The sequence below is a fragment of the Colossoma macropomum genome, unplaced genomic scaffold (assembly GCF_904425465.1).
Source record: "Colossoma macropomum unplaced genomic scaffold, Colossoma_macropomum, whole genome shotgun sequence".
Taxonomy (NCBI): domain Eukaryota; kingdom Metazoa; phylum Chordata; class Actinopteri; order Characiformes; family Serrasalmidae; genus Colossoma; species Colossoma macropomum.
The window spans coordinates 2,680,890-2,825,068 of NW_023494808.1; the positions used below are offsets into that span (position 1 = coordinate 2,680,890).

The 144,179-nt window shown below is 38.3% G+C and overlaps 3 protein-coding genes, 2 long non-coding RNA genes and 1 pseudogene across 5 annotated transcripts; 4 read left to right on the forward strand and 2 right to left on the reverse strand.

Annotated features, from left to right (window-relative positions):
• Positions 1-4,461: 4,461 nt before the first annotated feature.
• Positions 4,462-16,679, forward strand: LOC118797707 (B-cell receptor CD22-like). The gene is made up of 10 exons (XM_036556976.1): positions 4,462-4,547; positions 7,039-7,214; positions 9,636-9,890; positions 10,008-10,271; positions 10,723-10,832; positions 13,814-13,894; positions 14,294-14,461; positions 15,678-15,758; positions 16,179-16,339; positions 16,673-16,679. The coding sequence occupies exons 1-10, from the start codon at positions 4,462-4,464 to the stop codon at positions 16,677-16,679; spliced, it is 1,389 nt and encodes a 462-aa protein (XP_036412869.1).
• Positions 16,680-17,590: 911 nt separating this feature from the next.
• On the forward strand, positions 17,591-19,556 carry LOC118797842. Its single transcript, XR_005005965.1, has 3 exons — positions 17,591-17,671; positions 18,090-18,257; positions 19,480-19,556. It is a non-coding gene; the product is annotated as an uncharacterized LOC118797842 (long non-coding RNA).
• A 7,244-nt stretch (positions 19,557-26,800) lies between these two features.
• LOC118797709 (B-cell receptor CD22-like) lies at positions 26,801-47,673 on the forward strand. The gene is made up of 15 exons (XM_036556977.1): positions 26,801-26,940; positions 27,287-27,354; positions 29,368-29,712; positions 29,998-30,249; positions 40,484-40,741; positions 41,615-41,872; positions 41,963-42,220; positions 43,345-43,602; positions 45,634-45,891; positions 45,971-46,231; positions 46,348-46,432; positions 46,596-46,644; positions 46,845-46,925; positions 47,013-47,078; positions 47,563-47,673. Exons 1-15 carry the CDS (start codon positions 26,933-26,935, stop codon positions 47,596-47,598), a joined length of 2,541 nt encoding a protein of 846 aa, XP_036412870.1. The 5' UTR covers positions 26,801-26,932; the 3' UTR covers positions 47,599-47,673.
• A 5,241-nt stretch (positions 47,674-52,914) lies between these two features.
• si:ch211-286b5.6 (B-cell receptor CD22) lies at positions 52,915-62,745 on the forward strand. Its single transcript, XM_036556978.1, has 5 exons — positions 52,915-53,013; positions 53,137-53,200; positions 58,759-59,082; positions 61,063-61,320; positions 62,459-62,745. Exons 1-5 carry the CDS (start codon positions 53,011-53,013, stop codon positions 62,743-62,745), a joined length of 936 nt encoding a protein of 311 aa, XP_036412871.1. The 5' UTR covers positions 52,915-53,010.
• Positions 62,746-68,123: 5,378 nt separating this feature from the next.
• Positions 68,124-110,544, reverse strand: LOC118797711 (annotated as a pseudogene).
• LOC118798115 lies at positions 102,452-103,511 on the reverse strand. Its single transcript, XR_005005978.1, has 4 exons — positions 103,433-103,511; positions 103,215-103,257; positions 102,976-103,044; positions 102,452-102,723 (listed from the first exon to the last, which is right to left on the reverse strand). It is a non-coding gene; the product is annotated as an uncharacterized LOC118798115 (long non-coding RNA).
• Positions 110,545-144,179: the final 33,635 nt, after the last annotated feature.

The window sequence follows — 144,179 nt, forward strand, 5'->3', positions numbered from 1 at the left end:
ACCACATCCTCAGACATCAGTTTAAAATGCTCTTCATTGTCATCTGACAAGTAGAGGAGAGGTAAGAGTTTGAGAAAATATTTCTGATATTTTTTTTTTATTCAGTTGAAGTTGCAGTAAGAATTATCATTCTTTAGAAATATAAGTAAACAAATAGCATTGAATTTGAATATTTTACAAAATAATACCATTTCTATATGTTCATTTAATGTAAATATGTCAGGTTATAACTTTTCTGGTATCGTCAAGAAACATACCTTTCTTTACCTGTTCGGAAATCTAACTGAATTTGTGTAAATGCTTGTCATTTGCTTCAATATTTTACATACAGTCATGTGAAGAAGTAAGTACATGCCATGAAATGTTCAGACTCTTTCCACCATGTTTGGAGATACATAGAATGAACATCTTTTTGGCCTTTATAGAATTGGAATAAATAGTAATACAGTTTTCTTATGTGGAAAAAGTAAGTGTATTCCTATGTTTATCACTACAACAAACGTGTCAAATTGAAATTGGGTCAGCCTGATCAGGTGTTGATGATTAGAATATAAGTTCGTGAAAATCTCGGAACAGCTTGTCTTATTTAAATCTCAAGTATCTGCTCTGTTTGTCATTTGCTATTGGATTGCTTCATCATGCTTAGATCCAAAGAGTTCTCATAGGGATCTCTAAGAATCAAAAAATTTAATCAGAAGATCTGCAGGTAGCTTTTGCCACTGATTATTTACAGTTATATCTTCCATTTGAAAAAGTCTTTACAAACTTGACCTACATTGGAGGTGTGTTAGGAGGAAGCCTTTGGGGTCAAAAAACATCATCAGGGCAAGACTAATATCTAGGCATCTGAAACGAAAAAAGAAAAGAAAATTGAAGCTGAAGAAGTGGACCTTTCAACAGGATAAATATACAAGTAAACCAACAAGGAATGGCTAAAAAGGAAGAAATTGAGTGTGGAAAGGTCTAGTCAAAGCCTAGATGTCAGAAACTGGTAGACAGTTTTAGGAAGTGGCTACATAAAGTTGCCTCTGTCAGTGGGGGCAATACCAGTTACTGAAGCCAGGGTATTGCCAGGGGTGTACTCACATTTTCAACAGACAAAAATGACTTTTTTGTGCTATTACATAACGTCTATATATACTGTTTAACTGACGATCAAATGTCAAAAAAAAATCATGGGGTGTACTTACTTCTTCACAGGACTGTAGTAAATAAGCGTTTGGTTTACATTTTACATATTACTGTGTAAACATCTTAAATTATATATCATATGTCTCGTTCTTACCAGTATATGCATAACTTTACTGACAGCAGCACATTTTATTTCATTTTACCTTGTTTTTTGAACATTTGTATCTGGTTTGACATTACACAGGGTTATAATAATGTCATATCGAGCTTCTGCTGATATACACAACTTCAAAACTATTTATGACTTTCAAAGACTTTTGCACAGCAATATCAGACCAGGGCTCTATGTATGTGTTTCATATTTGCATTAGATGATAAATTATGATTTTGTGATTCAGCTGACAGAACAATCATGATTTTTGTCAATTAAAGTGGCGTCTTTATGAACTGGTGTGATGTCAGTCAGGATGGTGTCCATTCCGTATCACCACCTCCTTTTCCTCATTCTGCTAACACCAGGTTAGTGAATGCTCCTCCAACTCTGTGAACATCTACAAGTTACTTCATATTACAAAATTTCAAATGAACACAGTCCCCCATCTGGAACATTCCAAGTAATACATCTACTAACATAAGTGATGTGAAATATATAAGGTAGTGTTACAGTGCCTTTATGATGGAATTAAAATTGTCGCAGGTGAATAGAAACTACAGTAAAATAACTTTTCCAGATCACTTTTATATTTGTGTATATTTTACACAATTATTATTTTTATTATTATACAGTGTAATCTTTTGCACAATATTATAAGTTGAATATTATTATGACTTGTTTAAGCCTTATCGAGCCAATAACTTTTGTGTCTATAGTCAGAGATGAATAAATGACTGGGTCATTGGAGACAGCGCTCAAAGGGTCTTAGGGATGCCAAATCAAGTCATGAATACCAGTCCAAAGTTCATTGCCTAATAAGATAAACGAAATGAAGAAATGTTACCATTTTTGTCATGTGCTTTTTCCATGTCAGTTATTCTTGGCTTGTGTGATATTTTTATCATCAGGATGCTTGGGCAGATCTAGGGATGGGGCAACAGTGGGCACTGGCCCTAGTAAATAATTGACTGGCCCCATAAGTGTCCCTCTGCTGTCACAACTTAAAGGCATGATATTGATTTATACGCAAACCTGTTTGCCTTTCAGCAAAAGACAAGCAGCAACTATTTCGTTTTTGTCTGTAGAACATCTGAATTTATGTGGGCTGGAGTTAAACAGCCATCTACAAGTTACTTCATGAGAGATAATCTTCGAGGTCCAAGCACCACCTGCCTCATGCAGTCAGTACAGGCCTGTTTGCAGATCAAACAATATAATGCATTTATAATTAAAATGGCCTCTACTGATAATTTTTGAGGAGAAGGCAAAAGCAGCAAAATTTTTGCACACGCAAACCTTTTGACCTTGTAATTGTAGGCATAGGTTTTTAACAAATGACTAAATACTTTGAAGGCAGTACAATTTTTACGTGACTTAAATTGGCATAGTTGTTGAACTCAATGAACTGTTCAAAAGCCAGGTGACAAAGCAAGAGTCAAAACAGGGAAACCACTAAACATTGTCATCATCATCATTAACCACTTAATCTAGGTAGGGTCGCAGTAGCAGTAGGGAGAGCAGAGAATCCCAGACGATCCTGTCCCCCGCAACCTTCTCCAGCTCACTCCCAGGGACCCCAAGCTGCTCCCAGGCCAACTTGGAGATATAATCCCTCCAGCGGGTCCTAGGATGACCTCAGGGTCTTGTCCCGGTAGGCCATGCCTGGTATACCCCCACTGGGAGGGGTCCAGGGGGTATCCGGATCAGATGCCCGAACCACATCTACTGGCTCTGCTCAATGCGGAGGAGTAGCAGCTCTACTCCGAGCTCCTCCTGGATGACCGAGCTCCTCACCCTATCAAATAGAGTGTAGCCCGCCACCCTGCGAAGAAATCTCATTTCTGCATTCGCGATCTCATTCTTTCAGTCCTTACCCACAGCTCATGACCATAGGTGAGGGTTGGGATGTAGACCGACCGGTAAACAGACCTCTTCACCACTACAGTCCGGTACAGTGACAGCATTATTGCTGCCACCTGTCCCAGCCTGCGGCCAATCTCAGGATCCCTCTTCCCATCACTCGTGAACAAGACCCCGAAATACTTAAACTCCTCCACCAGGGGCAAGTCCTTTTCCCTTACCTGGAGAGGGCATGCCATCCTTTTAATGGCTAGGACCATGGATGCATACTTGGAGGTGCTGATCCGCATACCGCTTCACACTCAGCTGCAAACCGCTCCAGTGAGCGCTGGAGGCATCCATGTGATCTAGCCAAAAAACCAACATCATCTGCAAATAGCAGAGACGCCACCCTCCGGCCTCCATACATTGACACCCTGTCCATCAATATCACAAACAGGAGTGGAGACAAGGAACAACCCTGGTGGAGTCCAAGACTAACACTGGAAGAGTCTGACTTAATGCCGAGCATACGAACACAGCTCTCACTCCGAGAGTACAGAGGTTGAATGGCCCAGAGTAGTAACCCTGGCACCCTATACTCCTGGAGGACCTCCCACAAGATATCTCGGGGAACATGGTCGTAAGCCTTCTCCAAGTCCAGAGGATCCGACCCTTTCTCATTCGAGAGGCCACCCAAGTGCTAGTGCAGTCTCTTGTCATCTGAAGGCTTGACTACTGCAACTCGCTCTTGGCTGGTCTTCCAATGTAGACCATCAAGCCTCTGCAACTCATCCAGAATGTAGCAGCGTGGCTCATCTTCAATCTCCCCAAGTTCAGCAACGTCACCCCACTGCTGCGCTCCCTTCACTGGCTTCCTGTAGCTGCACGCATCTTTAAAACCCTTATGCTTAGGGCTCCCGAGTGGCGCAACCGTCTAAGCGTTGGCCCTATCATCAGGAGATCGCGAGTTCGATCCCTGGTGATGCTACAGCCATCCGTAGCCGGGAGTCCGAGAGAGTACAATTGGCCTCGCTCTCTCTGGGTGGGTAGGATGGCCCCCCCTTCTCCCCCCATCACTCAGCGCGATGCTAGTCAGCGCAGGCGTCTGTTAGCTGACGTAACAGATCTGGCGGTTGGCGCTTTCCTCCGAGCGCGTTCGGCTGTCCAGTGACGTTGCATGAGCGGCAGTTCGAAAAGAAGTGGTGGTTGGTTTCACAGGTCTCGGAGGAAGCCTGTGTTAGCCTTCACCCTCCTAGCGTTGATAGCATCGTGTGTTTGGGGGAGTCCTAACTAGCGGGTGGAATTGGAGACCAGCCCCTCCCTACTTGATGGCAATGGTGAAATCGCGAGCTGTTCCACGAGCCCTTCAAGCTTCGAGTACAGCTCGGCTTGACCCGCCATCCTTCAAGGCGCCCGGAAGGTAAGTATTAAGACTGTTTTCTGTGCTGGCACCCAGGTGGAACGAACTCCCACTCGCTGTCCATACAGCAGAGTCTCTCGCTGTCTTCAAACGCAGACTGAAGACACATCTCTTTATACAGCACTTAAATGAGCACTGAATTAAGTATTGATTATGTATTGTACTGCACTTATGTATTGTATTGTATTGCACTGCTCTGTGTTTTTTCTAGGTGTCAATAATGACTTTCTGATTCTAGCAGTATCTGAGCTCAGGACTGGCTTTCTCTCTAACCTACTGGTAACTAGCAAAGATACTTTCTCTGGATAGACAAAGCACTTTTTGTATGTTGCTCTGAATAAGAGCGTCTGCTAAATGCTGTAAATGTAAATGTAAGTCCACAAAACACATGTAGACTGGGTTGGCAAACTCCCCTGCACCCCTTTAACAATCTGTGAGAGGGTGAAAAGCTGATCCATTGTTCCACGTCCGGAAAGGAATCCGCGTTGTTCCTCCTCAATTCAACTATCGGTCAAAGTCTCCTTTCCAGCACCTTGGGATAGACTTTCCCAGGGAGGCTGAGCAATGTGACACCCCGGTAGTTGGCACACACCCTCCGGTCCCCTCTCTTAAAAATAGGGACCACCACCCCAGTCTGCCAGTCCAAGGGTACTGTTCCCAAGGTCCATGCAATATTGCAGAGACATGTTAGCCATGACAGCCCCACAATATCCATAGCCTTAAGCATCTCCAGATGAATCTCATCCACCCCCGTTGGGGAGGCATGTCTCCTGGATTAAGGAGCTCCTCAAAGTGCTTCTTCCACCGACCGACAATATTCTTATTTGAAGTCAGAGTTTCTCCACCCCTGCAGAATACAGCTTGGGCGAAGCCACCCTGACCGCTTCTGAGTCGCTAAACAGTTGTCAGAACCACCTTGAGGCCGACCGAAAGTCTTTTTCCATGGCTTCACCAAACTCCTACCACACCCTGGATTTTGCTTCAGTCACCATTACCGCTTAAAGCTTTTTTGCCTGTCACGAGTCCTTTGGGCCATCCAGTCCCTGAAGGCCTCTTTCTTCAGCCTCTTTCTTCATGGCCTCCCTCATCACCGGTGTCCACCAGGGGGTTCTTGGGTTACCACCCTGACAGGCAACCACATGCTTTTGGCCATAGCTAAGCCTGGCAGCATCCACAATGGAGGTTTTTAACAGGGTCCATTCAGACTCCATGTCTCCTACCTCCTCCGGGATATGAGAAAAGCTCTTCTGTAGGTGGAAGTTAAAATCATTCCGAACAGGGGCCTCCGACAGTCTTTCCCAGCACACCCTCACTATTCGCTTGGGCCTACCGGGTCTGACCATCAGTGTTCCCTGCCAGATGGTGATCAGTTGACAGCTCAGCACCTCTCTTCACCTGAGTGTCCAGAACATATGGTTCCAAGTCAGATGAAACGACAACAAAGTCAATCATTGACCTTTGACCTAAGGAGCTCTGGTACCATGTACACTTATGAACATCCTTGTATTCGAACTTGGTGTTCATTATGGACAATCCATGCCTAGCACAGAAATCCAATAACAATTCACCATTCGGGTTTAGATCAGGCAGGCCTTTCTTCCCAATCACCAAGTCAAACATGGCTTAGCACTGAAATAGACATAACAGAGACTTCGGAAAACCCTAGCCCAAACAAAGGAAGAAATATAAAAGTTAAAGGGTCATTGGATTAGCTACAGGTATGCATGGTTCATTGTGGGTGGAGCTTGAGTTGAAGTGAGCCAAAAGAAAATGGGAGACTCCATGTGCTGACGCTCTGTGGTCAAATTACATGTTCTGTTGATTTTAATGAAAAATAAAATGCGTAATTTTATATGTATTGTTTTATGTTTCTCTTTAAGGTAAATTCAGCAAAAGAACAAAAATTGTCCAGTATGTGTAGAAAATTATTTAAGTGCGTTATCTTCAGAGGTTATTAAGGATTAACTTCTTTTTACTTGGAAAATCATCAAAATATTTAGTTTGACCAAGGGTTCCAAAACATTTTCATACTGCTGCAAATACCATGAATTGCACTAACCAATTCATTTCTTTTACAGTTTTAATTTTTCTGATAAGCACTTTTTTTTTTCAGGAGATTCTGCTCAAAAGAATAATGCCAGTCATGCGCCTCTAAAACAGTGTGCTCTGAATGGGTCATCTGTGGGTATGAAGAAAATTCTGTTTATTTGAAAAAGAGAAAACAGCTTTTTCAGTTTGTATAAATAGATCATTATGGAATTAAATAGATCAAAGTCTTACAAAAACCCACTGAGGCTTGGACTACGTGTTGAGTGGCAGCACCCAATAAAACCCTTAAAATATTGATAGGCAGGTCAGAAATATCATTCTTTGACATAAGCAGAAAACATCAAAAGCATGTCTTTCTACTACTTCCAGAACTCCGTGTGAATATTCCTGGGAGCGTGGTAGAAGGAACAGCAGCGATTCTCATGTGTCAAACCACCTGCAGTCTGACTGACCCAACATTCATCTGGTACAAAAATGGACGTCCTTTAACCACAAAGACCATCAAGAACAACCAGCTCCACCTGCAGACAGTCAGCAGTGAGGATGCAGGCAGTTATAGCTGTGCTGTAAGAGGATATCAACATCTCCACTCTACTGCTCATAACCTCAGAGTCAGATGTGAGTATTTTTATATTTTTTTATCCTTAACAATGAAGACACTTTTATACTTTGTTCATCTAATCATAGACTTTAACCGAACTGATCTTAAGGTGCCAAAGGTCCGTAATGTGCAAACAGTATTGGATAGCTTTTTTTTTACTGAACATTGCTAAATAAAACTGACTTCCGGTTGGATAAAACATGTCAGAGCAGAAGTTGCATGCTGACTTGAGCTGTCATGACAGTTTATGTCAAGTAGTATAACAGTTGGTTTCCTTTTTGAAGTCAATGCAGTTTGTCACATTTTTGTTTTTTTTTGCCAAGGCTGGGCTGATACTACATGATTTTTAAAATCTCAACAGATTTCTTAAAAGGAGGCACAAACTTACAAACTCAAACATCACAAACTTACTGTCAGGTTGTCACAGAATGTTTTTGTGAGTACATTAACACTAGACAACAGAGCAGAGGTTTAGGCTACAAATCAGAACTCAAATTCCAAGATCTCCTCAAATATCACACGACACAAACAGAGCTGAACTTACTGGACTGGACTGGACCGGACCTGTTTGTCCTTTTATGTGTAGCACAAGTGCAAACTGGGGATTAAAATGTGGTTGTGAACTGCTGATTTCACACTGTGAGCTGGATAAATAAATTGAATGAATTTGTCAGTGTAACTCTGTTATCAGATTAACTAGAACACTGTTGTCTCTCTGTGTGTGAAATGTTGTGACTCTGCAATGTGAGATGAAAGGGGAGGGGTGAGAACCCCTGCTGTGAAAAACAATTCACACCTCTTTAAACAGACAGCCGTGCAGAGACAAAACTAACAGCAATAAATTGGGTACAACTGACACACAAAAATAGCATTTAAACACAATAAAACATGCTTATAAATAGTGACTTCCTCGATTATCTACTGAGATGAAAAGTTTTTTGAACTAGAACTAGAACTTTTAGAACCCAACTAGAAGTGGTTAAGAGGTTAACCTATACACATTTCCATTGTAAAATGTGTTATTAATGTTATTGTAGATATTGCATATTCAAACCAAGGAACCGCCAAAACAGGTGGAATTTGCATTCATTTACTGTGAAAAAGCATTCATTTCATGGCTACTTAAAACTTTGCATAAGAAGTCCTGCACATTTAAAAAGGCACTCGTATTAATTCTTATACAAATCATATCCATTTTATCATGTGCACTCAAAGAGTTAAAAAAGGTGTAGAGTTGTAGAGGTTAACACTTGCAAACACTTTATATAGTGAAACTTCATACCCTGAACAGTTTAATGCATGACCAAATGAATTTCTCAAACACTTCCGTGTGCATCTGTTCCTCTGGTGAAATAGTGGAGGGCAGTTTAGCGACTCTGACCTTCCACAGTGATGCAAACCCAACTGTGAAGATCTACACTTGATCCCTCACTTAGCTGTACAGGGAATGTAGTCATGTAACCTTAGTGGTGCTGTGGATCTAGGCAATAATATCATTTGGATACTTTTTCTTTTATTTTATTTATTTTTTCCTCAACTTTCTCTCCAATTCCACCCACTAGTTAGGACTCCCACAGTCACACCATACCACTAGTCTTCCTCTGAGATCTGTGAAGCACCACCACATCTTTTTAAACTGCCACTTTCCCCAGAGCTGAATGCGCTCAGAGGAAGGCGTCAACTGCCATTTCCTTTACATCAGCTAACAGACGCCTACACTGACTGGCATTGCAGTGTGTGATGGGAGGGATGGGGAACCATCCTACCCACCCAGAGAGAGCGAGGCCTATTGTGCTCTCTTGGAGCATTGAACTTGCAATCTCCTGATGAGTTTTCAAAGATGCCGCTTTGACAGGTGCACCACACAGGAGCCCCAAGCTCAAAATAACTCAAATAAAACTCAAATAAATTAATTCTGTTGTACATAAAACTCAGTATATCCCACATTTTGCCCAACAATTTTAGGGTAAAGGAATGTTTTGATGATTTTGTACAGTCAAATGGCATTTTTGAGTTGAGTTAACTTATTGTTATTTAGTCTGTTGCTATGGCAACTTTGAAACCCCACCTTCAAAAAATGATGACATTCCTGTTGGTTTTAATTTTCTAGTTTCTTTCTCATTAAAATTGCTAAACAAATGTGTGAAACCAAGTGAAACTAAGTAAGCTGTAAACCATAGTTACATGTTTGTTTTGTAAACACAATCTTGTTAGATAAAATGGATATTCTTTCCCATTGACTCCTGGCTGGGCATTTGTTTTGGTGAGTGGTCATGTTCAAGGTTAACCCTTCTATGTTTGGAAAGTGGTCAATATTACTTAATTAGAAAAAAAGTTTCCTCATTTTTAAGTAAATTCAACTTATCCAGGCTTACAGTGTAGTTTTAATTGCTAGTATTTTTTGTAAACAAACTTTTTTTCCTCATTTGTGATGGCAGACCATACAAAGAGCGTCTCAGTGTCCATCCATCCTTCTGGTGAAATAGTGCAGGGCAGTTCAGTGACTCTGACCTGCAGTAGTGATGCAAACCCACCTGTGGAATGTCAGTGGTTTAAAGAAACATCATTACTAGTGAAAGAAAAGAACTACACAATTACCAATGCCAGCTCTGTGGACAGTGGAGAATACAAGTGCAAGTGCATTAATGAACATGGAGAGAGATACTCTGAAGCTCTAACTCTGGATGTTTTGTGTAAGTGCATGTTTACTTGTTCCAGTTGTGTAATCTGTATCTTGTAGCAATTCTCCTTTATAAAGGTCTATTGTTAGTGATGATTAGATCACACTGCTGTTATTCTCTGATTTCTAGATCCAACAAAGAGCGTCTCTGTGTCCATCAGCCCCTCTGGTGAAATATTGGAGGGCAGTTCAGTGACACTGACCTGCAGCAGTGATGCAAACCCTCCTGCACAGAACTACACCTGGTTTAAAGAGAGTGGAACCTCACCTGTAGGATCTGGACAGAATTACAGCATCTTCAACATCACTGCTGACCACAAGGGGTGGTATCACTGTGAAGCTTGGAATAAGCTTGGAAGTCCAAAGGCATCTGCAGCTTTATTTTTACATCCAGGTCAATGTTTTAGCCTTTTAAATTATTAGAGAATGAGCCTTTTAATTTAATTAATTTTTTGGTTAATTAATTTTGGGGCAGTCGTGGGCTAGAGGTTAGGGAACCAGCCTTTTGACCAGAAGGTCGCCGGTTCGATCCCCTGAGCCGACAGTACACGACTGTGGTGCCCTTGAGCAAGACACCCTAACCCCCAACTGCTCCCTGGGCACTGCGGGTAGGGCTACCCACCTTTCTGGGCAAGTGTGCTCACTGCTCCCTAGTGTGTGTGCTCACTAGTGAGTATGTGGGTGTTTCACTGCATGGATAGTTAAATGCGGAGGTGAAATTTCCCCATTGTGGGACTAATAAGGGTCACTTAATCTTAATTAATTAGCCTGAATGAATGTGGTGTTTGTAACAGCCGCCTAGCTGCAACATCAAAACTGAGATGGTTTGTGTTTCTGATTTCCAGGTCGCAGTTACACAACAGTGTTTGTGATTGTGGGACTAGCCTGTATTGGAACTGTGATCACTGTGTGCTTTGTCTATCTGATGATCAGATGGGCTAAACGAACAGTTCAGGTAAGCATCTGAAAAAAACTTCTGTACTACATTCGTGGCTCATAATGTACCTCATGGTTGTTACAACCTCGATTTCAGGGGTGGTTTGATTGCCCTTAGTCTAAAGCATGGGTTCTCTATCTTGACCCACCTCCAAGTGTTGCTGTAGAAACAGTAATTCATGGATAGAGCTGTTTAAAACCACTCAAGAAAAGTGGTGGAACTTCAAAAAAATATATAAATCATGTATACAAGGGTTTTTCTTTAACCTTATGCTCCAGAGTATATTTTGGTTTGTCCATCTGAGTTTATATGACCAAATTTTAAGGCAAATTATTCAGTAACTGCATGAAATAAATGTAAAATTTTATTTTAGTAATATATTTATTTTTGGTAAAAGCTCCCCTCAAATTAACAGAACATGTTTTATGATCATACACATATTAATATACATACAATTTACTGCTGAAGGCCAAAAATCTTTGACCCTCTTTGTATTATTTCATAAAAATAATTTTTACAGAGTAGATCACTGAAGAGACGCCATCTATTTATAGTTTATAGCCCAGATTTGTGGAAAAATGGATCGAATTTCAGTAGACAAAAAATTGTGTGTTCAGCTTCTTTTATTGTAAGGGTTTAAAATTACATCATATTTGACTGGAAACAAGACATTTACAGCTCTCATATGACACCCACCTTTTGAATGTAGCTTATGAAATATGAAAGTTAATAAGAATATGACGAAGTGTGTTTTGGAACCAGCTGTGGTTCCAAGGAGCATAAGAGGCTACACTTTAGGGTAGCTTCTTAGCACATCCAGCATCTATTAGCATAGAAACAATTGTTACTCTGTTTCATGTTGTTTTGTTCTTTTTGGGATCCTTTTGGTTTAGACTCTTAAAAAAAAAGTACCACTTCATATTAAGTGTCTCTAATAATTGTGTAGTTACACATGGATAACATATGCAACACTATAACTACTGATGATTTAGTCAGTGTTACAGATGGATTACAGAAGTACAGCCTATGTAAATACACCTGTATCAACTTGTACATGTTTTGCCTCATGTAATTACACAAGTGTATCTTCTACATAGGAACTTTTCTGTAGTGCAGTGTTAAAGTTACACTTTAAAATAAGTGGACAGTTCCTGTGTAGTTGTTTAGTAGGTACAGTGTAATAATGGAGTGGTAATATAGACATTGCCTTGGAGAAATGCAACAAATTTAGTTAAATACATATTATGTATGTTATATTTTAAGATAAGGGGACGTCTGCTGTTCTGTCACATTACAGAATGGATTAAAGCTGAAACTGGTTACAGTGTCACAGCACTAGCAACATAAATACTAGCTAATGTTAGAAAAGCTGGCAGATACAGTGTAAGTCTTGCCTCAGTGTAAATTATTACATACTTCCTTTTACTGCTGGAAAAGAATACTTTTAGATTTCCAGTCTAATATCAAATGTAATTACATTATGTTATTACCCTTGTGTAATTACATGAGAGAGAATAGGCTATTACAACTACTTAGATACACTAGTGTAATTACATAAAGTGTATGTCTGCAATCCATCTGTAACAGTGAATAAATCATTAGTAGTTACATTGTTGTTGCATATGTTGTTCTTATGTAACTACACAGTTATTAGAGACAACATAAAGTGGGACCAAAAAAAAAAAAAGAACTAGAATAGTGCATTTCCTGAAGATAATGCAAAGCAACTGTGCATCTGAAGCTTGCTAGGTGGTAAGAAGTTGCTATGGCATGAGGGCTGTGAACGAAGTAGTTGTCAGGGGGTTGCTAAGTGTTGTTTAAAATGAATGGTATCCTAAGGGAGGAACAACAGATGTAAAAAAAGGACTCACAGAGGAACGCAAAGCTTGGGGACCTACACTGAGTGAGTATATGTAGTTTAGCGGCTGTCGGGAAAAAGAAAAGAAGGAACTTGTGTAGATATGAAAATAAATGGAAGCCTGAGGAAGGAACGAGAGATGATGAAAAAGCTGTGTTCAAGTACATCATTCCCGATCAGACTGAACATTCTGGATTTGGAAAAGTGTTGATATCTTGAAAACTGAGGGACAAATTATCAGAAAATCTGTCAGAAAAGAAATTAGAAAGAAAAGAACAATGTGCAATTGCTAATAACTGAAATTGCTAATATTTTGCTTGAACATTTGCTAAATAACATTGATATAACTACACCCTCAACATGTCACAGCAGATGTCATATGCTGTCATGAATTGTAATAACAGATGAAGTTTAGTAATATTGTCATGTTTCCATTTCTGGGAACTGTTAAGGTGGAAATATCATAATGTTCGATGTCATGATAGTTAACTGGATATCATAGCAATAAATTAGCATGTGACATTAGCAGTCATGACATCAATCATTGTGACAACCTGACAATTACCAATAATGGTAATTTGACATTTGTTATATTACTGAACAAATACATTTGACATCTGCCATGATGTGTTTATGGAATAGTTATATCGGTGTTATGTAGCAGGGCTCATAAGTAAAGTGTTGCCCTTATAGTCATAAGTGTAATGTTACATAGAGTCAGACATATATATATATATCATAAAGAAAAAAAAATAAATAAAAAAAAAGAGTACAACAACAAGGAAAATAATCCCAGCCATGCATAAAGTCTAAACACAGGCATTGGTCAAAAATCATGAAAGGCTCAGAAATCTGGGGGATTTTGATAGCCAATACTTTGAAGCGTCTAGGAAGACTGCTGCTAAATGGCAGGTAATTAGCTAGAATGACCACCAGGGGGAAGACCAGGAGTCACCATAGCAGAACGGGGACCTCTGGTGGCCAGTACAAAGAATTCGAAGAGTGAACATGACTCAGGACTCAGGACTAAAGCCATTATTATATTCCTGTACATGACATGACCAAATGATTTATGTCTAATTTTATTATTACCGAATTAATAAGTGAATCAACAATGATTGCTTTGACTCAATCCCTCTAGAATGTTTCTCCTGCTGTTGATGTTTATACCGCACCTGATTGTGGCTCCATATGCTGTGATGAAGTTCAGACTCCACCCATTGTAGGTGACTCACATTCTTCAAAATGACATTCTTAAGTCTGTGATGACCTATTAGTGGTAATTTCTTAAATAGGCCACTTTTCAAATGAATGTGAAAATTCTTTGGCAGTAAAATTTCAGTAACACTTTAATGACACTTTCATTCATTTAAATTCAATGAAGCATCAATGACGCTTTTACACTTATGTATGAAAAGATTATTGCATTTATGCTGAAGTTATTAAATGTATTTTCTGTTTTGGTAGCAAATAAATTTGGTTCTTTCTCAGTTTTAATGATTCAGTGACTGTGCTGTATCTTTAGCTGTTATAATATTTGGAGACCATCAAAACTACACATCATCTGAAGGTCTGTAAGATGGTGATTATTATGATGGCTTCCTCTCGCTCTTTTACACAGGTAGTGTTGTACAGGCCCCACGATGACAACAACACAGTTCTTAACACATACGCTACCACTGAAGAGGCATACGTAGCCCTTAGTGATGCAGACTCATCCTTTCATGAAGCGTACCAAGCTCTCGATGACACATACCTGGTTCCTGAATATCTTGAGGAATTGTATGCTGTAAGTGACATCTTAAAGGAAAAGAGCATTTCACCAAATCTGCACCAACTTTACAAATCGTTGCTGTCCAATGAAATACATGTATCTCCATTTTTTGTGATTTTTACTTTTCTGCATCATTTGAGCTCAGCAGCTGTTCTTCACACTGTGTGAAAATTTCATGATGATTGGACCAAAAGAAATGCTCCAAAATTGCTTAGAATAAAAAACTTTTTCTATTAACTTACATTGAAAATAAAGAAGGGTTTTGATCTCTCCTGTAAAGTTGCTATTTTGGAGGTACCTGTTTATCATTTGACAGCGATGGAATGTTCTGCATAATTCAGTGGTTGAGATGTAAACAGAGTCATCCAGAGTGGTTTGATGTGAAATTACACAAACTTATAGGAACCAGGGGTCACAATGTCTACAACACTAATATAGCCACTTTAAATATATATAGCCAAATTATGCCTTTGTCTTCTGAGTTTTTATATGTGACGTCAACAATGATTAATTATTGCTTAATTGAAAAAAATACATAAATAAATAAAGCTTAAAATGCTGTAGTGCCTCCCTACTATAGATTTTTTTTTATCAGAATTCCCTTCCTTTAAGCTCCACCTGGAGTTTGTTAATGCCCATTTATTGATGCACAGTTTTTCTTGGCCATCCTCAACTCTTCAACAGTGACTTTCATTCAATATATATCAAAGTTCACTGTTCATTCCATATATTTCAGTCCATATATATATATATATATATATATATATATATATATATATATATATATATATATATATATACTTTGATTCTCTGCTGACAGCAACAATAAATAATAAAAAGTTTAAAAAAGAAAAAAAAAGAGTACAAACAAGGAAAATAATCCCAGCCATGCATAAAGTCTAAACACAGGCATTGGTCAAAAATCCTGAAAGGCTCAGAAATCTGGGGGATTTTGATAGCCAATACTTTGAAGCGTCTAGGAAGACTGCTGCTAAATGGCAGGTAATTAGCTAGAATGACCACCAGGGGGAAGACCAGAAGTCACCATAGCAGAACGGGGACATCTGGTGGCCAGTACAAAGAATTTGAAGCATGAACATGACTCAGGACTCAGGACTAAAGCCATTATTATATTCCTGTACATTACATGAGCAAACGATTTATGTCTAATTTTATTATTACCGAATTAATAAGTGAATCAACAATGATTGCTTTGACTCAATCCCTCTAGAATGTTTCTCCTGCTGTTGATGTTTATACCGCACCTGATTGTGGCTCCATATGCTGTGATGAAGTTCAGACTCCACCCATTGTAGGTGACTCACATTCTTCAAAATGACATTCTTAAGTCTGTGATGACCTATTAGTGGTAATTTCTTAAATAGGCCACTTTTCAAATGATTATGTGAAAATTCTTTGGCAGTAAAATTTCAGTAACACTTTAATGACACTTGCATTCATTTCAATTCAGTAAAGCATCAATGACACTTTTACACTTATGTATGAAGAGCTTATTGCATTTATGCTAAAGTTATTAAATGTATTTTCTGTTTTGGTAGTAAATAAATTTGGTTCTTTCTCAGTTTTAATGATTCAGTGACTGTGCTGTATCTTTAGCTGTTATAATATTTGGAGACAGTTAATTTTTTTATTTTTCATCAAAACTACACATCATCTGAAGGTCTGTAAGATGGTGATTATTATGATGGCTTCCTCTCGCTCTTTTACACAGGTAGTGTTGTACAGGCCCCACGATGACAACAGCACAGTTCTTAACACATACGCTACCACTGAAGAGGCATACGTAGCCCTTAGTGATGCAGACTCATCCTTTCATGAAGCGTACCAAGCTCTCGATGACACATACCTGGTTCCTGAATATCTTGAGGAATTGTATGCTGTAAGTGACATCTTAAAGGAAAAGAGCATTTCACCAAATCTGCACCAACTTTACAAATCGTCGCTGTCCAATGAAATACATGTATCTCCATTTTTTGTGATTTTTACTTTTCTGCATCATTTGAGCTCAGCAGCTGTTCTTCACACTGTGTGAAAATTTCATGATGATTGGACCAAAAGAAATGCTCCAAAATTGCTTAGAATAAAAAACTTTTTCTATTAATTTGCATTGAAAATAAAGAAGGGTTTTGATCTCTCCTGTAAAGTTGCTATTTTGGAGGTACCTGTTTATCATTTGACAGCAATGGAATGTTCTGCATAATTCAGTGGTTGAGATGTAACAGAGTCATCCAGAGTGGTTTGATGTGAAATTACACAAACTTATAGGAACCAGGGGTCACAATGTCTACAACACTAATATAGCCACTTTAAATATATATAGCCAAATTATGCCTTTGTCTTCTGAGTTTTTATATGTGACGTCAACAATGATTAATTATTGCTTAATTGAAAAAAATACATAAATAAATAAATAAAGCTTAAAATGCTGTAGTGCCTCCCTACTATAGATTTTTTTTTTTTTATCAGAATTCCCTTCCTTTAAGCTCGACCTGGAGTTTGTTAATGCCCATTTATTGATGCAGAGTTTTTCTTGGCCATCCTCAACTCTTCAACAGCGACTTTCATTCAATATATATCAAAGTTCACTGTTCATTCCATATATTTCAGTGCATATATATATATATATATATATATATATATATATATATATATATATATATATATACATATAAATATAATTGTATACTTTGATTCTCTGCTGAAAAAAAAACAGCAACAATAAATAATAAAAAGTTTAAAAAAGAAAAAAAAAGAGTACAACAAGGAAAATAATCCCAGCCATGCATAAAGTCTAAACACAGGCATTGGTCAAAAATCCTGAAAGGCTCAGAAATCTGGGGGATTTTGATAGCCAATACTTTGAAGCGTCTAGGAAGACTGCTGCTAAATGGCAGGTAATTAGCTAGAATGACCACCAGGGGGAAGACCAGGAGTCACCATAGCAGAACGGGGACCTCTGGTGGCCAGTACAAAGAATTCGAAGAGTGAACATGACTCAGGACTCAGGACTAAAGCCATTATTATATTCCTGTACATTACATGACCAAACGATTTATGTCTAATTTTATTATTACCGAATTAATAAGTGAATCAACAATGATTGCTTTGACTCAATCCCTCTAGAATGTTTCTCCTGCTGTTGATGTTTATACCGCACCTGATTGTGGCTCCATATGCTGTGATGAAGTTCAGACTCCACCCATTGTAGGTGACTCACATTCTTCAAAATGACATTCTTAAGTCTGTGATGACCTATTAGTGGTAATTTCTTAAATAGGCCACTTTTCAAATGAATGTGAAAATTCTTTGGCAGTAAAATTTCAGTAACACTTTAATGACACTTTCATTCATTTCAATTCAATAAAGCATCAATGACGCTTTTACACTTATGTATGAAAAGATTATTACATTTATGCTGAAGTTATTAAATGTATTTTCTGGTTTGGTAGTAAATAAATTTGGTTCTTTCTCAGTTTTAATGATTCAGTGACTGTGCTGTATCTTTAGCTGTTATAATATTTGGAGACAGTTAATTTTTTGAGTTTTCATCAAAACTACACATCATCTGAAGGTCTGTAAGATGGTGATTATTATGATGGCTTCCTCTCGCTCTTTTACACAGGTAGTGTTGTACAGGCCCCATGATGACAACAACACAGTTCTTAACACATACGCTACCACTGAAGAGGCATACGTAGTCCTTAGTGATGCAGACTCATCCTTTCATGAAGCGTACCAAGCTCTCGATGACACATACCTGGTTCCTGAATATCTTGAGGAATTGTATGCTGTAAGTGACATCTTAAAGGAAAAGAGCATTTCACCAAATCTGCACCAACTTTACAAATCGTCGCTGTCCAATGAAATACATGTATCTCCATTTTTTGTGATTTTTACTTTTCTGCATCATTTGAGCTCAGCAGCTGTTCTTCACACTGTGTGAAAATTTCATGATGATTGGACCAAAAGAAATGCTCCAAAATTGCTTAGAATAAAAAACTTTTTCTATTAACTTGCATTGAAAATAAAGAAGGGTTTTGATCTCTCCCGTAAAGTTGCTATTTTGGAGGTACCTGTTTATCATTTGACAGCGATGGAATGTTCTGCATAATTCAGTGGTTGAGATGTAAACAGAGTCATCCAGAGTGGTTTGATGTGAAATTACACAAACTTATAGGAACCAGGGGTCACAATGTCTACAACACTAATATAGCCACTTTAAATATATATAGCCAAATTATGCCTTTGTCTTCTGAGTTTTTATATGTGACGTCAACAATGATTAATTATTGCTTAATTGAAAAAAAATACATAAATAAATAAAGCTTAAAATGCTGTAGTGCCTCCCTACTATAGATTTTTTTTTTTTATCAGAATTCCCTTCCTTTAAGCTCCACCTGGAGTTTGTTAATGCCCATTTATTGATGCACAGTTTTTCTTGGCCATCCTCAACTCTTCAACAGCGACTTTCATTCAATATATATCAAAGTTCACTGTTCATTCCATATATTTCAGTGCATATATATATATATATATATATATATATATATATATATATACATATAAATATAATTGTATACTTTGATTCTCTGCTGAACAGCAACAATAAATAATAAAAAGTTTAAAAAAGAAAAAAAAAAAGAGTACAACAAGGAAAATAATCCCAGCCATGCATAAAGTCTAAACACAGGCATTGGTCAAAAATCCTGAAAGGCTCAGAAATCTGGGGGATTTTGATAGCCAATACTTTGAAGCGTCTAGGAAGACTGCTGCTAAATGGCAGGTAATTAGCTAGAATGACCACCAGGGGGAAGACCAGGAGTCACCATAGCAGAACGGGGACCTCTGGTGGCCAGTACAAAGAATTCGAAGAGTGAACATGACTCAGGACTCAGGACTAAAGCCATTATTATATTCCTGTACATGACATGACCAAATGATTTATGTCTAATTTTATTATTACCGAATTAATAAGTGAATCAACAATGATTGCTTTGACTCAATCCCTCTAGAATGTTTCTCCTGCTGTTGATGTTTATACCGCACCTGATTGTGGCTCCATATGCTGTGATGAAGTTCAGACTCCACCCATTGTAGGTGACTCACATTCTTCAAAATGACATTCTTAAGTCTGTGATGACCTATTAGTGGTAATTTCTTAAATAGGCCACTTTTCAAACGAATGTGAAAATTCTTTGGCAGTAAAATTTCAGTAACACTTTAATGACACTTGCATTCATTTCAATTCAATAAAGCATCAATGACGCTTTTACACTTATGTATGAAAAGATTATTACATTTATGCTGAAGTTATTAAATGTATTTTCTGTTTTGGTAGTAAATAAATTTGGTTCTTTCTCAGTTTTAATGATTCAGTGACTGTGCTGTATCTTTAGCTGTTATAATATTTGGAGACAGTTAATTTTTTGAGTTTTCATCAAAACTACACATCATCTGAAGGTCTGTAAGATGGTGATTATTATGATGGCTTCCTCTCGCTCTTTTACACAGGTAGTGTTGTACAGGCCCCACGATGACAACAGCACAGTTCTTAACACATACGCTACCACTGAAGAGGCATACGTAGTCCTTAGTGATGCAGACTCATCCTTTCATGAAGCATACCAAGCTCTCGATGACACATACCTGGTTCCTGAATATCTTGAGGAATTGTATGCTGTAAGTGACATCTTAAAGGAAAAGAGCATTTCACCAAATCTGCACCAACTTTACAAATCGTCGCTGTCCAATGAAATACATGTATCTCCATTTTTTGTGATTTTTACTTTTCTGCATCATTTGAGCTCAGCAGCTGTTCTTCACACTGTGTGAAAATTTCATGATGATTGGACCAAAAGAAATGCTCCAAAATTGCTTAGAATAAAAAACTTTTTCTATTAACTTACATTGAAAGTAAAGAAGGTTTTTGATCTCTCCTGTAAAGTGACTATTTTGGAGGTACCTGTTTATCATTGGACAGCGATGGAATGTTCTGCATAATTCAGTGGTTGAGATGTAAACAGAGTCATCCAGAGTGGTTTGATGTGAAATTACATAAACTTATAGGAACCAGGGGTCACAATGTCTACAACACTAATATAGCCACTTTAAATTATATAGCCAAATTATGCCTTTGTCTTCTGAGTTTTTATATGTAACATCAACAATGATTAATTATTGCTTAATTGAAAAAAATACATAAATAAATAAATAAAGCTTAAAATGCTGTAGTACCTCTCTACTATGGATTTTTCTTAATGATCATAACTTCAGTATAATGTCTAAAACTAAAAAATCTCAAAATTATAGTAAAACAATGTGTCAGACATCAGGCGGTGAACTCATAACCAAATTAATGTCCTACCTTTCTGTGAGGGAGCTTTTAGAGGTGGATATCTCTTCGGACACGGTGTCTCTAGAAAGGAGAATTTCACTACTTATTATAGTTTCATTAACTTTAACTGTTGAATTATGCAAACATTTTTAAAACAGTTCCCCTTTAATGTTGGTAATTTCTAGGTTTTATGTTTATACTGAGCTCTGTTTTATTGGTCAGTCATTATGTCTGTGCTTTACTCTCTCTCTCTCTCTCTGACCTCTTCTTACAGAATGTTCCTACTGATTCTGCTGATTACGCCTACATGACTCATGATGAGGACGGATCTTCTGACTATGGAAATGTATGTTTATGTGTGCTATAAAGACTAATAATAAAAAAATAAAAATAATAATCATAATAATAATAATAATAATAATAATTACTGAAAGTCAAGTGAATGTAGCAGAATACTGAACTATGCTAACAAATTAGCTTACACATTAAAACTACAGAATTATGTTACAAAATACATAACATTAACACAGTTGACCCCTATTATGTGTTCAGAAATGTGCAGTTGATGGTTGTTAATGAAGTTGTCTCATCTGGTCATGTCTAGGTCTACTGGAAACAGACAACCAACTTGTATTGAGACTAGAAGAGTACACATTTTTGCTATATTACTCAAGACTGTTTTTCTTCCTCATTTGCAGCATTGCACTCTGTCTAGATGCTAAAATTCTTGTTCATATCTTTATTACATCTCATCTCGACTGCGGTAAAGTTATTTTCACTGGAAAGTCCTCTAAAACCATTACAGAGCATTCAAAATTGTCCAGCTAAAGTTCTCACAGGCAACAAACAAGGTGTCCTTCTATAGCTTCTATAACTGACACTGATTACTAGTTACTGTACATATACAAGTAAACAATACACAATACACACTTCTTTTAACTTTTAAAGCCCATCAAGATATTTCCTGTTAATTTTTGTCTAAGCTATTCCATTAGGGTTGCCACTCGTTCAGGATTTCTCTGGATTATTTAGGTTGGGTGGTTGGGTGTCTAGGAATTTATAGGTTTGCATGGCAGCCTGTAATCCATCCTTACACCCTAAACTCCCAGATCCTTTAGTCAGGGTTTACTTGTGTTTCCAAAGTTTTGTCTCTGTTTCATGGGTGGCAGATCTTTCAGCACTGAGGCGCTTAAACTCTGGAACAAAAACCTCCCACTAAGCATCTATAGTATCTCCTCCATCTGAGCCGTCAAACCCTAGGTATAGGCTCGCCTGTTCTTTCAGTCCTGTCCATCTTGTTTAGCTATTGTCCAGTCAGATCATGTTACATGGCTGTACCATTCCCATGTCCTGTGTTTTCTATCTGTTGATTGCCTGAAGATGTGTTCTACTTTTTTGTTGTTGAATGACAATCCTTTAAGTACTTTATCCTCATACATTGGTTCTTTTTTATTGATTTGTATGCACCATGTTCTTGGGAAGAAATATATAAAAATAAATCTCAGTTACCATTATTGTTCCTATCATCCATTGCATATTTGTGCTTGCTTGGCCTTTCATTTTAACAATCTCTAACATCTGTCCACAAAATGTACTCTGTCTGATAAATTAGTAGTAGTCTGCATGTTAGTTTCCAAACGGAGAAACAATATTCACTTATTTTGTGTGTGACTTCGAACTAAAGATGAAACATGAAATCTTCATCTTTCTCTCATCACATTTTTGACAAACCCTGATCACATCAAAGTACATGCAGATTTTGTATCTAATGCACTCTCAAAACAATTGTACTATCTGGAGCACTATTGGATAACAAGTTTTGTGTACATTATATCATAAGAGAAGGAAATTTTATTAGGTAATATTATAACAACATATGGTAAAGTTAGGCATTGTAACATCCACCCACCACCCAAGTGACTCAGTACCATTAGTCTTTCTATTGACTTGTCTATGAACAGGAGGCTCATCTGGATGGTCTGAAGATAACTGATGCAATTGAATCATCTCATAATGTCTTAGCAGTTAAATATATTTAGGCAAAGAGTTGCGCCACTGTGAATTTCGCAATGGTGTTGCATCACTGACTTCCCTAGGCAGTAAATGTGGTCATGGTGTTCATGGTTCCAGTCTGTTTCAGAAGCCAACAGCACAACAAGACTTCTCAAACTTTACTCGTGGTAAAAGCTAACAATTTGTGCAATAAACACGTTACAAAAGTTTCACTCTATTGGTTCACTGATAAAAGATGGCAGTAGTTCCTGAATCCTTTGTTTGTGTTAATGAAGTAATTATGTATGGGCCCAAAAAACAAATTAAATGTGCAAAAGAAGTGATTGAAAACTTTGTTGCTCTTTCTGAATTGATGCCATAACATTATGAGAGTCATTTTGGTGAGATGAAGACTTTCTTGAAATAATTGAATGTATTGTAAAACATTTGGAGCAGTGGTGCCCAATCCAACCCTACTTCAACCTTACTTTAACACACCTGATCCAGGATACTTTCAAGCTATTTTAAGAAAGTCTTCATCTCACCAAAATGAGTCTTATAACATTATGACATCAAATCAGAAAGAACAAAGAAGTTTTCAATTACTTTTCCTTTTTGAACATTTAATTCCTTTTTTTGGGGCATACAGAATTAACACTTTAACATAACAACAGATCCAGGATCCACTGCCAGATCTTCCATCAGTGCACCAATAGAGTGAAACTTATGTAACATGCTTATTACACAAAATGTTTGCTTTTACAATGAGCAAAGTTTAAGAAGTGGTGTTGTGCTTTAGGCCTCTGAAACAGACAGGAACCATGAAGACCATGACCACATTTACTGCTTAGGGAAGTTAGTGATGCAACACCATAGCAAATTTCACAGGGACACAACTCTTCACCTTACTACATATTTTTTAACTGCTAAGACATTATGAAGGCCTTCAGGGGCTTCTGACTATTAGAGCCAGGTGTGTTGTATCTGAAGGGTGCTAGATCTCCAGGACCAGGACTGACCACATTCAGCTCCATAACTCATCAGCAAACTCTTAAACAAAACTGCTGAAATTTTTTATAGCAATGTCATGAAAATTGTATGGTCATAAATATTTATTATCTGTTAAGGAAGGTGTTTCATAAATCGAATGTTGCCTTACTTTGGCAACAGTAAAGTTATTAAAAAATGTGAACTATATACATCGATGAGGTATAGCATTACCTTGTTTCTATGCTCGTTGTCCATTTTAACAGCTCCACTTACTATACAGGTGCACTTTGTAGTTCTACAGTTACAGACTGTAGTCCATCTGTTTCTCTGCACACTTTGTTAGTCCCCTTTTACCCTGTTCTTCATTGGTCAGGACCCCCATGGACCCTCACAGAGCAGGTACTATTTGGGTGGTGGATCATTCTCAGCACCGCAGTGACACTGACGTGGTGGTGTGTTAGTGTGTGTTGCACTGGTACGAATGGATCAGACACAGGAGTTTTTAAACATTGTGTCCACTCACTGTCCACTCTATTAGACACTCCTACCTTGTCAGTCCACCTTGTAGATGTAAAGTCAGAGACGATAGCTCATCTGCTGCTGCACAGTTTGTGTTGGTCATCCTCTAGTCCTTCATCAGTGGTCACAGGACGCTGCACACAGGACGCTGTTGGCTGGATATTTTTGGTTGGTGGACTATTCTCAGTCCAGCAGTGACACTGAGGTGTTTAAAAACTCCAGCAGCACTGCTGAGTCTGATCCACTCAGACCAGCACAACACACACTAGCACACCACCACCACATCAGAGTTACTGCAGTACTGAGAATGATCCACCACCCAAATAGTACCTGCTCTGTGAGGGTCCATGGGGGTCCTGACCACTGAAGAACAGGGTAAAAGGGGGCTAACAAAGTATGCAGAGAAACAGATGGACTACAGTCTGTAATCGTAGAACTACAAAGTGCACCTATATAGTAAGTGGAGCTGTTCACCAGTGTAGTTCGCCAGTGTCAGGCCCAGATCATTCAGTAGGTTTCATGGGTGCGTGCCCAGGCACAGTAAATAAAATGAACTTTGTCATTGTATCATAGCCAGTTGTGATTGTGATGCTTTCCACTAAAGTCCACTTCACTTCTCCTCTTATTACTGCTTAACAACCATTACTTTAGTTAAACTTTCAGGCTTTTAGCAGTGAGTTAGCATTCCTTTGAATGTACTCTGAATTTGAAGCCCCAGATATTCAAATGATGGACCTGGGGCATGTCTCAAGTGAGACCTGATATCTTGACAGAGCAGAGGATGACCATTTCCAAAAATATATATAAAATGTTGCTTCATCCTTGTTGGTAGTAGTCTGTGAACTGTCATCAGAGGTCAGATATAAATAAAAAATAGGTTTTTCATGCCTGCTGTTGCATTATGCCAGCATTTAGCCAGGATGCTCGATGGTTTGGGATTTTAAGTTTGCTTCATTTTCCATCTTTTCATACAGTTAAACTGTTTCAATTCAAACCATCTTCATTGGGATAAATGTGCTTGTGAAAAGTGGACGTATGCTTTATCAGGGGGTGTTACATTGGTTGGGGAGTTGGTGTTAAAGTGTGTTTGTGTCCAGGAGCTAGTAACTTGATGATCAGGGTCTGGCCAGTGTGAATTTTAAATACTATTGAGCACATTCACACAATTTATGCATTGTTTGAACCATGTATAAACTGATATGCAATGGTATATGGTATATATACACACACATTTTCTGAAACACTTATCCTTCGAGGTCATGAGGGGTGCTGGAGCCTATCCCAGCAGGCATTGGGTAGAAGGCAGGGAACTGGACAGGCCACCAGTCCATCGCAGGGCATTTTTCCATTTACACAACACGGATATGAAGCATCATTTACCTTAAAGGGCAAAGACCCAAACCTTAACTATCCCTCTGCCTTATAAGTTCCATTCCTTGGAAATAATTCTTTATATTATAATCCTTATTATCAGAGTAAATGTCTATCAATTTAATTTAATGGCCCTTATGTCAGCAAACCTTATTCACTTTCGTATTGGTGTAAGCTGTTAATAAATCAGCATTGCTTTATAAATGCATTATTCACTGTTTATGCATGGGTTATGAAGTTCTTTTGTTGGTAGCCTTCAAATGAAAAGCTACCCTCATTCCAAGAACCAGTAGGCTTTGTTCTTAACACTGCACAGTGCTGTTCTGTTGTTGTCATGCCTATTTTGAGAAGATGAGCAAGAAATATATACTAATATTTCAACACATTACTCACCTCAGTCTGTAGGTGGCAACAAAGCTCTTCCAGAAGCCAGAAGGCTGAGTTGTGCAAGAGTGGTTTGAAATGTGGCTGCTGATTTGTATGGTTAAAGGGTTGTTTGCATGGTGTAAGGGTCTTCAAATTCATGGAATGTTTCATAGACAGTTCGGTATAGAATCTTTTTGAAAAGGGCTCTAAATAGTACCAAAAAGGGCTCTATATAGTACTTGGGTTATTTGTTTCATAACAATAGTGGAATTCTTTTTGGTGCTAGAGAGGACCAAGAGAGGAGACTCAAAGTCTTTGAATAAGAGGTTTTCTGCCTTTACATTTCGAAGATGTGCTGATGACACAACATGGAGTGAAATGCTTAAGATCCAGCTTCACTTTTTTAGTAAAGTGAAGCTATTTTGAATGGCTAAAATCTAAAGAGCTAGCTAAAACAAGAATGCTTCTGGGAAGTCTTCTGCCTAAACAGCTTTTGCTCTTACCACAAGTGAGCATTACATTGCGAAAATATTGCTCAATTTGTCTCATGAGAAAAGGGAATGAAATAGAGAAGTGCTCAGCTGATACACTCTGAACCAACATACCTGTTGGTGGTAAAAACATTCAGTTATGGAAATATTCATGCTCAGCTTCATCGCTAATCTGTGTGCTAACATAATAATGTTAACTGAGCAGTTCAGTCCTCTGTGCTGACTTGGCTGCACCTCCGACCAGCAGGCTTATAGTAAAAGGGAAGAACGAAAAAAAAGGAAGAGGAAGAGAAATCTGTTACTGTTGTCATTGGGGTTTTTACCCAGAGAAAGAGTTTTAAAGCAACATCTGCCCTGACTATGTGGTTATTTTTCTTCTGAGGTTAAACGACAGGCTGTCCAATGCCAAGGTAAGCTACTGTAACATGCTTCATCTGTAAAACCCAATCATACTTGTGTTTAGAGCTTTGAAGAGGTACTTTGATAATAGCACTTATCTTATAATAGCACTTTACAACTTAATTTACAATGATGTAAGTTAACAGTTGTAATGATGTAAGTTAACGGTTGGCTCTTCTGTTGAGCAATTGTGACACTAATCAAATATTGCTGATGAAGCAGTTTAAAAGTTTCCGAAGAACTAGGAGTCTCCATGAGCCGTCATGTTTTGGCAGCCTACATAGTCATAGTGACATAGTTAAGCAATTGAGATCTGAGAGAGGCCACTTAGACATATAGTTTTTCATTGATTTGCAGCTCAGTTTTCAAGATGTCTCTCCAAATCAGTCTTCTGCACCTGCTGTTGTATTACCTGATGGTTGTGGGTGAGTCAGTACTGCTTTCCTGCTTTATTTATTTTTATTTATTTATTTTTTAAATTTATGGTCTGCTTGCTCATACAGACTGTTGACAGCTGAAAGAATTGTCAAATTGTGTGGGCCTAAAAAAATTGGACTGTGATGCAGTTAATAATGTAAAGATCCCATTTTCTGCTTGGCCTAGTTTTCATTTCACCGCATGTTCTGGTGTTGAAAAGATGAAGATAAAGATAAAGTGAAAACTTCATTAAATAATCTTTAATAATCCTCCTCTCACTTCATGATGCTGTTTATCCTTTAGCCTGTGAAAATTGTATTCATTCCCATTCAGCCCTGTTCACATACAGTGGGGTCCACTAGTGAAGACACTTCTCTTTTGCGTTCCTTTCTAATTACAAACTACAAAGTTTTTCATGACAAATTAGAGTATAAGCATCACACTGAGTGTTTGTGAGTTTGTTCAAAGGCCTTAACGCGGCCAATGTCACATATTTGCTTAAATTTCCATAATGACCCAAATTCTAAAAATTTCTGTTGTTTATTTTCAAGTTTAATTGAAAAACATCCTAGTTTTTTAAAGTGGTCTCAGACTTTTGGACCCCATTGTACATTTATGTGTTTATATGTTCAATTTTATTAGATATTTCATTGCTACTAGTCATGTGCAAAAGTTTGGGGGCCCCTGGTCAAATTCCATGTGTTGATTTTCTCAGTGAAAATACGTTAATCCCATAAAATCTCAGGGTTATTACATACTAAGGCTTATTATTCAGTAACTACAGGTACTTCAATGCAAACTGACTGAGCTATTCTTTGGTTATAGAAGTGTGTAATAAAACACTTAAGCATATTTGAATGCAAAATTACTGTGTATTTGCTGAATTTAACAAAATTGAATGGAAACTAAAATGTGCCCTGTGCAAATATTATGGAACACAATATGCATTAAAATTTCCAGAAAAAGCCATGTTTGTCCCCTGCATGAAAATGTGTACTTATTTTCACATAAATTTGACTAGAAGTATTCAAACCTTTGTATATGACTGTAGATATTCAGTACTGCAAATGTCAGAGACCATACTTGATTTTATTCCCAGTCAAAACAGTCATTAATTATTCAGAATATGTTCCACTCTTAAAAAAGATTTTAGAAGTTCTTCAAAAGTTTGTTTTGGCAAAGGTTCTATACAGAACCATAAACACCTAAAGAACTATGCTCTTGCTTAAATGTTTCTCTGCATGGTAAAATGGTTCTTCAGATGAACGAGAATGTCTTACGTATAGTTCTGTATAGAACCTTTTTGAAAAGAGTTCTATATACGACCAAAAAGGGTTCTGCTATTGTACAAGCAATGGTAACAATGGAAGAATGCTTTTTGGTGCTATATAGAACCATATACAATATGTTCTCCACCAATCTGAAGAACTATTTAACCAGAAACATTTAAGCAAGTTCTTTGAGTGTTCATGGTTCTATACAGACCCATCATCTTTGCAAAACACCTCTTTTTTAAGAGTGTAGACAATGCAATGCTATATGTCTGCTGAATGGGTGTGTAGCTGTCAAGATGCTCTTTCTGAGAAAAGGAAAACTATATAGGAATATTGAAGAAACAAATGTAAATTACACAAAGAAGCTGCTGGTGTTTTTCCAGAACAATAGGCTGACCGTTCAGACCTTAACAGTGAATGTGTTTAGGATTACTTGGATCATGAGAAGCTGAAAATGCAACCAACTTCTAAGACTGAACTTTGAAAAGTTAATAAATGCTTATACTTAATATGTAATTAATGGTTGTTTTGACTGGAATTTAAATAAATAAAAGGTTATCACTGACTTTTTCATAGCTTTATTATGAATTTATAGGAAGATGCATCTTCTTTTTCTTCTTCTTCTTATTAGTATTATTTATTTGTAAACATCTACTCTATGCTTATTGTCATGCACTTAGGATGGTCTTCATGCTTCTCTAATCAGTTATTATCTATTATATATTAGTTACTTATCATATGTTTCAGGGGCTTTTGGTCAAAACTGGAGTGTGAAATACAGCCGAACTCAAATATGTGCTTTAAAAGGATCCACAGTGTTTATGTACAGTGATTACAAATATCCATCTCATCTTGAAGTGGTAAAGAAGTTTTGGGCAAAAAATCCAGCCAAAAATGTGGAACCAACTGACCTGACTAAAGATCCAAGATATTCAGGCAGGACTGAATACTATGAAGGTGAAAAACAACTTTTCTCTCTCAAACTGATTAACGTGACAGAGAGGGACGAGCACATGTACTGCCTTAGAATCACAACAAAAAGAGAAAAACAAAAATATTTATATTATCCTGGAGTGACCCTCAACGTCACAGGTCAGTTATATCACAACATTGAATTTCTAACAATAATACAAAATAAATAATGTCTGTAAATTTAAATGGTCAATAATGGCTACTCTGATAATTGCCCTGGACAATTCATGATATAGTTTTTTTCCACTGTAGCACATTTTTTGCAAACCATACCAGAAATTACAATTTGTTGACCACAGTCTTTTTGTTTGCTTGTATTTTTTTCTTCTCTTTCTTTCTTGCAGATTGTTATTTTGTTTCACTGACAGTTTCTCTCCTGATGTTCTTTATCCTCCATCCTCTCAGGCCTCAGAGTGGAGAGTCCTGAACATGTTTCAGAGGGAAATACAACACGTCTAACCTGTAAGACCACCTGCACTCTGACAGACAGACCAACATACATCTGGTATAAAAATGGGCACCGTATCGGAACAAATGATGAAGAAAACAACACCCTCTCCCTGCAGCCGACTAGAATAGAGGACACAGGCAGTTACAGCTGTGCTGTGAAAGGATATGAACATCTTCCTTCTCCTGCTGTCCCACTCAGTGTCAGATGTGAGTACATGCTGTCAGCTTACAATACAGGTTTCTTTTTAAAATGTATTAATAATACTAATAATAATTTACCATCACAAAAAGTATGAGCACACTTGATAGAATTTATGTTGTTCCAATAAACATATGTTATGAAAATATTCTATAGTTTTGGCACAAATAACCATAGAAAACCTGGTTTCTACTGTTGACTCACATTATCACACTTGTAGTTTAAGAATAATGATAACCATCATCCATGCACAGATCCTCCAAAGAATGTCTCAGTGTCCATCAGTCCCTCTGGTGAAATAGTGGAGGGCAGTTCAGTGACTCTGACCTGCAGCAGTGATGGATACCCACCTGTGGACGAGTACAGCTGGTTTAAGAAGAAGCAATTTCTTGGAAAGGGCAAAGATTACATCATCTCTAAGATCAGCTCTGAGGATGGTGGAGAGTACAAGTGCAAGTCTAGCAATGCAGAGAGTCACCAGTATTCTGCTGGTATAACTCTGAACGTTGTAGGTAAGGTTAAATACATTTATTAGCATATATATTGTGTGGCTGATATCGGAACAAAACCTCACATCTCCATTTTTGTCATTGTTCAGTTTTTGACCTAGGTTGAAAGTGCAAATTGCCCTTTACATTGTGGGTAAATTTCATGATGAATAGACCAAAAGTAATGACTTGGTCAAAAGTCTGGCTCCATTGACTTACATTAAAAGTAGTATTATGTTATGTTAAGTATGTTACTAAGTATACAAGGTTTTGTTCCAACAGCAGTGATATTTATTTTTAAAAGCCAAATATTTTTCCTCTTAATGATGTAATATGTGACACCCTAAACTTTTGTCATTTTTCCTTTTTTTTCCCCACACAGTTGGGCCAACTAAAGTGCATCATGCAGTTATTGCAATCATCGTCTCCTGTACAATCATATTCTTTGCTGTCGCCATCGTGTTTCTTATGTAAGCCACTGCAGCTCTGTGAAATATGTTTGCTCGCAACCTTTATTACTTTTGTTAGCGCAGAACATAAACCCTTTTTAAAATCCCAGGCTTATTACATACTAAAGCTTATTATTCAGTAACTACAGGGACTTCAATGCAAACTGGTCGAGCTATTCTTAGGTTGTAGAAGTGTGTAATAAAACCTTGGGCCTGCTGGTGGACCCTGGCCATTTCAGGGGTTAATCTACTCCAGGTGTAGTTAGCAGTAGCTATATTCAAAACAATGCACATGTTTATTGGAAGTTACTTACCTTCCTGTCCACTTAGTAACATTCTTATTCCATGCTAACTGTGAAATGTTATAGTTCGTACTTGCTATGCTTTTTGCAAACCTTGAAAGAGCAAAATATCACATTTCAATTCAAAACAGGAGGAAGAAAATGTACTGCTGGTCTGACAATCACACTTCAAAGCAGGCAAGTCAGTCTACACTATAAAGTCTTTTATGTTGTGAAAGGAAATGTGTCCTCATGTGGACGTTTAGTTGGCTAAATTATTCCAACTGGATTATTGTGGTGATTATGTGGCTAACAACAAACACTTGAAAACTGCTACATTACATTGACATAACCATGTCATAACAATGTCACTGAGTTGTTGTGACAGATTATGTCCAGAAATTTAACAGTGTCATGATATCATTACCAGTAATTCAGAGGGATGTAATGATGTTTGATTTGATTTGATTACAGCTAACTACACACTTAAAAATGATGGTTCTTGAAGGGCTCTTGTAAAAAAATAGAACTATATAGAACCATGAACAATCAATGAACCTTTTGCATGATTAAAGGGTTCTTTGCACTGCTAAAGCGTTCTTCAGATTGATGGAGAATGTGCTGTAGATGGTTCTATATAGAATCTTTTTGAAAAGGGTTCTCTATAGCACCAGTTTCTTTTATAGTTACAGGCTTGACATCAACCTGTTTTGGTGCTAAATAGAACCAAAGAGTTCATTGAGTGTTCATGGTTCTATATAGAACCATTTTCTTTACCAAAGAGCCCTTGAAGAACCATCATTTGTAAGAGTGTAGAATACTGGAATTCGATTATTGAATGTCTGTCATGACAATTACCAGTACTGGAAAATATGACACCATTGCAAATTACAAATCTTTTATGACAACTCATGACATCATGGTTTATGACACAATCATGTCAATGTTATAGCTATATGTTAGAGTAAAGTGTTAATGTACTATTATCCATCTGTTGTCATCCACATTAGTGCTATAATAATCCCACTGGAGTCATTTTGCCAACTAAATGTCCACATGAACACATTTAGCCAGGCATTGTAGCCAGGTTTCAAGTGAAGTGTTGCCACAGACACTTTCACAGCTACTTTTTAGCATAACCAGCTTGCCTAATCCTAATTGGAACATGGTTATGTCTCATTTATTAATAGCAGCACTGATATTTTGTGGTCAAACTATTCCCATAGGGCAGGGGTCGGCAACACGCAGCTCCGGAGCCGCATGCAGTTCTTACACTGCCCTGTTTCGGCTCCGCAGCAGAATTAGAAAATAAAAATAAAATAATCCTCCTTTGCAGTAAAAAAAAGCTCTGCTGATCGTTCAACACAGTTTAACAATAAATGGTCTTAAACACTGGAGTTAATGTAGAACTGCTAATTCACGCTTTAACCCTGAAGATCAGTGCAGACTGCTGATCACCATAGCAACGCAGACAACAGTCTCACCGAGCTAGTAGCAAACAAAAAGACAAAGAGATTTAAGATGAACATTGATAATTTGGAGATGAATGGACTTATTTGCATTTATAATCACTCCAGCTGGTTTCCTGATACGTTTAATCTGCAAAGAAAAACTGACAAACACTAAAAAGTCACAAAGCTAAAGTCACTTCTTGTTTGCCAGCATCTTGTTCACATTTTCCCGTTCCAGCATTTACATTCTGGTTGGATCATTTAAGGTGGAATGGGAAAATTCAAACAAGAAGCTGGTGAATGAGAAGCGACTTCAGCCTCATAAAAAGTCAAACCTTGAGAGACATTTTACAGAAACTATTCTACTTTTGCGGAAAAGTTTCCTGCTGGAGATGCGAGAGAAGCAGCTATAGCTTTGTTAAAGCTTAAAACGGAGCAAAGTAAGTCTGCATTTTCATTTTTTTTCTATTTTTTTATCCTACCCTAGTACATTAGTACATACTGAGACATATTTACAGCCAAGAGGGTAAAACATTACTTCAATAAAATGGATACAAAATGTTGTGGCTCCAAAGATGGATTTTTGTTGATAGGACAAAATGGCTCTTCTTAACATTTGGGTTGCCGACCCCTGATCTAGGGCATCGATATGTTTTAAAATGCCATTTGAATTCCACTGTCTCTTTTCTTTAGTTCATATTTAGATGCTTTCTCATTGTTTAGGAGAATATTTATAGCAACATGGCTGTCCAAACCCCAACTAAAGGCACACCACAGTCTAATACTGGTCCAGTCTATCAAGATGAAAATCAGTATGCCAGTATTGCACACCATGACGATGGTTCTGCAGTGAAAGCTTCTGCTTCTGGGGCTGTTGAGGAGGTTCACTATGCCAGTGTCCAGCACCGCCATGATAAAGTGGTAAAGAGAGCTCCAGAGGAGGAAAACGTACAGTATGCTAGTGTCCATTTTAACCGTTCACCCAGGTAGGGTACCATCATGTGGTCACCTCATTCTTTTTTCACATGTAAACCCCTTACAATGACATCTTTCAGAGTTTCAAACTGTTTTCACATTAGCACTACCCTCCACAGGCCTGCTGAGATAGTGGATGATCCTTCAGTGATCTACAGCACTGTCAAATGATCATCGCTAACAAATTCTGCAGATGCAACAATAGCTGGCATCTATTCCTGATTAATATCTTCAACATAGTCCTCTGGAGTAATGGTCACCAACCCAGGTCCTCGGGGTCTTCATTCCAGTGGAATCTTGTTTCAACCACAATCTGACACAGCTGCTTCCTTTTTTAATGTTTCAATAAAATATAGGAAGATTTTTGAAGTATTTAGCAGTCCAGTTTCCATTCTACCTTAACTCCATTGCTTAATATAGGTAAATCTTTCCAGCCAGAAAGCCAAAGCATGCCTTGGTGTGCAGCTAATGTGGTGCAAGACAGTGAAAGTCTAATGCCTGTAGATTGCATATGGGGTAAGATGCAATGCCCGTGGCTTTATGCTGCTCTATTGTGCCATCTAGTGTTGTTATCAAACTGTATGATTTAACCCTCAGAAACCCAAGCACTGATTTTGTTGATGTAGTTTTTTCTTTTGGGAACTGTTTTTTAGGAAGCCACTGACCATTTGTGCTGATGTTTCTTTACAAAAATTAGAAGAGACTTATCCAAACTGTTTTGTGTTTGAGGAGGTTTTGAAAGAAATGTCTGAACACGGCCATAGAAGAACGAGGCCGCAGCACCAAAGAACAGTTAAAAGTCTGGAAGCAAACTTTAAAGAATCCGAAGACACAAACCAAAGAAGTGACTGAGCCCTTTTTATGGCTCAAAAACATTCTGGGTGACGAGCCCAGCTGTCAGTCAGTGAAGCCTCATGATGGCTCCTGTGATGCTGGTGAAGATGAAGCTGAAGCCTCTGGGAGCGGCTGGCGCTCGTTGGCAGTCATGATTCTTTACCTACGGATGAGCCACATGAAGCAATGTGAAGTGTATTGTTCTTTTGCGCATGTGGGTCAGTTTAGGAGCTGATCTGTTCAGATTGATGTTACATACAGATCACATTTAAAAGATAATATGAACAGCCAAACAAAATTTGGTGAGAAAATCTGATTTGGGCCACTTTTACCTGGTTGAAGCCTAATCGAAGTTTTTTAATGAGATAATTTAAAGGGAAAGTCTCAAAATACCAACCAAGCTAAATCCAAATTCAGGAATTTGCATTAAAAAATGTGATATTATGTCAATAAATTTCCCAAAACCTAGTCAAATGAAAAAAATGTTTTCCCTTAAATTTCATAATCAGATCCCATATGCAAATCACTGGCACAAAACCCCAGCTTCACAAGCTCTTAATGAATGTATCTAATAGTGAGCTAAAATAGGTATATTTTTAAATGGTGCACTAATAAAGGTGTGGAAGTGCCAACTATATGACATAAACCAAAATCACTAATGATACTGATTATTATCCAGTAAGCTGGTCACCAAACTGCAGCACTCAGTCTGTAGCCTGTATTCACGTAATATGTAATTACCAGAGTTTGTCTGTAGATGGCAGTGCAGGTTAAGGTGTGTGACTGTAACGTTCTGTCACAGGTAAAACAGCCCTGTCCAAGGTGCTGATTCTGACCTGTACAGTGTGAGCAGCCCTAACACTGAGATTCTGTACTTCCATACTTAAAAGTAGTAAATTTGGTTGACAATGAAGAACCATATTTTCTATTTCAAACTGCACAAATTTCCAGACATCTAGCAACAAGCAGTAATAATAATAATAATAATAATAATAATAAAGCTTGAATGCAAGTGTTGTTGGTAAATGTAAACTCATTAATTATTCATTAGCGTCAGTGGACACCCTTCATTTTTAAAAAGAGCTTTGTAAGCCCCTCCCTCACTGTGGCCCAGAACTCCACACTGTACATCTTACATATAATACTGTACAAATGTCTCTACCGTCCTGTAATATACTGTAATAGTAGTTGACTGTATGTGTCCTCAGACCCTTCAGACATGTATAAATCTTTTTTCGCTCTTTTCACACTGAATCTATTATATCTGCTCTCTTGTAAATTATTCTGTTTATATTCCCATTTTATTTTATTTCTTATTTATTCATTTATTACTCTTTAGTTAACATCTTATTTCTTTGAAAAGGTGAAGACTGTTTGTGCTTATTTGTCTTTTTAGTGATTCTGATTATCAAATAAAGAAAACATATGTTAGTGTAGGGTCTGTTAAAATGTAACAGAACTTACTGTATTTTTGTAGTGTGAGAGTAACTAGTGCTGAGACTATCACTATGACATGAATTAATTTAGCTAATTAACATGAAAAAAGTTGGAATCGATTACAATGTGTGTCTTTAATTTCTAAATATTTCATTATATAAACTGTGTGGTTTTATTGGCAGATCATCTGAAGTGAATTGAGCTCAAAAATTTCCATGTGACTGTAAGATTAGGAAGGTTATCAGGCATTTTCCTTCCTTAGCTCTTCTGCCTTCTTTTTAATCTTTTTGAATTAATTTTTTTGTGATCTCTGTGCAGCATCCAGCAGGGGGCAACCCAACACATAACTTTCCTTTATGCCTCTCAGGTTCATCAGCAAGTTACAGCAACAACCATGACATACGGTGAAAGTTCTGTGCACATCTACAGTCCACTTTGTCAGTAAAAGCAAGTCTTTTTTATATACTGAGGCTCTGTATGGGACTTTTCTCAAAAACAAACAAATCAATAAAAAAAAAGTCATCATGTGTTTTCCCTGTGTTGCGTTTTAGCATTCATTGCAACATTTTTTGATGTACAGCGGACTTCACACTTAATGGTACACAAAAATGAACAAACAAACCAAACAAATTGTCAGAAATAAAAAAGCATGATTAGCAACAGCCTAACAAGCACTGAGGACATACTGTGAGTTTTCACACATCGTGACGCAGCACTGTGGGTTACTGTAATTAAGCAGGGGGAAGTTGACCTTCCAGTAAATCTTACAGCAGCTGCAAGTAAAACGTCTTCAGCTGTCAGACTCTCTTCACTCCAAAGTCAAACTCTCTTCACTGCAAAGTTTTTGTACTTTCCTCTGAAGGCCATATACAGAGATGGTGAGTTAACATTCAATATAATCTCCTGTCTTTAAGACTTGCTGAACTGTCAGTCGTTGCTTGTTTAGAACACGTCAGTAATGTGAACACTTACATTTTAACCCATTCTAACCTTTTTAGATGTGCTCACCAATGCTGCTGTGGGCATCAGTGAAAACAGTTGGGCTGCTTTTTCTTGCCATACCAGGTGAGTATTTTTTATCTGTTTTCTTTACGTTTTCAATACAACAATTGTTGAAATTGAAACAATTTCAATTTCATTTTCACTTGGAATATTTCCTGTGATAGTTCCTTTGTTTTTTCTGACCATGTGCTGGAGTACAGTAGTTTTGTGGGTCACAGACATCCCCAAGAGCAATGTGTTTTATATATTAATTAATTTATTTATTTAAGCATGAACTTTTTAAAATACTGCTATCAGTCAATCCATCTTTACATGTTACACCCTCCTGCCCTTCCTTTATTTAAATTCTGGTGGCCATAGTGTACAAGGTACTCATTTTTCAGCATCAAGAAAGCATAGATTTAAAAGAAAATTACACTGAAGCCTCAACAACTAAATACAATATCAACTTAGTGAGTGTTTCAGTAGTTAAGGTCCACCATATGCTTTTATGAGACCTCACTGTCTGAGGGATGGGCTTTCAGTTTTTTAAAGAAATCTGCAGGGATATTTTACCACTTCTCCAAAGTTTAGTCTTACAAGTGGGTTGAATTTTCTGCTAATCGCAATCCAAGTAATTCCAAACACATTCAGTGATGTTGAGGTCATGTTTTAACTGAGAATAAAACTCATGTAAATCAACCCCTTAAAATCCCAGGCTTATTACACACTAATTATTAACTTATTATTGAGTAACTACACGGACTTCAATGTAAATAAGTGTAATAAAAACTTTGGACCTGCCGGCAGACCCTGGCTATTTAAGGGGTTAAAAAAGTTGATTATTGAGCTGCCCTAAAATTGTCTTAAAGTTACCAAAGTTCAAATAATTAATAATTTTATAAGTTGACAGGGCATAAACGCAGATTCTTGTTCTGTTAACTTAAGTTCAATTAACTCAACATTTTAAGCTGGCAACTTTTTTTCATCTTGTAATGAGAAAATGCTCTTAAAATATAATTATATAAGAAAAAGTAAATCTCTCTGGGTGTTTCAGGGTCTCTGGGTCAGGATCGGAGCGTTACTCACATCCCAAGCAAAATATGTGCACTTCATCACACCTCTGTGGTGTTACCCTGCAAACTCACTTACCCTAGTGGTGAAGTGGTCACCACCTCTGTATGGCACTATAAGAAGCAGAAGAATGTGGAGCCTGTGGTTGTTTCTGTGGTCCAGGCGTTTGGACAACATGTGGAGGACTGCTCTCTCACCCTGAATAATGTGACGCAGGACAATGCTGGCATCTATCAGTTTAGCTTCATGACCAACAGCTCCACACAGAACCTGACCAATGAAGACGGAGTAACGCTGGAGATTACAGGTGAGGAACTTACTCATCAAGCATCAATCTTTATTACCATTTTTACTATTTCACCAGTGACTCATACTCACTTGAGTCTCCAATATGAGGACACACTACAAGCTGTATACATTATTGTGCTGCCATCTAGTGGTATTGGTAGGAAAACAAAGGACTAGTGGGGTTGTTAGATATACAAATGTCAGCATTAAATAAATAAACTCTGTTGTCTTTAAGTCACTCGTGTATGTAAAATGGACAAAAATGAAAGTACATTTCAAAGAGATTTCCATTCCAATGAAACCCAAATGAACTGCACTGAAATGTTTCAATTTGGTTCCAACAATAATTGAACTTTACATTAAGGTAACACAGTCTATGTATACTTCTATTTGATTGAATAAATAAGTTGGCATAATTGACTTATGTTCATACAACAAATTCATTTTTTGAGTGTGCAACAGCGTAATGTGCTACATAATGTGTTTATAAATGATGGCACCCGTCTCAGCCACCTTTTGGGAGAAATAGGTAGTGAACAAAACTGTGGCACGTTGGGTGGCACTGTCACGTCACAGCAAGAAGGGCCTGGGTTCGATTCCCCAGCTGGGTGACCTGGGTCCTCTCGGTGTGGAGTTTGTATGTTCTCCCTGTGCCTGTATGGGTTTCCTCCCACAGTCCAAAGACGTGCAGTCAGGCCCTATGAGTGAATGTATATGTCTGAGTGTCTGGCCTGTGATGGACTGGCAGCCTGTCCAGGGTGTTTTCTGCCTTCTGCCCAATGACTGCTGCGATGGGTGGTAATTTGATGCTTTCAAATGAGATTTATGAGCCAGCGTAGATTTAAATGTGGTACTTCTACAAGGACAATGGGACAAAGTTCCTGTAAAGTTCAGGTGTACCTATTACCTAGCAACACAGGTGTAGACTAATACAACGTTAATATTGAAACACACAACCAATATGAGCCTGTTTATGTACTTCAGTTTGTTATTTTGCATATTATGTGAACACATAGCATATTCTATATGAAACTACTTCCCTTTCAATTATATCCTTATTTTTATACAACTTACCATTTTGGCTGGAGCAACAAGTTAGAAATACTGTACAAAAACAGGGTCATCAGCGGATGAATGGATAACTGTACTTTCTGTTTTTTAGACCCATATGAAAGGCTGAGTTCTCCTTCAATGTCTTGGTTCCTCTTAGTGTTTCTTCCTCATGCTTCTTGGGTGCTTTTTTCCAGTCTGATTGCTGATTAATGGGCTGCATTATTTCCTACACTACAAATAAAACTGAAGTGACCTAAATTTTTGCATTTTATGCCCAAGTGAGAAAATAGTTGGAGTAATAATAGTAGTATGTGAAAATTAGCGGTCAACAATTGATCTTGTGAATTTCAAATCATTCTCATTGTTGCTTTTCATTTGTTACTGGCATGTTTCCATTTTATGATGCAACTGATGCAATCTTTAATGCAGACCTGGAGATGGAGATGTCAGAGTCAGACGTAGTGTTGGAGGGAGAATGGGTGACACTGTTCTGTGGCACCTGCATCCCTTCCCTCACTCTACCGACCTACTTCTGGCATAAAGACGGACGTCCACACAGCCGCACACATGGTGTCAACCAGCTGGAGTTACAGGAGGCCAAACTGGAGGACTCAGGCAGCTACTCATGCTCCATAGGTGGCCATGAAGGCCTGCTCTCCTCACTTGTGAACTTCACGGTTGAATGTAAGTCAAGTTCAACCATGATATAGGACTCAAAGACAGTGTTGATATTGAAAGCTCAAATTATGGTAATAAGCATCTTTATTACACTGTACTATGATTTGTCTCTCACAGTTAATCTTCAAAGCTGTTTAAAAATAATGTTGAAATAATGTATAAATATATATTTTTTAATATTTAAATGATTTATAAACCTAAATATAGTATAAGTATATACTAAGTATACTAAGTATATAATTATCTAAATCAGGGGCTCCAAAGAACATCACAGTGTCCATCAGTCCCTCTGGTAAAATAGTGGAGGGCAGTTCAGTGACTCTGAACTGCAGCAGTGATGCAAACCCACCTGTGAAGATCTACACTTGGTTGAAGGGATCAACATCAGTAGGAGAAGGAAAAACCTACAGCATTCCCAACATCAGATCTGAGGACAGTGGAGAATACACATGCCATTGTCGTAATGATCATGGACAGAGAAGATCTACTGCTGTGCAGATTAATGTTGCATGTGAGTTAATGTTTGATATTAAATTTGTGACAGGTCAGTCTCAGTCTGCCACTGACAGGAGCCCTGTCAGCCATCCTGTAGTCAGACCCAATGCCACCACTAGATGGGAGCAGAGAGCCACCTCTAGGTAATTAGAGACAACTGGTCACACCTGTGTTCAGCTCTACTTAGCCCCACTTTCAGATTAATTTTTGGGTGGTGATGTAGTTCAGTTGGCTGCACATTGGTTGGTGACCCTCTAGGCCACGCTTTAATCCCAGAGTGGGGTATTTCTTGGTTTCTCCTCATTGGAGTAGTGTTAGTCAAGGCTTCTCCCTGGCACCTGGGCCAGCATTTCTAGACTGTTTAGTGATGCTATTTGTTTTGTTTTTTCACTGCCACCTGCCCTTGTGCTCTGCTATTGAAGTTACTCTCTGTTCACAGCCAGTGGTTCAACCAGCAATGTTTTGGCCTCCCATACCTGGAGGCCTGGGTGCAGTTCCAGCTCTAGGTGAATCCTGTTACAAAGTTAAAATTGAGTGAAACTCAGGAAACGTAAACACTGGGGGCAGTCATGGGCCGGAGGTTGGAGAACCATCCTTGTGATGTGACCGCAAGATTCAGTCCCCTGAGCCGAGAGTACATGACTGAGGTGTACTTGAGCAAGGCACCCTAACCCCCAACTGCTCCCTGGGTGTTGCAGATAGGGCTGCCCACCACTCCGGGCAAGTGTGCTCACTGCCCCTAGTGTGTGTGTTCACTAGCGTGTATGTGGTTTTTCACTGCAAAGATGGGCTGGATTGCAGAGGTGAAATTTCCCTGTTGTGGGACTAATAAGGGTCACTTCATCTAATTAATAAATTTTTTATTTCTTAAATTTTTTATCTCTTGCAGATGCTCCAAAGGGCGTCTCAGTGTCCATCAGTCCCTCTGGTGAAATAGTGGAGGGCAGTTTAGTGACTCTGACCTGCAGCAGTGATGCAAACCCACCTGTGAAGAACTACACCTGGTTTAAGGGATCAACATCAGTAGGAGAAGGAAAAACCTACAGCATTTCCAACATCAGATCTGAGGACAGTGGAGAATACACATGCCAGAGTCGTAATGAACATGGAGAGAGAAACTCCACTGCTGTGCAGTTAAATGTTTTGTGTAAGTTCATGGATATTTGTTAAGCTATATTGGATTATTTCCTGGAACCCTGTGTTTTTAAAGATAATTGACTTTTCTTGCCTGTTTTAGATCCTCCAAAGAACATCACAGTCTCCATCAGTCCCTCTGGTGAAATAGTGGAGGGCAGTTCAGTGACTCTGACCTGCAGCAGTGATGCAAAGCCACCTGTGAAGATCTACACTTGGTTTAAGGGATTAGCATCCATAGGAAATGGAAAAACCTACAGCATTCCCAACAGCAGATATGAGGACAGTGGAGAATACACATGCCAGAGTCGGAATGAACATGGAGAGAGAAGATCCACTGCTGTGCAGTTAAATGTTGCATGTGAGTTAATGTTTGATATTAAGTTTGTGACAGGTCAGTCTCAGTCTGCCAATGGCAGGAGCCCTGTCAGACCCAATGCCACCACTAGATGGGAGCAGAGAGCCACCTTTAGGTAATTAGAGACAACTGGTCACACCTGTGTTCAGCTCCACTTAAGAGTGGCTCTTGATTTTTTCTGTGCTTAGTTGTGAGTTTGCATGCTATGTGCATGCACCTCTTGATCAAGCTGGTATTTGGGTTGTTGCTCTCAGTTTTCCCAGAGTTTGCTCCTGTCCCTCTAAGCATTGCTCTCGAGTCACTTGTGACAACAGTGTAAATTTTTAAAAAAAGAGAGAAATGAACGAATACAATAAGACAAAAAGAATAAAGTAAAAAAAAATGCTATTTCTCCTTTTTTTCATCTCTTTCTTGAGCCTTTGGCCAGCCCCACTTTCGGGGTAGTTTTTGAGTGGTGATGTATTTCATTTGGCTGTACACTGGTCGTGACCCTCTAGGCCATGGTTCAATCCCAGTGTTAGGTATTTCTTGGTTTCTCCTCTTTGGAGTAGTGTTAGTCAAGGCTTCTCCCTGGCACCTGGGTCAGCATTTCTAGACTGTTTAGTGATGCTATTTGTTTTGTTTTTTCACTGCCACCTGCCCTTGTGCTCTGCTATTGAAGTTACCCTCTGTTCACAGCCAGTGGTTCAACCAGCAATGTATTGGCCTCCCATACCTGGAGGCCTGGGTGCAGTTCCAGCTCTAGGTGAATCCTGTTACAAAGTTAAAATTGAGTGAAACTCAGGAAACGTAAATACTGGTGGCAGTCATGGGCCGGAGGTTGGAGAACCATCTTTGTGACCGGAACATCGCCAATTCGGTCCCCTAAAGCGCGTACATGACTGAGGTGTACTTGAGCAAGGCACCTAACCCCCAACTGCTCCCTGGGTGTTGCGGATAGGGCTGCCCACCACTCCGGGCAAGTGTGCTCACTGCCCCTAGTGTGTGTGTGTGTGTGTGTGTGTGTGTGTGTGTTCACTAGTGTGTATGTTGTGTTTCACTACATGGATGGGTTGGATTGCAGAGGTGAAATTTCCCCACAATAAGGGTCACTTCATCTAATTGATTAATTTTTTTATCTCTTGCAGATCCTCCAAAGAACATCACAGTGTCCATCAGTCCCTCTAGTGAAATAGTGGAGGGCAGTTCAGTGACTCTGACCTGCAGCAGTGATGCAAACCCACCTGTGAAGAACTACACCTGGTTTAAGGGATCAACATCAGTAGGAGAAGGAAAAACCTACCGCATTCCCAACATCAGATCTGAGGACAGTGGAGAATATACATGCCAGAGTCGTAATGAACATGGAGAGAGAAGATCTACTGCTGTGCATATTAATGTTGCATGTGAGTAACACTGAAAAAGAGAAGCACATAGGATCCAACTGCAAGCAGTCTTTCCAGTTCATTGATGTTAAACTAATGTTGACATTAAGGTGAGAGCAGAATGCCCTCCATATCTGCGAAGTGAACTGAGTCCCTCTGCCAGACACAATGTGTCCTCTGGTAGTCCATAAAACCTGTTTAGTTTTAGTATCTTGAGATGGGGGGTCTGTGACAAAATCAGCACTTGGGTAAGACCAAGCCCTGTGAGGCACAGGTAATTGTTCCAGGTGTCCAGCAGGGAGATGTCTGGGGGACTTGGATTGTGCACACACATTGCAGGCATTAAGATATTGTAAAACGTCAGTCTCCAGGGAAGCTAAAAACTTGCTTCTAACCAATGTAAGAGTATGTTGAATATCACGGCGTCCAGAACTTGGTAAAGTATGTAGCCAGTTCAGTAAGCGGTTCTGGATACATTGTGGAACATGCAGTTTTTCTGCAGGGCAGTCGGGAGGTACGGGATCTGATACCATGGTCTGGATTTCTTCCACTATGTCCCACTTGACTGGCTCGTATTAGAACCAAGAATGGATGCTGGGCCCTCTCTAACCAGTGTCTCCACTTTTCAAATGCTGCTTTCATGGCTAACAGTTCCCTATTGCCTGGATCATAATTTCGCTCAGTATCAGTTAGTTTCCTTGAAAAAAGGCACATGGGGCCAACTTGGGAGGATTGCCTATGTGCTGGGAAAGTATAGCTCCTATACCGCACTCCAAGGCATTCACCTCAACAACAAATGGAATGGTGGGGTCTGGATGTTTCAAGATGGGGGCTGAGGTAAACCGGTCTTTCAGTTCCTTAAATGCTATGGGAGCTGAATCATTCCATCATTCATAGCCCAGAAATGATACTCCTTGCTTGTGGAACTCACATTTCTCAGCTTTTACATAAAGGCCGTTTTAGGACCATTCTCAAATGTTCAATGTGCTCCTCCAAGTTAGACGAATGAATCAAAATGTCATCAATGTAAATGATAACCCACTTGTCTATCACATCCCTGTGCACTTCTTTAATGAAGTCCTGGAAAAGTGACAGGGCGATAGAGAGTCCACATGGCATTACTAAGTACTCATAGTGCTCTCTGATGGTGATGATGTCTTTCGCTCATCCCATTCTCTGATTCTAATGAGATTGTACACATTCTGGTGGTCTAGTTTAGTGAATATAGTAGATCTTCTAATTTGTTCTAAGGCTGCCGGCACCATAGGAAGGGGATAACAATACTTGACAGAGATAGCATCTGCTATAATCAACAAATGGCCTCAACCCCCCACCTTTTTTCTCATCATCCTCATTATCATCATCATCATCATCTTTAACTGCTTAGTCCAGAGCAGCAGTTGGGAGAACAAAGAATCCCAGATGACCCTGTCCCCCGCAACTTCCTCCAGCTCATTCCAGGGGACCGCGAGTTGCTCCCAGGCCAACTTGGAAATATAATCACTAGTGAGCCGTCATATCTCTCTGGTACAGCTATAAAGGTTTTGTTTCTCCCAAAGCTGCCGTGAGCACAGAAGCAGCGTCTGGTAAACCAGTATTATTTGAAGGTTCATCTACTGGAAGACCAGGATTGGCTGATGAGTCAAGCCACTGAACAACTTGAGTAAGTTCTTCCATTAGTGGCTCCTGAGGTACCTGACTTTCCTCAATACTTGCTGGATCCACGAAAGGCGAAATCTAGAAGAGAAGCAAGTAGGATCAAGTTGCAAGCAATCTGTATTTTCAAACAGGGTAATTTCACAGGTCGAAGGCCAAAGATAGTCCAGATAAAAAAGGGAAAAATCTGAGCACAGGCAAGTGTGAAAATCCAATGGGGCATAACAAGAAAGGGCAAGGCTCAGAACTGACAAAGAAACTTTAACAACAACTTTAACAGTAAATAAAAAAAACAAAGGCTATAAATAGGGAAACAGATTACAAAACAACATTCAGGGTGCAGTGAAACTATGTAAACAAAAGTGTATTATTTCTTTTCAAATTCTTGTGTTGCAGATGCTCCAAAAAATGTTTCAGTGTCTATCAGTCCCTCTAGTGAAATAGCGGAGGGCAGCTTAGTGACCCTGACCTGCAGTAGTGATGCAAACCCACCTGTGAAAAACTACGCCTGGTTTAAGGGATCAACATCAGTAGGAGAAGGAAAAACCTACAGCATTCCCAACATCAGATCTGAGGACAGTGGAGAATACACATGCCAGAGTCGGAATGATCATGGAGAGAGAAGATCCACTGCTGTGCAGTTAAATGTTCTGTGTATGTTGATGATTTCTAAGGTTTCATGAAGTTATTACCTGACACTTTCCTCAATGCTGTTTTTTACTGTTTGCTTTAGATCCTCCAGAAAACGTCTCTGTGTCCATCCGTCCCTCTGGTGAAATAGTGGAGGGGAGTTCAGTGACTCTGACCTGCAGCAGTGATGCAAACCCACCTGTGAAGATCTACACCTGGTTTAAAGAAGGTGGAACCTCACCTGTAGGATCTGGACAGAATTACAGCTTTAGCTTAAACCCCAGAAGTGGTGGGTTTTACTACTGTGAGGTTCTGAATGAATATGGATTTATAAGATCCGCTTCAGTGCCTGTTGTTTTAAATGGTGAGACACTTGATTTTGTTTCTGTTTAATAAAGTTTACATATTTTATGTACCATAATGCACTATACTTGTAAAAATATATATTTTGTTACATTACTGTCTTTATGTGTATCTCAGCAGGTCACCCGCTGAGTCTGTATGTAACTGTTTTTGTTGGATTTTGTGGAGTTGTGGCTCTTCTTGTTACAGGTTTCTTCTTAAGGTGTGTATATTCATTATTATAATTATAATATGTTTTTCAAAACACACACACACACACACACACACACACACACACACACACACGCACACACACATTTCAAAATCTACTTAGGTCTTTTAACGATTTTGATATTTATTTATTTATTTATTTATTGTTTTTGCAGGAGTAAGAGGCAGAACCAGAACAGAAAGACAGACAATCATGACTTTCAGGTGAGCTGATTCAAGAACTCCCAAAAATTGGTCAGAGAGTGATGTCCCCTTAAAGACTACATATCTCCATTTCTACTTCTGCCTGTAGATGGCAGTGTAGGACTGAGATGTGAGGAAAAACAAGTAACTAACAAATAAGCAAAACACAACATGTAATGTGGGTGTAAGAAGAGTTTGTTTGCTGACCATCCTCTGTGCAGAATGCTGACCCTAAAGATGACACGTACACAGCTCTTGACCTGACAACCATGACTAATGATAATGTGTATGAATTCCTAGGAGTAAGTATCTCTACTAATTTAACATTGATATTTTTCATCCTTTTGCTATTTATTAACCCATTTTTTTTTTTTTTCAATCTCACACAGAATGTTCATCCTAGTCCTCCAGTTGATACATCCAAATCGGGATGCTCTTACTACGAGAATGTCGCAGTAAGTTCTAGACATTACATTCAACGACACTCAGAGTGTGACAAACATAGTAATCTGATACTGACAGGATTTTTAGTGAAATGTGTGAGACCTAGTTATAATAAATCAATGGAAACTAAGAACTATAAAACACAGCTCTAACTCTAACATTATGGTGTTTGACTACAATAATAACTACATATATGTCTTTTTGGCTTGTACTTTGTTGCAAAGCTATTGTTGTCCATTATAGCCTAAGACATCTACAGCAAGAAGTAATTAGATTGTTGAAGCAATATAGTTAAAGTTTGGCCCCATTATTTGGCAAACCATCAATTTTCAATTGGATTTTGTCACCAATATCTTCGGGGATCCTTAGTCATACATGTGGCTATATAAGTATTTTATGTATATGAGGCAAATCAAAATATGACAAAACCAAAGAGTAATTGAATCTTAATGTATTCTGCAAAAAGTCACTTCCCAATGTCCAATTTTCTTTCAGACTTTGAAATCCACGATGAATACTGATCAACACTGACACAAGTGATCCCCAACTACAGTTGTCATGCGACTTCTTCACCAGTCCAGAGACTCAACGTTCATCTTACCTTTTATCACTGTTGAAATCGAGCTTTGCATGTTACACAGGCAGCTTTTAACTTTACACACAGGTAGAAGAATTCCTCAAGCTTTGTGCCTGGACAGTGACCAAAATTTAGTGACCAAATAATCAAATAGAATTCAAACACTAGGGATGCTCAGTCTTTGTCCTGGATATCTGCCACCCTGGAAAGCTCAGATCCAACACACCTGGTTCTGAATGTAGTTGTGTTATAACTGAAGTTTGGGGGGAGGAGCATGGCTGAAACCCAACCTTCTTCAAATCTAACACCCTATAAATTCACATCCTCACCTTCCATTCCCGTGAAGAAGTGTTCGCAATCCCCACCGCCACCCCATCTCCTCCCTGTTCCACAGTCCGGCATCAGTCTTACTACACCTATGAGGGGGGATCTGGCCTTCTAGCTACAGGCAGAAGCTGCCCAGACCTCCAGCCTATGTTCTCAGTTTCCCCCCCTCCCTCAATCAATCTTCCCTCATACTACCACCAAATGTTGAAGGCATGGTCTGAGCTCACAAATGTTCAGATTATCCTGAAGGTCTTCATTACATGTAGCAGGCATGCTACATTAGAGTTCAGACCCTTTGCTATCTTAACTCAGCAGTGTGGTAGATTCAGACAGGACCAGAACCGAGTATCCCAGGTTTACACGTTATTGAAGCTGATGTATGAGAACATAAACAGGTGAATGCTGTCTAGTGGAAAGTACTTCTTAACACATCTATATTGAAACATTCCACTGAATATGAAACCAACTACAACTGGAGCCTGTGCCATCATATTCCTGCTTGTAACTTTCCTTTTGTTGCTTATTACCCAAATTAAAGATTAAACAATACACTTTTTGCCTTTTTATTAACAGAGATTATAGGATTAATAGTGTTGTTAACATGCACAGTAGGAACAATGATGAAATGATGAAAATAAGCTTATACTGGTCACTGAGTGAACCACAGTGAGGTGAATATAGATACTAGAAGATGGTCAACACTTTCTGTATTGCCCTAATGGTATTGGTACAGATCAGTTAAATACTGGCTGATCATCTGCTTGCAAATTTTAATTTCTAACCCCACCCATCCCTGCAAATTCCTTTTCAACATTTATTAACACTTAAACCACATTGTGAGTTCAAGTTGGGTGTGTTTGGTGTAGAATACTGGAGAAAAGCAGAAGTTAGCAGCTCTGCATAAATGTGCAGTGCAGTGCATCGCTAACAAACTCAGACTGTGCCCTTACATGATTACTAATGCCATTGTTTTTGCTACTTACACAGACAAGCACTCAGCCACACAGACACTCACACAGTTTACAACAGGGCTACTAAACATGCGCCCTCTTTTTGAGGCCCTCTGCAAATGTTGTGGTCTAAGATGTAAGTAAAATAATCTAATATCAGATTTTCTTAGACATTTTCCCTTTTTCTACCATGTTGTTGTGGCAATACTGTTGGACACTTTGTTGGGCAATGGATTAAGTAAATAATAAACCAGTCTTCAATCAACAAATAGAAGTTTGCTGAAAGAGGTGAACTGCCAACATTACCACCACTTTAGAAATACACACAATGCATTCAGAAAATCTTCAGACCCTTTCATGTTTCATATTTTGTTATGTTGCAGCAAATCTATTGCACTGACATAGGTATTCAGATCCCTTTACTCAGTACTTATTTGAAGCACCTTTGGCATAAAAGCCTCTTCTTGGGTATGATGCCACAAGGTTTGCACACCTAGATTTGGGGATTTTATGCCATTATACCTCCTTTGCAGATCTTCTAAAACTCTGTCAGGTTGGATGGAGACCATCGCTGTACAGCCATTTTCAGGTCTCTCCAGAGGTGTTTGTTTGGGTTCAAGTCAGGGCTCTGGCTGGGCCACTCAAGGACATACACAGAGTTGGCCTTAAGCCACTCCTGTGTTGTCTTGGCTGTGTGCTTAGGGTCACTGTCTTGTTGGAAGGTGAACCTTCAGCCCAGTCTGAGGTCCTAAGTGCTCTGGATCAGTTAGTATCAGTTAGTTCTGATATCTGCTGAAAAACAACCCTACAACATGATCCTGCCACCCCCATGCTTCACTGTAGGGATGGGACTGGGCAGATGATGGGCAGTGCCTCATTTCCGCCAGACATGATGCTCAGAATTGAGGCCAAAAAGTTCAATGTTGGCTTCATCAGACCAGAGAATCTTGTTTCTCACAGTCTGAGAATCCTTTAGGTGCTTTTTTGCAAACTCTGGGTGGGCTTCCATGTGTCTTTTACTGAGGAGAAGATTCTGTCTGGTCACTCTGCCATGAAATCCAGATTGGCAGAGTGCTGCAGTGATGGTTGACCTTCTGGAAGTTTCTCCCATCTGCACACAGAATCTTTGGAGCTCAGCCAGAGTGACCATTGTGTTCTTGGTCACCACCCTTATCAAGGCCTTCTCCCTTGATTACTTAGTTTGGTGGGGTGGCAAGCTTTAGGAAGAGTCCTGGTTGTTACAAACCTTTTTCATTTAAGAATTAAGGAGGCCACTGTGTGTTTTTGTAGCCTTCTCCAGATCTGTGCTCTACAGGCAGTTCTTTCCTCCTCATGGCTTGGTTTTTGCTCTGATACACATTGTCAGCTGTGAGACCTTACAGGTGTGTGTCTTTCCAAACCATGTCCAATCAACTGAATTTACCACAGGTGAACTTAATCAAGGTGCAGAAACATCTCAATGATGATCAAGAGAAATGGGAGGCCCCCAGAGATAAATTTCAAGTGTTATAGCAAAGGGTCTGAATACTTATGTCCATGTGAAATTTTAGTTTTTCCTTTTTGATACATTTGCAAAAAAAATCTAAAATTCAGTTTTCACTTGGTTATTATGGGGTCTTAAGTGCAAAGTGAAAGGGTCTGACTTTCCAAATGCATTGTATATAAATTTTTAATTAAAGGGTCAATTTGTGGATAAGACAGTGCATATTTTCTTTTAGCTTGTACTGTGTAATAGTTGTATGACTAAAAGGACATAACAAAAATATTGTTTATAATTATGCAATTTAATACTGATAACTACAAAAAAACAAGCCTAGAAATTTTAAGCATTTATGTAGTTGCATAAAAATGCTTCAGAAATATTATAAAGGAATTGTCTACATCCTGTTTACATGATTAAATAGTTATTTACGATCTTACTACTCGGTGATGCACACGCTTTTCTTTAATTAGTAAATTATTATTAATTGGTTATATATGTCATGGCTGTTAGGATAAACTTGCAACGTTACAGAAGTAGACAGTCTCATGAGTGTCATGAGTCACCTCTAGTTCCCTCGATCCTCCGTTTTTTCCACCTTTTCAGTTCCAGGCAGTCTAAATACAGTGTAAACAGAGATGTTCTGTTTTTTTCTGAATGTTTCGAGGATCGTAGTGCTCTGATCACTCACTACACGAGCTACAGAGACACCAGGAGATCGTGCTGGACCAAAACACGCGCAGTATGTGATATTTATAGAGAGTCAAAACAGAGACATCATATCAGGATCCTGAGCAGATTGTGGGTCGTTTTCTGAGCTCGAGTACTCACTGATACTTGTCTGCAGCTCAAACATCTCCAGAGTGTTCTGATAGGTGTATCATTTCTGTACATTCAATGGTTTTTAAGTTATAAAGCTTAAAAACCAGATAAGATTGAGTGGATTTTGTGTGCTTTTAAATGGTGCACTAGTAAAGGTGTTGAAATGCCAACCATACGATATAAACCAAAATCACTAATGATACTGATTATTATCCAGTGAACTGATCACCAAACTGAAAGCAACACTCAGTCTGTAGTATGTATTCATGAAATTACCAGTGCTTGCCTGTAGATGGCAGTACAGGTTAAGGTATGTGACTGTAACGTCCTGTCGCAGGTAAAAAGGTGCTGATTCTGACCTGTACAGTGAGAGCAGCCCTGCGACTGAAACTCTTAACCTCCTTGCTTAAAAGTACTAAATATAAAGTTGTTTTATAATGAGAAAATACATTTTCTATTTGCACATGTTTACATAATACATAAATAAATAAATAAATAAACAAATAAATAAATAGTTGGTAAATGTAAATTCATTGACTGCTCATTAGTGTCAGTGGACACCCTTCACTTTTACATGGAGCTTTGTTAACCCCTGCCTTACTGTGGCCCATAACTCTGCACAGTACCATAATACATCTTACTGTAATAGTTGGTTGTATCCTCAGAACCCACAGACATCCATTCATCATTTTGGCTCTTTTCTCACTGAATCTATTATCTGCTCTCTTGTGATTTATTCTATTTATATTCTCATTTTATTTTATTTTTAATTATTTATTATCTCTTATTTAACATCTTATTATCTTTAAAATGTTGTAAATAGTCTGTGTACTTATTTGATTGACAAAGAAAGAAAACAAGTATGTTTGTGTTTTGCCTGTGTTAAATCTTAATACAACTTATTAATTACGTTTTTGCAGTGTGAGAGTAACTAGTGCTGAGAGTATCACTATGGACATGAATTAATTTAGTCATGTAACATGGGACATTGAGAACACTCTCAGGAATGTTTTACAAGAACTGCCTTTAAATGCTAAATATTTCATTATATAAAATGTGTGGTTTTATTTGCAGGTCATCTTAAGTGCATTGAGTGCAAAATGTTCAGTGTGACAATCAGATCAAGAAGGTTATCAGGCATTTTCCTTCTTTAGTTGTTCTGCCTTCTTTTTAATTTTTTTTTTAATTATATTTTGTGTTCTCTGCGCAGTATCCACAGCATCCAGCAGAGGGCAGCATCATCCCCAACACATAACTTTCCATTATGCCTCTCAGTTTCCCCATCAGCTACAGTTACTGAACAATCATGACCCACAGTAAAAGTTCTGCATACATCTACAGACAACTTTGTCAGGTAGAGCAAATCTTTTTATATACAGATGCTCTGAATGGCACTGTGTCAAAAGAAAAAAAGAATACCCCACAATGTGTGACTATATGCATTTTTTACATTTTTTGTTTGCAAAGTTTTGCATTTTTTTTGATGTACAGTGCATTTTGCAGTTTATGATACACAAACAAATGAACAAACAAATAGAACTATTTTTCAGAGCAGATATAGCACCACCCTAAGAAACACTGAGGCCATGCTGTGAGCTTTCACACGTCATGTCACAAAACTGTGGTTAACTCTATTCGTTTTACATAAGGGGAAGTAGGTCTTCCAGTGAATCATATACCACGCTGCCATTGAAAACAGTAGTTCTCAGAATCTCTTCAGTCCAGAGTCAAACTCTCTTCACTCCAGAGCTCTTCTTCATACTTTCCTCTGAAGGCCATATACAGAGATGGTGAGTTAATATTCAGTATACTCTCCTCTCTGTAAGACTCTGCTTGCTGAACTGTCAGTCGATGCTGATTTAGAACACATCAGTGATGTGAACACACATTTGAACCCATTCTAACCTTTTTAGATGTGCTCAATGCTGCTGTGGGCATCAGTGAAAACAGTTGGGCTGCTTTTTCTTGCCATACCAGGTGAGTATTTTTTATCTGTTTTCTAAACAGTGGCAGGGGCAGGACTGGGGACTATGGTGCAGGGGGCAGGCAGCTAAAGTTTCCGCAAATATTAATCTATTTTTTTTTTTTATTTTATTTTTTTTATTGGGCCCCTCAAGTCTTAGACTGTTCTTGGGGAGTGCTGGGAGATTTTCTGGCCCGTTGGACCATCCAGGCCAGTTGCAATAATGATCAACTAAACTAGATCACAGCACAGCCACATCTATTAAGAAAATAATAATGATAATAATATAGCATTTTTCATGCCAGTGGCAGCTCAAAGTGCTTTACAGACAGGTGATAAAACATAGTTGTACAAGAAATTATACGTATTTATTTAGAATCTGAAGAAAATGAAACAGATTGCATTAGAAGATAGATAAACACCACGAGATGTAGAGTTTTAATTAAATGCTGAGTTAAAGAGATTGGTTTTTAGATGCTTCTTAAAAATGAGCACTGATCTTGACTGTCTAATAAAAGGTAGAATTGAGTTCCACAGTTTAGAAGCATAATAACTGAAAGAGTCTCTCCATGTTGTCTGTATTTTACAGAGGGTATTTGTAGAAGGCCACTATCTGCAGATCTTAGATTACATGCTGGAACATAAACAGACAGACACTCTGTGATGTAAGCTTTAAAAACTAGTCGCAGAACTTTAAAATCTATCCTGAATGAAACAGACAGCCAGTGCAGCTCTTTTAAAACAGGACTGATTTGATCTCTCTGTTGTTATGATGCTGATGCACTTTGTACGAGTGGTAAAGGATGTATCGTTTTCTTAGCAAGTCCAGCAAGAAGATCATTACAGTGATCAACTCTGCTTGTAACAAATGCAGTTTCTCTGTGTCACTCTGAGATGGAAAAGGCTGAACTTTAGTGATATTTCTCAGATAATAAAAAGCTACTTCAGTAACTGCGCTTACATGTGGGATAAAATAGAGCTCAGAGTCTAAGATCACACCTGGGTTTCATACAGATGTCAACAAACCCCTTCCACTGCCTATTCCACTGCCCCCAAACTCTCAAGCAGTTGGTCTTTTGAAAGCACATACACAGTGTACACATAATAAATGGCATTAGATCAGAGACCTGCAGTAGAACTAGCTGATAAGCTAATTTAGCTAGTCAGCTAGACTGTAGCATTGTGGTTTGTGTTCATAACTAAGCAAAATGGATGAGAAGGAGAGAAGGTGGAGCCGTGATAACTAATTCAGCAAGGGAGCAACACGTCAGTCTTTAAGCTCTTCCACTCACCTGAGGCCAGTTACACCAAAAGGCCTTATGAGTGGTCATAAGCTAAGCGAGTTGTACCAACTGGCCAAAAGCTGAAAAAGACCAGGTGCAGCTTTTACAGTAAAGTCAAATTGTAGACCTTTTCTAGGCTATTTAGACCTCCTTAAACAAGCTAGCTCTTTGCTTGTCAAAGTGCTGCTCCACACCACAACAGTTAGGGGACGCAATCCAAACTGCATTCTACTGCACTAAATAGCATGTAAAAAAAAGTGCACCACCAATAAAAGGGCAATCATTAGCATGGTGTGTAAAGTATTTAAGTGGGTGGTTTGTAAAACAGGGACTTTCTCTGCTACAACTCGAGTCACTGGCATAGTGTGCACAGCTCTTAAACAGCTTCACTAACTACTAACTTCTATGAATAGTACATGGTTAGTAACTACTTACCCCAATTTTCTTCCATGCATTTGGTAGCCACCTTGTGTGATTAAGTCCTCGTCGTGATCGTATGATAGATGCAGAACAATGTAGAAAGTGTTCAAATCAGAGTCGTTCTTCCTAAAGTCTAAAGCTAAAAATATGTCTTCCCACAACATACAGCGTATGCCTAAAATGCACTGTACCTTATGTCCTGGTATTATTGCACTATTCATATTTGCACAGTGAATTACTGCACTATTTGCACCGACAGTTACTTCACAAGTTTACTCTACATGCTTATCTTTTTACATATGCTGCTCTCAGAGATGGAGACAGCTGTTAAGATGTTTATTAATCAGTGTTACTTTAAGCAGACTCCATAATCTGATCTAAAAGTTTCACTGCTGGTTAAATTACTTCTGCTTTTGCTAATAGCAGGTATGTATGTGCAGCAGTTTTGCTTAGTAACATAGGTTACAATCGCCATTGTTACATATGTTTTTACATGAACACACACTGGTCTTTGTAGTGCCTAGATCAGGGTTTGGCAACCCAAATGTAAAGAAGAGCCATTTTGTCCTTTCAACCAAAATCAAACCACCTTGGGAGCCACAACATTTTATGTACATTTTACCATTTTGGCTGTAAACATGTCTCAGCATGTGTTAATGTACTAGTGTAGGCTAAAAAATATAAATGAAAGACAGACTTACTTTGCTCTGCTTTAACCTTTGGCTCAGTTATAGCCACTTTTCTCACATGTCCAGCAGGAAACTTTTCCTCAAAAGTAGAACAGTTTCTTGTACAATGTCTCTCAATGTGCAACTTTTTACGAGGCTGAAGTAACTTCTCATTTGCCAGGGTCTTGTTCGAATTTTCCAGTTTCACCTTAAATGGTGCCTGAGGCACCAAAATGTTGCACCATTTAAGGTGGAACAGGACGATTTGAATAAGAAACTGACTTCAGCCTTGCGACTTCTTAGTGTTTGTCAGTTTCTCATTGCAGATTAAATGCATCAGGAAATCAGCTGAATGCTTATAAATACAAATAAGTCCATTCGTCTTCAAATGATCAATGTACGTCTTAAATCTATCTCTTTGCCGTTTTGTGAGCTACTAGCTAGGTGAGATTGTCTGTTGTCTGTGTTGCTATGGTGACCAGCAGTCTGTGCAGCAATTTTCAGGGTTAAAGGGTGTATTAGCAGTTATGCATTAACTCCAACGTTTGTTAAATCTGTGTTAGAACAATCAGCAGAGCTTTATTTTACTGTGAAGGAGGATTATTTAATGTTTACCTAGAAATCGAATTCTGCTGTGGAGCTGCAACAGGGCAGAGCTGCATGTGGCTCTGGAGTAGCATGTTTCTGACCCCTGGGCTAGATGTATCTTTGGTTGGTGCAATAGGCATAAAGTCCTCTCTGTACAATAACAATAACTTTGAATTTGAAGACCTGTTTGTGTGACCAGCCCCTAATTTCAATCTATCAGAATATGTATTTATTTATTTATTTATTATTAATCTGTTCAAAGGAGCTACATTCTCATGAGAGAATCATCAGGAAAGCCACATTTACTCCATATATCTACCAATTTAATATCTGCTGATTTATCTGCTGATCTGCTGCTATTTAATATTTGCTGATCTATCTTCCCACAACATACAGCATTTACCTAAAATGCATTATAAAATGCTCCCTTAGTGTTTGAGGTAATGAACATGCACAATAAGTGTATTTTCACTTTGTTTTCTCCTACCAGTCAATGAAAACTGTTGTGGGCTGCCAGTGAATGCTGTTAAAAAGCTTGAGGACCCCTGACTTAAACATTTTAATGTGCATAAAGCGCCACTCCATTATAAACAAAAGCTAGTGGGCGAAGTGGCAACCCTGAGAGCACCGACTCAATTGAGACATAACAATAGTGAATAAACAAGCAAATTACATTGTCATTTTTTACCATTATGTTTTATTGAAAGTAATTTTTGCATGGCAGGCATGACTTGCTGTTGCACTGGGACCCATAAGATCCTATTTACAGCTGTTTCTATCTATTTTTTCAATAGATTATCAAAAAACAGAACTTTCACGTAATAGGCTTATAATGGTCTTCCTCTTTCTTCAAACGCAGAAGTTCAGTACATTTGTAGAGCACAGACTTTCACAATAGCATAATGTTGTTTTATTTATTTATTTAAGCATGAACCTAAAATGCTAATAGTGACTGGATCTTAACACATTACCTTTCCCACCATTCATTTATTATATTTTTTGTAGCCATTATGCACAAGGGTAGCACTTCATATGGATCCAGTATTCATAATGCTTTATGAATGCATCTATTTGGGTATTGAATGGCATGCATAATGCATTACAATGCCTGAAATAAGCTTGTGTAAATTGCTTATAAGCAGTTATAGCTACATCTATAAACCTTTATAAAACAAAAGTATATGAAAGAAATCTGCAAGGACATTTTTCAACACATCCAGTGTTGAGTCTGGTTGAAGTCTGGTTGAAATTGGTTGAATTGTCTGCTTTTTATGATCCAAGTAATTGCAAACACATTCAATGATGTTGAGGTCATTTAATACTTTTGAAATCTAAAGTTTTGGAAGCTCATGTTTGTTTTCTTTTTTTTTCTCTTGAAATATTGGGTAAGGGCTGGACATACAATTCAGCTGTGATTCTACTGTACATGGAATACAGCAGTGCTTATCCTGTACCTAAAATTCAGCTATGATTATACTGAACGTAAAATTCAGCTGTGTTTATACTGTACCTAAAATTCAGCTAAGATTACACTAAAAGATAAAATTCATCTGTGCTTGTACTGTATCTAAAATTGAGCTGTGCTTGTACTGCATATACAATTCAGCTGTGTTTATACTGAACATAAAAATCTGCTGTGATTATACTGAACATAAAATTCAGCTATGATTATACTGAACGTAAAATTCAGCTGTGTTTATACTGAACATACAATTCAGCTATGATTATACTGAACGTAAAATTCAGCTGTGTTTATACTGAACATAAAAAATCTGCTGTGATTATACTGAACATAAAAATCTGCTGTGATTATACTGAACATAAAATTCAGCTATGATTATACTGAACGTAAAATTCAGCTGTGTTTATACTGAACATACAATTCAGCTATGATTATACTGAACGTAAAATTCAGCTGTGATTATACTGAACATACAATTCAGCTATGATTACAATGAACGTAAAATTGAGCTGTGTTTATACTGTACATAAAATTGAGCTGTGATTACACTGAAGATAAAATTGAGCTGTGCTTGTGCTGTACATAAAATTCAGCTGTGATTACACTGAAGATAAAATTGAGCTGTGCTTGTACTGTATATAAAATTGAGCTGTGCTTGTACTGTGTATACAGTTCAGCTGTGATTATACTGAACATAAAAATCTGCTGTGATTATACTGAACATAAAATTCAGCTGTGATTTATACTGCACAATAAAATTCAGCCATGCCTGTACAGTATATACAATTCAGCTGTGCTTGTACTGAATATAAAATTCAGCTGTGATTATACTAAACATAAAATTCAGCTGTGATTGCACTGTACATAAAATCCAGCTGTGATTATACTGCACAAAAAAATTCACCAGTGCTTGTTTCACTAAGGTTTTGCAAGCTTGTGACCTCGAGTCCAAAAGTAACTCTTCTACTGCTTCTCTGACCTCTTATGCACAGAATGTTCTTTTAAAGGAGAAAATGAACTTTTCCTGGTTAAAAAAACATGATTCAAAACATAATATAGTATATCACAAATTAAAAAAGTATAAAATAAAATAGTCTAAAATAATAAAATAATAATGGTCAAAAAAAAAAAAAAATCTTCATGTGTTTCAGGGTCTCTGGGTCAGGATCGGACCGTGACTCACATCCCAAGCAAAATATGTGCACTTCATCATACCTCTGTGGTGTTACCCTGCAAACTCACTTACCCTAGTAGTGAAGTGGTCACTACTTCTGTATGGCACTATAAGAAGCAGAAGAATGTGGAGCCTGTGGTTGTTTCTGTGGTCCGGGCATTTGGAGAACATGTGGAGGACTGCTCTCTCCCCCTGAATAATGTGATGCAGGGAAATGCTGGCATCTATCAGTTTAGCTTCATGACCAACAGCTCCACACAGAACCTGACCAATGAAGACGGAGTAACGCTGGAGATTACAGGTGAGAAATTTACTCATCCAAAGCCCAAGGCACACATACAAACTCAATTCCAAACAAACTGGGACAGAAGGTACAATGTAAATAAAAACAGAAAGCAGTGATCTATAGATCCAGATCTGTGGCCTGTATTTGACACAGTATTAAGACATTTAAAATTTTATCCTGTCAACTTCTCTCTGCGTGGCTTCAAGCTAACACACACACACACATACACACACACACATAGTGTAGAAGTGACTTATTTCTTTTACTCCACGTAGGAGCAGTGTTTCATGTGGACCGGCCTTAGCTATATTTGGAGTTTTCCCTAGACAACCAGCTAGTTAATAGGTGACCTAGGTAAGCAGTATCATTTAGCTTTGGTTTTCTTTGGTTCGTAACACTAAAGAAAGGTCCATTTACAGTCCTAATTAGAGGAGCGTCTTTCCATGTGATGTGGATCAAACACCCAGATTCTCTCCACTGGCTAAAACTCCCGGCTCTTGGCCTGCCAGTCATAGTCCTGCTTTCTCCGCCATCCACTGCGTTATCAATGCTGCCAAGAGTGCAACTAACTAATGCCGCCCACAGCCTTTGGGGAGCCACCAATCAGCTCTGACGCTGTGTGTTCACTTCCCCACCATTGCATGAACCTGGCTGCAGCCTGTATATATTTTCTGAAAACGAGCTCCGTCTCTTCTGCCCACTGTAAAGCCTCCTATAGACGAGTTGACTTCACAAGCTGCAACTCTCGCTGGAGCTTTACTGGCCTTACCATGTGTATGTATGCTTCTCTCTGGACTGACACTCTTTCCAATAGAGTTTCTCTTTAAAGTGCATGGGCCTCACATGCTCACCAAGCCACCAGTATTTCCAACGTACACTGACGCCACAGTGGTTTTGCAATTTCGTCAGTAGTTTATACCCTTGTTACTTCTCACTTCCTCAAATAAGGACATAAGTTTACAGCTTTCGTTCGTCAGATAGACTGTGCTGCTATCTAGCGGTATCAGTGTCACTGAAAAAATGAACTACAGTTTTGGTTTATATATATCATTAAATAAATAATTAGTAACTAGTTCCATAAAACAGACAAAGTATCTGTTGGTCCTGTCCCCATTGCTGGTCCTGCCCCTGTCCCCTCTGTTGACCTCTGGACCCTCTGCCTATTTTGGCAGTGCCTTCTTACCGTCTTTATCCATCCTCTGTCTTGCACTTCAGGAACCTCTCCTTAAGGGAGGGTCCTGTCACAATGTTAGACTCCAGATGGACCTGCTCATTCTGAAATGGCTCATTTTAAATTCTCCTCCAGCTTCTTCTCCAGCTCCTGGTCCTCCCTGGCTCCACCCGTTTATTACTCACACCTATTGCTGTTTCTGTACGTTCAATGCCTTGTTATTTTGTAGTTTCTCTTTGGTTTAGACCCTTGTTTGTTTTCGGTTAGGGATTTGCCTATTGCTTTTCTGCACATCCATCCTGCCCATGAACCTCATTTGTTACACCTTTTAAAGATGTTATTAATTTTATATAGTTACTCGTTAAAAATAGCATGGCACAAATAAAATCCAAAAAAAAACCCAAAAAAAAACACGTGAGTCTTAGGAGGATAAATGACCAGTACTTGTTCTTACTGTGTTCCCCTTTGGTGTCTTGGTTGCTATCAGTGTTTCGTCCTGCTTTTCAGGTGGTTTTTCCAGTCATTAACATCTTCAGCAATGCTGATTAAGGGACCACACCATTTTTTGGACAGGCTTCTTTGGACAATGGCAAATGTTAAAACAAATAAGACTGACTTGACCTAAATTCTTGCATTTTATATCATGTAAAACTTCTCTGACCGGAAAAAATAAATGTTGGAGTAAAAACAGCAATAGTGAATATGTGAAAATTAGTGGTCACTTATTGATCTTGTGAATGTTGATCATTCTTATTGTTGCCTTTCATTTCTTATTAGTGTGTTAACATTTTTCTGCAACTGATGGAGTTGAATCTTTAATGCAGACCTGAAGATGGAGATAGTGTCAAAGTCAGACGTTGTGTTGGAGGGAGAATGGGTGATGCTGTTCTGTGGCACCTGCATCCCTTCCCTCACTCTACCGACCTACATCTGGCATAAAGACGGACGTCCACACAGTCACACACATGGTGTCAACCAGCTGGAGTTACAGGAGGCCAAACCGGAGGACTCAGGCAGCTACTCATGCTCCATAAGTGGCCGCGAAGGCCTGCCCTCCTCAACTGTGAACGTCACAGTCCAGTGTAAGTCAACTGCAACCATAATATAGCACCCAAAGACTGTTGCTATTGATGGCCCCAGTTATGATAATAACAATAGGCCTCATTCACCAACCGTTCTTAAGAAGAAAGTTTGGTAAAACTTTCTATGAATGTCACCTTTGGAAGCATCTATAAAAACATTAACATGTTATAATGCATTCATAAGGCATTATAAACATAGCTATAAATATTTAGAAAAATGCATTATACATTATAGCCATGTTTATTATGCATTATGAATTGTTAACACAATACATTATAAGTACTGATCATAGCAAATTATAAGAGCTCATAAGTTGTATTTGTCCGCTCTAAGTAAAGTGAAGCGTACTGTACTAAAGCCTCCTCCAGTGTTCAGAGTGAGGCTTCAAGTTGAAGTATTTACTGAAGGATTTACTGAAACACTAAAACATACACAGTAAAGCTCATTACAGGCTTCAAATGTCAGAGTTTAAACTAGTGCTGCCATCAGTGTTTTACCCAATGTGGGAAAGTCAATGTACACCACCGTTAGCTTGGTATTTATCTTTACGCTCTCCAAGCTGGGACTGACTTCTATGGCACTGACATTATAACATGTTATTAACACTATTTATAATGCATTATATTAACATTCATAATGTATAATAAACATGGCTATAAAGTGTAATTCAGTGCAATAAATATTTATAACCACGTTTATAATGCCTTATGAATACATTATAACATGTCACAAAGATTCTGACATTCACCAGTGTTTTCTTATTTGGGATTTGTTCTTAGGTAAGAACAGAATCTACACACACTCAAGAGCACAAAGGTGTGAACAGTCCTGCTGTTTAAGAACACAACATGAATCTGATGTAGACTTTTTCTTAGGATTTTTCTCAAGAACACATTTGAGAAAAAACTTGGGATGATATTGGTGAATGAGGCCCAGTCGCTTTTACGACTGTAGTATGATTAGTCTTCCATGATTGTTCTTTAAAGCTGTTCTAAAACAATGTACAACTGAACACAGTCCACTTTGTGATAAATGATCATGAAGAAGCAACAGAGATTCCTTAAATGTATTTATCATTTACAAACATTCATTAAATTAATTATAAAACTAAATCATGTATATACATATCTAAACCAGGGCCTCCAAAGAACATCTCCGTGTCCATCTGTTCCTCTGGTGAAATGGTGGAGGGGACTTCAGTGAATCTGACCTGCAGCAGTGATGCAAACCCACCTGTGAAGATCTACACCTGGTTTAAAGTAGGTGGAACCTCACCTGTAGGATCTGGACAGACTTACAGTTTCAACTTAAACTCCAGAAGTGGTGGGTTGTACTACTGCAAGGTTCAGAATGAACATGGATCTCTTAGATCAGCTTCAGTGCCTGTCGTTTTAAATGGTGAGACCCTTGATTTGGTATCATAATGCACAACTTACTGAAATCGCTTTGCAAAATGTGTATTTTATGACATTGCTGCATCTGTGTGTATCTCAGCAGGTCACTCCATGATTCTGTATGTAGCTGTTGGTGTTGGTTTTTGTGGAGTTGTAGCTTTTATTGCTATAGGTTTCTGCCTAAGGTGTGTATATTATTATTATTATTATTATTATTATTATTATTATTATTACTACTACTACTACTACTATTATTATTAGTAGTAGTAGTAGATAGATATTTTAAAAATCACATACAATTCTGATTCAAATTTAAAAATCATATTTATTTATTTATTTATTTCCTCCTTCTTCTTCTTCTTCTTCTTCTTCTTCTTCTTCTTCTTCTTATTATTATTATTATTGTTATTATTTTGCAGGAGCAAGAGGCACAAGCAGAACAGAAAGACAGACAAACATGATTTTCAGGTGAGCTGATTCAAAAACTTCCCAAAATAGCCTGTAGATGGCAGTGTAGGACTGAAGTATGAGGAATATAGCCATGTGCAGTTGTACAATGAGTATGTACTACTAAGTGCAGATTCTGTTCAATAACAAATTTGGAAAACAAATAATTTACAAATATGTACAAATGCAACATGGAATGTAAGTGTTTATGTTTGCTGACCATTCTCTGTGCAGAATGCAGTCCCAAATGCCAAAGATGACACATACACAGTTCTTGACCTGACAACTAGGACCAATGATAACGTGTATGAAATACTCGGAGTAAGTATCTCTACTAATTTAACATTGACATTTTTCAGCCTTATGCTATTAATAAACTCATTTGTTCTGGTTTTAATCTCACACAGAATGTTCATCTTAGTCCTCCTGTTGACACACGCATATCAGAGCGCTCCGACTACGAGAATGTTGCAGTAAGTTGCATCCAACGACACTTAGAGTGTGACAAATACAGTAATTTGATAAGTTGCTAAGATTTTTTTAACAAAATGCATGTAACATAGCTTTAATAAATCAGTGGAAAGTGTAATAGTATTAAACCCAGCTGTCCTTCTAATGCTACTATGCTTGGCTACAGTGATAAGGTATGCAGTGGAATAGTAAATGGGAATAGAGAGCTAATGAAGATATGGTTTCCATGTACATAAAGTGAGGGGAAACAAGTATTCAGTGTTATTAATATTTCAGCACATATATTTACAGATGTCTTTTTACTTTACTTATAAATATAACAAAAATTATGTACTTATTAGCAATAACAATGACAAACAGTTAAAAGATGAGATTAATAAACTAAGGGGAGTTTCAGAAAACTAAAGGGTAATGCACTCACCAAAAGGGCACTCAAAGTGTTTATCTTTTATACTGATGCTGATAGATACTCAAGAGAGAACCTAATACCAAAATTACTAGCGTCATCTGAGACATGCATGTGGCAACATAAACTCAAGACTAAGCAGAAAGCAGAGTGTGAGCACCCCTTAAGTAGGGTGCCCACAGCTGTAACTGCTCAGCCCTAATTACCCCTTAGTGATGTCTCCCCTAGCGGCTGGAGGTGGCCTAGCATGAGGCTGGGACATTACAAAATTAGTAATATTGACACCTTGTTGCAAAGACATTGTTGGCTATTACAGCTCAAAACATCCAAAGCAAGAAGTAATTAGCTTATTGCAGCATTGTGGTTAAATTTGTTTAAATTTATTAAAATTGAATAGGTCTACCAAATAGAATAGCAAACCATTCCTGTTTGGCAGTGGTATTCAGACAACTATATCATTGAGCATCCCTAGTAAGACATGGCTATATAAGTACTGTATGTGAAGATAATCAAAGTATAACATTTTATGTTAATGTATTTTGCAAAAAGTCACTTCCCAATGTCTGTTTTTCTTTCAGACGTTAAATAACATGACGAATACCAGTCAATCCTGATACAAGCGATCCTCAACTAGCTGTCATGCTTCTCCTCCACCTGACCAGAGACTCAACCTTCACTTTACCTTTTATTACTGTTAGAACTCAGCTATGCATACTGCACAGGTGTCATTTAACTTTATACACAGATAGAAGAGGTTCTCAAGGTTTGTGGCTGGACAGTGACTTTAGTGACCAATATTGGAATAAAAAAGGAAAAATTAGAAATGGTCAATCCTTGTCCTGGAGGTCTGCCACCCTGGAAAGTTCAGATCCAACACACCTGACTCTAATGTTTAGGTGCCCCTGAAGGCCTTTTTTACCTAGAGCAGGTGTGTTAGGTTAGGGTTGGAGGTTAACTCAGCAGGGTGGCAGACTTTCAGCACCAGGATTAAGCATCCCTGGCTTACACATTTATTGCAGCCATTGCAGCTAACATTTAAAATGTGGAAAAATAAACAGGTGAATGTTGTGTAATGGAAGGTAGCAACCTAACAGATCTATATTGAAATATTGCATTGAGTGTGAAACCAACTGCACTCACAGTCAAAGGGGAGCCTGTGCAATCATATTTCTGCTTGTAAATTTCTTATTATTGTTTATTACCTAAATGAAAGATTAACCAATACAGCACTTGCCTTTTTGTGTATATTATTATTATTATTATTATTATTATTTATTATTATTATCATCATCAGAGAGATGGCAGTATTAATAGTGTTTTTAACATGCACATACACACTAGGGAACATGATAAAAATAGGCTTATACCGAGCGAACCACAGTGAGATGAATATATATGCTAGAATTTGGTCATCAGCTTCCTGTATTGTCCCAATGTATTGTCTGTATTGTCCCAATTTGGTATCCCAGTGCAGTAATGCAATCACTGCTAGGAGGTACAGACCAAATCTTAAAACACTATGATGTAGTGCCCCCTTTAGGCCAGTCAGTCATCTCATGTGCTTGAGGAGCAGGAGGGCATTTTACATGGAGGTGTATGTTGTGTCCAAATTTTGTCACAATCAGAGAAAAACTTAAGGATTTACAGGCACTTTTGTCAGAACAAGCCAGGCAGTTTGATTGATGTCTTGTGGCCATTCTGTGTATTCAAAGTTTTTTGGATAATCATTTACCTACAGACATTTAAGACCAAATGTGAGACAATTTGATCCACAGACTGTCATTTTTCTAACTTTGAAGAATTGCAGAACATTTTTTTTAAAGAATTTTAAAAGAGATTTATTTGAAAAAAAAAGTTAATTTCAGGACAACGTATGGAATGACAATTAAAAGGACTTATCCTTGTTTTCATAAATCAAGGATTATGGAAAAGCAAGAATTTTGAATGTAGGCCTTACAGTGCATGGGCCAAAATGTAAAACTTTGCTTTATCATGCCACCATCAGGCCTGTTGGGGACATTTCAGTTGACTGGGTAATGTTGACTGGGTAACACTTACCCTTTGTAGGTTTGTTGTTTGGATCACTTACAATGTCTTCACCCCAGTCAGTTTTAGGGAAGAAAAGGTGCTTGGACCCCTAATTATTGTAGTACCAGTGTAGCACAACAAATGTAGTTAATGCAGGAAAAACATGCCTATTGTGCTGTTGCAGTGATGATGTTTCACTAAGAACAGTCAACTCACCCCCAATCATGATTGTTGACAAGCTTACAAATTCAGAGGATATTCAGTTGTCTCTGCAATTTACAAATTCACAAGAGGAGGGCACTGTTTTGTGTGCTGGGTAAAATTAAAGACATTAACTGTGTAAATGCACATAGACATAGTTGATACTACAACACAATAAAAAGGATTCAGTGTTTTAACTTAAAAAAGTAAGTAACCTGGTTGTCTTAAATTATAGAATAATTTAAAACTTGTAACAGAATCAATACACAGTTTACTGTTCTGTTAACTTACTATTAGGAGCACACCTGACATTTTAAATTATAATAAAATAATAATTCAAAGAGGAAAAATACAACACAGACACAAAACTATGACATCACAGATGTGAATAAACCACAAATGTTTTCATACTGAGAGATTCCCATGACTAATTTGAACTCGTCTGAAAAGAATGACTCTTTAGTGCTCATAAAAATATATATTTTTAATATATTTTATTATTGAAACATACAGAAATGCAGAAATGAATCTTTAGCATTTAACAGCTCCACCCAGCATGTGAATGTGGTGAGAACACAATGCAGATCACTAACAGCCTCACACTGAGCTTAACATACTGAGTATAAGAGCTGATACACAACATTTATATCAGAATGATTTCAGCTCTTAGCATTTCATACTCTTCATAGAGAAAAGATGCTCTGCACTAAATAATACAGATATATGATTATATTAGAGATTTAGGTTTATAAAATCCAGACAGGATGTTAGCAAGAAAAGATAATACTTTCATGTTATAACTTGTCATTAGCATTTAAAATATATATACAATAGAATCAATCAACCTTTCTTTCTCTCTCTCTCTCTCTCTCTCTCTCTCTCTCTCTCTCTCACTCTCATGCAGGGGTGTTTATTATTCATGGTGATGTTCTCATATTTGGTTTCTCACAGTCTGAAAGAAGAACACACACACACACACACACACACACACACACACACACACACACACACACATTAACATACATTTCTGTATGTTACACACACACACACACACGACTAGACATGTTAAGTTCAGTTATACTGTGGCTTCAAATGTCCAAGACCACTAATGAAAATGCTTCTATTTGCATTATACAAACAAGAACAAAAAAATAATCAGATTAACGCATTTTAGTGAAAAATACACACACACACACACACACACACACACACACACACACACACACACACACACACTGGGTGGAAGCCAGGACTAAGAAATCTAAACAGAAAACTAAAACAGAATCTTTTAAATTTTAAATACTTTTAAAATGTTCTTAATAATTTATGTCTCCCTTAAAACAATAAGAAAATGTACTATTTGTACTCAGACAGAGATTAATATCACTATATTTAATATCCACTATATTTTTACAAAAGTTTTTGCTGAGATCCTGTACCGGCTCTACCAAATAAGCATGAGCAGCTGTGAGGCCCTTTGGCCACCAGGGGACCCCCTGACAACTTTAAGATATTAATTCTGCTTTAGATACTCAGGCCTTGATTAATCTTGGTTTAGATACTCAGACTGTGATTAATCCTGTTTTTTAATATTCAGGCTGTGATTAATCCAGGTTTAGATACTCGGACTGTAAATAAACCAGATTTAGATACTAAGGCTGTGATTAATCCAAGTTTAAATACTCAGACTGTGACAGTGTCATGTTTGTGGGGAACAGCTACATACAACATGTCAAGTAGTCACCAAAGAAGAAAAGAGAAATCATACAACTAAAATATGTAGAAAGCAAAGCATTTATAACGCTAAAAAAGCAATGTTGCTGCCACAGCCACCAGGGTTAGATCAAACTAAGCTTCAGATTATCTGGATAAGCAAGAAATACAATGTGGTGAGACAGACCCAGATCCAGAGACACTTACTGCAAGTATGTGGTACACATCATCAGAGGACCTGGCTGTGGACTGAAGAGCTGTGTATGTGTCGTCCTCAGCATTAGGGTCAGCATTCTGGACAGAGGATGGGTAGAGAAGTAGAGGGGAAGCTGATAATGAGCTTATAAATGCTTAACAGGCCAGCAACTGGTAATTAACTGGTTGATTATTACTGCATTATTAAGCAGTAACTAGAACACTTATTTGTATATTATGCGACACAATATTTTGCACAACACTGTAGGTGAGCCTGATTATGGCACTATAATTAAGCCTTATCAAGCCAAAAGCTAGTAACCAATTACCAGGCCAATAAATGTCTACAAAATTACGTTATTAAGGAATATCTGGGTGAATTAAGATTTTTCCAGGGCACTTGTAATGATCTTCATAAGCATAAGAGATTAGACACCAAATCACAAGATCATGTCAAGATTTGAATCTTCTTTGTTTTTAATGAATAACTTTAGCCTGTCAAGCTGTCTGAGTTCAATGGTGTATTTTGTCTTTTTAAAGCAAATGATGAATAACTGCCAATAATGGTAATTTATGTACTACAGGCATGATAAGGCTTAATAATTGCTTTGTAAAAGCAATTTAATCTCCGCTCCCACTTTATATTAAGTGTCTAATAACCATGTAGTTACATGTCAACAACATATGCAACAACAATGTAACTACTAATTATTTAGTCACTGTTACAGATGGATTACAGAAGGACACTTTATGTAATTACACGTGTATCAACTTCAGTTTTGCCTCATGTAATTACACAAACGTATTTTAATAGTTCATGTGTAACTACACAGTTATTAGAGTTAGTTATCAGTTACATAGCATTATCCAAATAAGTTTACTGTGAACAGTTTAACTCATTTTGATCATGATCTACTGTAAATAGAAGCACTGTAGTTCAGCTCTTTGAACAGCATTTTGGACACTCACCTTCTAACAATTACATCCCACAAACCTTAAACCTACACTGCCATCTAGAGGGAGAAATATGTAATTCCAGACTTCCCTTAACAGAAACGAAGGTCCTACTCACCACATCATGTTTATCCACATTTTTGTTCTGCCTCTTGCCTCTGCAAAAAAGGTGTCTGATAAATATTTAAATGTCCTAAAATATGATAGAATTAACAGAAAATTTGACTGGCAAAATGAATAAACAATACATGCATGTATAACCTCATCCAGAAAAGCACAGTGAGAAGAGCTACATTTCCACAAAGACTGACTCCAACAACCACATACAGAATTACTGAGGAACCTGCTGAGATACACACACATGCAAGACCTGTTATGTTTCAAAAGATGTAATTGAAAGATAAATTAATGAAATTAATGATAAATTAATAATGCAAGAAAAAGTGGAACATATTTTAAACAATAACATATAAACAGGTGCCTCACTCTTTAAAGTGACTGGCACTGGTGCTGATCTCTGAGCTCCATGTTCGTTCTGAGCCTCGCAGTAGTAAGATCCACTCTGTAGAGGAATGTAACTGTGTCCAGATCCTACAGGTGAGGTTCCACCTTCCTTAAACCAGGTGTAGATCTTCACAGGTGGGTATCCATCACTGCTGCAGCTCAGAGTCACTGAACTGCCCTCCACTATTTCACCAAAGAAACAGATGAACACTAAGACACTCTTTGGTGGATCTACAACAGACAAGGAAAGAGGAAAAAATCTATGAGAAAACATGTTGTGGAGCCTAAAAAATGAAACAGAGCCTAATAAATCCTCAGTAACTTACAGAGAACATTTAAATACACAGCAGTGGAGTTTCTCTCTCCATGTTCATTCCGACTCTGGCATGTGTATTCTCCACTGTCCTCAGATGGGAATGCTGTAGGTTTTTCCTTCTCCTACTGATGTTGATCCTTTAAACCAGGTGTAGTTCTTCACAGGTGGGTTTGCATCACTGCTGCAGGTCAGAGTCACTGAACTGCCCTCCACTATTTCACCAGAGGGACTGATGGACACTGTGACATTCTTTGGGGGATCTACAATGAAGAAAAGTTGAAAAAATATAATACCTTCATGTTTACTAAGTTTCAGCTGAATTTAAGTTAACTGTTTATAAAGCCAGGGGCCAAAGTTTTATTACACATTTCAAAACCTAAAATTAGCTCAGCCAGATTGAATTGAAGTCCCTGTAGTTACTAAATAATAAGCCTGAGTAATAAGGACTTCAAGGAGTTAATACCAGAACATTAACTCACATGCAACATTAATCCTCACAGCAGTGGATCTTCTTTCTCCATGGTCATTACGACTCTGGCATGTGTATTCTCCACTGTCCTCAGAACTGATGTTGGGAATGCTGTAGGTTTTTCCTTCTCCTACTGATGTTGATCCCATAAACCAGGTGTAGATCTTCACAGGTGGGTTTGCATCACTGCTACAGGTCAGAGTCACTGAACTGCCCTCCACTATTTCACCAGAGGGGCTGATGGACACTGAGACGCTCTTTGGAGCATCTTTCAGATATATGAACTTATTTTGAGGATAAATTTTATTGTACTGACTTGTAATCAAATTTAACAAATTAAGATAGATGAAAAATGATATGTTAGTCAAAACTGAGATGCATTGTTGTTAAAGCAAACCATTACTTGAAGTCTTACTTACATCTAACACTGAGGTTCTGAGCAGTAGAGTTGAGATGCTGATATCCTCTTACAGCACAGCTATAACTGCCTGCATCCTCACTGCTGACTGTCTGCAGGTGGAGCTGGTTGTTCTTGATGGTCTTTGTGGTTAAAGGACGTCCATTTTTGTACCAGATGAATGTTGGGTCAGTCAGACTGCAGGTTGTTTTACATGTCAGATCTGCTGTTTCTCCCTCTGTCACTTCATAAGGAGTTTCTACATGGAGCTCTACGAGAATAAGAGGACCAACAGATTAGCAGAAGGAGGAAACACTGCTGTATCACAGACCTGAGGTCTGATTATACTACAGTTGTCCTCTATATCTGTAGCATGGTCAAATATTAAGTCAGTCTGTATCAGAACATCTGGAAAGTGATATAAATGTAAACCTACATATACTAAATATACAATACGTTAAAACACCAAAAAAGGAAATTTAAAGGATATAGCCCACACTTTTAGCAGAAAAAAGACACACAAACACACACACACACACACACACACACACGCTGTTGGAACAAAACCTCATATCTCCAAAATGGTAACTTTACAGGAGAAGGAAAAAACATATTTTACTTTTAATGTAAGTAAACAGAACCAGAACTTTTAGAGTAATTTTGGGTCATTTCTTTTGGTCCATTAATCATGAACTTCACCCATAATGTAAAGGACAACAGGCATTGTCTTGTAGACAAAAATGGGATGATTTAACTCACCTGTAACTCTGATCTGAACCCCAGGTTTACCCCGCCATCTTTCTTTATCTACGTCTGTTATGATTCTGAAGTAGTACTGATGTTCATCCTTCTTCATTACATCACTCAGTTTGAGGGAGAAGTGTTTCTGTTCATCAGTGAAATACTCAACTCTGCCTGAGTAATAGAGGGTTTTAGACAGATCTGGCAACTGATCTGGGTCTATAATCCAGAAAGTCTCAATCACTGTAAGACCTTCTGGGTGAGTATAAGTTCCATTCATAAACACTGTGGATCCTTTTAAAGCACATATTTCCTGCTGGTTGTACTTCACACTCCACTCTGTTCCAAAAGCTCCTGAAACATATGATGCATGAAAGAGCTGATTACAGAGTCTGGAGCCCATAAGACAGTCAGAGTTACTGTAGCTTACAGCTTCACTTCTCTCCTCTCTAACTCCAGCAGCTCCTCTACAACACTGAGCTGATTCTGAGAGAAACCACAAAGTGAGAAGAGCTCTGAAAGTGATGTTGTCGGGTGGGAAGTGGGAATGTGATTCTAGGTAAAACAATGTATTACTACACTAATGATAAATGTAGTTCATGCAGGAAAAACAGCTCTAGTGTGCTTTTGTAGTGATGATCAGCTGACTCACCCACAATCATGAGTGCAAAAATCAGAGGGAAAGCCAGTTTCCGTGACATCATGACAGCAACCTCCTGCCAAAAAAAAGTATTCAGGCCATAAGCTTAGATAACATATGGATTTTACAACATATATTGGAATTTGGACATTGACAAAAATGTTATTACTTTGTAGCTACACAATGCATGATGTGTAGGCATGTAACAATATTTTGTCTCCATTTCTTTTTAAAGCAGTGGTGTCCAAAGGCCAGATCTTGGGCCAAGAGATGCTCTGTGAACAAATTTTAAGTGGCCTGCAGTTTCTCTCCAAGAATTCATTACAGACAGCCCACCAGATTAACTATATGCTGCAAATTTTCCTTTAAATTCACCATGGTAGCACTACTGAAAACTTGTAGTGTGCTGTACCACAGAGTGTTAAAGTAGCTTGGCTAAAGTACAAGAGCCTTTTTTCTTTCCCTTATTAGACCTGCAAATGAATTTACTGAAAGACATTGAGTAATGACCATATGAACTAGCATTTGTGAGGGCAGAAATCCACACTGGTCTCACAGCAGTAACTTTCTATTAGAGCAAATTTAGTGGTTCAATAAATATTAATTGTTCTATATGTTTGTGCTTTTCATATTTTGAATACACGGTGGTGCTTTCAATCATTTATGATTAATATTTCAGCAAAAAGTGACTGTTCACGAATATTTTAATATGGTCCAATCTGGCCCCTTTTTATTAATGTTTGGACACCTCTGTCCTTTTGTACAACAAAAATATATAAACACATTTTTCACTTCCCTAATGTTCCATTAAAACCTTTGCATCTCTTTACTATCTGTATTGAATATTTTTCATTAACTCCACTCTAAAAATGCTGGGCTGAAAAAAACCCAACCTTAGCTATTTGGCAACCCAGCACTGGGTAAATATTGGACATAATACATGATGACTCACTTTAACCCAAGTGATGTAACCACTGTGCTGGGTTGTTCAACTCTGGGGTCTTTTTTTTTTTTCAATAGTGCTCGAATTAAATCTACCATGAATGGTTTAATCTATTTAAAGTAACAACAACAACGACGACGACGACGACGACGACGACGACAACGACGACGACATCAACACCAACTTTTGTTGATGGTTCTATATAGAACGTTTTTGAAAACAGTTCTATATAGCAACAAAAGGACTCTTTTAATGTTACAAGACATTGACATCATACACAATAGCAGGACCCTTTGGTGCTATATAAAACCCTTTTCAGAAAGATTTTATATAGAACAAAATACAACACATTCTACACCAATCTGAAGAACTCTTTCATGAGGCAAAGAACCCTTTAATCGTGCAAAGGGTTCTTTGAGCATTCATGGTTCTATATAGAACCATTTTCTTTACTAAAGAGCCCTTAAGTAACCAGTGTAGGTTGTAGGAAATTAGGACACAAGCCTAAGTTTCCATTTATGCTTGCCCTGATACAGGGTTTGATTCTTGGGCCATTCTTATTTATACATGCTGCCTCTTGGCCAAATACTGCAAGACTATGGGATATCTTACCACAGCTATGCAGATGATACTCAGATCTACTTGGCCCTTTCCCCAAACAATTATGGTCCCTTTGACTCACTCTGTAAGTGCTTTGAACTCATCACTAACTGGATGAAACAAAACTTTCTGCAATTGAATAAAAGACAAAACAGAGATTATTTTATTTGGGAATAGCAGTACGAGGCACAGACTAGCTGCCTATCTGGATTCAAGAGCCCTTAAATCTAAATAACTAGTACATAACTTTGGTGTACTAAAGGACTCTGATCTGTTTTAGCAGTCAGTCAAAGCAGTTATTTACCCCTTAAAATCTCAGGCTTATTATAAACTAAGGCTTGTTATTCAGTAATTACAGGAACTACAGTGCAAACTGGTTGAGCTATTCTTAGATTATAGACGTGTAATAAAATTTTGGCCATTTAAGGGGTTAAATCAGCATTTTATCACCTTAGGAATATCAACAAGATCAGAGATTTTCAGACATGGAGAAACTCACCCACAACTTTATTTCTAGCAAGATTGATCACTAATGGTCTCTGAACTAGACCCCCCAAAAAAAGACAAGCAAACAGTTTCAGCTGATTCAGAATGCAGCTGTCAGAGTCTTACTAGGAGAACTCTTAGTTCTTAAATCCTAACACTGGTTATCAGTCTGTTCCAGAGCAGACTTTAAGGAGCTGTTACTGCTCTATAAATGCCTTAATGGTGCAGGAGCAGCATATTTATCTGATCTGCTGCAGTGATATGAGCCGAGCAGAACTCTCAGATCATTAGGAACTGGTCAGTTAGTCCTGCCAAAGGTAAAGACTAAACATGGAGAAGCAGCATTTAAGAGCTACTATGCTGCTCTTAAATGGAACCCGTTTTCAGAGAGCATTAGAAGAGCCTTGACTCTGGACACTTATGAATTCAGGCTCAAAACGTTCCTATTTGACCAGCTTTAGCTCAGTTTAAAATACTGTAAGCTCTACTGCGCTTCTCTCCTGTAACGACACTTTATTATCCAAATGTATTTTTTAATTTGATTTTTTAATCTAATGTTTAATTTCCTCTGTTTTAAATCTATTAATTTAATCATGTTGTAGTCACATTTTAAATTTCTTTTCTGCTATAGCTTTTTAAAGGATAATTTGAATTATCTTTGTGTTTTATCATTTGTAAAGCACTTTGAATGACCGCAGCATATGAAAGGTGCAACATAAGTAAACATGCCTTGCCTCGCCTACTAATACATTGTACACATATATATTACACCTTTATGAAAAGCATTAACAGAGCTTTAATTACTGTCAATATGTAAATCATTAAAAATTCAAATTGTAAAACTTATTAATGCTAAGTAAGAATTGTGTAATTTTTAACTACCATAAACAAATTTATACAAAAAGTTGCTATTTACAGTTAATGTAAAGTGTTACTGGTCACTTTAATGTCTAATTGAGATTGTGTTGAAGGAAATCTGAATTAAGGAAACACTCTTACCATTCAGTAAGAAGGCTCCTCAGCAGCGTCCCAATGACAAATGGTGAGAACAGAGACTGAATGTGTTTCACAGCATATCTATCTAACCTATCAATCTCAATTAAATATACACCAGCTCAATAATATACCAGCTTCCTCTTACAGGATGCATATGACCTTTACAGCTGCTGAAAGACAACAGACTGACTTCAAACTTCTGCAAAGTCACCTTATCTATCAGAAACAGCAGGGGCGGACTGGCAACAAAAAGCAGCCTGGGAATTTGCTGTCAAGCGGCCCCAATTTGATATGCTAAATTTGAAGTGACCCAAATCGATCCTCCAAGGTTTTCATGCCCATCTTTGTGTGTATAGAAAAAAAATTCAAACTTGAATTAATGTAATGATCACTTGACACTTAATTTAACTTAATAGCCTGCATTTATTATCAGAATTGTGAATTATTTTTCATTATTATAACATTGCAAAACAGTCAACAGTATTTAAACACAGAACTAAACTGGAACCAGTAGACTATCTATGATTTTCTTTCTGTAGAGTAGCATGTAAAATGTTGTGGTTTCATAAATCGGAAATCCTACCATAAATAATGAGAACATAGCAGGCCAGAAAAAAATACTTGTAAGGTGCACACAGATCTCCCTGGCTTGTGGCTCAGGTAGCTGGTTGGTTGTCAGGAGGCAGTGCAGCAGTGTACTCCTGTCTGGTCTGTCATAACACTGTCCAGGCCCATCAAAATTTTCATCAGCACCTCCAAGTGGCCCTGAGACATGGTGCTTCACTATCTATTCTTGATGAACTTAATTGTCGAAAAGCCCCTTTCACAGGCCACTTGAGTGACTGACACTCTATTCATCTGTCAACAAGTTGGATCAGTTTAGAATGTGAAAACAACAGATTGCGCAGTTTTTGATCCCTGGTTCCTCATCTGATGGTTGTCCATCTTCATCAGGTGCTTCATGTCATCATGGCCTTGTAAATGTGGCAACTTCAGTGTTTCCCAGTGTTCTACCAGGCCTCTTAATTCAGTTTCAAGTGTCTTAGCTGTGGTTCTGTCATCAAACTTGATTAAATACTTGCTAAATCTTTGCAAGGTTGTTTTCTGGATGTCCTTCCCCCTTAGGTCAGCAAAGTACCTTGGATACAGGTGTGCAAAATTTGACATATCTAAGGGTTTAACTGAGCACTGCTCCTTGGAAAGTCTTCCAAGGTTCCTTTGACTGATGGTTTCAATGACTGCTTGGACTGTAGTTGTTAACAGCAGGGTAACAAGGGACCCTCTGCCTTCTCTACCCCCAAAGTCATGTAGATTTTTTTAAAGCTGTCACCCAGATGTTCTTGCAGTCACACATCGTACTTGCTAAGCAGTAATAGTAAAAGTTTCAAGAAGTTACCATGATCAGTGGGCTCATTATCCAACTCAAATACTGTATCAGACTGGTGAGACCAATAGCTAAGGCCCCACTTACCAATGACTGTATTAATGTTGCTCAAACACTTTAGCAACTGACAACTTTTTCAGTTCTTCTGAAAAAAATCATGTGAAAAATGAAAATCTGTCTTCTCCCAATCATTGTCTTCTGAGGTCTTGTCCCCCCCTCTTCCCTCTCATACAACTTTTTCATTGGCCTCTCTATCAAACCTCTCCCTTTCTGATTCTGCAACAGAATGTTCCAGATGACCAGTATTCAATCAGACCACATAAGAGCTGAAAACATATCTACACTTCAATTACTTTTAAATGTTATTGTTCAGTGGCACTGGCTGGCCGTCACACACACACACACACACACACACACACACACACACACACACACACACACCCTGTTTCATCTGTTTGTTAAAAATGCATAAAAGAATATCATTTGGACTGTCTGATATGAGCATCATGTGTCATTGTATTCATTAAATTCATGATGAATAGTCCAACTTTGACAAAGGCAAATGTAGTGTATTATGCAACACACCATTCATTCTATTTCTCATAATTCAACTATAAATAACTTGAATGAAGCCCACTGGATCATATAAATGATTTAATGTGCTATAGTGTACTTCTGTGTCAAACGATAACAATTATGAAATTTACAAGTCTATTTTACCCATTTACAGCAAAGTTGATAACCCTTTTTTAACACAATTTAGAGAAATTCAGCATAAACTAACTAGTTTGACTAATGTTGTTTCTTAAGTAGCGATGATGTGAAGATGATAAAGTCTCCGCTGACACTGCATTACTTGTATAAGATGTTTATTACAAAGTAAAACAGTATCATATCAAGCACTATAAAGTACCTGAGAGGGGATCCGTGCCAATTCTAAAGTGTCCCCTCCAGAACAGAATATCCAGCTGCTTATATAGGGTGCTTGTTTATGAAAAAGGTAACTGAACATAATTTTTAATTGATCTCATCTATGTGGAACTAAGAGAGAGACCTATGGACCAGGGGGCCCCTTAATGTAAACATTCCAAAACCCTGCAAGACAGATAACGCAGAGGACTTCAGACCTCAACTTATACTGGAAGTTTAAGAGTGTTTTCACCTTATTTTACAAAACCACTCTTCTAAATACACCTCACTATTAACAAACAGAGTTTCATGAACTTACCGATTATTGATGTTTGTGAAATATCCAGATGTTTTCATTTATTCTTATCCTCAGATTGTAAATGATATGATTGAGGGTGATTTTCCATATTAGCAAAATTTGAGGTTGTATTTTCTAGTTTCGCCACTAGATGGTGCCAAGGTAAGGCAAGAGTGAGAGTTGTGCAGAGACTCTTGATAAGCTTTTTATTTTCTTTTAGAATGAGAACAGCTAACCTGCATAAAAGACAGCAACTCTCTCCTGTCTGTTTTTTTTTATTGTACACAGGTTAGTATAGTATATGGTAACAATATAGCACAAATATTTAAAGTATACGTTTAACATTATTAGGACAAAGTACTGGCTGAATTTGGGTGTTAAATAGGATGTTTTAGGGGTAAAAACAGGCATGCTAAATGTTTAAGCTTTTTTTTTTTTCCTTCTGTTTTTTGGCTGTTATTTTGGCTCCTTAAAACTTGGTTACACTGTTTCTGTGAGACTTCATCTTAACATGGAGATGTAAGCAACCATAAGCTGCTAATTTAATCAGATGATGTGCTGAGAGAATGAAAAATACTGAAAAAATATCAGTTATTGATTTTATTTAAATCAAAATAAAAGGCACAGTTAGATAGATGATTGATAGATTGGAATTAAATACATTTTAACATTAGTGAGTGAGAGAGAGAGAGAGAGAGAGAGAGAGAGAGAGAGAGAGAGAGAGAGAGAAAGAAAGAAAGAAAGAAAGAAAGAAAGAAAGAAAGAGAGAGAGAGAGAGAGAGAGAGAGAGAGAGAGAGAGAGAGAGAGAGAAAGAAAGAAAGAAAGAAAGAAAGAAAGAGAGAAGAGAGAGAGAGAGAGAGAGAGAGAGAGAGAGGTCACACAGTCTGTCCAGGACATTGTATTATGGCTGGTTAAGTGAATTAAGTTGTCAGCATAAATGAGAGGAAACAAAAAAGAACCTCTTTTGGCACTTCCGATGTTTTTAGGTGAACTCTGGTCATGGGAACAGTACAGCAATGAATCCTGCATGATTTACTCTTCTTGGGGTAAGGATATCAGAAGTCAGACCTGACCAGAGGGCTTAGTTATTAGGTCCTACAAAATGCGACAATAAGGAAAAGAGACATTTCAAAAAAGATATTCAAACTTATTTTTGTCCGTTTGTTTCTGGTTTTAGTTTAATATAGAACATGCCAAGAACAAGCTCAATAAATAATTCATTCAAAGAATGAAGATTTGTTTTGGTGCTCGCTTTTAAGTTCCTCAATGCTCTAGAAGTAGAATTAGACTGTAAAAGTGTATTAAGACTTTAAATCTGGAACTCACTGCAGTATTCACATAGTCATGATCACTGGATGTGTCATCGTCAGGAGGTCGGGAATGGGGGTCTACATTCTACAGAGCAGAAAGTAGAATAGATTAGTGATGAACATTGAACACCTTTACTGTATATGTCATGATGAAAAGAGACAGTCGGTCACAGCTCTCCACTGTGGTTCCAACACCGGTCAGATAGTGCTCCCAATGTTCACCTATGAACCACAAAGTTCCACACATTTTTCATATTAAATCAGGATTTAAGGACCCTGATATAAATTTCTAGATAAGAGCTCACCACATAGAGATCTGTGTTTCCATCCTCCCTCTTTCTTCTGCTCACAGAAAGCAAATATATATCATTTTGTTATAACATTATCATGACTTTCTCTTTGTTAATGAAAGCAATATTTGAAAAAAAAAATTACCATATTAAACCTACTAATATTTTACGTTTAATGCTCAAAATGATTCTCACCTTCTCCAGAAAAAAAAGGCAAAAAAAGCTGTAATCCCACAAAGTCCGACCCCAACAGCTACATACAGGATCAGCCTGATACAGGAGTAGCCTAATGGAAACAACACACACTGAAATAAACATATGCACAAACAAATATGAGGTTGAATTAATTAATGAGTAAAAGTAAAATGTAAAACATGGACAAAACAAAAACAAAATATCTAACTAACTAACTTAAACTTGACAGGCACTGGAGCTGATCTCTGAACTCCATGTTGATTCTGAGCCTTACAGTAGTAAGATCTACTCTGTAGAGGACTGTAACTGTGGTTCCACCTTCCGTAAACCAGGTGTAGATCTTCACAGGTGGGTTTGCATGAACTGTTTCACCAGTTTCTCTGGTGAAACAGTGGAGAGAAGTTCTGAGTCACTATTTCACCAGAGGGACTAATGGACACAGATATTCTTCTGAGAATTTAGGGAAATATATACTGTGATTACATTTTTCTAATCTTTTTTTATTTTTTTTTACAGATTTTTTTCTGATTAATTAATTTTGAATCAGTTTTTTGGGAAGGCAAAAAGAAAATGAAACTCACATCTGACTCTGAGGTTCTGAGCAGTAGATTGGAGATGTTGATATCCTCTTACAGCACAGCTATAACTGCCTGCATCCTCACTGCTGACTGTCTGCAGGTGGAGCTGGTTGTTCTTGACGGTCTTTGTGGTTAAAGGATGTCCATTTTTGTACCAGATGAATGTTGGGTCAGTCAGATTGCAGGTGATGTTACAAGTCAGAACTGCTGTTTCTCCCTCTGTCACTTCTTCAGGGGTTTCAACAAGGAGCTCTAAGAGAATAAGAGGACCATCAAATCAAAAAGAAAAACTGCAGCTGGCCATGCATCTATTACCAAAATCATACCCAATGTGGAGAACCCTGCACAGTCCTGTACTGTTCTATCTTTTTCATGTCCGAGAAAAAAATTGATCTTCCCTGCTCTGACCTGGGTTTGGAAATCAGCACATCAAATGTGCAAAATCCCAACTAAATATACCACATTTCCAAATACAACAAAATCTTTGACACCAAGCAGCAGAAATATAACAAATCACCCATTAATATTGAGTATTATTCTGAATCACTTTGGGTTAAAAGTGAGATTTTGAGTCGTTTCAAAGAAGGAAAAGCCATGAACTTACCTGTGACTCTGAACTGAATTCCAGGTTTACCCAGCCACTTCACTTTATCTGCATGTGCTACGACTCTGATGCAGTACTCATGTTCATCCTTCTTCATTACATCACTCAGTTTGAGGGAGAAGTGTTTCTGTTCATCAGTGAAATACTCAACTCTGCCTGAGTAAACTGTTTTTTTATTTAGATCAACCTTCTCCTCACCCTGAACTGGATCTATGACCCAAAATGATTTTTTCACTGTAAGATTTTCTGGGTGAGTATAAGTTCCATTCATAAACACAGTGGATCCATTTAAAGCACATATTTCCTGCTGGTTGTACTTCACACTCCACTCTGTTCCAAAAGCTCCTGAAACATATGATGCATGAAAGAGCTGATTACAGAGTCTGGAGCTCATAAGACAGTCAGAGTTACTGTAGCTTACAGCTTCACTTCTCTCCTCTCTAACTCCAGCAGCTCCTCTACAACACTGAGCTGATTCTGAGAGATAACACAAACCACAAACACTGACTCACCAACAGTCATGAGGAGAAAGATCAGAGGAAGAGGAGGAGCCATTCTGAATGATCTCATCACAGCAGTCTGTAAGATATTACTAACTTAAATTATTAAATGAAATATTTCCAGACTATCATATAACTTCATCAAGAAACTAAATGCTTTTAATGCTGATGGAACAATGGGGTCTGTGTTTTATTTAATCAGGTCCATAAGTCCATAAGTCATTAACTTCCATGTGTGACTGTAAAGTCCAAAAAACTATTCAGTTATAATGACCTTCATTCTGACTTATTCAGCCCCTTTTGGTATAGGATTAAAGCATCCCATTTTCTTACTCAGACTCGAACATGACTTAAGTTGCATTGTATTTGGTATTTTTTTTATGTTATTTTATATATATTGTGTGAAAGTATATGTTCTCCAGGTTCCCCCCCCACAGAAGTTTTCCCACATTAAAATATGCAGTTTGACAGAGGTTTTTTGAAATGTATTAAGGTTTACTAAGACAATGGTGATAGAAACCACTGTCAACACAAACACATGCAATTTAAACTCATACACACAAATACTAAAGTTCAAACTTGTTTATTCTATGCTATATTTTTCTCATAAACTACAAAAAAAATCTTCTGAAGTAAATAAAACATCTTACCTTTCTATAGCGAGGTTAATCTCCAACAGCTAAATGATAAATAGTGAGAACAGAGGCAGCACTGAGATGATAACCTATATGTGGTTAACACTTTTAACTGTACACTGCGCTTAGTAGAAGTACCCAGGCTCATTAAAGTGTTGTTTCCTCTTAAAGATGCCTTTGACCTTCATAGCTGCAGCAAGAAATCAACTTTGTTTTAAACCTCTGCAAAGTCTGAACTGTCAGTGAATGATCTGCTAAATATTCCAGTAACATTGTTAAAATGCTGCCTTCAACTTGGTCATGGCCCTTGTGGGGGAATCCCAGAAGCCATTGTAAGGGACATTCCATCACTATATTAGCACAAGTAAAATTTTTTTTAGAGACCTCAGATGGGTGAGGGGTCAAGTGAATTTGTGTCAACTTCTGCAACAAAGCAGAATATATATAAAATTTTGGATGATTTAATATTTCAAAATTACAACTTTTGATTTGCTTTGTTTTTATGATTTTACTACTCCATCTGTGTAACTGACTACTGATGGATCTTCATTACTTTGCTAGCTTGAGAGTCAATACACGTGCACATTTTTCACTCCAGCGACTCTTCTCTCACACATATATTTCTTTATTTCCATTTTTACCAGTTTTTTCCATTCCAGAGTCTGTTTAGTGTCTGTCACCTTAAGAGACAGTAGGGTTTGAGGTCATCACTTGTCTCTGGACTGTCTGTCTGCAGTTTGTGAATTATAGGGAAGGGGGCGCCGTTTTGTCTCCTGCATGAAATTTAGGCCTAAATCGTGTTAGTAAATTATTAATTATTATTAAGTGCAGTCTTGTAAAATGGTTCCATATATTGAAAAGTCATTTCATTAACTGTTGCATTTGTACTCGACTACATGACAGACCATCACTGTTATCACATATAATTCCTATTAGTGACTCAGTTCATTTAAATGTACCAGAGTTGTTATTATTACTTTTGTTTATCAGCATTTCACTTCTCTGTGTTCTCCTAACTTAATGAAAATGTGACTGCATGAGCAAATTAACACAGAAATATACAGCCCTCTTTCCAAAAATGTTGGGACACTGCAAAATGTAAATAAAAACAACGAGTGAGTGCAAACCATTTAAACAATATGTTTAATTACAAATACTACAAAGACAGCATATCAAATGTTGAAACTGAGAAATTGCTTTTTACTTAATTACGTTTTTGAAAAATCTATGCTCATTTTGAATTTGATGCTGACAACAAGTTCCAAAAAGTTCGGACAGGGTGCATTTTTACCACTGTGCTGCACCATTTCTTCTTTTAAATACACCCTGTAAGTGTATAAGGAACTGAGGAGACCAACTGCTTTAGTTTTAAAAGTAAAATTCTTGCTTGATATAGGATTTCAGCTGCTCAACATTTTGGCATCTCCTTAGTTGTATTTTTCATTTAATAATACGCCAAACGTTTTTCAATGGATGACAGGTCTGGACTGCAGACAGGCCAGTTTAACACCCAAACTCTTTTACTACAGAGCCATGTTGTTGTAATATTTGCAGAATGTGGTTTAGCATTGTCCTACATAAATAACCAAGGCCTTTCCTGAAAAAAGCATTATCGGGATGACAGAATATGTTGCTCTAAAACCTGTATCTATCATTTAGCATTAATGGTGCTGTTACGACCCCACATTTTGTCTAGGGCATGTGGGATCGGTAACATGTGGCATTAAAATACTGAACTGGTGAGAATCGATTAGAAGCGTGAGGAACAGACCAATACCTAAAACAAAGCACACCCCCAACACAAGAGATTAAAACACACACTAAAACAGCACACATAATCAGTCCTCTCTCTTCGGCCATCTTGAAGGCCTCTTTTAAAACACAAGCTCCTCCCCTAACTGCACCAGCCAGGCCTCTGATTGGTTCCAGAGCAGGTACCTCTATGAAGGAAGAGACCCCGAGAGAGGGAGAGACACAGACACGCAAAAAAAACAGAATACGTGCTTACACGTAACACGCCCACCCAAAAGAAAGCAACTCTAGTTGTGTTTCTAAAGTTAACAGAAAGTGGGTACAAAATTGAATCAGGAGAGGACTGAAGGACTAATGTTAGAGGGATTAAAGCTAATGCATAGACAAATGGACTGGACCCTATGACAACGGTTTTACAACATGAAAAATGACCCTAATCAGGTCTTTCATGAAGACCGTACACAATTGTCAAATGACCAAATCAGATCTTCATATGAAAGATCCTACAAAATTAATGTCATCTGACCCTTCACAATATCAGGTCCTACTAAACAAACAACACCTGACCGCATCAGGTCCCCCACATGAAGGACCCTACAAGCAAATGTCAGATTAACTGACCGAATCAGGTCCTCCACATGAAGGACCCCTACAAGCAAATGTCAGGAAACCAAATCAGGACCTGTTTTCATATTCAGAATCCAGGAACTAAAATAGATGGTCACTTCAATTGCCCAAGACTAAAGCACCAAGTGTTTACTAATATCAAAAGGTGGTTGAGGCGAGAATCAAAATGGGGTCAAACAAAGAAATGGAGGGATAGCAGAGTGACCAGCCCTAGGAGGTAAAATCCAAGTAGAAGCCAACTGTTTTGTTGGAGGGAAGGCAAACTCCTTCACCCTTATCTCCAGTCCACAGTTTGAATCCCTTCTTGGTCTCCGAGTACTTTGTATAGGTCTTTTAAACCACACTTTGCCTGCCACATCATCTGATCCAAAGAGACCCGCTCACACAAAGGCAAAGACACAACAGGCCAAGCCCACTGCCCAGGCCTTCCTCCAACTTTTCCACCTCCACAACGTAGGGGGAGTCTGTACATCTCCACCTCATCTGATGAGTCAGTGGACCCACAAACACGCTAAGCTCAACCAACAAATCTAAACAATGCTTTTTAAAACTCACAACATGGGAGTACTGGAGTGCACAGCTATTTTAACAAAATCATCCCTCTAACAAACTAACAGCTTCCACACACTAAAAAGCCTCTAAAATCAAATGCCACAAGTTAGCATTAGCTTCAAGCTCATGCTAACACACAGTTCCCCACCTCAACTCCACCAGCTTCATTAAAATGCCAATTATAAGGGACTAAACATCCCGGACGAGCCCAAATGTTACGACCCCACATTTTGTCTAGAGTCATGTGGGCTCGTTAACATTTGGGCTTAAATACTGAACTGGTGAGAATCGATTAGAAGCGTGAGGAACAGACCAAAATAGAGCTTTTGAAGCCATTTTTATTAAAACAAACATCAATAAAACCAGAGTGCTGTGATACCTAGTACCACACTGGAAGAATCAAACTGGACGGCACCAAAGAAAAGAACATATTAAAAACCGAACCACGCTTGCCTACTCTGAAACCAAAAGTATTTAGCTAATCTAAAAAAAAAAAAAAAGGAAACCAAAGCTAACTACTCTAAACTTCCCTTGCCAGTACCAAAGTACATGTGGCGGTGCCCTTGACCCTAGAGCTAGACAGAGTAGACATCTACGTGGTGCAAATGTATAGCGCGCCCCTCCCTTACCTGTTTGAACCCCAGGTGGTACAACAAATCTCTTGTAAAACAAAGTAAAGTGTGCAGGTAAATACCACAGCTGAAGCCCTTCCTCTAACATAAAAGACCGTCTTACAAACTAAGTTAAAAGAAGCACTGGTAAATACCTAAAAACAACACACCCCCAACACAAGAGATTAAAAACACACACTAAAACAGCACCCATAATCAGTCTCTCTCCTTCGGCATCTTGAAGGCCTCTTTTCAAACATAAGCTCCTCCCCTAACTGCACAGCCAGGCCTCTGATTGGTTTCCAGAGCAGGTACCTTCTATGCAGGAAGAGACCAAGAGAAGTAGAGAGACAGACACACACACAAAAAAAAACAGAATACGTGCTTACACGTAACAGGTGCCTTCACAGTGTAAGTCACCCACACCATGTGCACTAAATGAGCTCAGGCACAGAGAAGGCGGTGGTGTTTCTGGATCCTGTTTATATATGGGTTCTTCTTTGCATAGAGTTTTAACTTGCATTTTTGGATGTAGTGATGAACTGTGTTCACAGAGAATGGTTTTTCCTTAATTCCTACCTACTCAACCCTTCTTGGTAAAATATTGAAGCATCCCATTTTGTTACTCAGGCCCTCACATAACTTTATTTGCAATTTGTGCTTTTTTATGTTATTTGTTACATATTGTGTGCACATATAGGTTGTCCACACAAACGTTTTCCACATGAAAAAATAAAGTTAAACAATTGATATTTGATAGATGTTGAGTTTTACTGAAACGGTGATGATAGAAACCACTGTCAAACACATGAAATTTAAACTCATTCACAAATACTAAACTTTATACATGTGTATTCTATACTGCATTCTCTCAAACTTCCAAAAATGTAAAAATTAAAAGAAAACATCTTACCTTTCTATAGCAAGGTTAATCTCCAACAGCTAAATGATAAATAGTGAGAACAGAGGCAGCACTGAGATGATAACCTAAATGTGGTTAACACGTTTAACTGTAAACTGCGCTTAGTAGAAGTACCCAGGCTCATTAAAGTGTTGTTTCCTCTTACAAGATGCCTTTGACCTTCATAGCTGCAGCAAGAAATCAACTTTGTTTTATACCTCTGCAAAGTCTGAACTGTCCATCAGTGAAAAATCTGCTAAATATTCCAGTAACATTGTTAAAATGCTGCCTTCAACTTGTTCATGTCCCTTGTGGGGGAATCCCAGAAGCCATTGTAAGGGACATTCCATCACTATTTTAGCACAAGTGAAACTTTTTAGAGCCCTCAGATGGGTGAGGGATCAAGTGAATTTGTGTCAACTTCTGCAACAAACCTTGTCCAAAAAAATCACTGCAACCTGATGCTTTCTCCTTTTTATCCCAGCTCATAAATAAATAAATAAACAAATAAATAAACATTTTGGATGTTTTTTGATATTTCAAAATCACAAATTTTGCTTTGCTATGTTGATACTGGGATCTATGTAGAAAACCACTCCATCTGTTATAACTGTCTATTGATAGACCTTCATTACTCTGCTTGATTGAGAGTCAATACACATGTACAAATTATTCACTCCAGCCACTCTTCTCTCACGCATATACATCTCTATTTCCATTTTACCAGTTTCTCCATTCAGGAGTCTGTTTAGTGTCTGTACTGTCACCTTAGGAGACAGTAGGGTTTGAGGTCATCACTGGTCTCTGGACTGTCTGTCTGCAGTTTGTGAGCTAACAGGAAGAGGGCGCTGTTTTGTCTGCTGTGTGCAATTTAAGCCCTAAATTGTGTTAAAGTGCTCATCCAGTCACATTTTCTTTAGAGTTAAGAGAACACAGACATTTAAAATGCTGATAAACAAAAAAAATAACAGTCCTATGGGGGAAAATCCTGGAACATTTAAATGAACTGAGTCACTTATAGGATTTATATGTGATAACAGTGATGGTCTGTCATGTAGTCGAGTACAAATGCAACAGTTAATGAGCAAAAAGTAAATCAGTTACATCTGCTGAAAATGACCTTTTAATATATGTAATCATGTTACAAGACTGCACTACTTACATCTTTACTAACAAAAATCTACAACCTCGTTTCCAAAACCAAAGTTGTCGCTGTGCAAAATGTAAATAAAACCAGAATAAAATGAGAGCAAACCATTTAAACAATATGTTTAATTAAAAATATTACAAAGACAACATCAAATATTAAAACTGAGAATTTTTGTGTGTTTCATCACCTCTTCTTTAAACAACTCTTTGGAACTGAGGGGACTGACTGCTGTAGTTCTGAAAGTAAAATGTTTCCTTTTCTTGCTTGATACAGGATTTCAGCTGCTCAACATTTTGGGGTCTCCCATGTCATATGTTTCAATACATAATACACCAAATGTTTTTCAGTGGGGGACAGGTCTGGACTGCAGACAGGCCAGTTTAGCATCCAGACTCTTTTACTACGGAGCCATTCTGCTGTAATATGTGCAGAATGTGGTTTGACATTGTCTTGCTGAAATAAGCATGACCTTCCCTGAAAAAGACATCATCTGGCTGGCAGCATATTTTGCCAAAACATGTATATCATTCAGCTTTAATGGTGCCTTCACAGACGAGTTAGTCACCCATGCCATGTGCACTAATGCACCCCTACACCATCATCTATGCTGGATACTGAACTGTGCGCTGACAACAAGCTGTATGGTCCCTTTCCTAGTTAGCCCGGAGGACACGGTATCCATGATTTCCAAAAAGAATTTGAAATTTTGATTCATCAGAGAATAGGAAACTTTTCCACTTTGCCTTAGTCAGTCCAACTTAAATGAGCTCAGGCCCAGAGAGAGCAGTGTTTCTGGATCCTCTTTATATATGGTTTCTTCGTGGCATGGTGAAGTTTTCCCTTGCATTTGTGGATGCAGGAGCAAACTGTGTTCACAGACAGTGGTTTTTGGAAGTGTTACTGAGCCCATGCCATGATTTCCACTAGAGAATAGTGTCCATTTTTAATGCAGTGCTGCTCAAGGGCCCAAAGAGCCAATACTGGTTTTTGTCCCTGTATACAGAGATTTCTCTGGATTTTCCAAATCTTTTAATGATATTATGCACAGTAGATGATGAAATCCCCAATTCTTTGCTATTTTATGTAGAGAAATGCAATTGTTGCACAATTTGTCCATACAGCCTTTCACAGAGTGATGAACCTCTCCCCACCTTTACTTCTGAAAGCCTATCTGGGGTGCTCTTTTTATACTCAGTCATGTTACTGACCTGTTGTCAGTTAACCTAATTAGTTGTGAGATGTTTTACAAGTTGCTTTTTTTTTTTTAGCAATACACAGCTTTGGCTGTTCCCTGTCCAAACTCTTTTGAAATGTGTTCCTTGCATCCAGTTCAAGGTGAGCATTTGTTTTCTTAAAATACAACCACACACACACACCACAAAACAATAACATCTCACTTTCAGCATTTGATATTTTGTTTCAATTTCATTGCATTCTGTTTGACATTTTGTACATTGCCCAAACATTTTGGAAACATAGTTGTACAAATCATAAACATACAGAGATGCAGAGAGCTGAGCTCCACCCAGCACCCAGCTCAATACCAAAGGTTACCGGCTTGGCCAAAACACCAAAACATGTGCACGTGGCAGTGTGAACTCAGGCCTCAGCAGGGAGCCATATGTGACCTGTCCTTTAATCGAGTGTGCACAGCTGACCATCATCATCGCTAATCAGCCAGGTTCTATTCTTTGTCTCCCTCTGGTGGCCAGGGGTGGCCAAGCAGGAGACTGAGACATTACGATCATACAGAGATGTTTATATTTACAAAATAAAAAATCTGTTCATGTTTTAGCAGATATTTAGATTTATGTAAATTAAGTAATGCTGTTCAAATATGAGGCTTTTATGTACATCTCTGAGAATTTAAGAGCAGGTCAGGGCCTAAGTTGGAAGACTTGGAAGACCTCCTTCATTCCTTCCTATTCAACCCTGCTTTGTATAGGATTGAAACATCCCATTTTGTTTGTTTTTATTTGTTACGTATTGTGTGGACATGTTCTCCAGGTTTCCCCCACAAAAGTTTTCCCACATGAAAAAAATACAGTTAAACAGAAGTTGTTTGAAAAGTGTTGAATTTTACTGAAGTTGATCGAACCCATTTTCAACACAAACACATGCAATTTAAACTTGCACAAAAATACTAAAATGTGTTTATTCTAAGCTATTTTGTTTCTTAAACTTCCAAAAAATTTCTTAATTAAAGAAAACATCTTACCTTTCTATACCGAGGCTCACCTCCAACATCTAAATGATAAATTGTGACAGAGACAGCATTGAGATGATAAACTAAATGTGACAGTGGATGACTCACCAGACAGAAGATGTGAACCCAGGCTGTCTGAGTTATAGTCCAGAGCCTACCAGGTGAGCCACCACAGGTTTTAGGGACATAGGACCCAACTACCAAGCTTACATACAGCAGAAGAGTGAACTAAACTAAAGAACTTCAACACCTGATGAGTTTGTGGATCAAACCCAGGCCCTGTTGGTGCAGCGCAAGCGCTCTACCACTTCACATGTGGAAAAAGCTGTCCAAATTTATAAACCCACTCATTTTTGTCAGGCAGGGAAAAAAAAAGAACAAAGGACACCAGAGTAAAACTGAAAAAGACAAATGACTTTTTTTTAAGAAACAGTGAACAAAACCTCAAGAGGAGCCTGGAGAAACTTGAGAAGTGAGGGGGAGTGCAAAACTCTCATCCTTCTTACCCAAATTACCAGCTGTTTCTATTGACTCACAATGAGACAAAGACACAGCAATGTGTGTCTCCTTCTCTGCGCTTATGAAGCCCTCTGCCCAGGTGTAGGACGTTGGGCTTGATTGGATCTGGGAGATGTGCATTGTCTCCCTCTGGTGGCCAGGAGCACTGCAGCCCTGGAACCAGCCATTACACTAAATGTGATTAACACGTTTAACTGTAAAGTGTTGCACTTAGTAGAAGTACCTGGCTGATTAAAATGTTGTTTCCTCTAACGAGATGCCTTTGACCTTCTTAGCTGCAGGAAGAAATTATCTTTATTTTACATTTAAGTTAAAACTTAAACTTTTAAGCAAAGTTTGAGGTTGCAGGTTCTATTTTCGCCACTAGATGGTGCCAAGATAGGCTTTTTTCTCTTACACTGTTAGAAATAAAGGTTCTATGCAGGTACATTATGATTCTTCAAGGTACAAACAATGTAAATGTACCCTCAAAGGTAGAACAGTGGTTCTAAGATCCAATTATGTACCTTAAATATATATTTTACCAGTGAAAAAGTACAACCCCATTTCCAAAAAAGTTGTGACACTGTGCAAGATGTAAATAAAAACAAAATGCAATGATGTGCAAATCATTTAAACTTTTCATTGAAAATAGTACAGACAACAAATCAAATGTTGAAACTGAGAAATTTGTTTTTTTGAAAAAAATATATGCCCTTTTTCAATTTGATGCCAGCAACACATTCCAAAACAGTTGGGACGGGGCCAACAAAAGGCTGGGATAGTTGTGTAATGCTTAAAACACCTCTGGTGGTTGATTGGCAACAGGTCAATAACATGATTGGGTATAAAATGAGCATCCCAGAGGCGGAGTCTTTCAGAAGCAAAGATGAGGAGGGGTTCACCACTCTGTGAACGACTGCACAATCAAATAGTAATTCTCAACATAAAATAACAAAGAACTTTTGCTTTTCATCATCTATGGTACATGATGTCATTTAAAGATTCAGAGAATCTGGAGAAACCTCTGTATGTAAGAGACAAGGCCAAAAAACAGTATTTTCTGGCCGTGATATTTGGGTCCTCAGACGGCACATTAAAAACAGACATGATTCTGTAGAGGAAATTACTGCATGGGCTTAGAAACACTTCTAAAAAACACTGTCTACGAAAGCAGTTTGGCACTGCAGAAATGATAATTAAAACTCTTGAACGCAAAAAGAAACCATAAACAGGATCCAGGAATGCTGCCACCTTCTCTGGGCCTGAGCTTATTTAAAATGGACTGAGGGGAAGTGGAAAAGTATTCTGTGGTCTGATGAATCAACATTTGAATTTTTTTTGGAAATCATGGACACCGTGTCCTCCAGGCTAAAGACCACTCAGCTTGTTGTCAGTGCACAGTTCAAAACCTAGTATTCATGATGGTATAGGGGTGCATTAGTGCACATGGGGTGGTTGACTGGCACATCTGTTAAGGCACCATTAATGCTGAACGATATATATATATATATATATATATTATGGCAACATATGCTGCCATCCAGATGATGACTTTCTCAGGGAAGGCCTTGTTTATTTCAGCAAGACAATGTCAAACCACATTCTGCTGAGTCTGGGTGCTAAACTGACCTGCCTGCAGTCCAAACCTGTCACCCACTTAAAACATTTGGTGCATTATAAAATGAAAAATATAACAAAGGAGACCCCGAACTGATGAGCAGCTGAAATCCTATATCAAACAAGAATGGGAAAATATTTCACTTTCAAAACTACAGCAGTGTCTCCTCAGTTCCAGTTTTAAACAGGTGAGTTTAGGATATGCGCACCATGTAACTCTAAACATTCAAAGTATATACATTTAACATTAATACCTTGAAGGATGGGCTGAATTTCGGTATTAAATTGCACATTTTAGGAGTAGAAACTTTCTGGTACAGGTATGTTAAATGCTGGAGCTAACAGAAGCAACATTGTCCATTGTCCATTCTTTTCTGGTAACTATTTTGGCTAAAAGGTTATACTTACCTTGTTTCTGTGAGACTTCATCTTAACATTTTGGTGGGAATTATGGTTTATGGATATGTACAAACATCAGATGCTAAGCTAAGACTTTTTTTCTTTATAAGGATGTGTATCTCTGGTGAAGCTTTATAACTATAAGTTAAGTAACTGATTTAAGAGGCTACCTTTACTACACTGTCACTGAATGTTATTTAGAGCTTTACATTATAGTTTTTCTAGTTCTTTTGTTATAAAACAGATACACATTTGCATAAAAAAACAGTCCAATTTTAGGTGAACTAAAATTAAAGCAAGTGCAGATGTGCTGGTATTTAGTGAAACAGTCCTGCAGTAAATCTATAAACTGCTAATTTAATCAGATGATGTGCTGAGAGAATGAAAAATACTGAAAAGTATTGGTTATTGATTTTATTGAAATCAAAGAAAAGAGATAGTCAAACATATGACAGAAAGAATTAAATAGACAGATGATGGAATGAATGAAAAACTTTTAAACATTAGTGAGAAAGAGAGAACGCGAGAGAGAGAGAGAGAGAGAGAGAGAGATGAGAGAGAGAGAGAGAGAGAGAGAGAGAGAGGTCACACAGTCTGTTCAGGACATGTTTTCATGGCAGGTTGAGTGAATTAAGCTGTCAGCATGAATGAAAGGAAACAAAAAGAACCTCTTTTGGCACTTTCAATGCTTTTAGGTGAACTCAGTACAGTACAGTACGGTACAGTACAGTACAGCAGTGAATCTTGCAGGGGGAGCACACTCTTCTTGGGGTTCAGGTCAGACATGGCCACAGGGCTTACTCATTAGGTCCTACAAATTGTGATAATAAGGTAAAAAACACATTTTTAAAAAGATATTCAAACTTTTTATTGTGATGAACATGTTAGTTTGTTTCTAGCTTGTTTCAAGTTACTCCATGCTCTAGAAGTATAATTGGGCTGGAAAAGTGTATTAAGACTTTAAAATCTGGAACTCACTTTAGTATTCTCCTAATCATGATCACCAGGCATCATCATCAGGAGGTTGGGAACGGGGGTCTGCATTCTACAGGACAGAAAGCAGAATAAATAAATAATAAACAGTAAAAAGGTTTTCTGTATATGTCATGATGAAAAGAGACAGTCAGTCACAGCTGTCCAGTGTGGTTCCAACACTGGTCGGAATCAGCACCTCAGTTTTCACCTAAGAACTACAACATTCCACACACTTGCATATTAAAGTGAGATTTAAAGACCCTGATATCTAGAAATTTATAAGTAGTGCTCACCACATAGTGATCTTCCTCTGTGTTTCCATTGTTTCCATTCTCCCTCTTTCTTCTGCTCACAGAAAACCTGAAACATCATGTAATTGAAATGCAATGAAACATTTTACTGTGTTTCACATGCTAATATTTTATGTAAAATTCAAAGTGATTCTCACCTTCTCCAGAAAACAACTGCAAAAGCTGGGATCCCACAAAATCCGACTCCAGCAGCTACATACAGGATCATGGAGCAGCCTGATAGAAACAACACACACCGACATGAACATATGCGCAAAGAAAAATGAAGCCTAATAAATTAAAGGCATAGTAAGTGATTTTAACCCAATACACTTTTTGTCAAATTTAGCCAATATCTCCACATGGTCTGTGAGCTCTCTGTTCTGTCTTGGAACGAGCCAGGCAACACTATTCCAGCCAATCAGCAACAGGGGGCATTCATGTTCTTGCACAGAACAGGGGGAAGGGGAGGGTCTACATGCTGAGCCCTACAACAATGTCAAGAAGGAGAGATGACTGAGAAACAGCCAAAGAGGAGAAGATCTGAAGAACAAAGATCGAGAAAGATGTTCTTAGATCAGGCAAGGGAATTTCAGCAGTGGAGAGACATTGAAAAACTGATGAGGCTGAAGATGGCTTGCAATTTAAATTTTCCTATTCTACCTTAAGTGGTGTAACAATTGCATTCTGTCTCCTTTTGTTCCCATTCAGCCTACATTTAAGACATTTGGCAGGCAGTCTTATTCAGAGCGACTTACAGTTTGATCAGTGTACATAAGTAGGCGAAGGTAGTGTGAGGAGTCTTGCCCAAGGACTCTTATTGGTATAATGTAGAGTGCTTACCCAGGTAGGGATTGAACCCCAGTTCACAGCATAGAAGGCAGAGGTGTTACACATCAACTACATCAACCACTACCACCCACCTAGAATGGTGAAGCAGTTACATTCGGGCAGCTCTTGCTTGAATTTTCCTGTTCCATATTTAATGGTGCAACAGTTACATTCTTTACAGTCCATTGCCCTGTGAATACATAGTATATTGCTTTGTGTGTTTTCCAAAAAAAAATAAATAAATAAATAAATAAAAATAAATAAATAAATACAAATACAATTTTTAAAATATATAAAAATCATCTATAAATCTGTGTCACTTGACTCACATGGTATCTCCTCAACTATTCTGTAGGACTTTTCTATCACAGGCTGCCTTTGAATTCTAGGAAAAAAAAAACACTCCTAACATCAACATTGAAACTAATGCACAAAATAGTGTTTTGCAGTAAAAGGACTGTAAATTAAAAAAACAAAAAAAACAAAAAAAAACATGTATTAAAATAGTGTGGTTGAAGGTGTACTTGAAGGTGTATTCTCACCAAAATATAGAGTAGAGTAATTAGAGTAAAATACATTTGGTAGTTAAAATATCCTTAGAATGCATGATGTCCATTCAAGTGGACATCTGGTTAATTGTAATGTCTTACAGAAAATCAATACTTGAACAACACAACAGTTAAATTGCTCCTTATATGTTTCTTTTTGTGCTCCAATTTTATTTACCTGCAAAGATACAGATAAAGGTTTTTACAGAAATCCCTGAGGCAGATGGAGTTTCTGACCTTCTGTCAGCCATTTTGGTTTACCATATGGTTTGTATGCCAATGCCACACTGATGTCAGAAGTGGGATAACCCAGTTGCTTGGAATGCTTCCACGAACTCAAGGGCAAACAACAAGAGAAGCAGAGCTTGACGAAAGACTGTGATTATGGAGACAGTGTTGCACGGCTCCACAGGGAGGATGGCCTGGTGAGAATTGCTGTAACAAAATATGTTTCTACAGGATTTATTTTCACATTTCTTTTTCTCTTAGATAATGTATTGTGGACACGAGGAAGAACACTGCTTGCAAAGCAAACAGGATTGGAATATCCTAATCCAGGGGTGTCCATTCTTATCCACAGAGGACCGGTGTGGCTTTTCACTAAAACAAAGCAGAAAGTCACCTGAAGAAATGTTTGAAGACGATAACCAACTGATTAAACGAGTAGAATCAGGTGTTTTCCAGCTTTTTTGTAGTGAAAACCTGCAGCCATCCTGGCCCTTTGCAGATAAGATTGGACACCCTTGTATTAATCAAACAAAAGATGAGATGTGCAAGCATTGCTCCTTCTGTGTACGGAAATTAATATTTCTTTATATTTGCAATTTTAATAAAGTTTATGATTTAAATGTACATAAGTGTATAGAGAGCATAGAGCTCCACCCAGCATGTGAATGTGGTGAGAACACAATGCAGGTCACTAACAGCTGAGTACTGAATGTAAGAGCTAATAAACAACATATATATCAGAATGATTTCAGATTTTTTTTAAATTTCATACACATGAAGGAGAAAAAACATTCTGTAGTTACTCATATTTATATCAGAGATTTAGGTTCCAAAAATTGCAAACACACTTCAGTTCAGTTCTTTTTATTTGCAGTCTTACTGTAGCAACTTACCAAATGAATTGACCATTTCCTTCATGGTAGCACAACAATGGAAACACAGCTCTTTATGCTTGACCAATTTTAAGAGCTTCTGCAGGTAAAACAAGTGCAACATTTACCATGAGGCTGAAGGTGGAATTTTTGTTTACCAGTTTTGTATTGGAATTTTCCCTTCAACCTTAAATGGTGCAGCACATTCCGACACCTGACTGCTGCACCATTTAAGGTGGAATGGAAAAATTCAAATAAGTCAACTTCAGTGATGGTTATCTGTGTTCCATAATAATAATAATAATAATAATACAGCCGTCCTCTGCTAACGTGCTATTATCAAAAGGCTTTAGTACTGATCATTTTGGTCAGCAGAATTAGGTGAGTGAAGAGTAAACTAATAATATCTGAGACTTGCAGTATTTTCCGGCCACCAAGCTTCACACTGCTGGGGTAATAGTTCCTTTCTTTTTAAACACACAGTGCTCTGTTGCTGAAAACTTTGTTTGCTTACCAAAACCATAGCTAAATTGGTCTTACCGTTCTGTATTGAAGCTTATCACCAGCATCCAAATAACTTCTGCACCTAATAGCAATGCCCCTGTTTATAAATATACTTTTATCCTCTTACAGGATGCAAGTGACCTTCTTGGTATCAACAAGAGATGAGCTTTTTTGTCCTGTATGCAGTCAATATTACTGATTATTTTATCAGTTCTGATTTCAGTATACCTGACTGATGTAGTGATCAGACCATCTGAAGAACAGAGTGAGATCTGGACCTGATTTCTGAAAGTTTTTCAGCAGCAGCTGTGACGTGATGTCATCAATGTTTGGCGCTCCTCCTCTTTCTTTTACAAAATGGTAACTGTCTGCTGCATGGCTCAGTTCCGATGGCTTCTTTGAAGAATTACATGGAGCTTTTTATGTTATTGAAACTTCAGATTTTTCAGAAAATGATCCTCCACCCAAATAATACATGCTCTGTGGGGGTTCTGACCATTGAAGAACAGGGTAACAAAGTATGCAGAGAAACAGATGGACTACAGTCTGTATGGCCAGTGGAGCTGATAAAATGGACAATGAGTGTAGAAACACGGACGTGGTTTTCATGAAGTGGCCGGTCGGTGTATATGTTTACATATATATATTTGTCAGCATCTCTGGATTCAGCAACCTAACACCGTAATGCGACAGAATCAAACAGACATGTGCAGATGACAAACACTAATGAGGCTTTACTGGTTTGAGGACGTTCCGAACTCGTTGTCACAATGTTAAATCCAAAACAATACAAAACCAGAGAGTAACATTCATATCAATGTCCAAAGGATCAGGCAGCAAACAGAAATGGAAGAAACAGGCCAAAATTCAAACACAGGCAATCAAACCAGTAATTAATAGCAATGCTCAGTAGGTCTGAAAAGAGAAGCAATACCTCACAAAATACTTAAACTAAAGCCCGGGCAAATAAAGCTAGCTAAACAAACCACATGATACACAGAACAGGTGAACATACTCAGTTCAGCCGAAGCTGATCTTGGATAGGTTGTGCATTGAGAAGAAAGGGTCATGTAAACTTCTGAGGGATTCTGGGACTTGGAATGTGTGACAGTACCACCCCCAAAGAGTCTGGGAAAGGCCCCGGAACGAGGCCGAGTCCGATCCCTACCAGTAAGTCCACCCACAGCACAGGCTAGACTTTGCCCTGAGCTGCTGCGGCGCTGGCTCTTCGAGGTAGTCCTACATCTACCATGTAGGCGATTTAGGTTCTTGAACAGTCCTCCTGGGATGACCCCTGGCATGAGAAGCAGGCTGCCCGGGTGCTGACTATGGAAATCTGCAATCAACCCAGGGTCCAAAATGTCCTGAGCTCAAACCCAGCAATGCTCTTTGGGGCCGAAACCCTCCCAGTCTACCAGGTACTGAAGTACCCCAACAACCGATAGACAGCGTAGATAGGGGCTCCATCAACCTCCTTAGGTTGGGGGTGGAATGACATCGGGTGTGGCCTCGACCTGGAATGACAGATTTAAGTAGCGAAACATGAAACGAACACGAAACACAATATTAAGGGTGCAACTCTAAATTATATCATTAATCATTTTCAAAATTTTAAATGGAACAATGTACTTAGTGTTAAGTTTCTTACTACCCTCTGGAAATCGAAAGTCCCTCGTAGACAGCCAGACCAGGTCCCCTGGTTGATAGCCAGGAGTTTCACCTTGATGACAGTAAGCTTGCTGTTTATTTCATTGAAGGGTGACCTAAATTTTTTTGATAAGTCTCCTCCCAGATTCATACCCCCAAAAAGGCTATTGACTGTAAGTGAATTTCACACTTTAGTCCTTTAACATATGGATTGTTTTCAAAGAAACATCTCAGAACAGCACTTACTTGTTCTACATGTGACATGATGTCAGGGGAATAAATAAGGATGTCATTGATGTAGGCTATTGCAAACTTGCCAATCAAGTCTCTAAGTACATTGTTTATGAATGCCTAAAAAACTGATGGAACATTCACAAGACCGAAAGGCATTACTAGGTACTCATAGTGCCCCCCCTTGAGGTTATAAATGATGTCTTACATTCATCTCCTTCCTTAATACAAACCAAATTGTATGCTCTTCTCAGGTCTAGTTTTATAAAAAAAACCTTAGCTCCACGTAACTGCTCTAATGCTACAGGAATTAAAGGGAGAGAATCAGCATACATTTTTGTTATTTGATTCAACCCTCTGTAGTCAACACATGGACAAAGACCCCCATCTTTTTTCTTACAAAAAAGAAACCTGACGCTACTGGAGAGGTTGATGACCTAATAAAAACTTGCTCTAAACATTCTTGAATGTATATGTCCATGGCACATTCCTCCTCTTGAGTGAGCAGATAAACTCTAGATTTGGGAAGAATAATGTTGTCAACTAGTTATAAGACTGGTGTGGAGGCAGTTTGGTGGCATTATCCTTGTTAAAAACTTTCTTGAAATCTGCATATTCTGAGGGAATGTCTATGTTGGTTTCTGAATTGGGGCTTTCAAAATTGGTTGATCTGACTTTAATGTGTGGTGAGTGATATATGTCTGTAAACAAAAATCTTACCAGGAGACTAATTCATGTTCGGACCAAGAGATGCAGAGGTTGTGTTTCTCTAGCCAGGGCAAACCTAATAGATGGAAAATTCTGAGGTATAAAAAACTGGAAAGGAAATGAGTTCTGCGTGTGAAGCACTACTTTCTAGTCTTATATATTCAGTTTTAAAAGTGATGGCTCCAGTTCCTACAGGACTCTAATCCAAAGCTGCTATCTTTAAATGAGTCTTCAAAGATTCCACTGGGATATGAAGATTTTCTATCAAGTGCATGTGGATGAAGTCCCCCTCATCTCTGGACTCTATCAAGGCTGGAAAAACAAAAGACTCATGTTGGCAGCAGATAGTTACAGGTAGTATAAATGACTTAGAAACCAAACCCTTTGCAGGAACACTCACTACATTAGCTCGTGGATTAATATCCACACACTTTCCAGGGATCAGTGACCAATGTCTCTGCAGACAAATGTGGCATTCACATAGAACATGATTGGTGCCTCTGCAATACAGGCATAGACCTTGTCTCCTACTGTGCATCTTTTCCTCCGCTAAGAGGCTTGATGAGTCACACTGCATTGGTTCGTCGTGTTCCAAGTTTTCACTGGTCTCTGTGGTGACTGGTGGTGATCTTCTTTCAGTGGGCTAGTTGTAAATGAGGGGTTTTACTCTTTCTGATCTTTCGATCATGAATGAGATGGTCTAAACAAACGGAATACATTATGAACTGATCCAGCTAGCAAAAGCCCACTCCAATGCTCTGTCAGAGAGGCGTGATACAACAAACAAAATTTTTACCTGATCTGAACTCTGAGGGAAGTTCTCAAAAAAAAAAAACACAGGACACAGAGGGAGAAACCCAACACTTTCCCGGGTTTCCATCAAACTTTTCTGGTTTACTCACAGGGAAGGTGGCACCAGCAGCTTCTATGAGGTAGTGGCATTGTCTGCCTTGATTTACAATGGCCTCCTGGAAAGCCTCTGAATAAGCTGTCTGCACTGGTGGCAAGGTATTTTGTAATGTGACAGGATCAAACAGACACGTGGATGAAAAACACAGATGAGGCTTTACTGGTTTGAGGAACTTCCAAACTCGTAACCAGTGTAAGGTTGATAAAACTGGGCTGATATGGTCGAACTTTCTGGTTCTTGTAAGGACTCTGGCTGCAGCGTTCTGGACCAACTGAAGCTAGTTAAGGCTTTTGCTGGGACATCCAGACAGCAGGGCATTACAGTAGTCTAGCCTTGAAGTAATAAATGCATGAACTAACTTTTCTGCATCCTGTAGAGATAATGCATTTCTTAATTTAGCAATAATTGCGGAGATGCAGGAAGGCTGTTCTAGTAATATTAGTTATATGTGCGTCGAAGGACAGATCAGGGTCTATAATGACACAAAGGTTTTTTACAGATGAGCTTGATGCAACTGAGAAATTGTTAAGTTTAAGTGTAAAATCAGACAGTTTGTTTCTAGCTGCTTTTGGACCAAGAAGCAGAACCTCTTTAGAAGGAGAAAGTTACTCGACATCCAGTCTTTTACGTCTTTTATACAGACCTCAATCTCAAGTTTAATTCTATCATCTGGGTCGCTTGCTAAATATAACTGAGTGTCATCGGCATAGCAGTGGAAATTTATGCCGTGTTTACAGATAATGGTGTCTAGTGGTAGCATATATAATGTGAATAATACAGGTCCTAAAACAGAGCCTTGTGGAACACCATACTTTTGTGAGAACAGATGATTCACCGTTTATATTAACAAACTGATAGCGATCAGTGAGGTAGGACCTGAACCAGGAAAGAGCTATTCCTGTTACCCCTACAAGGTTTTCTAGTCTGTCTAGTAAGATAGTGTGGTCTATTGTGTCAAATGCCACACTAAGATTGAGGAGGACTAACAAGGACACATGATCTTGGTCAGAAAATAATAATAGACCATTTACAATTTTTACTAGTGCTGTTTTTGTACTATGATGTGGCCTAAAACCAGATTGAAATTTTCCGTGTATTTGATTCCTATGCATATAGGAGCTTAATTGTTTTGCTACAACTTTTTCCAAGATCTTTGATATGAAGGGGAGATTCGAGATGGGTCTATAATTTAATAGTTTGCATGGATCAACGTTCGCTTTTTTAATCAGCGGTCTAATTACTGCTAGTTTAAGAGATTTTGGGATGTACCTAAGGCTAAGAGAAGAGTTTATTATTGACAGAATAGGCTTGGTCATTTATGAACATAAATGAACATAAACACACATTAACATCAGAATAAAGCATGAACAACATCAACAAATGTCTCTTCTGTGGTGCCTCCTGAGAGCCACTCTGCATGGCCACACCCCAAAAGCTCCTTACAACAGCATGGCCCATGGTGGACATCAAATTATCATGTCTGTGTTGTTAACAGAGAATTGTCTTTATGAAATTGCTACACTTCTGTTACATACAAAAATCATTTTGTGTTGGAATTACTTATAAGACAATAGGTGTGTATGGAAAATTTAGATTTATTTTATAGTTTCTTTTAAGCAATGTTTAAGTTGTGTTTTGTAGTTTTGCCACTAGATGGTGCCAAAGTTAGGCAGAAGTGAGAGTTGCACAGATCATCTTTACAGTTTTTCTCTTAGAAAAAGAACAGACAGCCTACATTAAAGACAACAACCATCTCCTGTCTGTGTTTTTCCAGTTTTATACAGGTTAATATAGTATATGCCCATAATATTGCACTAAAAATTAAACTATACATGTTTAACACTATTACTGCTAAGTATTAGCCAAATTTGTGTGTTAAAATGCATGTTTTAGGAAGGAATAAAAACTTTCTAGTACAGGTATGCTAAATGTTGGAGCTAACAGAAGCCACAATAACAAAAGTTATTTTTGCTCCTTAAAACTTGATTATACTTTGTTTCTGTGAGTCTTCATTTTATCTTTTTATTGAGAATCATGGTTTATGGATATGTACAAACCTCAGATGCTGAGCTGGCACTAACCTGTTTATAAGAATGTATATCTCTGGTGAAACTCAGTTTCTATATTTCAGTGAAGTAAATGATTTAAGTGCTACTTTTACTGTTATTTAGAACTTCACATTATAGTTTTCTAGTTCTTTTGTTATGACACTGTACATTTGCACAAAATATTAGTCTGTGCCATATACTTGTAGATATGTGGAAGGTTTTATTTCAATATTTAACAAGGGGAAGCAACACCAGGTAAACTAAAAGTAAAGCAAGTGCAGATGTGCTGGTATATAGTAAACAAGTCCTGCAGAACAAGCAACCATAAACTGCTAATTTAATCAGATGATATGTTGAGAGAATGAAAAATACTGTTTATAGATTGACATATTGAAAGATTTTAAGGGAAAAAGGACAGTAGGGTAGTTGATGAAAAGAATTAAATATGGTTTAACATTAGGGAGAGAGACAGAGAGAGAGAAAGAGAGAGAGAGGGAGAGAGGGAGAGGTCACACAGTCTGTCTAGGACATTGTTCTATGGCGGGTTGAGTGAATTGAGCTGTCAGCATGAAACAAAAATAACTTCTTTTGGCACTTTCGATGCTTTTAAGTGAACTCTGGTCATGGAAACAGTACAGCAGTGAATCTTGCAGGGGTCAGACATGTCCAGAGGGCTTACTCTGTATGTCCTATAAAATGTGACAATAAGGGAAAAAAGACATTTTTAAAAAGATATTCAAACTTTTTATTGTGATGAACATGTTTTTGTCTGTTTGTTTCTCGTTTTAGTTTTAAAACAGAAAATGCCAAAAAGAAGTTCAATATAAATAATTCATTTCAAAAATTAAGATATGTTTTGTGGGTGGCTTTCGTGTTGCTTTATGCTCTAGAAGTATAGTTAGACTGTAAAATTGTAATGAGACTTTAAATCTGGAACTCACTGCAGTATTCTCGTAGACATGATCACTGGATGCATCATCATCAGGAGATCGGGAATGGGAGTCTACATTCTACAGAACAGAAATAGAACAGATCAATAATAAACATTAAACAGCTTTACTATGTATGTTCTGATTCACTGCTCTCACTTTACAACTATGTACCACTACACTCATCACACATTTTTCACATTAAAATAGGATTTAAGGACTTTGATATCTAGAATTTTATAAGAACTCACCACATAGAGATATTCATCTGTGTTTCCATCATCCCTCTTTCTTCTGCTCTCAGAAAATCAGCATTAATCCAAAAAATAAATGCAATTTTTTCCTGTAGAGGTTTTTCTTTGTTAATGAAACTGATATTTGAAAAGATAAACAAACATGGAATGAAACAAATGCTGTGTTTCACATGCTAATATTTTCTATTTAATGCAAAATTTAAAGTGATTCTCACCTTCTCCAGAAAACAACAGCGAGAAAAGCTGTGATTCCACAAAGTCCGACTCCAACAGCTACATATAGGATCGTGGAGTAGCCTGCTGGAAACACACACCAACATACAAATATGCACAAAGAAAAATGAAGTCTACAGAATTAATGAGAAAATCGTGTGAATCATATAAAACAAATATAAAACTAAAAAAATGTAATGTCTCACCTTTAAAAATAACTGGCACTGGAGCTGATCTCAGAGATCCATGTTCATTCGGAGCCTCGCAGTAGTAAGATCCACTCTGTAGAGGACTGTAACTGTGTCCAGATCCTACAGGTGAGGTTCCACCTTCTTTAAACCAGGTGTAGTTCTTCACAGGAGGGTATCCATCACTGTTGCAGGTCAGAGTCACTGAACGGCCCTCCACTATTTCACCAGAGGGACTGATGGACACCGAGACATTCTTTGGTGGATCTACAGCAGACAAAAAATAACAGAAGTAATACCTTTGTTTTTACTTGAGTTTTAGCCAAATTTCACTCAATATCTCAACATTAACTCACATGCAACATTTAAATACACAGCAGTGGAGTTTCTCTCTCCATGATCATTCCAACTCTGGCATGTGTATTCTCCACTGTCCTCAGATCTGATGTTGTGAATGCTGTAGGTTTTTCCTTCTCCTACTGATGTCGATCCTTTAAACCAGGTGTAGATCTTCACAGGTGGGTTTGCATCACTGCTGCAGGTCAGAGTCACTGAACTGCCCTCCACTATTTCACCAGAGGGACTGATGGACACTGAGACGCTCTTTGGAGAATCTAGAGAAATACAGAGTGATTCAAAAAGATTCATCCAATTTCAAAATGATTTATTTCACTTGTAAATCATTACAGAACAATGCAGTTACCTGTAAATGGTTTAAGAAAGCATAAAGTTTTTCATGTAATTTTGCAAGTGCTCAGTATGAACCTCCTCCAGCTGTATGGATGACATCAATGCCATAGTCAAATTCATCACACACTGGACTGAACTTGTGGGGTGTCACTGTACTCATGGCACTTTCAGTGCGATTTCGGAGATCAACCAGTGTTGTTGAGAGTGGCACATAAACAGAATCCTTAACGTACCCCCACAAAAAAAAGTCACACTGCATCAGATCTGGTGATGCTGGTGACCTTTTTCTTGGAACTGTTGGTACCAATGATGAATGCTCTGAGCTGTTGGAGGTTCACTGCCTTACTGACAGTCAGAAACTATATGACCGCATCTTTCAATCGCGGTTCAAAAAATATGGTGCTTTGAAATCCGATTAATCTTTTTGAATCGCCCTGTATATGCTAAGATTGCATTTTCCAAATCACAGTCTTGATTTTTATTTTTCTGATTGATTCATTTTCACATTATGGCATATCAGCTTTATGGGAAGGCAAGAATAAAAGTAAACTCACGTCTGACTCTGAGGTTCTGAGCAGTGGAGTTGAGGTGTTGATATCCTCTTACAGCACAGCTATAACTGCCTGCATCCTCACTGCTGACTGTCTGCAGGTGGAGCTGGTTGTTCTTGATGGTCTTTGTGGTTAAAGGACGTCCATTTTTGTACCAGATGAATGTTGGGTCAGTCAAACTGCAGGTGGTTTTACATGTCAGATCTGCTGTTTCTCCCTCTGTTACTTCTTCAGGAGTTTCTACACGGAGCTCTAAGACAAGAAGAGGACCGTCAAATCAAAAATGAATGAATTAGAAAATTAATTAATTCTTCAATGCTCTGACATGAGTTTGGAAAGCAGCACATCAAATGTGTAAGAGCCAAACTAAATATAATTTCTGACAATAAGGCACAAATTTTTGACACTAAGCAGAATGAACATTATACAGTACTCATTAAAACTTGTATGTCAATTTGAATCAGTTTGGGTTAAAAATTAAATTTAGAGTTTTTTTTCCTTGAAAACTTACCTGTGACTCTCAGCTCAATTCCAGGTTTACCCAGCCATTTATCTTCCTCTACACTTGATCTGATTCTGAAGCAGTACTGGTGTTCATCCTTCTTCATTACATCATTCAGTTTGAGGGAGAAGTGTTTCTGTTCATCAGTGAAATACTCGACTCTGCCTGAGAAATCTGGGTCTTCAGACATATCGGTTGGCTCCACTTCGTGAGCTGGGTTTATGATCCAAAATGTAGTAACCCCTGTTACATGTTCTGGGTGAGTATAAGTTCCATTCATAAACACTGTGGATCCTTTTAAAGCACATATTTCCTGTTGATTGTACTTCACACTCCACTCTGTTCCAGAAGCTCCTGAAACATTTGATGCATGAAAGAGCTGATTAATGATTGCAAAAATAAAACAAAAAGTACAGTGCTGTGAAAAGGTATTTGCCCCCCACATGATTTCTTCTATTTTTGGCACATTTAAATGTTTCAGCTCATGCATCTGAAGTTAATATAAAATCAAGGCAATACAAGTAAACACAAAATGCATCATTTAATTGATCATTTCATTTATTGAAAATAAAGGTTTATTCAAAGCCTATATTGTCCATGTGAAAAAGTAATTGTCGCCCTAAACCTAATACCTGGTTGTGCCACCCTTGGAAGTAACAACTGCAATCAAACGTTTGTGACAATTTGAGAGTCTTTTATGTCACTATGCAGGAATTTTGGTTCACTCTTCTTTGCAAAATTGTTTTAATTAAGCTACATTGGAGGGTTTTCGAGCATGAACTGCCCATTTCCGGTCTTGACGGGAGGTCTTGATTAACATCTTCGTGGGATTCAAGTCAGGACCTTAACTTAGCCTTTTTTTTTGTTTGTTTTTTGAGCCGTTCAGAGGTGGACTGGCTTGTGTGCTTCTGCTGCATAACTTATCTGCGCTTGAGCTTTAGGTCACAAACTAATGGGAGGACATTCTCCTTCAGGATTTTCTGATAGAGAGCAGAATTCATGGTTCCATCAACTATGCCAAGTTGTGCAGGTCCTGCAGAGGCAAATCAGCCCCAGACCACCACACTACCACCACCATGTTTGACTGTAGGTATAATGTTCTTATAGTTGAATGCACTGATAGCTTTACGTCAGATATAACAGAACCCATGTCTTCTAAAAAGTTTCACCTTTGACACATCAATCCACAGAATATTTTCCCAAAATCTTGGGGGTCATCTAGAAGTTTTTTTGCAAATGCGAGATGAGCCATCGTGTTCTTTTTATTCAGCAGTGATTTATGCCTTGCAGCTCTCACATGGATGCCATTTTTGCCCAGTGTCTTTCTTATTGTGGAATTATGTACATTGGCCTGAACTGAGGAAAGTGACGCCTGCAGATCTTTAGATGTTTGTTTCAGTTCTTTTTTGACCTCTTGGATGAGTCATCAATGTGCTCTCTGTGAAATTTTGGACGGCCGGCCACTCCTGGGAAGGTTCACCACTGTTCCAGGTTTTTCTCCATTTGTGGATAATGGCTCTCACTGTGGTTTGCTGGAGTCCCAGAGCCTCAGCAATGGCTGTGACATCCTTTCCAGACTGGTAGATTTCAGTGACTTATTCTCACATCTGTATTTGAATCTCTTTAGAACGTGGCATCATGCGTTCCTTTTTGAGGCCTTCTAGCTGTTTCACACTGCCAGACAGGTTGTATTTTAGTGATGTTTGTATTCAACAGGACTGGCGCTAATCATACCAGAGGGACTGATGGAGACTGAGATGTTCTTTGGAGAATCTAGAGAAATATGTGCTCTGATCGCATTTTCTAAATCGCAGTCTTGATTTTTATTTTTCTGTTCAACTTATTTTCATATCAAGGTATATCAGCTTTCTGGGAAGGCAAGAATAAAGGTAAACTCACGTCTGACTCTGAGGTTCTGAGCAGTGGAGTTGAGATGTTGATATCCTCTTACAGCACAGCTATAACTGCCTGCATCCTCACTGCTGACTGTCTGCAGGTGGAGCTTGTTGTTCTTGATGGTCTTTGAGGTTAAAGGATGTCCATTTTTGTACCAGATGAATGTTGGGTCAGTCAGACTGCAGGTGGTTTTACATGTCAGAACTGCTGTTTCTCCCTCTGTCACTTCTCCAGGTGTTTCCACAAGGAGCTCTAAGATAACAAGAGAACCATCAAATCAAAAAGAAAAACTGCCACTGATCAGGCATATTCAAAAATGAATTAATCTTCAATTATCTGACATGCATTTACAAAGCAGTACATCAAATGTAGATCCTAACTAAATATAATTTATGACAATAAGATACTTTTTTTCAATACTAAGAAAAATGAACATAATACAGTCATCATTAATAACATGTATATCAATCTAAATCAATTTGGGTTAAAAATGAAATCTAGAGCTGTTTCATTGAAAAAAAAACAAAAACAAAACAAAACAAAAAAAAAAACATCAACTTACCTGTGACTCTCAGCTCAATTCCAGGTTTACCCAGCCATTTTTGTCCCTCTACACTTGATCTGATTCTGAAGTAGTACTGATGTTCATCCCTCTTCATTACATCACTCAGTTTGAGGGAGAAGTGTTTCTGTTCATCAGTGAAATACTCAACTCTGCCTGAGAAATCTGAGTCTTTAGACATATCAGTTGGCTCCACTTCGTGAGCTGGGTTTATGATCCAAAATGTAGTAATCCCAGTTAGATGTTCTGGGTGAGTATAAGTTCCATTCATAAACACTGTGGATCCTTTTAAAGCACATATTTCCTGTTGGTTGTACTTCACACTCCACTCTGTTCCAAAAGCTCCTGAAACATATGATGCATGAAAGAGCTGATTAATGATTGCGAAAATAAAACAAAAAATACAGTGCTGTGAAAAGGTATTTGCTCCTCACCAAATGTCTTCTATTTTTTGTCACATTGAAATGTTTCAGGTCATGCATCTGAAATTATTATAAAATCAAGGCAACACAAGTAAACACAAAATGCATCTTTTATATGATCATTTAATTAATTGAAAATAAAGATTTATTCAAAGCCTATACTGCCCAAGTAATTGTCCTCCTAAACCCTAGTTGTGCCGCCCTTGGAAGTAACACCTGCAATTAAACAATTTGTCTTTTACTTCACTACGCAGGAATTTTGGTTCACTCTTCTTTGCAAAATTGTTTTAATTCAGCTACATTAGAAGGTGTTTGAGCATAAACTGCCCAGTTAAGGTGTTGATGGGAGGTTTTGATTAACATCTAAGTGGGATTCAAGTCAGGAATTTAACTGAGCTTCTCCACAGCCTAATTTTGTTTTTTGAGCCGTTCAGAGGTGGCCTGGCTTGTGCGCTTCTGCTGCATAACTTAACTGCACTTGAGCTGCACTAAACTAACAGGAGGACATTCTCCTTCAGGATTTTCTGATAGAGAGTAGAATTCATGGTTCCATCAACTATGCCAATTTATCCAGGTCCTGCAGAGGCAAAGCTGCCCCAGACCATCACACTACTACTATCATGTCTGACTGTTGGTATGATGTTCTTATAGTGGAATGTGCTGATAGCTTTACATCAGATGTAACAGGACTCATGTCTTCCAAAAGGTTTCACCTTTGACTCAGAATATTATCCAAAAAGTCTTTGGGGGCCATCTCGATGCTTTTTGGCAAGTGCGTGATGAGCTTTTGTGTTCTTTTTGGTCAGCAGTTACTTGCACTTTGCAGCTGTCCTGTGGATGTCATTTTGCCCATATCTTGCTTATTGAGGATTTGATTACATTGACCTTAATGGAGGCAAGTGAGGTCTGACGTTTTTTAAATGTTCATCTGGGTTCTTTTGTGACCTCCTGGATGAGTTGTTGATGCTCTATTGGTGAAATTTTGGTAGGCCTGGGAAGGTTCACCACTGTTCCAGGTTTTTCTCCATTTGTGGATAATGGCTCTCACTGTGGCTCACTGGAGTCCCAGAGCCTCACTAATGGCTTTTTAACACACACTTTCCAGACTGCTAGATTATAATGATTTTGTTTCGCATCTGTATTTGAATCTCTTCAGAACATGGCATAATGTGCTGTTCTTTGAGACCTTCTAGCTGCTTCACATTGCCAGACAGGTTCTATTTAAGTGATGTTTATATTCAACAGGTCTGGCAGTAATCATGCCTGGGTGTGGCTAGTTAAATGAATCCAATAGTCAATCGATTTTGGTTATTTAATCTTTGTCTAATATTAAAAGCAGTTTGATGATTTCAAACATTCAAGTGTGACAAACATGTAAAAAAAAAATAAATTAAATTGGTAAGGGGGCAGATACTTTTTACAGCACTTTAGGTTATACTATGCAAATAAATGCCAAGAGTGGTCAAACTTTTACCCACAAAAGTACAGTGCATACACATCAGAGGAAAAAATGCTACGCCAGGAGCTTCTGACTCACCCACAATCATGAGCTGAAAGATCAGAAGAAGAGAAGTTGCCATTCTGAGAGTGTTGATCTCAGCCTATAGTAAAAAAAAAAAATTAAAAGAAATCGCAACTGTCTGATAGACAATAGATCTGACTATCAGAAAACTTTATGACATCAGTAGTGATCACTGAAGGGCTGTAGACTTAAAAAAAGAACTCAGTTGGTCTAGGACAGGGGTTCTTATCTTTTTCCACCTGTAAGGCCCACCTGCTTATAACAAGAAAGCATAGCTGCCCATAAGAATAATCAGATTGTCCATTTCAGTTCAATCACAGAAACTTGAAACCTTAAAAAACTTTGAATGATGTTAAAAAAAAAAAAAAACTTGTGCCCACATGTGTGGTTCATGGCCCAGCAGTTGAAACTTCCTTTTCTAGGAAATCCAGGCAATGGTGAGCCTTAATCAGACTAGGGTTGATCATTTTGGTTGATCATAACTGAGATATGTAGTATTTCCCGGCCACCGAGCTTCACACTGCTGGGGTAATAATTACTTTCTTTTTAAAAACACAGTGATCTGATGCTTAGAACTTCGTTTGCTGATCAAAACAATAGCTACATATTTGGTTGAGATACTTTAGAGCTTAAAATTCTTAAAAGAGCTTGCAGTCACAGACGATGAGAAGAGCTAATCTTAATGCTTACAGTCTGTATTAAAGCATTTTTGTAAAATTGGTCTTACCGTTCTGTAAGCCTCTTTAACCAAATAACTTAACTTCTGTGTTTAATAGCAACGCCCCTGCTTATAAAAAAAAAAAAAAAAATACTTTTTCCTCTTACAGGATGCATGTGACCTTCTTGGTGTCAAGAAAAGATGAGCTTCTCTTTTTGTCTTGCTACTGAATGACACTCATTATTACTGGTGATTTTATCAGTTCTGATTTCAGTATATCAAACTGATGTAGTGCAACAGGGAATAAACATGATCAGACCATCTGAAGAACAGAGGGAGATCTGGACCTGCTTTCTGACAGGTTCTCAGCAGCAGGTGTGACGTGATGTTATAGATGTTCACCACTCCTTCTCTATCTTTCACAAAATGGTAACTCTCTGCCGCGTAGCTCAGTTCAGATAGCTTGTTTACATATGAAACATCTTATTTTTTGTGTTTTTGAAACTTCAGATTTTTAAAGTTTTTATGTCCTGATTGTTTCCTAGTTTCCCAAACATGCCTTTGATATACTTCGACTGGCCACTTCTTTAAAACTACCTCCTTGTTTTACATTGACTATATTATCAGCTCCACTTATCATATAGAATGACTTTGTAGTTCTACAGTTACAGACTGAAGTCTGTAGTAACTGTAGACTGTAATAATATGTTTTTCTGCATACTTTGGTACCCTGTACTTCAATGGGCCCTAGGGTCAATCTGATTATAGTTTGAGGTGCCATTCTACCTCAAATGTCAGAGGGGGTGAGGACGCTATTTGTGCATTTTTTCACATGAAAGCCTCCCATGCAGCATTTTTCAGCACATCAGTTTCCTCATCTGAGGATGATTCCTCATGCTCTGAATTGATTTCATTTATTCTGTTTCAGGTGTCTCTTGTTCAATTTCATTATCAGCATCTTGTAATTCATTGCCATCTTCTTGATCAATAATTTATTGGATTTCATAGACTGTAAAGCTCTTTTTGGCCATTATTTTGGCAGCAGATTAAAGAGAGAAATGTGAGCTCTGTCCTGCCCCAGATAGGAGATATCTGCACTCTATATCGTCCCTCCCCATGAGGTCAGGTTCATGCTTTCATGTGAAAGTTTTAGTTCCCTTGGACAGTGTGTGTGTGTGTGTGTGTGTGTGTGTGTGTGTGTGTGTGTGTGTGTGTGTGTTTGAGTGCACTTGCATGAAAGACAAATATGAGAAGTGAGAGTGTGTACGTGTGTGTGGGTGAAAGATGAACACAGCACACACATACAAGGAGGAGGCGGGAACTCTTAACCCTTTACACCTTAATATAATCACATTTGAGAAAGTCTTGAGAACTGCCATATGAAATATAGTACAAAAAGTTTAAAGGTTTGTTAGAAGCACTTAAACTGAAATCGATCAATTTTGAACTGGAATATGGTAAGATGGTTAAGGGAAGCTTGAAGCAGACATTAGTTAAATTGTGTTTTACTTTAAAAAGTGTGGTATGCTAGAGGAGCCAGAATGGAGTCTAGAGCAATGTTTTCTGGTTCTGAGCAAATTGTGTGAAGAAAAAGGACCTTGAGAGATGTGCTCAGGTGTTTCAACAGTGGCATTATTTTCTATTGTTGCGGCAACAACACAGACCGATTGGTTTAGGAATGCCTGAATCAGAAACATGCTGCTGCTAGTGCCTAGAAAACATGTGAACACAATCAACATACGACCAGTGTCCTCCAAGATGCAAGTGACTTGCTTAAGAAAGAGGGAAAAGGACTTGCAGGTGCAACCTATGGAAAGCGAAGGGAAATTGTGTCCTTCCTCCTTTTCTTAAGGAGTTTAGAGTTAGAAAGTAAACGAGCAGTCTGGTACTTAGAAATCATCAATTAAATATATGCCACTAAACCCAGAACATATATATGGTCTGGCATTTCCTTCACCTGTTGAATGTCCTGTCACTGTGCTCTCAGATACTGATGTCAGATGAGATGGTAAAAAGTTGGAAGCACAGAAGCTGCAATGTCTTAAACCTTGAGATGGATTCGGCCACTCCAAAACCTTAATTTTCTTTCTGTTTAAGCCATTGAGGTGGACTTGCTTGTCTGCTTCGGATCATTATCCTGCTGCAAAACTCAAATGTGCTTGAGCTTTAGGTCACAATCTGAGATGCGCATGTTCTCCTTCAGGATTTTCTGATAGAGAGCAGAATTCATGGTTCCATCAATTATGCCAAGTCGTCCAGGTCCTGCAGAAGCAAAGCAGCCCCTGACCATCATACTACCACCACCATGTTTGACTGTTGACATGACGTTCTTATGGTGGAATGTGGTGTTAGCTTTATGTCAGATGTAATGGGCACCATGTCTTCTAAAAGGTTCCACCTTTGACTCATCAGTCCACTGGATATTGTACAAAAGTGTTGGGGATCATCTAGATGTTTTTTTTGTGTTCTTTTTGGTCAGCAATGGTTTGCACCTTGCAATTCTCACATGGATACTTTTTTTGTCCAGTGTCTTTCTTATCATGGATTTTTGTACATTGACCTTAACTAAGGCAAGTGATGGCTGCAGTTCTTTAGATGTTCATCTAGATTCTTTTGTGACCTCCTGGATGAGTCATCAAAAGGATATTGGTGAAATTTCGGTAGGCCAGCCACTGCTGGGAAGGTTTGTTGAGTATGCTATCTAAATTCACACAAAACATATAACTTAACACAAAATCAAATGTATGGGGATATTTCCTTATTTGGCATTTGCAGAAGTACTGGATACTGTTTGATGACATTTACAGGAATTTGTTCCACTGGCACTTGCTCATGGGCTGGTCTGCATGTTGTCTCCTCTTTGTCTCAGTGTCTCAGTGACTGCTGCTTGAAGGCTGCCCGGTGTGGTGAGCTGTATGTGTCGTCTCAGCTCTTCTGGCAGCAGTGTGTTCAGGAGGTGCTCCAGTGTCAACTCCTCCTGCACAGCCTTCTTGAACACTGGATAAGCCTGCTTAACAATTGTGGTCAGCTCCACTGCCAGAATACTTATCTGCTGTCCCTTGAGCCTCTGCCTCTCCAAGAGCAGCCGTCTGGCCAGCCACACCATTGGCACCTGCGCAAAGTGTCACTGGAGGGCTGTAGTTGAAACCACTAAGTTTTCATGTTATTCTAGTGGCAGATCTACAAGTACCCCTATAGCTGTGTCATGGTGACTGCCACCTTCCTGCTGTGATGCCAGGTGATCACTTGCAGATGTGTGGAATGTAATTCCCAGCTGTCGTCACCATTGAAGAACAGTAAACAGATGTGTGCCATCCCCGCTTGCTGAGCTTCAGCTGGGCTCTGCTGTCAAGTCTCAATATGCTGTTTCCTTCACTGGCTTGCCTAGACAGCTGCCTCACTCTCAACTGGCTGGACCCATCAGAGAGGGGACCGGTGTAGCGCTCTGTACCCTCTTCCTATGGTCTATGTCTGCTTCGCTGTCTGCCTGTGACATCATTGATGCTCTGCTCGACTTCTTCCAGCTCAACCTCCATATCCCAAGGTAGGGTCGACTCAGAAGAATGTGTGGAAAACATAGGGTATATAGGCAAATGCTCTTTAATTGACCAGGTGCTAGAAAGATTAGAATTGCACAGTCCATCGCTACCACAACAACAAGAATCACGGTGGACGGTGGACACCTTTAACCACTGGTTACACTACATAGCCTGCCCTCCTCTGACACAATTACTCTAATGAACAAAACCACACACTAACATCAGCAACAACAACAACAACAAATGTCTCTTGTGAGGTGCCTCCTGTGAGCCACTCTGCACAGAGCATGGCCCCTGCTGACAGCCACTCTGCATGGCCACACCCCCTGAGCTCCACGGACCAAGGTCATTATAAGTATTCCAATAAATTTTCATGTCTATGTTGTTGACAGAGAATTGTGTTTTTTATGAAATTGCTATGCTTGTGTGATGTACAAAAATCCATTTTTGTGTTGAAATTACGTATAAGAAGATAGATCTGTGGGAAAAAGTGAGATTTATTTATTTATTTATTTTTTTTAAGCAAGATTTAAAAGTTGAGTTGTATTTTGTAGTTTTGCCACTAGATAGTGACAAAGATAGGCAGGAGTGAGAGTTGCACAAAGAATCATGATAGGCTTTATTCTCTTAGAATAAGAACAGACAGCCTCCTTGAAACAAACAACAAACATCTGCTGTCTGTGTTTTCCCTGTTTTGTACAGTTTAGTACAGTATATACCCACAAAATAACACTCAATGTATGCATTACAGTTAAAGTATACATGTTTAACACTGTTACCTCTAAGTATTGGCCAAATTCGGGTGTTAAATTGCATGTTTTATAAGTACAAACTTTCTGGTACTGGTATGCTAAACGTTTGAGCTAACAAAAGCAACATTGTCCATTTTCATTATACTTAATTTGTTTCTGTGAGACGGTTTATGGATATGTATAAACATCAGATGCTGAGCTGACACTAAATTGTTTATAAGAATGTGTATCCATGGTGAAGCTCATCCTCTTTTACTCAGTGAAGTAAATGATTTAAGTGTCTACTTTTACTGAATGATATTTAGAACTTCTCATGAAAGTTTTTCTAGTTCTTTTGTTATGACACTGTACATTTGCTCAAAATATCAGTCTGTGCCATACAGATGTAGACATGTGGAAATTTCAGTATTTAACAAGGTGAAGCAACATCAGGTAAACTAAAAGTAAAGCAAGTGCAGATGTGCTGGTATACAATGAACAAGTCCTGTGGAACCAGCAATCATAAACTGCTAATTTAATCAGATGATGTGCTGAGAGAATGAAAAATACTGAAAAATACTGTTTATTGATTGACATGTTTGGAAGATTGAAAGATTTTAAGGGAAAAAGGACAGTAAGGTAGTTGATGGAAGGAATTACATACATTTTAACGTTAACGAGAGAGCGAAAGAGAGAGGGAGAGGGAGAGCAAGAGAGAGAGAGAGGTCACACAGTCTGTCCATGATATTGTTTTATGGCAGGTTGAGTGAATTAAACTGTCAGCATAAATGAGAGGAAACAAAAAAGCTCTTTTGGCACTTTTGATGCTTTTAGGTGGAATCTGGTTATGGGAATGTTACAGTAGTACATCTTGCAGGGAGAGCACACTCTTCATGAGGTTAAGGTCAGACATGTCCAGAGGACTTACTCTGTAGGTCCTACAAAACGTGACAATAAGGAAAAAACAAATCTTTAAAAAGATATTCAAACTTTTTATTGTGATGAACGTGTTTTTGATAGGAAATGCCAAAAAGAATTTCAATACAAATAGTTCACTTAAAAAAATTAGGATTTTATTTTTTTTTTTTGGTGGCTTTCAAGTTCCTTCATGCCCTAGAAGCATAGTTAGACTGTAAAAGTGTATTAGGACTTTAAAATCTGGAACTTACTGCAGTATTCTCATAGTCATGATCACTGGATGCATCATCATCATCAGGAGGTCGGAAACGGCGGTCTACATTCTACAGAATAAAAAGTAGAATGGATGAATAATAAACATAAAACAGCTTTACTGTATATGTTCTGATGAAAGGAGACAGTTGGTCATAACTGCTTACTGCTGTCATGCCTCCTTCACCTGCCTGAGCCAACAGCCAACCTGCCACTCAGGACTATGTTTCCCAGAACCCCTCGCTGCAGCACGTGACACAGGACTCTGAGAAATCCACCTATCCCCATTCCTGATCGCTTGACTTCTAATCACTCACACCTGTTCCTTGTTTTCTTGGGTTGTTAGTTTAGTTTATAAGCCTGGGCTTTAGCTCAGTTACTTTGCGAAGTATTGTTATTCCCATGTGCGTACCGCGTGTTTCCACTGTGCTACTTTCTGTTACTCCGTGTATGACCTGTTTTCTGTTTGTGACCATGATTCTTGTCTTGCCCTTTTGTCCTGTACTGATTCTCTGGTTTTCAACCTTCTGCTTGTGTTTACCAACTGTGAGATTGGATTGTTCTTTTGATATTAAAGTTTTGAACTCAACCCTCTGCTGTGACTGTCTGGTTCCATCTGCCACCGTTACAGGATATTTCGCCACCAAGCAGATGGCAGACATTGAGGTGGTCCTGAGTAACCAAAGCCAGCTCCTGGGTCATCACTAGCAGGTTCTGGCAGATATTACTCACTCCATTGGCAACTTAACCCAGCAACAAGCCAAGCAGCAGGCCCAGCTAACTCAGCTTCTGTCTGGGATCAAGGACATCGCTGCTCAACTGAGAGATCTCAAGGTGGTCACACCTCTTCCTGCTTCTACTCCGGTTTCTCATATTAACAGTCCAGTTACCGTGAGTCAGACATCAACCTTTCCAGTGAGTAAACCAGATACATTTGATGGGTCTCCTGATAAGTGTAGGGTTTTATTGTTACAATGCTCAGTATATTTCAGTAGTTTCCATACTAGTACTGATCAGGTTAAGATCGCCTATTGTATCACGCCTTTCAGATAAAGCGTCAGAGTGAAGCCTATGCAGTGTGACAACTCTAGATTGTCCAGAAAGGAGAGGCTTCATCAGCTTTATGGAGGTCTGTGCATGTATTGTGGCACAGCTGGTCACAATGTACGTGACAGACCTCAGTGCGTAGATTTTAATCCGCCCACTAATGTGGTGAGTGTTCCCAGGGGTTGGTTTCAAAGTCTGTACTCCTTCCTGTTGCCATTCGCTACCATCAATCTTCTCTTTGTGCTACAGCTTTAATAGATTCCAGAGCCTTGGGGAACTTCGTCTATTCTGATGTGGTGGCTAAACTACACATCACGGTATGAGATCTTCAGACGCCCCTAAAGGTCGCTGCATTGGATGGAGGACCTGTTGGAGTGTATCCCATCATCTTCGTTACTGAACCTGTTTTACTAGAGACTACTTTTCTCCATCAAGAACTGTTGCCGTTCCTTGTCATAGAATCATCCAAATTACCAATCATCTTAGGCCTGCCCTGGTTACAGAAACACAAATCCCAAATCTCGTGGTCAGATAGAGAAATCGCAGCTTGGTCAGAGTACTGTTTTTCTCACTGTTTCACATCCCCTGAACTTAGAATCAGTTCAACCACCATAGAAAGCCCAGAAACCACACATTCTGCACCAATCCCCACTGAACACTCTGACCTTAGTGTGCAGCAAAAAGAACGCCACTAAACTTCCCCCTCATCATCACTATGACTGCTCTATTGATATCATTGAAGGAGCCACTTTGCCCAAATCTCGTGTTTACCCATTGGCACAAGAAGATGAGAAAGCAATGGGGGAAGTATTTTGATGAGGCATTAGCCCAAGGGACATTCATTGTTGCTTACATTACATTACATACTTCCAAAAACTCAAAACATCTTTCACATCCGCACCCATTCTGAAACATCTAGATCCATCTAAGCTTTTCAGGGTGGAGGTGGATGCTTCAGAGACTGAGTCAGTGCAGTCTTATTGCAGCACAGTAGAGAACCCGAGAAATCATACCATTGTGTTTTACTTACAGAAACTAAGCCCCACTGAGTGAAAGTATGGTATAGGAGTCCGGCAACTTCTTGCAGTCAAACTTGCCCTAGATTAATGGCATCAATGGCTAGAGGGAGATGCTCACCCTTTTTTGGTCCTCACCGACCACAAAAATCTAGAATATCTACGTTCTGCTTAGCGTCTTAACCCTAGACAAGCTAGATGATACCTGTTTTTCTCCTGTTGCCAGTTTAGTATTTCATACCACCCTGGCTCTCGTAACTCAAACTCTGATGGCCTATCCCATATTCATCAGTATGACCAGAAGAGAGATATCCAGTCTGAACCCAAGCCCATTCTCCCTACCACTTTACAAATATCATCCATACTTCGGATAAGATTTGCCCGACCAATTTCAGGATTGTTTGATAACACGGGCTGACTCCTCTCTCAGCTCCAGTCATCCTGGTGAGTTTCACATTGAACAACTTCTTAAATGCTGGTGGAAACTCTCAAGCAAGACAAACAGATTTGTAGCCTCTTGGTCTGTCTGCGCACAAAGTAAACCTGCTAAAATACTTCCAGCTGGTAAACTCATGCCTTTGCCTGTACCTGAATGATCCTGGTCTCACATTGCAATTGATCACTGTCCTCATTATAGTTGATCACTTCTCCAGAGGAGTAAGATTCATTCCTTTCAAGTCCTTACCCATTGCATTAGATATGGCCTCAGCACTGTACAAACACAGTTTCCGCAATTATGGTATACCAGAGAATGTCATTTTTGATCGTGGCTCACAATTCACATCTCAAGTTTGGTCAGGCTTCTGTGAACACTTAGGCATCAACATCAGTCTTAGTTCAGGTTACCATTCTCAATCCAGAAGACAATGTGAAAGAGTTCATCAAGAATTAGGAAAATTCCTCCGGTCATTCAGCAGCTGCCACTAATTGGACTCGCCAAGAACTCATTTGTTCAGCCACTCAGATTACAACCTTCCCTTGCAAGCCTCCGCTGCAAGCGTCTGGTTCTATCTGCCACCATTACAACTGCTCTCACTCTACAACTATGTACCACTACACTCTTCACACTTTTATATTAAAGTAGGATTTAAGGACTCTGATATCTAGAATTTTATAAGAGCTCACCACATAGAGATCTTCAACTGTGTTTCCATCCTGCCTCTTTCTTCTGCTTTCAGAAAACAGCATTAATACGATTAATAAATACAATTTTTTTCTATAGAGGTTTTTCTTTGTTAATGAAACTGATATTTGAAAAGATAAACAAACACAAGTTCTTGTCATTTGCACACAATTGCAATGGAATGAAACATTTCCTGTGTTTCACATGCTAATATTTTCTATTTAATGTAAAATTCAAAGTGATTCTCACAGAAAACAACAGCGAGAAAAGCTGTGATCCCACAAAGTCCGACTCCAACAGCTACATACAGGATTGTGGAGTAGCCTGCTGGAAACCCATACCAACATAGGCATATGCACAAAGAAAAATTAAGTCTAAAGAATTTATGAGAAAACAATGTGAATCATGCAAAATTTAAGAAAAAACACTTACTAATGAACTAAAATATTTTAATGTGTCTCACCTTTTAAAATAACTGGCACTGGAGCTGATCTCAGAGATCCATGTTCATTCTGAGCCTGGCAGTAGTAAGATCCACTCTGTAGAGGACTGTAACTGTGTCCAGATCCTACAGGTGAGGTTCCACCTACTTTAAACCAGGTGTAGATCTTCACAGGTGGGTTTCCATCACTGCTGCAGGTCAGAGTCACTGAACTGCCCTCCACTATTTCACCAGAGGGACTGATGGACACTGAGACGCTCTTTGGAGAATCTAGGGAAACATATACTAAGACTGTGTTTTCGAAATCACAGTTTTCCTTCTTTTTTTTCTGATTAATTCATTTTCACATTATGGCATATCAGATTTATGGGAAGGCAAGAATAAAAGCAAACTCACATCTGACTCTGAGGTTGTTAGCAGTAGAGTGGAGGTGTTGATATCCTCTTACAGCACAGCTATAACTGCCTGCATCTTCACTGCTGACTGTCTGCAGGTGGAGCTGGTTGTTCTTGATGGTCTTTGTGGTTAAAGGATGTCCATTTTTGTACCAGATGAATGTTGGGTCAATCAGACTGCAGTTAATATTACATGTCAGATTTGCTGTTTCTCCCTCTGTCACTTCTTCAGGAGTTTCCACATGGAGATCTAAGATAATAAGAGAACCATAAAATCAAAAAGATAAACTGCAGCTGACCAGGCATATTCGAAAATGAATTTATCTTCAATTATCTGACATGGGTTTAGAAAGCAGCACATCAAATGTGTAAGAGCCTAACTAAATATATATTATGACACTAAGACAATAATTTGTGACACTAAGTAGAATGAATATAATACAATACTCATTAATACCTTGTATATCATTCTGAATCAGTTTGCTTTATAAATTAATTTTGAGCTCTTTCATAGAAGAAAAAAAAAAAACATCAACTTACCTGTAACTCTCAGCTGAATTCCAGGTTTACCCAGCCACTTTACCTAAACTTGATATGATTCGGAAGCAGTACTGATGTTCATCCTTCTTCATTACATCACTCAGTTTGAGGGAGAAGTGTTTCTGTTCATCAGTGAAATACTCGACTCTGCCTGAGAAATCTGAATCTTTAGACATATCGGTTGGCTCCACACCCTGAACTGGATCTATCATCCAAAATGTAGTAATCCCAGTTAGATGTTCTGGGTGAGTATAAGTTCCATTCATAAACACTGTGGATCCTTTTAGAGCACATATTTTCTGTTGGTTGTACTTCACACTCCACTCTGTTCCAAAAGCTCCTGAAACATATGAAGCATGAAAGAGCTGATTAATGATTGCAAAAATACAACAAAAAATACAGTGCTATGAAAAGGTTTTCATCCCTCACATGATTTCTTCTATTTTTCCCTAATTCTTCACATTTAAATGTTTCAGATCATCCGTCTAAGGTTAATGTAAGATCAACACAACACAATTAAACATAAAATGCTGCTTTTAAATGATCATTTCATTAATTTAAGATAAAGATTTATTCAAAACCTTTATCGCCCATGTGAAAAAGTAATTGCCTCCCAAAACCTAATAACTGGTTGTGCCACCCTTGGCAGTTACAACTCTAATCAAATGTTTATGATAACTTGCGAGTCTATTACATTACTGTGCAGGAATTTTGGCCCACTGTTCTTTGCAAAATTGTTTTAATTTAGCTACTTCGGAGTGTTTTTTGGAGCATGAACTGCCAGGTTAAGGTCTTGATGGGATTAACATCTTAATGGGAATCAAGTCAGGACTTTGACTTGTTCTATATTATATATGTATAAACATGTAGGAACAATACACATAATTTAAAAGTCACAATTCTTGTTCACCCAGAGGCAAGGTGGAAAACATGGGTTTTAAGACTAGTTTTGAACCTTGCCAGGGTCGAACTTAACTCAACTTAGAGACGAGACTGTTCCACAGCTTGGGGCCGGCCACACTGAATGCCCTGTCACCCAAAAGTATGCACCAAAAGTCCCTCCTTACAGCGAGGAACTTTGAGCAAATGTTTAAAATGGCAGCCAATTTCAAACAAGCTGGGACCAAACCTGAACTGAGTAATGCATTGATAACCTGAGTAATAAGAGGGCAAACTGAAGCATGACAAGCTTTCACCCAATGTGATGGCTTGGGGTCCAGTTTGCAATTGGTGGCTTAATAAGATGTGAGACAACTTTTATGCACATTATTACAAGTGGAAAAACAACTGCTGTTAAATTGACAAGATGGAGGGTGGAAATTCAATGGAGCTGGAATAGACTGAATTGAGAATAAACTGAATCAATTTTTTGGTTAAAAAGCAAAGTTCTGGTGGTTGGGTTAGAGGAAAACATTTCGCAGGACACAGTAACTTATTAACAATAGAAACAAAGAGCTCTAGAATTACCATGGACACCATGAATGGCATTTGAGTAATAGAGTGTTTTAGCTTTCTGCAATTTTTTCTTGTAGCACATAACATGGTCTCTGTAAGCAAGGGTGCTCAAGCTGATGTCCAGTAGCTTTCAGTTTGTACAGTTCTGGTCAAGAAGCAGGATGCAAGAAAGTTACAGTGTGTGTTCTAAAAGGAGCCAAATGAATGAAAATACATGTGAGAGTTTCATCATAATGGGCCACTAGGGAATCAGGATTGATAGATTCAGGTATAAGAACCTGACTAAGCATGTTTATAAGGACCGGAAGACTGATATTCCTGAAAGTGAACTTGCGCAGCCCTCGCTTGTGGCAAGGTAAAAGAAGAACAAAGAAAATAGCCTTATGGTCAAATATGAATAGATCAATGCCAGGCATAGTGGTGGGAGAGATGCTGGGAAACAAACAATGTCCAAGATGTGACCTTTGTCTAGTGTAGGGAAGTCCACATTCTCAGTGAGGTCAAAACACTGAAGCAAATTAAAAAATTCAGTGGCAAGTGAACAATTACCAGAATCAACATGGATATTAAAATCACCAAGCAGCAGCATGTCAGAGTACATAGGACTGAGTGAGGTAACACAGAGAGCTCAGAAATCAATACAGGAATTTGAGTGGACAATAGACAAGCACAATCAATAAAGGTCTAGCAGCAGAAATAAACACAGGTAGGCATTCAAGTGATGTCATATGAGGAACTGGAACAGTTCTTACTCTAAGCTTATATTTATGCCCCACAGCAAGCTTTCCACCACATACAGTTCAGCATGGTTTGTCCACATATTGATAATGTGCAGGCAGAATTTGGTTCAGAGCAAAATAGTGATTAGGTTGTTGCCATGTTTCAGTCAAACACAGCAAGTCAATGTTCTGTTCCAAAATAACATCTGCAATAAAAGTTGCCTTTTATAAGGAGACCAAACTTTGAACAGAGCACATTTCACATTCAGGTAAATCTACATTGCCTGGGACCAGAGGGAATCACAGTAGCAGAAGTCGTTACACAGAACCAGCAGACATGGAGAACAGGTGACCCACTACTGACGCTACCACAGACACTCCACCCCACAAACAAAGCATAGCACAGAGAGTGCTCCACAGCACAGAGCACTGTGCAGTATGAGATTGAGTCAATACAGGAAAAAATCCAACTGATTACAAATCAGGTCAGAACAAAACCAGGGGAGCAGTAGCAAAGAAGCAGACACACCAATGAGTAATCCAGATGTAAAATCCACTGCACAAATCCAGTGCAAAGTTCTTTGCAATTTGTCAGTCCAGCAGCGCCCAGCCTAGCTTACAATAAACCAGTTAATACAATTTAAAACAACCACAAATTTCAAAAGTTTCACCGGGGGAGAAGCAGCAGCCAAATGCCCCAGCATATCTCTCATGACCCGGATGACTTTTTTTGAGCCATTCAGAGGTGGACTTGTGTGCTTGTGCTGCATAACCCAACTGCACTTGAACTTAAGGTCACAACCTGACAAGCAGACATTATCCTTCAGGATTTTCTGATAGAGAGCAGAATTCATGGTTACATCAATAATGACAAGTTGTCCAGGTCCTACAGAGGCAAAGCAGCCCCAGACCATCATACTACCACCACCATGTACCCGACTGTTGGTATGATGTTCTTATGGTCTTTTGGCGTTGTGTGTAGCTTTACACCAGATGTAACAGGACCCATGTCTTCCACAATGTTCAACCTTTGACTCATCAGTCTACAGAACATTATCACCAAAGTCTTGAAGGTCATCTCGATGTTTTTTGGCAAATGCGAGATGAACCTTTGTGTTCTTTTTGTTCAGCAGTGATTTGTGCCTTGCAAATCTCACATGGATGTCAGTTTTGCCCAGTGTCTTTCTTATTGTGGAATTATGTACATTGACCTTAATGGAGGCAAGTGAAGCCTGCAGTTCTTTAGATGTCTGTCTGGGTTCTTTTGTGACCTCCTGGATGAGTCGTTGATGTGATCTTGGTGAAATTTCAGTAGGCCAGCCACTCCTGGGAAGGTTCACCACTGCTCCAATTTTTCTCCATATGTGGATAATGGCTGTCACTGTGGTTCGGTGGAGTCCCTGACCCTTAGAAATGGCTTTGTAACCCTTTCCAGACTGGTAGATTTCAATGAATGAATTGTTTCGCATCTGTAAATCTCTTTAAAACATGGCATCATGTGCTGCTTTTTGAGACCTTCTAGCTGCTTCACATTGCCAGACAGGTTCTATTTAAGTAATGTTTATATTCAACAGGTAAGGCAGGAATCATATCTGGGTGTGGCTAGTGAAATTGAACCCATAGTCAATTGAATTTGGTTAATTAATGTTTGTCTGAAATGAAATGCAGTTTGATGATCTGAAATATTCAAGTGTGACAAATTTGTACAAATTAAATTGGTAAGGGGCAAATATGTTTTACAGCACTTTACGTTATACTCAGCAAATAAATGCCAAGAGTGGTCAAACTTTTGCACACAAAAGTACAGTACATACACATCAGAGAAAAAATGCTACAGCAGGAACCTCTGACTCACCCACAATCATGAGCTGAAAGATCACAGCAAGAGAAGCAGCCATTCTGAGAATGATGATCTCAGCCTACAGTAAAAAAATATATATTCACATATATTTACTCTGCTATCAAATAATGCACAATAAATTTTGACCTATGAACAGTTGCCATCACTCAGTACACATTTATCAAAAACCTGTATAGTTTCACTTTATGTCATTGTCTTAAGCCTGACTTACACTGTGCAATACAATCGCGGCAGAACTCCATGTCAAACTATGGAAATTCACTTATGTTGCATGTCAAATTATATGACAGATTTATGATGTAAGAAAATGATATTCTGCATGCAAAAAAAAATAATGAAATGGTTAAGAGGAAGAGGCTAGTAATTCTGTCAACTATACAGTGTCTGGGACAGCATTATTGTGACGATTATTGTGCTGTGTAAATCCGCCTTGCCTTAAACTACAGAACTTATGCTTTTATCATCCCAGTGATGCATGGTGAGAACAGAAGCAGCACTGACATATTTAACTATGTAGTTAACACACTTAACTGTGAGCTGCTCTGGCCAACATCATTAAAATGCTTTTTTTTTTCTTTTACAGAATGCATGTGACCTTTATAACCATCTGTCACAATATACAGCGGTGCTTGAAAGTTTGTGAACCCTTTAGAATTGTCTATATATCTGAATAAATTTGACCAAAAACTTCATCAGATTTTTTACAAGTTCTAATATTAGATAAAGAGAACCAAATTAAACAAATGAGACAAAAATATTAGACTTTATCATTTTTTTTATTGAGGAAAATGATCCAATATTACAAATCTGTGAGTGGCAAAAGTATGTGAAACTTTAGGATTAGCAGATAATGTGAAGGTAAAATTAGAGTCAGGTGTTTTCAATCAATGGGATGGCAATCAGGTGTGAGTGACCAATGTATTTTTTTTGAAGAACAGGGATCTATCACTGTCTGATCTTTGCAACACGTTTGTGGAAGTGTATCATGGCACAATGGAGATTTCTTAGAAGAAGAGTTATTGATACTCATCAGACTAGAAAAGGATCCAGAACCATCTCTAAAGAGTCTGGACTCCACTAATCCACAATCAGACAGTCTGTGTTCAAATGGATAAAATCCAAAACCACTGCTACACTCCCCAGGAGTGGTCAACCAACAACGTCAGACATGAGATAGCACCCACAAGCAGTTGCTGGGGATGACGCTTCCACAAACTCAGAAGCGTGCAGTGAGAGAAGTTGAGCTTGGTGAAAGTCTGTGATTATAGGGTGGGGCTGCAAGGCTTTACAAGAAAGACGGCCTGGCGAGGCTCAACGGCAAGGCCAGCTTGGGAAGGCCTGACACCAGGGCCAGTGTGAGGAGACTCAAGGTGGCATGCGTGGCAGAATGGCATGGTCAGGGAAAGCAAAACTATTGAAGGCCACAGTGTGGGGGTGCCATGCTGAGCAAAAGAACAGTTGGTGAGCTGTCATTGCAGAGAGAGAGAGGACAATGCACCATACAGTGCTGCAAGCCTGGGCTGGCAGGAAAACAGTGCCGACCGGGAGGTTTAGCAGTGGCCTCGGGCTGTGGGTCGAGTGCAGTACAGACTGCTCATTGCACTTAGCTTACATCCCCACTGCGACCAGGCATGCTCACGCACACTGAGACAGGCACATCCAACTGCTGTAAGACAACCTTTGTCCAGCTCGGGTCAGTCACCAGCGGTGGGGGCGGGGTCTAAGTGTACACAAGTGGCACTTATGCATTGATAGTGCACTGGGTTGCAGAGACAGCAGAAGGTGGCTGTGTATTGTGCTGTTTTTGTTGCCATCACTCCAGCTGCTTTAGACTTGATGTGAAGACATGGCCCTAGGTGAGGACTGGGGGTGCTTGCCACCAAGGAGTGAGTGGCCCATGGCTTTTGTGCTGCCTAGGACTGTGCATGATCATAGGATGCATGTAATCTGACTGTATTCAGGAAAATTAAATATCAAAGCTTTTTTGATTATTCAACCAAGTTTTAGAAAGGCTCATAAGAATAAACTGTGTAGGAAACAGTGACATGATGCAGCAAAGAGTCCATCATAGTGCTTTAAATGTATGTTTAAATGGAACAGGGAAACAGCCTGCTTAGTTTATTTTCATCATGCAGGTTCTTAAACCATTTGTCTGTGTGACAACTGAAAATTTTAGTTGCATCATTATCAGGCTTGTGTGAGGACTATATTAGAAAAAAATAAGATACTGTACATATCAGGTTGAAGAGATAAATGGTCACATGTATGTGGTTGTACAAAAAAGGAGAACAAGGAAGGGCTGTACACATGAAAAAGTGAAAAACTCAGTTGGCCTAAGACTGGGGTTCTCAACTTTTTCCATCTCACGACCCAAAGCTTAAAAAAAGTGTTATTTATCTTGTATTGTGCTAATGAGGAAAACATGAGAATTAGAGCCTAAAAAAGATCAGATCGTCCATTTCAGTTCACTCACAGAAACTTAAAACTTAAAAGATTTGGAATGATATTAAAAAAAAAAAAAGAGGTGTCTGTCCCACTTGTGGTCCTCTAGGGTTGATCATTTTGGTTAGCAGGGTTTGGTGGGTTAATATTACGCCTATCATAACTGAGATGTGCAGTATTTTCCGGCCACAAAGTTTCACACTGCTGCGGTAAAAGATCTTTTCTTTTTAAACATACAGTGCTCTGATGATTAGAACTTCATTTGCTGATCAGAACAATAGCTAAATATCTTCTAGTGGTTGAATTAGAGCTTAAAAATCTTTAAAGAGCTGTCAGTCACAGACACATCACTGAAAAGAGCTACTTTTAATGCTTACAGTCTGTTTTAAAGCTTTTTAGTACAAAAAGAATTGGTCTTACCGTTCTGTATTGAAGCCAACATCCAAATGACTGTTAACTTCTGCACTTAACAGCAACGCCCTGTTTATTAAAATACGTTTTCCTCTTACAGGATGCATGTAACCATCTTGGTGTCAACAAGAGATGAGCTTCTTTTTTTTGTCATGTATGCTGCCAGTATCACTGTTAATTTTATCAGTTTTGATCTCAGCATATCTGGCTGATGTAGTGCAGCAGACAATAAATGTGGTCAGACCATATGAATAAAAGAGTGATCTGGACCCGCGTTCTGAAAGTTTCTCAGCAGCAGCTGTGATGTGATGTCATAGATGTTTAACGCTCCTCCTCTGTCTTTCACAAAATGGTAGCTTTACTGCACTGCTCAGTTCAGATGGCTTCTTTTAAGGAATACGCAGAACTTCAGATTTTTTTTATGTTAATGAAATAATTTTTGTAAGCTTTTATGTTCTGATTTCTTCCTAGTTTCTCAAACATGAGTCTCTGGCTCACAGTCTCCATTCTAGTTCATCCCAAAAGTGTTTGATGGGGTTGAGGTCAGGACTCTGTGAGGGCCAGTCAAGTTCTAAAACACCAAACTCACCCAGCCAGGCCTTTATGGACCTTGCTTTGTGCACTGGGGCTCAGTCATGCTGGAATAGAAAAGGTTCTTCCCCAAACTGTTCACACAAAGGTGGAAGCGTACAATTGTCCAAAATGTCTTGGTCTGCTGAAGCAATGAGATTTCCCTTCACTGGAACTAAGGGTTCTAGACCAACCCCTGAAAAACAACCCCATAGCATCATCCCTCCTCCACCAAACTTTACAGCTGGCACAATGCAGTCAGGCAGGTAAGGTGCTGCTCAGCCATGGAAACCCATATTGCGAAGCTTTTAATGTGCAGTTCTTTTGCTGATGTTGCTTCCAGAGGCAATTTTGAACTCTTTAGTGAGTGATTCAACAGAGGATAGACACTGTGCACTTCAGCACTCTGTGAGTTTGCGTTGTCTACCACTTCATGGCTAAACTGTTGTTATTCCTAGATGCTTCCATTTTACAAAAAACAGCATTTACATTTGACAGGGGCAGATCTAGCAGGACAGAAATTTCACAAACTGATTTGTGGAAGAGGAGGTAAACATGACAGTGCCATGTTTAAGGTCACTGAGCTCATTAGTACAACCCATTCTACTGCCAGCATTTATTAATTATTGAGACTGCCAGCCTGTGTGCTTATTTGTATCCACCTGTTAGTAATGAGTGTGGCTGAAACACCTGAACTCAGTAAATAGAAGGGGTGTGCCAATACTTTTGTCCATATAGTATATGTGCACTTTGCAGTTCTACAATTACAGACTGTAGTCCATCTTTTGCTCTGCGTGCTTTGTTTGTTCTTCAATGGTCAGGACCCCCACAGGACCACCACAGAGCAGGTGTTATTTGGGTGGTGGATCATTCTCAGTACTGCAGTGACAATGATGTGGTGGTAGTTTGTTAGTATGTGTTGCGCTGATGCGAATAAACCTGAAAATAAACCTGAATTAACCATTTTATTGTCAACATAATGGCTACAACTCTTGTGATATTAACATATAGCTATCTATCATGTTATAGGCCCCACTTCTGGCAACAGATTTAAAGCTATACTGTATGTTTTGTGGGTTTGGTGACCTCTATGGTAGAAATGTGTTATTGCTTACAACATGGGGAAGGGTTGTGCTTTTGACCCCTTCCCTGGCCTATGCTGAATATTTACTTTAAAGTGCATGCTTGTTTTCATGTCTACTGATATTAAATTCATTACAGGCTTTCCCAAAAAGTTAGGACGCTGTGTAAAATGTAAACAAATGTAAATAAAAACAGAATGCAATGATTTGCAAATTTCAGACCCATATTTTATTCATGATAGTCAGATGCTGAAAGTGAGACATTTTACCATTTAGTGAAAAATATTAAGTGATTTTAAACTTGATGGCAGCACTGCATCTCAAAAACGCTGGGGCAGGGTTGTGTCTACCATTGTGTAGCATCCCCTCTTTTTTTACCAAAAGCCTGTAAACATCTGGGAAGTGAGGAGACCAACTGCTGGAGTTTTAAGAGAGGAATGTTGTCCCATTCTTGTTAAATGTAGGATTCTAGCTGCTTAACAGTCCTGGGTCTTCTTTGCTCGATTTTTCATTTCATGATGCACCAAATGTTTTCTATTGAATGGGACATTACCACAGATGCTGATTCCAACTATATTCAGAATCACTGAGTGACCTGCTGAGACACACATGCAAAAACACAAAGAAACGCAAACACGATATAACTTGCAAACCTGAATATTTATACATCTATAATAAATGTATAATGAAAGCTGGATGAATTAAATTGAAAGTTTAATGGATACTTTGAATTAGTTGTTAATCATGTGAGAAATTAATGGAACTGTGACATTCTTTGGAGGATCTTAAGATCTTAAGAAAACATTTGTTAATCATGCATGTGTTGTATTGATTTAAACATGAGAGAAACACACATTAGGTACTGTCACATTTGGCCAGTAATGATGCTGGATGTGAGTGCAAGCAGGATTTACTGATAACAATGAACTAGAACAAACACCGAAAATACCAAAAGGAAATACTACATGATATTTAAGCAAAAATAACAAAGGGGAAACCAAATGTAGAGTAAACACAAGACTAGACAAGGCAAGACTAAAATAAAGGGCTTCATATGCATTGGACACAACAGGGAACACCTGGGAGAAGGAGGAAAGTGGCACTGTGAGCAGGATCACTAATGGGAATGTGACAAAAGGGCAGAGACATTGACCAAAAACCAAAGCACATGGTGGAAAAACACATGGCTATGACACAAGGACAGGAACACTCTCACACAGTATCCCAATCAAAAACCGGGAACTGGATGGATGACTGGATAACCGCAAAGACTTGGAAAGGAACCACAACAGGAACTGGGATTGGACAGTGACCAATACAAACTCAGGCCAGCAGATGAAGAGGTTTGGCAGTAGATGGCGGATTCAGAGGTTCGGCGGCGGTGGTGGTTAGAAGTCCTGGAGGTTTGGCAGCAGGCATGTCAGGTGCTGCTGGAATGGCTGCATCTCCACAGCCCCTGAAAACACAATGTTTCTGCTTCTGCAGGACTTTGACCTCCTCTGTGCCCGTGTCCTCCATGGCCATCTTGTCCAGTGGCTGAGTGGGCTCCTTTGAGCGAAGAAGGGCCCAAATGTCTGATCAGCTGCTCCTGAAACTCCTGAAGGCCACTTGCTCTTGGCTTAATGCTGCCTGAGTGCCTGGCAGGGGAGGCTTGAGCAGTCCTGGCACAGATACAGGCTAAGCTACAGATATTGCTAACAACGGGAATACAACAAATATTCACTAAAGTCAAGTAGATTTTTAACTTGGATGTAAACTGCCTATAAAACATTGCTGTACTACTTACAGCTATGAGTTCATAGGATACAATACAATAAGAAGAGCCATATCAGCCTATATATATATATATATATATATATATATATATATATATATATATATACAGGGCGGCACAGGGTAGCGCTGTTGCCTCACAGCAAGAAGGGCGTGGATTCAACTCCCTGGCCAGGCAACAGGGTCGTTTCTGTGTGGAGTTTGCATGTTCTCCCCATGTCTGCATGGGTTTCCTCCAGGTACTCCGGTTTCCTCCCACAATCCAAAGACATAAGCCCACAGCAGTCCCCACTGGACTGATGGTGAATTCCTCTCTAACATAAAATCGATAAACAAAAATGATAAAAAATAGCCTAAGCAATTCTGTTATGCCAGGCAAATGGCCACTGAAGGGTCCACCTTTGGTAGTCTTTGTACAAATACTAGTACAGAAATCTTAAGCAGGGCTGTTTTTGAATGTGTTTTACTTGTGTGACAAATTCTCAAGCTGTTTATTATATTTCATTATATATGATAACAAAAAAACTTGCTATGCAGAATGGTGCTTTCCAACCCAAGTAGACAGACAAAAATAGCTGTTTCCATAACATTCAGAAAAGTTCTAAAAGCACTTTATTTTCTTTATTTGGCATTTGTAGAAGTACTGGATACAGTTCGATGACATATACTGAGTGATACTGTTGAGCAAATCAAATGTTGTAATTTTTGTCTTAAAAGAAGAGTGGCTTGTGCAGTGAAAGATGTTGAGACAAGAAAGTGGTATTAACAATGTAGTCACGTGTATTCATTAGTTCAAAGAACATGCAGTTGTTCGCGATTCTGGGGAATTCAAGTGGAAAAACATTTTTTTATGAAACACATACTTCCTGAAAGATTTCCATTTGCAAACCTCGTGTTTGTATCTTGCTGCTATTTTTTATTTTTAAATAGTTTCTAATCCCCATTTATTGAAGTGGCAGGGATGTGAAACTGTAGTATGTTTCACATTAAAACAATTGCTGAGCAAAGTTTTTAACTGGGGAACACATAAACAAGAGTATACAACTTTATGATGTCTCAGTTTTTCATAATGCATTACATTATCTGTTCATAAGAACTGTAACACTAGGTCAGTAAATATGGCTATGCCATGCCCTAAACCTGCATAAACATTTAACATTTAACTATTTCAAATAACACAGGCTTTTGTTGACATTAAGCTTTATGACTCACTATGACAATATCATAGCACTGTAATGACTGGTTATTATATGTATATATTTATTTACATATATTTCTCTGCCCCCTAAGGGAGCATTAAGTCCATCTCCATAGGATCTTTATGAAGCACTACAGCAAATTCATGACCTGCACTGACAGAGTCACGTACATTTTATCTGACCCTCAATTACAGCAAGTTTCATTTTGCTGTTTCTAAGATGTTATGAATTTCTAATGATGTCAAAACACTGAAATGACTTTTTTTTTGTATTTGTATTTGTATATATATATATATATTTTTTTTTAAATTAGCTCCCTAAATGCTGCTTCATGGACACACCTTCCCTGAAAAATGCAAGTGAAATGGACATTATTCAAAAGAGGAGACAAACTGTTAATTGGACACAATGCCACTGAAGTCAGATTTCAATATTGTGCTGTTATTTCACCCCAGAAGGTGTTATAACCTAATGTCAACAAAAGCATATGTGACTTATATATTGGTGTTATGTCAACTTTTAAGTTGACATTGACAAAGCTGACATAACACCTACATTGAAGTTGACAAAAGTAGCCTTTAAGAGAACTGATGCTTATTTGGGATAAGGCTTTATGAATATTTATGTCAGTTGTCATTAAAGATTGTAATTATTATGTAACCTTATTTGCTGGAGCTTCAGTAAAATGTCACTACAGAAAACTATTGTTGTAATGCACCATGACACTATAACAAAGTTCTGGTATATACTTTTACTGTACGGAGTGGGAGAACAATGGCGGATGTTTTGGTACTGCTTCAGTAACTACTTAGCAATTTTTTTAAGTTTATGTCCAAAATTCTAAGATGTTTTGTGCACCACATAATGTCTTACAAAAGCATTTACAATGCATTGTGAATAGAGGATTCATAGAATGTGTTAGCAAATAGTTATATGCTTGCCTATTTTATATATTGCTACTTTTGGAACAAAACTTCATATTTTCATTTTTGTCTTTGTTGTATTGTATGCAACTATCATGATAGCCCAAAATTAATTGGGGGAAAAAAGTCTGCTTACATTGACTTACATTAAAATTTAAGTTTCCTTCTTCTGTAAAGTTAACATTTTGGAGATATGAGTTTTTTTTCCAACAGCAGCAATACTTTTATTATTAAATGAAGAGATGAAGCACATTAACATAGTAGCCCTTATTCATCAAAGTGGTGTATGGCCAAATCTGATCGCAATTTGAGTTCACCTTCAGTTTTGTTATTTTTCAGTTTCAACCTTGGCGTATGTGTATGATCAAACTTCCATCTGGAAGGCTATAAATTGGGAAAAAAATTAGCTTATTTCAAGTTTTATTTTGTTGCTGAAATGAATGGTAAAAAGTTTGGTCACTAGTGGGAAAATTGGACTGCTTGATCTCAAATTCTGCCTACTAGCTCTGCCACTGGCTTATAAGCCATGGACAAGCTATTGAATGCTGTGTTTCTATTAGCTGCCTAATGAAACATCTATATGAATTAGGGTGTGTGTCATGTAAATGATATGTAAATGAAGTGCAATATGCTGATTTTATATCAAATGCAGAGTAGTTCATACGTCTTTAAAATGTGCTCTTTTTTATGTATGTTTAATGAATAAGGGCCTAAAAGTCTAAGAGCTGTTTCAAAAAATTTGTCAGAATGTTTTCAACTCAACATTGCGTAATCTTCATAGCCTAAGATCTTCAGTTTAAAAACCAAAACTTCTCTCTCTCTCTGGAAGGCTGTTGTGGAGGCAAGTTTGATAGTGATCTCAATGTTTCTTCACTGTCTACAAGAAGATGATAGAAAAAAAAGTGTTTGAGAAAGAGCACACACACTTATTCAGTTCATTTGAGACAATTTGTAACTGCATAGGCTTGTCAACATTATACATCTACACAGCTATCAAACATTATTCTCATCTATAATATTCTTTAAAATGTAAGGTAACAGGTTCAACTTCAACTTTATTACAGGTAACAATCTAGCTTTGACAGCAATGCTCCATTTCTGTGTTTTGATTTCTAGTCCATGAGATGATAAAAAGTGAGCTGTATGACCTTTCCTCTAGTTATGATATGGATAGTGCTAGCTCACTATATGTTTCAGTTAGTCGAACGATGTCTTTTATCCAGTGTTGTATTGCTTTTAAATGTTTTGTCATGGCAAGCAGATTTGTCGTTATCAGTATAGGTATCCTGAAGTTTTTGCTACGCAAGACTTCATTTACTATCATTTATATGCAGTAGCACAAAATTGGAGCAATTTTACTTTGCTGTTAATTCAAAAATTCATTAATTTTTATTTGTGTTTATACTTTAAACATGCAGTTGCATTGTGGTGTAATAACAGAGTAATAACAGTGTAATAAGCCTTTAATGTTTGTAACTCACTGGGAGATTCTCAAACTTGCGAACACTGGATCAGTCATCATCAGGAGACTTGGCACCAAAGCCCATGGTCTGCAAAACAGGGAGTTAGAGAACAGGTCAGAAATGGGACATGTTTTTTAGCCGTGGGCGACAGGAGAGCTACAGGTCCTGTTGTTGACAGATATCTAGAGTTCTGTAAGTGCTCACCACATAGGCATCCATATTTCTGGTCTGCCTCTTTCTCCTGCTAACAGAAAACAGTCAATATGGATTAAAAGAGCAAATTCTGTCATTAAGAATTAATGATATATCTATATAATGTATCACTGAATATTTTACACAATCAATATATACATTATGTTATGTATTATTTATAATGTTATATAAATAATTTATCTAGCATAATGACATTATTTCTATGTCCATAATTATTCTCACCTCATCCAGAAAAATACAGCGAGAAAAGCTGCAACCCCACAAAGTCCGACTCCAGCGACTACATACAGAATCACTGAGTGGCCTGCTGAAAAATGACAGTATGTTAACAAACACAAATAGCACACTTACAAATCTGTCATAGTTTGTAAAGTGTAATGAATGCAAGACTGAGCAACTATGAATAATGCTAGATAGAAAATGGAACATATTCATGTACAAACACATACAATTTGTGCCTCACCTTTTAAAATGACAGGCACTGGAGCTGATCTCTGCGTTCCATATTGATTCTGAGCCTCACAGTAGTAAGATCCACTCTGTAGAGGACTGTACCTGTGCTCAGATCCTACAAGTGAGGTTCCACCTTCTTTAAACCAGGTGTAGATCTTCACAGGTGGGTTTGCATCACCGTCACAGGTCAAAGTCACCAAATTGCCCTCCACTATTTCACCAGAGGGACTGACGGACACTGAGACGTTCTTTGGAGGATCTGCGGCATATAATAAAAAAATACTTTGAGGACATGAACTGTGAGGAAATCTCCTCATTGAGAAGTTAGAAATCATTGTCAACATACAAACAACATTTAAATGCACAGCAGTGGAGTTCCTCTCTCCGTGTTCATTCCGACTCTGGCATGTGTATTCTCCACTGTCCTCAGATCTGATGTTGGGAATGCTGTAGGTTTTTCCTTCTCCTACTGATGTTGATCCCTTAAACCAGGTGTAGATCTTCACAGGTGGGTTTGCTTCACTGCTGCAGGTCAGAGTCACTGAACTGCCCTCCACTATTTCACCAGAGGAACTGATGGATGCGGAGACACTCTTTGGAGGATCTACAGATAGAGACATTTACTAAATGAATGTCCCCTTGTATCACCTACACATTCATTAATCTGTTTTTGTTTTCTGCTTTTTCTAACTGGTTTACATCACATAGTAAATAATATAAGCTTAACTCACGTCTAATATTCAGGCTTCGAGCAGTAGAGGGAAGATGTTCATATCCTACTACAGCACAGCTATAACTGCCTGCATCCTCACTGCTGACTGTCTGCAGGTGGAGCTGATTGTTCTCGATGGTCTTTGTGGTTAAAGGACGTCCATTTTTGTACCAGATGAATGTTGGGTCAGTCAGACTGCAGGAGGTTTCACACTTCAGAACTGCCATTTTGCCCTCTGTCACTTCTTCAGGAGCTTCCACGTGGAGTGCTAAGACGACAAGAAAAGAATCATAATTGGGAAGAGACACTTTGGCTGGTCAGTCACCTATATCTGAAATTATGTTCTTTATTTTATTTTATTTTTTTTGGGGGGGAGGGGGTTGTTTACATTTTGTTCAGTATTTCCAGTATTAAGTCCAACCTGCACAATTCTGCATAGTATCTGTTATATATGTTATATTAAACAACAAAACATTAAGCTTTTAAATATCATCTAAACTAATCATTATTCAGTAAATTAGCCAAAATTAAAGAGATACTTCTCATCGTATGGTTCCTTGTTCAGGCTAGGAGGTTTGTGTGCATTGGAGAAGCAGAGAGCTATGTTGCCTGGAGTGTCCTTTCGGGGTCTCCCATGGCAGAAAGGTCTTAGCCATGGTGCAGGCTAAACTTACTACGTACACTGGGCAGGAGCAATATATGATGGTGTCACTGGTGGATGATTACAGAAGTGACATTGGCAAAGACATCAATTCTGATGTGCGGAGGAAACTAATGGTAAACCACTTCTGTACTTTACCATGGATAGACACAACAGAATGATTGTTGGGTTGCCAGAAGATGGGACCTTCAGGTCGGAGGGCACTCAAACTTGCTACTGAGGAACAGCTGAGGATTCCTCCAAGTACAGCTGGTGCATATGACTTGACTAGAAAGCCTCTGGAATGTATAGTTGCTGAAGTTGACAAGAGAATTCAAAGTTGCAAAAATTTGGAATTACAGCTGAAACTTGGAATGCACAAAGTGTGTTAAGGCAAGCTGGAAGTAGTAAAAATGAACATTGATTGTCTACACATCAACATCTTAAGGATCTGCTAAACTAAAATGGACCAGATTAGGACCCTTTTAGTCAGGGGAGCACACCATTATTATTTGGGTCCTGAACAACAAAGAAGGAATAGAGTGGCTTTCATTGTAAACAAAGATTTCAAGAAGACTGGTTTTAGATATAATCTGTAAATATCAACTAATGTTATAAAACCATCAGGGTTCCAAAATATAACCTGAAGAACCTGCCACCTGTCTTCAAAGAAAACATCAGGAATCGATTTTGAATGCTGGGCATAATTGATAGAGAACCAGAAGAGCTATGGATAGAACTTAAAGGGGTCATCAAAGAAGAATCAGAGAAAAATCCTGGGAAGAAGGAATTCAAAGTGAAGCTAGAGTGGAGAACTAAAGTGAATTCAGGTAGGACAAGGACCAATATTGTGATAATATTTGTTAAAAAAAATAAATAAATAAAAAGGGCAACAAACATGGAAAAACAAGAATTGTTTTTCAGAAGGGAGATCAAAATAAATTTCAGCCATGAGTTGGAACTCTCAGAAATGTCATGAAATAAAATAAAAGGAATACACAGAAGACCTCTACTGTAATATCATGTCTTGCTTTGCTCGTCTTTCTTTGTTTCTGTCTAAAAAAACATGTTTGCCAATGTTTCTTCTGAACAGTAGTTCTCCTTTAAAGTCCTCTTGAGGGCAGGTTCAGTTCAAGAGAGGGCTAATAGAAATATCTAATTGTGTATGTGTCCTGCTTTCAAATTCACTTGGTTCTAAATATGAACAAGTGATTACATAATCACTGTGTGTTAGACAATGAATGAGGTGTTGCTGTTCTTCATTAGGAGATAATGATGATCAGGAACAGTATAATAAAGTGAAACATGGTAACTCACTGTTAATGAACTATGAGTTTAAATCTGACCAGGCCAAAACCGTTAAACACATTAATATTTAATTAATTAATATAATTATTATATTATAATATTAATATAATTAATATTATGGGCTTGATATTTTTGCAAATATATATATATATATATATATATATATATATATATATATATATATATATATATATATATATATAACACACTGTGATTAAATTTTGGCTCTCATTATTTTATTGTATAATTTGGTATCTGATTAATGGAATATTCCTTAACTCACCTGTAACACTGAGCTGAATTCCAGGTGTACCCATCCATCTTTCTTTCTCTATACTAGTTGTAATTCTGAAGCAGTACTGGTGTTCATCCTTCTTCATTACATCACTCAGTTTGAGGGAGAAGTGTTTCTGTTCATGAGTGAAGTATTCGACTCTGCCTGAGTAATCTGGGTTTTTAGACAGATCAGGTCTCTTATCTGGGTCTATAGTCCAAAATGTCTCAGTCACTGTAAGATTTTCTGGGTGAGTATAAGTTCCATTCATAAAAACTGTGGATCCTTTTAAAGCACATAATTTCTGTTGGTTGTACTTCATACTCCACTCTGTTCCAAAAGCTCCTGAAACATATGATGCATGAAAGAGCTGATTACAGAGTCTGGAGCCCATAAGACAGTCAGAGTTACTCTAGCTTACAGCTTCACTTCTCTCTAAGTCCAGCAGCTACTCTTCAACAACAAAATTACAATAAAGTAATGATGTTACAGTAGGATCTGATGACTCACCCACAATCATGACCAGAAAGATCAGAGGAAGTGCCATTCTGAGATATGTCATCACATTTAAAGCCTGCAGTACCAAATGTACAGAGAAGTTAATTTCATGCAGTACTTGAAATATAATCATATATTCAAATGTGTACTGAGCAAAGTGTACTGTATTGTAATGAAGTTAGAACTGGCTTTGACAAACATCTATCAGCACTCAAAACACAATTAAAAAAATAACTACACTTTATCTGTTTTCTAAAATGTCATATTAAAATTATTCAGGACTAAAGAAACAGTATCTACTCAGTATTAAGGCTCATCACCATCATCCAAAAGGTGAATTTTGAGAACAGAATAAAATACAATGACTCATTTAATGCTATTGTCCAGTTTAAGGATGCATTTAGCAGTAATTTAGCTTTAAGCTTTCAGATTTGAACTTTATCCAAGTGAGATCTGGACCCTCTTTCTAAAAGTTTCTCAGCAGCATGATGTGTGATGTGAGGAATGCAATCCTCCTCTTTCTACTGAATTGTAGTGATTGTCTAATGCAGGTCCATAGTGCTTAGTGTTTGTTACTGAAAACAGTACCTTTGACAATGTTCATGTTTATACTTCACATGTATCGGGGATGCCTTGATACTAAAATTAGTATCAGTCTGATATTTTGTACCTGCTGGCAGTAAACAAGGGTCCGCTAACAGAGAGAAGTGTTGCTGACATCATAGTGGTTGGAATATATGTACATGTGTGCTCTCACCAAGACCAATTCCTTATATGTGTAACACACTCAGTGAAAAAAATGATTCTGATCCTGATGTGACTTTGCTGCTTGATGATTCCGCTCCCCCTGGATAAGCCAAAGTCTGCTGATTGTTGTGATATGTATATCATGTTTGTAGCTTTACTTGTTGTGATGGCTAGAAATCAGCCGTGCAAGCAGCCCGGCTTCTCACAGTTAAAATTTGGATGGAAACAAAAGATTTAAATTCTTGACATGCCCAGTGAAAAAACTGGTCAATCAAGAATTGTTTTCTTCCCTGCTATATGAGTAGAGCAAGCTATCATAGTGGGTAGGTGTGACACATATTGTCAGAAAAAAAAGTCACTGACTGTAAATACGAGTGTAGTCACCATAGACATAGTCAGCATTTCACTGTCAAATGGCTACAAGATAGATGAAACAAATACTAATATGTCTTTCACAAGCCTTAAGTAAAACATGAAATATCTTTAAGAAGCTTCAAATATCTGTGTTTTGTCAAAAAAGAGCAAAAATCAATAGCTTAATGCTACCAAACTACTAGAAATCAATAGGGACACAAGCAGAAATTAGCATTTTCATAGACATGCAAACAGTTAAAACAAAGAGCATCAGAGAAATTCTGAGTTTATACCACTATGCGCATGCCAAAGATTGTTGATAACTGGAGCAACTAGTAACTAGTAGCCAAATCATCAGGAAAGCCAATTGAAATAGATTAAAAATATCATAATATTAATGCAATAAAACATACTGTAAATAATAAACTGATTTATTATAGCATTAACTGGCAGCTTGGCCTAAAATTTGTAAGTGAGGGGAAAAACACTTTAAATCTAATAAATATATTGCTTAAATAAATACACATTTCTAAAAATTCTAAAGCTCTATCGTTCTAGGATCTCTGGCAAATGAAACCTTTTTTCTATCCAAAAAAAAATGATCTTACCATTCAGCAACAAGTCTCATCATGAGTGTCCAATGAGAAATAGTGAGTATTCTGGCAGCGCTGAAGTATTGATTTGGATTTGCACTCATGCTCAATAAAAAAAATCCAGGCACTTGAACATGCTTGTTCCTCTTACAGGATGTATATGACATTTTTAGCTGCAGCAAGAAATAAACTTGATTCAAAACTTCTGCAAATTTCAGTGTCCATGTATAATATTAAAGTGCTTTGTGTTCCATGAAGAGCACTTTCTGTTCCAGAACACCAGTTTTTCTCAGTACAGTGTTACCCAGCTGATAGAATAAACATCATCTGATCATCTGAAGAACAGAGTGAGATCTGGACCTGATTTCTGAAAATTTCTTAGCAGCAGCCACGATGCATGTGTTCTTTTCTTCTGTATGATGACTTTCTTCTGATTCAGAAGTGGCCAACCCTAACTATGGTGACCTACTGCTCTGCAGCTTTTAGACTAACCATAACATACTTGGTGCACGGTTAGAAATAAAGGTACTGTGCAGGTACATTTTTCATTCATCAAGGTAGAAACAATGTAAATGTTCCCTCAAACATACTGCAGTGGTTTTGAGGCCCAATTGTGAAGTTTACATGTTTTTCAGGTGAAAAGTACACATTTGTACATTTCTATCATATAATGTTTTAAAACAGAACAATAAAATAAAAGGCCTGGAGATGAGACACAGTGTGTGGAGTCAGTACAACTTACTGTCAATGGTTTACGGTACAATTATGTTCTCTGACTAAAGGAACTAAGATATACCCTTGAGGGTTCCACCTCAGTGACAGTTTCCTACCTTTTTTTCTGAGAGTGTATGTTAATCAAGGCCTTTAGGTTATTAGGCCCTGTTCAGACTGCCAGCTCAGATCTGATTTTTGGCATATCCAGATTGATTTTTGATAGCCTGTACAGCAAGAAACCAAATGAAATCTGATTTTTGCTAATCAGATCCAAACCATATTTCGAAGTCGTTTGAGATGCAATTCTATTTGGATTTTCACGGACGCATCTCACTCTGGTTGCCCTGGCAGCTCAAATCAGATTTCAAAGGTGTCTTTTGCGTCACTCGCTGGTCACTCTGATCACTTACAAATAACAGTGCGGACGGTCATCTCAAAAGAACTGTTTTGGGAAACAAGTCCAATTTGCCTGCAGTCTGAACATAGCCTTGGAACCAGGTATGTTGAAACTAAACAAAACTGGTACTAACTCACCTGGATCAGGATTAGATACTGTGGTATTTATTTTATTTGCTTTTTATTTATTTAGATAGTCAGTTTTAGATATTTCCTTTCTTCCTTCTTTTCATCAAATGGCAATTGTATGCTCCTGCCTTTAATCCTTTGCACATGTACCAATAGCTGCAGGGTAAATATACTGAGGTTAAAAGCCTGTATGTTTGAACTGTTGCCTGACTGGGCTGCTGCAGAGGAACAAAGCACGCTCTTCAATTAATCTCCATTTCCTTCATTTTCTGCATGTCAGGCCCCCTTGTACACCTATCTGGATATTTTCTGAAAACAAACGTTGGTGACATGGGGTATTTAAAGGAAGCCATGCAACTTGGTTTCATCCACCTTTGTTACCCCCATCTTTAGCTTCTGCCTAAGACAGACAGTGGGGGGCATAATGCAGTTATTGTCAAATTCTGCTACTCTCTTCCCCTGGAAACTCCTCCTTAGAAGTGTTACAGTCTAATCCATTTTAGAGAGGACAATGATTGGAAGACTGATTTCTCTACAACCACGGGCCACTATGAACATTTGGTGATGCCTTATGGACTGTCCATATGACCAGGGTTTCAGGCATTCGTTAATGACATGTTAAAGTTGAATAATGTCTGTTCCATCCAATTTCAATTTTATGGTACATAGTCAGTTCAAACTTTTAACATCTTTTAATTTTACCATTCCTTATTACCCAGGATCCAAAACAGCAAGTAGAACTTTTGAGAAAATACAGACCTCCAATAAGGCTGAAACCATAATCCCCAAATCTGGCATACAGGCAGTAGAGTAGATATGGAGTAGCTGAGGATGTCAGAAGCATCACAACCTCCAGTGTCCTACAATGTACTTACCCACAGAGGTGTGAGAGAGGCCAGTTGTGTGGGCTTACATCACATCAGCATCAGGCCATCCAGGCATAACCCAAATCATTAAAGCTCCTGCAAATACTGGTGGCCCTCCTTGCCATGAGATGTTGGGAGGTATGTAAAATCATGTATAAGATGCATTTTTTTTTCCAAATGTTCCAGGCAACCCCCTACAGGGAAATTCAACCCACTCCATTCATTTTGTTACTGACCTTCATCAGTCATTGATAGGTGATAGGTTCTCAAAATCCTGCTGACTAATTCCTCTGTCTGCCCAAATCTTTCTCAGTCACAGAAATACTATTTGAAATGCTTGGTCTCCCAGAAGACATCATTTGCAATTGTGACCTGCATTTATGGAGAAACTAAAAGTGTACCACCTCCAATCAAATGGTCAGATGCAGAGGCCCAATTAGGAACTAGGTATGTTCCTGCATAGCTACTGTCAGTCCATTTGGGCACACTTCCTTGGGCAGAATTCCCTGTGCCATTCATCCACGGGCTTAACCCCATTCCAGTGTGTGCAGGGGTGCTAACTACTGCTCTTTCCTTGGAATGCCAGCCCAAACAAAGACCTCAACATGGTTCTGAGCAGAGAATGTATTGGAGAACACCCATGTTTGAATAAAGGAAGCTGTCCAGCCTCAGCAGATCCAAGCTGATCATCGCTGTGTTAAGCAGCCCATCTACCAGCTGTGAATAAGGCGTGGTTGTCCACAAGTGATCTCAAGATATCTCCAGCTTGGACTCCCTAGTTGGAAGTCAGGAACCCAACTCTTGGTTTGTGGGATCTTTTAGAGTACTTTAAGATGACATATAAATTACTACGTCCTCAATCTTACTGTATTTCACCAACCTTTCATGCTTTACTTGTCAAGCTGGTGATCCCTGGACCTCTGGCTAATGCGGTGCCCCTTGAGTCTCCTCCTTCAGCTATGGAAGTTAATGGGTCCCCTGCGTTCATGATCCCCTTCCTGACTCTGAACACCATGGGGGCTGCGTGCATCTGATATTTTATATATTTATTTATTTTTATTTTTTTTTACTGAGGTTATTCATTTTAACTATGAAGAAGAGCTAAACTAACAGTTTTTACAGAGGAATGGACATTTAGAATTTTATAATAACTTTTTTGTTATCAAATTAATATACAACATAACATTATTATGTATAACATTAACAAACTCACACTGGGAATTGAATTATGAACAGAGAACAAACAAAACAGCATTTCTTTTGTTCCTGCATGTTTCATAAGCACAAATAATCATTCATAATTCATTTGTCAATGACATAAACTCTATGCACTGGAGATGCAGTCAAGACTAATCATCATCCCAAAGAAAGGGGGTCGATTCAAGACATCCCACACAATGGCTGCTTCTGAGAAACATTCAAGAAGCAGGTAGCAGTCTCACTCTATCGTTCAGATAATCTGATTTTTGTTGTTGCTGTTGTTGTTGAATTGTCTAGACGAAGTAAGTGAAGTCATTGTAACCATTGTTTAACCTTCAATATATTTCACAGCACATCACAGGAGCTTCATCAGTTACAGTCAGTGAGGGGAACATTCCTTGGCAGTTTTATGGTGTGGAGAAAGTACTTTAATGGCACTTTCAGGGGAAAGAGGATTTGATGGAACTATAATTACATGCTGTAGTTTCACATCCCTGCAACTCCCACTACAGGGGATTTGAAACTCTTGAAAAATAAAGAGTAAGTAAAAATATGACCAAAACCCAGGGTTAGCAAAATAACATCTTCTAGGAAATTTGTGTTTCATGTTCAAATATCACTGTATGCTCTCTGCTCTGACCTCTAATGTATGTGTATGTGACTATAGTGGATATTAAAACTCTACACATCCTTGTAATTTTTTTTTGTGATTATAAATGTTGAAAACACTGTTTTATAATTGAGGAATATGCCTGTCTTT

Bases quoted from the DNA above. Each gene is read 5' to 3' on its own strand.
- LOC118797707 (XM_036556976.1), top strand. From the start codon at position 4,462: ATGGTGAAATCGCGAGCTGTTCCACGAGCCCTTCAAGCTTCGAGTACA. The intron at 10,272-10,722 runs GTCAATGTTTTA...TCTGATTTCCAG, and splicing joins AGCTTTATTTTTACATCCAG to GTCGCAGTTACACAACAGTG. The intron at 13,895-14,293 runs GTAGGTGACTCA...TCTTTTACACAG, and splicing joins AAGTTCAGACTCCACCCATT to GTAGTGTTGTACAGGCCCCA.
- LOC118797709 (XM_036556977.1), top strand. The intron at 30,250-40,483 runs GTGAGTACATGC...TATCTAAATCAG, and splicing joins TGTCCCACTCAGTGTCAGAT to GGGCTCCAAAGAACATCACA. The intron at 45,892-45,970 runs GTATGTTGATGA...TGTTTGCTTTAG, and splicing joins TGTGCAGTTAAATGTTCTGT to ATCCTCCAGAAAACGTCTCT.
- si:ch211-286b5.6 (XM_036556978.1), top strand. The intron at 53,201-58,758 runs GTGAGTATTTTT...CATGTGTTTCAG, and splicing joins GCTTTTTCTTGCCATACCAG to GGTCTCTGGGTCAGGATCGG. The intron at 61,321-62,458 runs GTAAGTCAACTG...TATCTAAACCAG, and splicing joins TGTGAACGTCACAGTCCAGT to GGCCTCCAAAGAACATCTCC.